The sequence below is a fragment of the Coffea eugenioides genome, chromosome 3 (genome assembly GCF_003713205.1).
Source record: "Coffea eugenioides isolate CCC68of chromosome 3, Ceug_1.0, whole genome shotgun sequence".
Taxonomy (NCBI): Eukaryota; Viridiplantae; Streptophyta; class Magnoliopsida; order Gentianales; family Rubiaceae; genus Coffea; species Coffea eugenioides.
In genome coordinates, this window is record NC_040037.1 from 7,864,784 (window position 1) to 7,990,970 (window position 126,187).

Here is a 126,187-nt window from a genome sequence, read left to right on the forward strand (position 1 = left end):
TTATCATATTCAAGTAAGCCATGGTCCGGTCTTTTCTCTTTAAAAACAAAATAATTATTCAAAGCATGCACAATAGAAAAAGCCATGTCTACACAACTCTTACTAAAGTTATTTACTTTTTTTTAAAAAAGTTATTTACTTAAATGAATTCGATAAGGTCCATCTCATTTCTTTTTGCAATGACAATTGTAAATTGTTACAAAAGTTACACTGGTTTAACGCAGGTAATACTCTAACATGAGAACTGAAGTTACTTTCTAAATTTAATGTAAACTCTAAAAAATAGTAAACCTCAAACTCATCAAAGTAGAAGTGAAATGGTAAATTTCTTGTGTTGTTTTCCATGGAGTTTGAAAGCAAGACATGACAAGTAACAAGGATGCTATTTTCTCAGATAAAAAATTAAGTTTGAACTCAATGCAATATAATCATTATTTGTCGAAGAATATACTAAAATTCAACTTGTGACATAGTGCAATAAAAAGAATAAACTTAAAGCATAAATTCAATCATGGCTTATTTCTAACTTTACGCTTAAAGTTATCGAAACAAAACAAAAAAAAAAAGAGAATGATTAGACTTGGAGACAAAAAAATGAATAATTGCATTCCAACATTTTTATTTTTATTGACAAAATTGCACTGATAGTCCCTTACAAATTACTCTTTTTTTTGACGTAACGGTAACACGGAGAAAGCCATTGAAGATAGTCACATATAGTGGCAAATTAGTGTGAGATAAGGATTGAATGCTTGATCTCCGACACCACCAAAACTTAAGTGCTTGATGGTGACCATGGCCCTTACAAATTACATATTACTAATATTAAATTTTACTCTCAAGGAATCAAAATTAAATTTTGGTCCCTATGCAATAACAAATTTTAGTCCCCATGCAATAACAAATGTTTATATTTGGTCCTCAATCACGTTTTCAATCAAATTTTGATTGGAATATGTGACAATATTTGATGCAGTCAATATTTAAAGAGCAAATCTGACAACCAACTTAATACCAAATTTCTGACTTAATCAATTATTTTGTCCCAATGCCTCTCTACCCTAACTCTAATTTCGCAAACTCAATAACACATACACTCATTTGTCTCTTCCACCACCACTCTCTCCCATCATTCCTCGAGAAATTTCCAATTTTGTGATGAATTTTAAAAAAATTCTACAAAAGGGGTGATTTTGACGAGGGAATCCGTCGGGGGATCTTCGCATTCGCGGAATGCGAGCTCAGTAGAGCCCAGAAAGTATAAGTAAAACTTTTGTGCTTTTTTTTTTCGGAGGCAGAGATTTTTTTGTATTAAAAAAAATGTTTAAAGATCTCGCATTCGCGTTCGCATTCCTTAAAAAAAAAAATTTTTCGGAGGTCAGTAGAGCTCGCATTCCGCGTATGCGAGCTCAATAGAGCTCCCACACTAAGTATAATTTAATTTTTTTTGCTTTTTTTTTGGAAGCTAGAGAATTTTTTTCCAGAAAATAGTAATAGCTAAATGCGAGCTCCTAAATGTTTTTTTTTAAAAATTTTCAAATAGCTCGCATTTGATAAATTTGACCTCCAAAAATTGTATTTAATTTTTTTGTTAGATTTCGCATTTATAAGTATGACTTTCAAAAAATTAAATTCAAACTTGCTAGAAAAAAAAATTTTAAATGAAATTTACGAGCTCAAAAAAAATGTAAAATTAAATGTAAATGTTATTTGTTTTGTAGAATTTGCCTTTACTAAAATGCTGTCGGTAGTAAAATCTTATTTTAAAATCTCTACTAAAATATTATATTTCGGAGAAATGTTAGAGAAATTTTATTTAAAAATCTGTAATTAGCAGAGCAATAATTTTTTTTTATTTTAAAACGTGCACGTGCCTAAAGTCATCAAATATGTGCTCTAAAAAAAATCATATTCACAATAATCTTTTTAATATAATTTACTATACATGCACATTTCTTTTATATTAAAAAAAATTGGTAATTGTACGGTTGGAAATACGTTATTTTATTATAATACATTTAAATGGTGGAAAAAGTACACATGCATAGTTCTTTCTATTTCATAGATCAATGTAAAAATATAATGAAATTGTTAACATGTAAGGTGTTGACTATATTTTATGAATAAAATACTAACTTTTTTTCCTTTTTTATCAAATAAATTTTTTTATCAAATTCTAATTTTCCTTTGTTATTAATGAATCGTATTTATTTGTTGACACCGATGAATATTAGTTATAAGAATCTAATAATTAATAGTCATTAATATCTGTTACAATTTCAACTGTAATTTTAGAAATTCCATAACGCAATGTTATTTAAAAAAATTATATAAGTTATTTTTATGAAGTGCATGTTATTTGTTTGGTAGTTGAAAAGGAAAAGAAAAAAAATTAAATCAAATATCTAGCGATTAAATCTTGCGTGTTTTACCTTTTACAATTATTGGCAGGATTACTATTTTGATTAAAAATATAAAGCGATAATCAAGGCAAATTTATTGTCATGCAAAAATCCTAAAACCCTAAGTGCTAAAGCCATAAAACACTAAATCGTAAATCTTAGAAACCAAATACTTGTAAACCCTAAAACATTAAATCAAGGTTGTTGGGTTTATTAAAATCCATTAAAAAATATTTTTGCGACACGATAGGATTACTATTTTAATTAAAAATCTAAAGTCCTAATCAAGGCACACTATTGTCAAACTAAAATCCTACAACCCTAAACCCGAAAGTGCTATTCTCCTAAAACACTAAATCTTGATCTCTAAAACCCTAAAACCCTGAATCCTAAAAGCCTCAAACCCTAAGTGTTATCTCTAATGTAGTCAGTAGCTGATATTATAATTTATGTTTTTTGCATCGACATTTATAAAAAACTAGTTGTAAGAGATATCTTATTTAAAAACTTATTATTAGTTGAGGAATATATCCGTTTCTTTTTAAAACTTGCATGAGTTTGAAGTTCGCAAATATGAGTTCTCACAAAATTATATTCAATTTAATTCTTTTTATATAAATAACTGTACATGCATAGAGGCAGATTACGGTTGGAAATACCTAATTTTATTATAATACAATTATTTTAACGAAATAACTACACATCTTGCTTCTTTATTTTCAAGGTCAATATAAAATAAAATAAAATTGTTAATAAGTTAGGGCTTAATTTTCATGAACAAAATTGGAATCTTATTTTTAACTTGCCCATATGAGAATATTAAAGTTTGTTCCCTATATTTAATGGGGAAACTATGAATAACAAAAGGTAAAAAATAACAATATATAAATATATTATAAATAGTATGTTTAATTTTTTTTTGGTGAAGTTCCGACATGTAACTAACTTACCGTGTATGAACTAGAGGAGAGGTTAGTATAGTTTACCTTTTTTATATTTATTCTGTTCATGGGAAAAAAAGTATTTCTTTGTAATTTTATCCTACATTTTTGGTTTTGTTTAAAAGAGTACTCATATAAAGTGAGAAAAAAGATACGCGTGATGGCATTGTTCCACTCATATTCATGAAATTTTAGAATATATACAAAATGTCACCAAAAAAGTATGTAATCCATAAGTTAGGTTATTTATATAATAACGATATAAGTAGCGTGCCATCAATGCTGCCCAAGTTTTCCATGAGTACCACATGTTGTTGGTTTGGGTATTCTTTGGCTTCGACGTGGTTGGTTTGGCACTACTGTATGGACTTGAGTAATATGTGTCAACAATGTAGCATCTTGAATTTGATTGTTTGTGCCTTCACCTCCTTCACATTGCTCAGAAGTATGTTGATGTGAGTCCCTATCGGGCGTAAACTCTGGAAAAGTTACAGGGGACCTAGAATGTCCAATCGATACACCTCTCTCATGCATGACTTCGGTCTGAGGTGTGACAAAAGTAGATGCGCCAGCTTGGTTCTCAGTAGCCAGCGAACCTCCATGGAATCCAGTTTGTATGGCGGGTTCTGGTGATCGGAGTCTACGACGTCGTCCACCGCCATGCTGACTTCCGTGGGTATTTCTAGGAGCTCGCTGAACACGACACGGATCAGCATATAGTGGAATCTCCTGTGGTACGTGTGGAGGGCGAAATGCAAGTCGGCGTGACTCTCCTACATGATGCAAAGATGTGGATGCAAAATCCCTCAACTCTTGAAAATATCTGCTGTGTTGTTCATCACTAACTGCAAGAGAGTCCTGTGCCATGAAATACATGCGAGACATGGCATCGCTCTGGAGAAACAAATATAAGAATAAGAAGGAGATACTGTGGTAAAAAATAGTTAAAAAAGTGAGCAAACTCAAAGTGATTATTAAAAGTGGGTTGGAAATAAACTTACAAGATATTGTGCTCTAGCGCTATCACCCTGAAAGCCCTCTGGGAAAGCGGAAAATCGACTTGGATTTGAAATATAAATCACCGTCCGCTCCCGATACCACTGAACATACTCATCCGATGGATATGTAGTATCTTCAATTACAGTGCCATCTTGTACATGCACACGTCAATCAGTCCAAATATCAATATATTGTCTATGCGTGGTGCTCCAGTCTTGATTCGCCTTACCATGACGATCTAGAGAATGTAGAGCTGCCTGATTATCTGTCAACCTCATATCAGGCAGGGATTGATGAAACCCAAACTGCCGCATAACGCGATGAGAGAGGTGCGGCTCAACTACATCCCAGCAAATAAGATACGTTACGGACCTCCAAATGTCCCGACCTGCAGTACAATACGGAGGAAGAGAAGCGAGAACGTCCTCCGAATATGGCTACCATATGAACTGAAAAAAATATAAAATCAAAGTTGTTTCATTTTTTCTATTAAGAAATAATAAAACTTCCCAATATTCAAATTGGACAATTTCATGAAAAAAGTGCTAGTCTCCAGTCAATTAAAAATTTTTTGAATTTCTAAAAAAATTTCGGCAGAGTCTCCCATATAACTGGAGGTTAACTTCCTGCCAACAAACTCAATTTCCATTCACAAAATGCAATCTGACAAACTTATGCTTTCAGTTGACAAGAAATATTATGACAAGACTACTGGCACAATTTTTCAAATATTTCTATTGTCTGGACATATGTACAATACATCTTCAGAACGCAGGCCTGTCAACTGATCTCGGAATGCGGGCACAACATGCCTAACAACTCTGTGTACGTCCAAGTCATTATTCCACATATATTTAATAAAGTAGCAACCTATTTAGAACAAATTAAAATTGTTTCGATAACAAATGTCATTAAAACAACCGAAATAAGGGCGAAACGCGCACCTAACTCCATATGGACCAGGGTAATGCTCCAACGGCGCGATTCGGTTCGGACGCATGGTTGGTATATGTTCCCAAATCCATAGCTGTTAGAATTGCAAAATGATAATATGCAAAAAACCCAAGATATATCATTATTGGGTGCAATGTACCTGTAGCAAAACTAATGGACCAGCAATAGCCGATTTGACAGGATTCGTGGCATCGCAAAGTGACCGATAGAGAGTCTCCAAATACGCACTACCCCAACTATATTGCTCAACAATTTCCAAGTCCCGCAGTAATGGAAGATACAACAAATGGACTTTGTTGCCGGACTTATCGGATAATAAATGTCCACCTAATATCAGTAAGAGATAGATGCGCGCACGCTGCCTACATTGGACATCTGAAGCATCAGGTGGCAACTCTGTGTCTAAGGCTCTTGCTCAACATCCCAATTTTAGTCTCTGTCCATCAAAGTATCCAACTGCAGGAGAAAATCCATTGAGCTCCTCACAAATGGCTCCCCACTCCTGAATGCTGCGGTATGTGTCTATCCCTATAACCAGTGGACCATCGATGTGCAACCCCCACAACACCTCTACATCCTGTAATGTCACGGTAGCCTCTCCAACCGGTAAATGAAATGTATGCGTCTCGGGCCGCCATCTCTCCACTAAACTTGTGATCAAAGAATGATCAACCATCTGATATCCACTCTCAAGCACCCCCTCAAATCCAGCCAAGGCAATATAATGACGAATCCGATCAGGAATAGGCGTATACTCCCAAAATTCTCTGTCACACCGTCTGACATCTAACTGATTGGCCTCAATATGTCCGTGAAAAATGGAATGTGTCCGGTGTGCAGTTCCCGCCGATATAATGTCGTGCACGTATGGTCCTGGATGTAGGTCAGGAGGAATAGGAGTGTCGGCCATAATCCCAAGCAAATATCTACATTGATTAAATTTAAAAGCTATGCATAAGTACTTCCCAAAAGTTTATGTATACAATTTTGACCTATAAATCGCGTTCAAGACTTTTTTTTGAGAAAATTTTGACCATATATCCCTTATAAATCGACTAAAACTCCATGCCAATCAGTTTTTTTTTTAGAAACATTTGTTATCCCTCTATGTATTCATATACTGCAGCAATTTATTTGTAGTCATATTTTAAAAGTTTTAAAAAAAATTTGACAGAGTCTCCCCTATAAAGCGGCCATAACTCCCTGTCAATCAAACATCAAAATACCATATCCTGCATATGCAAAAGTATTAACACATATAACACACCATCCGAGCATTTCTTTAACAAATATGTCAACAAATCAAGGGATAGGGGATGTAGCGATAAATGAATAAAACTGTTGGGCTGCACGTTTAAATTGGTTAATTCAATACTTATCATAGTCAAGAACGAAACATGCATTTGACAAATGAACAATGAAAGTCACTAATGTAATTGTTTGAAATAAATCCTGAATCGAACACAAATGAACTAGAATGAACCCTACGCCAAACTGGAGTGCACTGACATGAGTTTCCAATTTCTAGGAACTCGATCAAATCAAGACCTATAATTCGGACAATTTCTCCTATTGTGACCCGTCTGATGACAATTTCGACATCTTCTTGGTTCGTCTGGATTCCTTTCATCCATCTCATTCCGAATTCTGCTAGATCAAACCCGTCCTGCCCGACGTGCAACAAACTTGCTCCTGTCTGCCTGCAGCTCCCATCCAGGATGGAGCCAAGTATCTTGATACAGCAGTGGGTTAAATTTCCCTGAATACTGCACGACCCACCTCATTTTGGTAAACTGCTGATCCACAAGCAATCTTGGATTGTCACCTCTATTCCTGCACACCGCCAAAGCGTGTGAACAAGGAAGCCTGTAATTCTGCCACTTTTCACAAGAGCATGCCTTATCAAAAAATCTGACGATTTGTTGGATCCATGAATGCATGTACAAGCGACATCATTGGACCAACATTACCTATTGGTCCAGTGAATACGCTATTAACTACAAGCATTTGGACGATTTCTTCCTTCTCGATATAAATCTCCGCCATGTATGAAACTCTTTCGATCCAAAGATCGTACATTACATCAAGAGTTTCATCATCCACCACTGCGGAAACAGTATATTTGGAACTCTCCAACGGTTGACGAAGAAACAATTTCAGCTTGAACATCCCTTTATCGACCCCCATATAGTGATAAATCCTGTCAACCAACTCCCCGTATCCAATTCTATGCCTCAAAGTGAATGTCCGGTTGGAAGTACGAGGCAAATAACAAACAAAGTCACCCTCATAATGTATTTCTCCTCCCCAGTATAGGTTTACTCGCAAAGGTCTTTCTACAGACATGTCTGTGAAATGAATCCCTATTTTGGGGACAATAAATTAGAATTAGTAGTCTAAGAGTCCAAACAAATGAAAAAGGGTGGACTCTAGGTCGAAATTGGCACTATTAAATAGATTAATTTCGATCTAGATGTTTATGAAAAAATTGAAAATAGGTATGAAATATGCTATAAATAACGATTTGAATAGCCTAAAACTCCCAACGAAATTTTTAGAAAATTTGGACAGAATCTCCCCTAAAAATAGACTAAAACTCCCTGCCAACCAATCCACAAAATAGACTAAAACTCCCTGCCAACCAATCCAAACAAGGTTTATATGAAGTTGTAATGACATTTGCCACACTACATATTGTCAAGAGACCCTATAATTTTCAAAGTACAAGTATAAGAAAAGTACGGGAAGTTATATATATTTGGACTCCACATTCACACCGCATAACAAGATCCACATTCACAATGATGTAATATTCTAGCAATGAACCTTACAAAATTAATGTTTTTCCCTATAGCAAATTTTGCCACTTTTTTAGCATTATCGATTTTGCCAATTACAAAAAATACTACAACGTTGGTCATTGACTTTAAATCCATCAATTCACCTTAAAATAAATCCGTATTTCATATTCTAACGCCCTTTTCTACTAAAGGAAAATTTAACAAACTATACTATTTCAATTCGACGGTAAAGATCCAATAGTTGTAAAATAAAATAAATTACCTAATGACTTGTATCAAATCCAAATGTAGCCAACTTCTGTGGGTTAGATTCTAGAGGTACCAAATACAACCTCCCAAGCTTGTATCCCAACCTTGTCGTACCTAGATGAAGAAATAATTTACAACCAAAAATCACTTAAAAATATAGAAGTTGCAACATGTATTTGTAATAGTCAGTTGCCCTCACAAAGAAAGATCTACAAAAATTTTGACAGAGTCTCCTCTATAAATGGACTAAAACTCCCTGTCAAACAATCCAAATTACTGTTATTTCAAATTGCACAAGACGTATTAAAGTACTTTAAATCCATCAATTCGCTTTCAAATAAATCCATTTAATTTCATTAACGCCTTCGTGGTTTGGAAGAGTTTTAACAAACTATACTATTTCATTGTTTCGACGTCCATAATATGTAGTTGTAAACTAAAAATTAATACCGAATGGCTTGTATCGAATTCGAAAGATGGACTTCTGTGGTTTGGACGACGAACTTCCCAACCCAAGTCTCTACGCCTCCCAAACTTGTGTCACCAACCTTGTATGCACCTATATGAAGCAACAATTGCTCAATATGCAAACCATTTCATATAAGTTATTTGCATTCCAATTAGTAATAGTTAGTTAACGAGGATTACAAAAACTTTTTAAAAATGTCGGCAAAGTCTCCTCTACGGAAATTGCTATAACTATTCAAAAGCTGACAAAGATATTTAAAAAAAAAATTGACAAGGTCTCCCCTATAAGTAGGCTAAAACTCACTGTACCAATGATACAAACAGGGTCTATATTAAGTTGTAATCGGTCAATACCACACTGTATAATATATATGTCCCCTATAATTTAGAACCTTAACAACTATGAGTCGCCTACGAATTGCAAAAGAGAGTTGATTGACATGCGATTTGGAAGAATATTTAATCAATTTTTGGGCTCCACATCCATATAGTTATACAAGATCTATGTTCATATACGTATGCTATTTTCATCAACAATACAATAAGATTTTTTTGGCTATATCCAAAGGCCACTTGACAGCATTATCTGTTATTTCCCTAACCTCGACATGCATATATTGTAAATATAGACTACAAGATTAGATTTAACTTTAAATCCATCGATTCGACTTAAAATAAATCTGTTAACGTGTTCTAACGCCCTTTTCTACATCCAGAAGTTTAACAAAACATACTATTTCAATTCGACGTCAAAAATCCAAAAGTTGTAATATAAAATATATTACCGAATGACTTGTATCAAATTCGAATCTAGCCAACTTCTGTGGTCAGGATCTTAGAGGTACCAACCCCAGCCTCTAAACCTCCCAAACTTGTGTCACCAACCTTGTATGTACCTATATGAAAAAATAATTTACAACAAAAAACCATTTAAAAAAACAGAAGTTGCGACATGTATTTGTAATAGTCAGTTGCCCTCACAAAGAAAACTCTACAAAAAATTCGACAGAGTCTCCCCTATAAATGGGCTAAAATTCCCTGTCAAACAATCCAAATATCCATGAATTCAAAAGCTCCAATCTATAAACTACATAATGTCAATAAAATTTCTAAACTCCAATTGCAAAACATACAATGTCCAATGTAGATAGTGTTTCGACAAAAAATAACAGCTGCGAAATAGATTTTAAAAACAAAAACTGAAAAGTGGGCACTTGCCACCCAAATTTGGTACATAACCCTTGCCCCCACATTGAGTATTAGAGACTTTGTCTACTATGTGCTTAGCATTTTAGAGAATTATTTTGTACATTAAAATAGTCAGAGATGATTAATTATTATCATTTTAAATTACACAAGACATATTAAAGTATTAATTATTGTAATTATTATCATTTCAAATTATACAGAGCGTATTAAAGTACTAATTATTGTAAATGGCTTTGATAACTATATTAGTGAAAAATAAGTATTTGTCAAATATATTTATATACACTTGTTAAAGTACGACAATAGTGTCTAAATGTATATAAAAAATAATTAAATGGCATGCTAAGACTGTTAAAGCAACGAAAATGCATCCAAGACAACTTCAATGCTCGGCATCAAATTTTGGGTCACGCTAACATATATTGTAATTTTAGCAAAATTTATTTTTCCATTTTAGTTCAAGGCCCTTATTTTTCTAAAATTTTCTCTAGGAACACAACTCTATTGTACGATTTACCCATAGCTGCTCTAGAGAAATTCGTTTCTCATTTGCATCTCATGTTTAATTCCCTTAATTAGAACCCATTTTCTATTTTAAATGGAACTTGCCCCCTTTTTTTTTGTTTTATCTTCTTCAACACAAAAAAATAGACTTTTTTTAAAAACGTTATTTCAAGTTGGTCCAATGTTAGAACATTTAGTCATTTCCTATGCCTTATCGAAAAAATCATGAACACCAACCCGTTCGTAGTACCACTAGCTCTCTATCCGCCGTAGACAATAAAATGAGACTAGCACCACTTTTGTTTTTAGAGTTAGATGTACAGAAAATAAGTTTAACCTAAATTTCATTCTAATTTTAAAAAAATTTAAAAAAATAGTTGAAACAATTAAATGGACTTTTTCCTTAAAGGGGTTTTAGCTTTAAACTATTTTGCAATATTGGTCAAAAAACTACTTCCTTCTTTTTCCAGCTCCACTGTCCACACGGACACAATTAGCGCAACTACAAAAAATTGGAAACAGAAAAATTGCAAGAATTCGAAAAATGTAACGTATATCCTCAAATCCACCACAAAAATTGCAAAAATAAGCATAACCCACATCAAATTTAAACCCAAATTTCACAACAAATCTGAACTTGCCGTTGGATTCAAGTATTAATTAAACTTAAAATGCTATAAGTGAGGCATTGCAAATGGAAAAGGCTCACCTTTATGCTGTTTGGCAGTCGCAATGGGACGGCAATGCTGGCAAATGTTGGGTCGGCAATGGGGCGGCAGTGGGTGGGCAAAGGCGCAAATGGGTCGGCAATCTGGTGGTTGAAGAAGCTCTGAAAACCGGCTGCAATCTGGAGGGCTTGCTTCAGCGAGGCAGAAAGAGAATGAGGCGTGGCTTCCGGCGGAGCAGAACAACAGAGATGGTGGCGCCGCTCAGCCGTGTGGCGCCGCTCAGCCGTGTGGCACCGCTCCTCCTATTTCTGCCGTCCGGCGTTTGGGCAGCACAAAATAGGACAAATGGTGGCCAGCTCCAGTCTTTGGATGCTTCGATGTGCAGAATCCAGCTCTGTTTTCTTTGTTTTGCTGTTCTTTGAAGATTTCCGAATCGATATTACGTTCTGCTTCTTTGACTCACTTTTCTGGTCTTTTTTTTTTTTTTTTCCAAAGAGACCTCGCATTCCACGAATGCGAAGACCCCATTTCAAGAACAATCTCCAAAAATCGCCCCACTTGTAGAATGCCTTTTTTTTTCATCATAAACTAAGAATTCTCCCTCATTCCCCAATCCACCGCCACCACCAACACCAACACTCACATTGCTACGCTATTTTCCCCATTCTCCTCTTTGGTCTCAATCCCTTTCCTTTTTTCCACCACTATCACCTCTTCCTTTCTTTGGAGGATGAATAGGAAAGAAAACAAGACGGCAGGATGAATGGTGACACGGAAAGAGAGTGAGGGAGAATATGGCAAAAGAAGGGACTGAGGGAAGAAAAAAGGAAAAAGGTGAAGGTGGAGGAGTGAGAAGGGGCAGGCATAGGCAATGGAAGAGGGAAATGGATGTACGCATTTTTGAATTTGTGAAACTAAATTTTGGGTGGAGAGGAGTTAGAGGAAATAGCGAACTAAATGAGATATTGGGTCAACATTAAATGTGTCGCTAGATTTACCGTTTAAATATTGACGGCATGATCTACCGGTGGTGACTGATCGTAACTAAAATTTGACAAAAAACATGATCACAGACAAAAAAGCTAAACATTTTTTGGGATAATTTCAGAAACCTCCCTTGAGGTTTTTGGCAATTTCAGACAGCTCTCCTCACATTTTGAAAATTACACCTACCTCCCTTAGAACATAGGTTTGGGTTTCACCTTGATGATAAAAGACCAAAAACGCATATGAATGCCTAAAATTGCCCTCATCTAATTTTCAAAATATGAATAGTCATTAAATTTTTTTAAAAATCAAGAATAAACTTGTATGCTACAAAATTATTACTTAGCCAATGTCCTGATATTTTCTATCCCATGGTTTTCTACATCCATCTAAATTTTCAAACTCTTATCGCTTCTTCTTTTTCCGAACAAACTCTTTATTTTAAATGCCAAAATCCACCATCATAATTCTTCCCTTTATAATCTTTACCTTTCTATAGGTTTTTTTCCTTATATTGCCTATCAAACCGTTAGTCATAAACTCACAATCCTTGCCTTTTTCCCACTCAAATTGTCAAGCCCCTCAATGACCAAAATTCTTCCTTTTTTGAGTGATAGAAGGTTACAATTTAATGGTCATGGGTGAAACAGTTTGGTCACAATATGTGGCCTGGTAAAAAAGAATTGTTTTCTTTTTTATTAATGGCTTGTCTTTGAAAAAATTGTGAAGGTTATTATAGTCACTGTATATCATCAAGGGAGGTAAGTGTAATATTAAAAACCTCAATGGAGCTCAATGAAATTGTTACAAACCTCAGGGGAGATTTCTGAAATTATCCCTTTTTTAGGGTTAAAATTCACCATTTGATTATGAAAGACTAAAATTTATCACCCGCAATATGTGAGGGACTACGAGTGCAATTTCCTTTTTTCTTTCGCGCCAAAAAGATCCCCTTCCCTTTATTCCGCCTACACTCTCCCCTCCACCAAAACACACACTAACACACACTAAACCCAAGGAAAAGAGCCATGGATATGGATTTTCCAGACCTACAAGAGCTAGAATGGCTTGAAGCCAACAACTCTAACTTCCAAGACGACGTAGATTTCGACCTTGATTTCCCTCCAGAACCTCCATCTCCACCATCCGAGCTCGAGCCACCACGGGATTCACCTGAACCCAAAATCCCTTCTTTTAAACCCACTTTATCTCTCCCACCAAAACCCTCCCCAATCAAAACCCAAACCAACCTCAAGAAAAGATTCCGACCTGATTTGAGCCCGGATTTGATTGACCGTGGAGATGGGCGTCCGACTGGTGACCCAGAGGAGAAGCGGAGTAGAGTTGATAATGGGGACGATGAGGAGGATGAGGATTGGCTTAGGTACCCTCCCCCGCGGCCGGTGGCTGGAAATGTGGATGCTGGCGTGGCAATGTCGGAGTCAGAGGAGGTGGAGGAGCGGGTTTTGTCCAGGTATGCGACGGAGATAGACGGGGATTACGTCCCGATTACGGGGTTGGATGGGGAGAGGGTTTATGCAAAGATTTGTGGGGTCGAATGTGAGGACAGAGTGAAGAAGTTAGATATGAGGGGCGATCTTAATGGTCAGTTCTTCTTCTTCTTCTTTTTAAAATCTGTTTCTAGTTATTTAAGCAAGAAAGTTTGCTTCTTTTTGTTTACTTATAGCTTTATCTGTCTTTCTGTTGAGAAATCAATGCAAAAACTACCAAGAAAGTGGATTGAAAAATATGACAATTGATATTGATGTCTTTGAGAGTTTCTGTTTGGAGAAATTCAGGATCATGAGGTATTTTTCTTGGAATGTTTTGTTATGAAAATATGTCTTCTAAGGTGGGGTAAATACGTTGCGAAAACTAATGAATCCTTAAAAATTATGGATCCTCCTTTATTCTGCTCTGAATAAAGTTGCTAGAGATAGAAAACTGGATGCACATGAATGCAGGATCTAGTTGGTTGCTAATGAGTTGGTTCAATGAGATATGGCTGATGCTTTGCTGATGGAAATTTCTGTTTGTTTCATTTGTGTTACAACATGAATAGTTTTGGTATTCAGTAAGCAGCAAAATGCTGGATTGAGTTTGTTGAGACAAAAGAGAAATTGAAAATGAGATTTATTTCAGTAAAACACAGAAAGTCTGAAGGTCAAAATTGTCGCTTGTTAATGAGCCAAAGGTAAAACTTGATACTTTTTTTGAATCGTTAATTGACCATGTGCAGGATGATGTTTCCAGAAAGAAAATTAATGGGCTGGAACTATCAGCTTTTTCACCTCTCTATTTGTTGAAGAGAAATAATCAAAGGATTCAAATTTAGTGAAGTCCAGAAATAAAATGAGTGGTTATTATATTTGAATTTGTTTTATGTCCAATTTTGCATCAATCATTAAACATGAGTACTTTTTTGGGTAGAACAATAGTTTTTCTAGTAGGCTACGCCTGAGAACTTTCTACTTTGAGATGGTGAAGTATTACATACAAATGGTCATCGAGCCTTCTAAAGCAGCATCTTACTTTCTGTGACACTATAAAATAGAGGAAAAAGGTGGTCCTATCTGCAACTTGGTTCATGTTTGTACCTTATTGAATAGAATAGCTTTTTAGTGAATGCGCCCAAAGATTTTAAGGAGCAATTAGGCAGAATTGCAGTTATTTACACCATTTGTATCAACTCTATGATTTCGAGCATATAACTGATACAGATCTGGAGTATGGAAACATCAGCGTCATAGGGAATAGCATTATGTTAGACATAATAGTTCACAAAATGTAGCAAGCTTCTTCTAGAGTCGGAATCTTTAATGACATTTTCTTTGTAAGTTACTAATCTAGACATTATATGCACCATCTTGATGGGGTATAGTATCTGTACAGGGATTAGTGGATATGGGTCATTCAGTTTTACAGATTCCTGCAATTTCTTGTAGTATTACAGTGTCTACATATTTAAGCAAATGAGTCCTTGTTTCGCTTCAAATACTGGGATATGGGAATTTGCTTCTTGGATATCTTTATAAGGAAAGTTACGGCTTTAAACATGGTTATTTGCACTGCATTGTCTTTCATTTGCTGCTTTTGGTTGGTTTGTACAAGATTGTTGTCATAATTTCTGTTCTGCAGAAACATTGTACTGGATTTCATCGTTAATGCCGTGTTTATCTTTTCTACAATACTCACTATGACTTCATTCAACTGCCATTTGTCGGTAATTTTTGCTGGAAGAACAATAGAAAACAATCCTAGCACCTTTTCAGGTCTCTCGCGGGAACCTATTAGAGTTTTAATGCAGAGAGTGGAGCAAGGTGAATTCTCAAAGGTATCTTTCCTACTTGGTCTCATGTTCTTAGACATTTTCAAGGATTGTAGAGTGTCTCAACAATTTTATTATTCCACGAATTTGGTGAAAGAGGAAAATGTTAGGCATAGGAAGGAGTATAACATATTTTTACTTTCTTCAGATAATGCTGAAAGTAAGTGTTTCATTTAGCCTAAGTTGCATTCTCCTCTCTCTCTCTCTCCCCTGATCTCTACTGTACTGAAGAAATGAAAAAGGAAAAGTAATGCTTGTGTATTGAGTTTGCCACTTTCCTTTGCATTCTTATTCATTATATCTGAATGTGAAGATGAAGATGAAATTCCATTTATCAGTTACACCTTTTCTATAGAAGTTTCGTTTCTGTGATCCTGTTTTGCTTAGGCTTTATTTCCTCACAACGTAAGGGCAAGCTTTGCCCTTATGGGAATTTTGGTCAAGTAGGACCTAAGAGGTCATGATGTTGATACACAAAAATGTCCTCTTTCATTGACTAGCCCTAACCTTGTATTGGCAACCTCCTCACATGGTAGGTTTGTTCTTTTTCTCTCCATCAGAGAAAATGTGGTTGATGTTGCTTGTGATTTTTATTCACTTTTGGACTCCTGTTTCTTCACCCCCTCCCCCATTTGAGAATTTCATTAGGCGATCTTTTGCGTTGTATGGAAGCTCATAGTTCATTTATGTGATGTCTTTGCAGGCTTTGCAAGCTAGTGTTGAAGTTGAAAATGATGTCAATTTGTCACCAGCACCAGTTGATCCAGAGCAGCTTTGGGTGGACAAATATGCCCCAAATACTTTTATGGAGCTTCTCAGTGATGAACACACAAATCGTGAGGTATAAAGCATCTGTTGGTTTTTTGTTCACTTTTGCCAATAATTTTCATTACGGTAATGGAGCGTTATCTGGTTACTTTGTGAGTTATTATCTAGATTGTTCATATAAGCCAAGGGTAATTTGGATACTGTACCCTATTGGTCTTGGTCTCAAATGTTACTCTGCTGCAGGTACTCCTCTGGTTGAAACAATGGGATTCAAGTGTTTTCGGATCTGAAATTAAGAGTACAGCAGATGATACTTTGTCTGCTCTGAAACGACATTCCTCTGCTGTCAAACACTCGAAGTTTCATGCTAGGAACTCTTTTGGAACTAATCGAGAAACCAAATTGAGCAAAGAAAATTTTAGAACTCATAATTATCAGAATCAAGAAAAAAATCAATCAAATGATATTCAAGAAATGTGGGAGAAGAAGCAGAAAACAGTTGGTCATCCAGAACAAAAGGTGTGCTTTAATGCATAATATCTTTATTTGCATCATATTACAACATGCAACTGTCATCACTGCGCTGTATAAGAATGTGGCTCTGACGGGTATAATGTGAATGAACTCAAACTTAATTTGAAGAATAAGATTAGCCTATATAAGGTAATTGTGTTGGTTGAGTATTGGCCTGACCAATTGATAGAAGCTTACCTGAGTATTAGTCCAGAGCAAATGATGAGTGATTTAGGAGTTTCTCCCAATCGTCATAAGCTATTAAATGCGAGTAATTTGTGTAGGAAAGGGTACTAAACTGAAAGTGCATATTTATAGCTTCAGGAGGATCATTCTCATCTCAACATATTCTTAGAGAGGCTAATCAACTCGGGAAGCCAAATGGAGTTGGGATCCTTTCTTTCTTTTTTTTTTTAATTTCATTTTTTCCCTTAATCCTTGCCTTCTCAATCCAATGGTCTGGTTAAATTAGGTTTGAAATATACATTGTTCTTAGCTGTGTTCCAGGAATTACTTTCTTTTAAGAAGCCAAGGTTCATGTTGTCTTCGATGGTTTGTGATCTCATTTCCAATGAATACAATGTTCCCAATCCAAGTCAAACCACCCATCAAAAAGATGGAATTTTTTTCTTTCCTTTTACCAGTAAAAAAAATTAGAAATTTTTTTATTAATCTTGATATGGGATCATGTTGTGCATAAATTCTTCTTTGTCTTTGAAAACGCTCCATACCAGAAGCTGGAGGGCTTGTGTAGTATGGTGGTCTATTCTTCTGATTTGACTTCAGTTGGTTTCATCTCCTGTATTTAGATGGCCTCAATTGATCTATACAATGTTATTTTTATTTTGCTTGCTCATTTTTCATAGAGCACAATAGTGAAAATCTTTTGATGTACCATCCAACTGCCTCTAGGTCAGTTATACCTCGTACAAACTGCTTTTCGCCATCTATTCCCCAGTTGGGCAAATTCTTAAACTGCTTTTCAATATCTATAGTTTGGTTGCATGTCCTTATGTTTCTTTATTCATATTATTCCTGTTTTATGTTTCATGTTGATACTTATAGCTGAACATTCTGATTTTATCAGATTCTTTTGCTCTGTGGTCCTCCTGGCTTGGGGAAAACAACATTGGCGCATGTAGCTGCTAGACATTGTGGGTACCGCGTGGTGGAGGTTTGCAACTTTTTCCACTCAATTTGTTAACATCAATGATATGATATCTCGACTTCTATTGCTTATTTTGATAATCAACACAGACAAACTCGAATTCTCTAGATCTAAAGAGGTTGACATTTCTTTTATGCTGTTGAAACTATTACATTTCCTGATTTTGGGATGCTAGGTGTGGTCAACAAGCATACATTGTGCTTCATGGTACAATAACTAATTTGCTTTGAACTGATAATCACTGTACAATATATTCTTAAGCTCCTCTAATTGAGATTCCATTGGTGCTAACTGTGGGGATTAATGTGTTTCAGGAGTCCTTTTTGAGGTTATGTTATGTGTTCTTCAGAACTTTTATGGTTTCTCTGGCTGTTCTTTATTATTGGATATCTTGAAACATAAATGGAGGTTTAACTGAAGAGGTACACATTTCAAAGGGATCTTCTGCTCATATTCCAGAAAGGAAGACAGAGAGCAATGGAAAATTAGTGCTGCAATAGCACTTTCAATTTTCATTGGCACGTGTTACAAAATACTGAATGTTTTGTTGGCCACTAGCATCTGCTTTACCTTTTATTTATTAATCTATCCTGGTGCTTTATCTGTAATGAGACTTCCTAACTTTGATTAGGAACTACCTAAAATCACAGTTTATAATCTTCAGAGACCCTTATATTATTCCTCGTGCAAAACTTCTTGAGTGATAATTTTTCATTCACTATAGAATGCTTTTCACTACAGATTAATGCTAGTGATGATCGGTCGGCGTCAACAATTGAAACCAAAATCCTTGATGTGGTTCAGATGAACTCTGTAGTTTCTGATTCCAAGCCAAAATGTCTGGTTAGTTTTTGGTGTTCACAACTTATTTCTGAGATTTCTGAGTAGAGTATACTTATTTTTCTAGTGTTTCCTTCCACACTGTCTAACAGGGTATATGAACTTTTCAGATTATTGATGAAATTGATGGTGCTCTTGGTGAGGGCAAGGGTGCTGTTGATGTCATTCTAAAGATGGTAACTTTCATAATCCTAATATCTTCCTGCTTCTTTATGTTGTTAAACCTGTCATTTATTTGCAAGGGACTGCATGCTTAATCAGTCATTCACTTGCCAGCCAAATTAGCAATTTACTTTGTAATCTTCGTTAATTTGTAGAGACAATCATTTTGGATAATTGATGATAGAAGCCTTATGGATATTTTTTTAACAGCCATTGTGCAATTATCTTGTTATCAAGCTCAGATCCCTTAACTTATTTCAAAGTTGTGGAGGTTTAGCAGATTTGTGATTTGAATGTGATCTGCATATTTGGATAAGTCACATATTGTAGCTTCTAAAGTTGCAAACTATGCTTAGTATAATGCATGTTGAGACTTGACAGAATAGTCAATCTTGCTCAGACCGAACTGTATAGGTTTTAAGTTTGCTAGGTCATTCCAGGATGTCTGCTTGGAGCCTCGGACTGATGGAGTTGTTCACCACTCTGAACCATAATTCTGTTGGTTATTTCTTATTCCAGTTATATGAATCCAAGACTGTGTTTTGCTCTGTAAATCCTTATTTTTTTAAATTTTATTCAGTTATTCTAGACTTTTTCTGTGCTTGGTTACTCTCAGCCAGAATCTGAAAAAATATTCTGTGCCTATCTGAGACTAGCCATTTGGAGTATTCTAAGTGCTCACATATCTTATGCAGAAATTACAGAAAATTTTAGCCTATTTTGTCACTTCTTTTGAACTTCAGCATTCACTGTAGGCCTGTATGAGTTTCCGTACAGTTTTGGGATGGAAATATTTTTAACTTCTTGCCTTCAGACAGTCTAATCCAACGCAGATAATAAAGACAAATATTAGAGGATGTGAAGTGGGAAAGAAATATGCCACGACACAGATCCCATCCTGTTTTTTTTTTAAGGGTCATTTTGGATACTCTATTTCTACACTTTCTTATACCATTCTTTTACCGCTATAAGAAACATCACAAGTGTAACATGCTAATATTTTGAGAAATAGCATATACAAAATATCTAAAGGACGCATCTCCTGGACTGCAGTTAGTTTACCTGTCATATCTCAGGTGCATCATACGCAATGCCAATTTTTGGATCCATTGCTATTGCTAATTCATACTTGCAGAAAGGTGGCAATTCTTTTGACATTGTTATATGGATAGGTGATCAGAATTTTGTAAATTAAGAGGTTGCACTAGTGAGGGGCTAAGGATATTTATCTGATTTACTCTGTCAAATTTTTCAAAATGTAGTTTAATAGTTTAACTGGAGAGTAGTTAATGTCTCTAAATGGCACTCAGAGTTGATTGTTCAGATTCAGTAATATGTGATTTTGTATACCAACTATTCATGCTTAAGCTGTATATTCTTTTTAACTAACACTGTTCAAATCTTGTTCCTGAAGGTTTCTGCTGAAAGAAAATCTGATAGTGGAAAAGAAATTAGAGGTCAAGAGGAACATTCTGGACCGAGATCTTCCAAGAAGCAGAAAAACACATCCTTGTTAAGACCTGTAAGCTTATCCTGACCTTGAGTTCTAAGTTAAATTAGTCTCTTCATACTGATATCGTTAGTACCAATATGCAGGTGATTTGTATCTGTAATGATTTATATGCACCTGTCTTAAGGCCACTGCGTCAGGTGGCAAAGTAAGTATCTTGACGCTTCATCAATGAAATTACATAGTTTTGATTGAACTTATGCTGAAATTAGTGGATTATTTCAATTCTCAAAAATTTTCATTCAGAATTCTCCTAATATGCTTTGATCAAGTCATCCTTACATCCATCGTATTACCCATGGTAAAACTTTGACTTTGAAAGCAATGGGGGATAAGATGATTCACTTGCAACATGACTAAAATACTGCAATCTTATTTATATTACGTCTTACCTTGAAATGAATTAGTTATAAGTATGATAAGATTCAAAAACTTGTCAGTAGAGCCTTCCTGTGTCCCTTAGATCTAAGAATTAATAAAAGCCATTTTTCTTCAAGCTTTTCTCTTTGGTATTTGCTGGATTCACTTGCCTTTTAGTGCCACAATCTTATCTAATTAACCACGGCTAATCAAGGTGTTTGATTCTTAAATTTTTATCAACTTGTGACTTAGTTTTCAAATATTTTGCTAGTTCTTTAGATCTGTTAAACTTGGGAGGTGAGTTTATACTCTTTACTTTTAATTTTTTGAATTTCTAAGTGAGTATGATACATTTTAGTGTTGCTATGTTTTTCATCTTTATATTTTTTATTTTCAGAACTCTAAATAGAATATATTTCAAATTCTTGTTACTTCATGTGATATATATGCTCTTTTTGACTATAAGAAGGTTTGCATGAATAGCAGCACAATAACTGGAAGGTCACCAAGACTTGGCAGAATATAGTGATGAACACTAGTAAAACAGTTGTGGTGTAAACATATGGAAAGATTTTCTATATAACCTTTTGCTTGTTTCCAAACCCCATGAATATTATGATTTCTTTTTGAAGAGTTGCTGCATGAAACTTACACTTGTTTGCTAACTTTTGGTGCAAGAGAAAATGTTTTATATGAAAATATCCTAATATTGTTTCAGTACTAAAAAAGGAGAGAACATTCTGTCCCCAGGTTTAAAGAAATAACACGCTCCAATACTTCATGGTTCAACTCGAATGTATTAAAGGAGCAATATGGGTTGTCTGAATACTTTATCTCTTCAAGGCTAAGCAACATTATTTAATCAAACCTTCCTAATTAATAGACAACCTCAGTAGGTAGCCTATTATCTTCACTTGACTACAAAATTATAAAGGTACATTCTAGATAGTACTTGCCCCTTTGTTAAATTTCATTCCGCGAACCCTTTTTTTTTTTTTTTGGTTAAAGCCCATGACCGCTTATTTTATTATTGTTGTTTCGAGGACATGAGCTGCTTATTACTTAGTCAGATATTCCTGGACAATGTTTACTCATGCAAAATACTAATGTTAATATGGCTGAAACACTCTCGTGCATATAGTTTCTCCAAATGCAAAATTTAGCTGACTAGCTCCAATGAAAATTTGAACAGAAGCAAAAAACAAAGAACTGGCTTCCAATAATTATACCTTGCTTAGGTCAATCATGGATTTTAGCTGATATTGGAAAAGCCTTTTGTCAGATTCAAAAAGTTCTAGAGAGTGATATTTTTAGAGTTAACTAACATCTTTGATTGCAATTCTAATGATCTTTCTGTTCTTCAATTCTTTTTCAATTTTCATTGCAGGGTTCAATTATTTGTGCAGCCAACTGTGAACCGTGTTGTTAACAGGTCATTTTTTCATGATGCTGCTGAATGATAGGTTAACTGGAGTCATCTTCTTGTGCTAACTGACGCTATTCTCTATTTATTCTGGCATTATCCCTGAATTGTGGTGCTATTTATGGCTCTTTCGACCAGCTTGTTTTAGAAGTTTAATTTGGACCCCATGTTGATTAACGGGGAGAATTACTGTAAGGAAAGTCTCTATTTAAAAATGTATTCAGAAATTAGCTGATAGATAGAATTGTTGTACAATCACTATTTTACCCAAGTATTTGCAGAGAAATTTCTCTGTGAAAACAATAAATAAGCAACTGTTAAAAGCATCTAGATGGACCAAACCAAAATTCACATGAATTTGGCTGAAATTTTATGTGTTCATTGATATGGAATAGAGAATTGCATGGTTTTTCTAATTTAAACTGGTGGAAATCATACAAGAAGGCTTTCTTTTCTTACCTTCAGCCTTTTTAATTTCTTTTTGCTTTAGTCATACTTCTATTAGTTTCCCTTCTGTTATATTGTTTTGAAACTACAAACGTCATCTTAAATGTTGGAGATCACCCCCAATCATTTCCTTTAGGAACTTTGTTTTGTATGCACAAACACATCGACGCATGTATGTGCATGTCATGAGATAAGCTTCGCATCATTGACCTGAATGATCTTCTCTAGTTTGCAGTTTTGGTTTGAGTTCTGAAGTTCCATCTGTTAATCTCTATGTTTGACCAATTGAGTAACCATAATTGAATTGCCAATTTTCATTTTTCTTACCTGCTGCCGCCACTGGCTGAAATAATTGTAGGCTCAAGTATATATGCAACAAGGAAGGGGTGAAGACAAATTCCATTTCTCTAACAGCACTGGCAGAATATACTGGTGTGTCCCATTCACTAAAGCAGAGCTGTGTGTTTCATTGTTTATACCACAGTTATATAGAATTTACCATAGCTGCCATCAGTTGTAAATGCAAAAATTGATAGAGACTATGAGTTGATAAAGTATAACAGAAAATTTAGATCAAGTTGACAAAGCTGTGATGTAATTTGATACCTGTTAACACCTATCTTTGATGTGTCTTGTTAAGGCATCTGATGCAAAATCATATACCATAAGTAGAGGGAACTGGGGAGGTGGTCAGGTTTGTTTGTTTGGCTTGAACCAAAATGCAGTTGATGGAATAGATCTTTAATTATCATAAGATGGTAAATCTTTATCACCTTGTGTTTTATGTGCAAGTATCTTGGGCTTTAGGTTACAGGCATTGCATATTTCTGAAATCGAAAATGTTCTTGAAGCTTCTGATTAAATGGGATAGGAGATTTATTTGACTTTATATGTGGTAAGTTTTCATAAAATGGTCTGGACGTAGTTTATAACTGTGTCATCGTTGTCAGGAAATTTAAACAAGTTTTGTTTTGAACTTAATAGATGATGATGCCTTATCAAGCTTCTTTAGGAATGTGTGAAAACTGGAGAAAGAAGCAGCTGTTTTAAAAGTGTATAGGATGCCTTACCATAAAAATTAGAATCATAGAGTCTGAATGCTTATTTATGGTAAGGCATCCTATACACTTTTAAAACAGCTGCTTCTTTCTCCAGTTTTCACATCCATTTTCTTTTTTCGATATTGAAGCAATTGTTAATAACCTGGAAAAAGATTATATTCACCAAATACATATTTCTTTACAAAGCTGGGCAACATTGATGAAATAATGATAAACACAAAGTTCTCTAATTGCATCATTTACTGGTTTAGTGATAATAGATTGCCTGGCTATTCAAATTAATTGCGTATGCAGCATACATTACGAGAAACTTTTGTGCCTATGATTGATAGTTGAAAAGGACAAGAAGTAAGTTAACTATCAAGTACTTGGTCCTCGGATGAACTCAGTATGGACAATTAAAAACAAGTAGTGTGATCTGAGATTTGGTCAAATAGGAAAAATGTTAAGAAGTCTAGGATTTCGTTGGAATTATTTGTCACAAAATAGGAATTACACAGTTGAAAAGTTTGTGAAGGTATAGTTATCCTCAACAATATGTCGAAAGAGATATTTTTCAGTTTTCTCAGTTACACATTTTAAGTCGAAATGAAGTCATATCATGTTATTTAGTTCCATTCATTTTGCGCAATTAATTTTTATTTTCATATTAATCACTGCTTTTTCTCCCCCTGCCTTCCAAAAAGAATGTGACATAAGGTCCTGCTTGAACACTCTTCAGTTTCTCAACAAGAAGAAGGAGGCACTCAATATGGTAAGTTGTTAATTGTTTTTCGCTTTTATCATCATCATTCTAGTGGAAATGCCAAACTGAACAGAGGAACTTGGGCTAGTTGCCACAATTATATCAACTGTGCCTGTACAGTATCTCTGAGGTAATCTCTCTCGTCAAGATTTCATGCATTGTGATTTCTGTGATGCGATTTAATGTTACTTGAGGTTAGCTCTTGCTGGTGTACTTATCCTTCATTATGTTGAATATGTAATATTGACAGTTCCTTTATAGATCATTAAAAAGCTATTTACTGTTTGGACAATAAAATCGTTAAACCCGAGTAATACTGACTTCCCTTTAGACTCTATTGAAGCCTGGTCTGAAATTGCAGCTTACCATCAGAGCAAGCTGCATATAGACCAGGTTCTTATAGTTGTGAACTTACAAGTATTACTAATCTAACTCAAATTCTTCTCATCAAAAACCTTATCCCTCTCCATTCAGCTGGTTCTGGGCAATATTTGATACGAGATCAGAGTTTGTCCTGCCTTTTAGCTATTTAAGAACATTTTACTACATCTTTTACCTTAATAATTGGTGCTTAGAACTTGTTTTATTGTGAATTTATAGGTCTGTGCTGAATTTTCCTAACCCATCTTGAATTGTACATTTAGGCTTTGCCATCTATAGTGATTTAGTTAGTATGTGTGTGAACTTTCCTTCTTGAAAATTGCCCATTACATGATATTCCACATGCGCTCCTGGATTTGGCCAACATTGTGTAGCCGTAGTTCTACGAGTCTCTCAACTGCCATTAGTCTGGTATTGCAAATTCATCTTTAAAAGCTCTCATTCTATTAGAGAGTTTTTCAGAAGTGATTCTCCATGAACATAATGTGTGCATATATATGATAACTCAACATTTGAAAGCTTAATCATATCTATTTGTTTTGACAAATGATGGAATTTTGAGCTGGCTTTTTACAATGAACTTTCTCAGCAATAGTTTGCCAATAATTCCAAATAAAAGATGGTTCTGCAAATTAACATTCTCTTGTAGGGTCTGGTAGGTTATGAGGTTTTCCTATCTATCAACTTAAAACCTCTTAACTTTTTTTTTTTTAAGAGTTTAGCATTAGCGGAGTAATATTTTTCCCTGTTGTTAGCTCAATGTTTGATATTTCCTCTTGGCTCCCAGTTGGAGATCAGTTCACAAGTGGTTGGCCGAAAGGATGCATCAAAAAGTGCTTTAGATATATGGAAAGAGGTTAAATCATTAGTGGCTGTTACTCTCTCTAACTTTTCTTCACCTTATGTTCATGTCATAACATCTTCAGATTGAAGTTCACATCACTTGTTATGTTGTGCTTCCTGTCTGACTCATCTTTACTTCCTAACTACAGGTATTCCAAAAACAAAGAGTCAAACGGGAAAGACAATGTATGAACATCTTGAATAACATGTCAAATGAGCTTGGGTTTCTTCTCTCTTTGATATCTAATCGGTAGGTAACTACATTACAATTGGTAGCTTTATAGCCATTTTCTGAGTGATGCATTTAAGTTCAATGATTTGCAGTGGGGACTATGATTTAATCTATGATGGGATCCATGAAAACATCTTACGACTCCACTATTATGACCCTGTAATGCAAAAGACTGTAAGTATTATACCTTCACTATATATTCTTGACTATCTGCTTCCAAATTTGGATCTGACCATTCACCATTTGATATTTGTATCAAAGGTCAAATGCCTGGATAATCTTGAGGTTTCTGATATAATAAACAAGTACATTATGCGCACACAACAGATGTCACTTCAAGGTAAGAGAATTCTACAACTTGGAATCATTTAAGTGTAAATCGGTATGGAGGTGATGCTCCCTTTATTCCTTGAATCTTGTAGTTTATCAGCCCCAAGTTGCAATGATCATACATGGCCTGATAGCTCAAGTTGATAGGCTAAATATTGAATGGCCAAAATCTTTTCAAAGGTACTTCACTTTCATCTCAAAGAATGTGGCAAAAGAATTTAGCATTATATCTGATTGTGTCAGATTGTTATCAAGCTTTGGAGTTTTTACTGCTATTTTTGAAATTTGAACATATAGGTACCGGACCGTGTCATTGGAAAAGATGGATATACTCCGCTCCTGGCATATCAAAATATCACCACACATCTCAAGGCATTTGTCAACTAAGTCATTTGCGGAAGAGTTAATTTCTCCATTCTTACATATTCTGTCTCCTCCAACCTTGAAGCCGGTAATGTTTACACACTTATTTCCTAGTTGCATGCTGCACACAATGCCATTTTTTCGGCTTGATATGGGATTCCTGTTCTTAGTGCTTTCTTCTAGCAAGATAAAGGTGTAAAGTACTGTCATCTTTAGTTAGTTTTAACCACATTGCCTATAGAGGAAACAGCTCCAATTAAGACAGGCCATCCAACAGTTTTTACCTAGGGCAATGAGTACCATTAGGTAAGAAGCTTAAGGTGGGGTTTCTATTGTAGGTGGCGTTGCATCTACAATCGGAGAAAGAAAAAACTGATTTGGCTCAATTAGTAAATACAATGGTCTCCTATGCTTTAAACTACAAGAACTTACAATCTGGTCCTTTATTTGGTGGCCCGAGACACGAAGATGTTTTGGAGGGGTCATTGCTATCATTTGATCCTCCCATTGAGGACTTCATAAAATTCAAGGTTAGTTTTGTTTTCTTCACCTGATATGAATTTTTTTCCCAGTGTTTTTTATTTGCAGCATCCTAAGTTGTAAAGAAGTTTTCTTGCTTTTGACTTATTAACAAATATCTGCAATTCATTCATTCCTTAAACAGGGATACAGTTCTTGTCATTTTGTTCTGGCCTCAGCTGTGAAGCAATTGTTGGTACATGAGGTAAGTAATGTGTTTATATTGTCACGACGCATCATCTATAAGTTGTTCTGTGTTGGTTTCTTGTTGCACAATATCATAAATAACTCTTTGGTGTTACCCAAATAATAACCTAGCCCAGCTTCGATATGAGAAGTTATGTAAATTACTTCTATTTTACTTATTTTGCATGGCTAGTACACCATTTCTGAGTTGTCATGGCTTTATTTATGTGGACCTTTCTACTCGTGAAGCTATACAATATACCAAGAAGTAGAAAATTTCAGCCACATGGCTGTTTGTCAACCTACCTGTAATTCGAACTTGATGGGCCTGAAATTGAAAATGACTGGTTTGGTGGCTTAGGTTTGATTGATTTATTCTGGACACTTCTGGGGACTAAAGTTACTTGGTGTTGGTCAAGTCTAATTACACATTCTGTGAGTACAAGAGGACCTTTTCTTGCCCTTTTTATCCTTGCTCTTTTGGGGGAAGGGGGGGTGTTGTATCTCTTTCTTCTGAATAAATTGAAATAAATAATTACTGACAATCTTGGGACCGTTTATACAATACCTGGGCAATGAAAAGTTAATGCAATTTTACTGGCTTATCCAAGTTTTTTCAGGTACCTGTATGCTTGTTTTTCCAATTTGTAAAGTTAAGATGTGCTATTAATGTGGTTTGCTTCTGAATGGTAATTACTGTCGCTGTATTGTTTTCCATGATGTAAAGAATTGACGAATTATTTCTTAGATTAGAAGCACTTGACTGTATGATGAAAGTAACCTGTGACTTTTCAAAATATTTGCACACCTAAGATGCCTAATTCTCTGATTAGGTCACTTGATATTGTTATTTTTCAGTCTCTCTTCACTGAATAATTGAAGTATTTTCCTTGGGCATGATATTACGTTCTTGCTCCATTCTAAGAAATGTTCTTATAATCTGCTTCGATAGTTCTGAATTTTGCTTATTTTTCTAGACATATATTGTGTGTCATCAGGACAAGACAAATCATGTCTGTATCCAAATTTGCACGTCATTCTTCATTTTGTCGAGTGTGAAACAAGATTTTCCCCTATATCTCTGTGCCTTGAATAATTTATGCCTTACTATTGGTAGTAACAGACACAATGTGAAATTTTCAGGTGGAAAAGCATAAGATTTTGCAAGGCTGCACTACCAGATGTTTGGACCCATCGGATGCTTCCAATCAAGAAAACTGTGCCTTGGCAGGGAAAGAGAATCTAAGTTCACAATCTACCAGGTCTTGCATGGGAATTGCAACAGTTAAGAAGCAGACATGTGCTAAAAATATATCACTGCAAGTACAGAATGGACTGTCAATGGTGCAACCATTAACTAAAGAAGCCAGCACATTGGAAACAGCAAGTGGAAAAGTAAGATTACCTGAAAAGACGAGGAAGCTGTTGAGCTCCTCTAACTTCTTTGACAGGTATATTCTTGTTCATTCGGTCTGTGCCTAGACTTTTATGATTTGATTCTGAAAGCAGTGAGTGATTTAGACTTAGTTAATAAAAAAAAATAGAGAAGAGTGAATTGTCTTGTATTCTGTGTAGTTGAACTGGTTACAACTGAAAAGTATAGATGTTGAATTTGTTATTTAAAAGCGTGAAAAAATTACTAATTTGAACAGTAGAAAGTTATGCAAGTCTAAGAGGTTTAGAGCGCCAAAAATTTTGAGATTGAAATTTCGGCATTACCTTGAAAGCTATAGATGCTATTTCAGTGTTTTGAAAGTATCAGAAGTCACTTTTGCCTTTTCCCCTTGTTCCGTCTTGAATACTGTTCAGAGCTTTTAATTTAACACATTCCAATTCTGCTGATAGATTTTGTGTTAAATCAGGTTTAGAAAGGTCAAAAGTGATGGTTCTGAAAATGTCAATCAAAATGTGCAAGCATCAGGAACAGCAGAGAGAGATTTACGTCCTCTATTATTCAAATTTAATGAGGTATGTAACTTTTTGTACGTTATTGTTGCTGTCATTGCTCTTGTTCTTCAGCACATTATCTGTATAGGTCCACAATCATTTCACTTGTTTCTAATGCTAGTTCTATCTTGAATACTGCTTGCGAATTATATGAAAGCTCAATTCATCATAAATTGAGAACTTGCTTAGTTGTTTATGAAATGCTAGCGAAAACTTATTAATTCAATGGAAGCCTCCTATTGTTTCAGAGTTGGACAGGCATCTGTTTTGATGATGAAAACACTCGAATTTATAGAGTTATTGGCATAAAGTGTTTGGGCCCAGGAAACAACATGTGATACTTTTGGATTTAATATATCTGACTATGAAGTCAATCTGCACCCCACGAAATTTAATTTCCTTCAATCCTCGAAAATGCGGTTTTCACTGTTTATTTGAATTTGAATCCCAAATTTCATTAGACCGAGTAGTCCCCCAGGAAAATTTCAGGATGACTCCTATGACAAAATTGCGCTTAATATACTGTAATACATAATTCTCCCAAACATTGAAAGTAATGGGATTTATAGGTTCCATGTTAATGCATCAGCTTATTTGGAAAAACTAGCTACTATCCTGAGAACCTAGCAAGTGCAACTGACAACTCTATCAAGCATTTTTGGTTGGCCAAACGTTGGATAAACAGAGAAAGAGCTGGGTGGAGGGAATTGGAAGGATAGAAATTATTTAGAAGGTTTTGATCCATTATGGTGTTTTACAAAGGGATCATAGAGTTGTGCCAGATCATTATGATTCTGTCTCTAGTCTCTACCCATGCCTGAGCCATCCATTCTTGATGTTGTCATTCTATGCTGGCAAGGACAAGATTTTATATCTTTCCTAGTGCATTTTGGTTTGCTATTCATCTGCGAACATGTTTCTGCCACTATAAGCTTCCAAAATAATTTCACTAATAGTTCAAAAGTATAACGTCCCAGAATTTTCAGGCAAAAATGGTAGTTTTGACCGACGAGTATCTTCAACTGGTGCCATGATGCTTTTGTTAGTTAATTAAACTCCATAAAGGCATATCCCAAGCTTCACTTCAAGGAAGTGTCTTTCTGTACTTCACTTGGAATTTGAACTGTGTCAGAAAAGGGTCTTAAGATTTTCCTTCTCACAAAATCTAATGGTACAAGTTTAATAAATTATGACTTAAGAGCCATTCTAATGGGAAAATTGAAGTACATTATCATAACTACTGTGAGATTGTGCAGGGTTTCACAAATGCAGTAAAGAGACCAGTTCGAATTCGTGATTTTTTTCTGTAATGGAAAGCATTTCCTGGGAGCGTGTACTGCCTTAAATCTAAAGTAAGCAGCTAAAATTTTGCAGCTTCTTCATTTATGGAGACCACAGTTGTGATTTTGACCAGGCTGTTTAGTTACTTTGACGCTGGGGTACTCTGTAATTTTAAGTGCTGAGCAATTTATAGCTCTGCTTATGGTATCTGTGATATCTGTCTTACAACTTTAACATGTAAATTTCCTGTTTATATCACCAATTACCGTCATAATGTAAGGTTTTATTGCAAATCTAGGAGTAAAGAATACCTCAATTGACATGGAAACCTTCCACAGACAGAAATTCAAATAATTGCATATATCTAACCTGGGAATAAAATTTTTAATAGTGCAGTGAAAAGTAATTTAATGTTGAAGTCTTAATTTGATTAGATTCATAAAATACCGTCCGATGTGCATAGCACTTGTCAAGCTAGTTAAGATGACGAAGCAACAGGCTATATGCATCTAGGATGCTTGTATAATTCTCTGAAGAGAACTAATACTTGATTAATACCATCTAGAAGTGGTCCAACTAAAAACAACAAAAGAAAGAAAAATCAGGGCACACTGCACAATTAAGAAGACAGAATTTCTCTAAGATATGTACGCCTTACAACTGGACCGGTTAGGGTTACAAAAATCTTTAAGAGGAGACTGGAGGCATTGCAGGAGAGATCAACGAACCAGAGAGCAAGATAAGCGAAATTTGCTTAGGTTAAAGGGGATATAATAAAGCACTAGAACAGATCAAAACCTTTAGGTCAAAAGAAATCAAGGTTCAGATCTCTAGGGCCACTTGCAGTAGCACCCTGAGGAGGACTGATGGTAATCCAAAGCAATGAGATAGTGATGGAAAGAAGTCCTGTCCAGACATAAACTATGGTGGGCAATCTTCCTCTTCTTCCCATCAATCCTTTGGCAAAAGGATACATGTGGGCCAACACCCAGAAGCTGAAGAAAGCTCCACCAAACAGCTTACCCCACTGTGGAATTACACTATAAACTGTTCTTGAAATTCCAAGTACTAGAGCAATGAGATTGACCACTATGATTGTTAGGGGCATTATAAATAGACTTGTCCACTTGACAACATACAGATCGGCATAGATGTCATCTTCATCTTCTGCAGTAGCTTTTGCTGTCAATTTGAATGAAATTTCAACACCAGCTATTGCCTTGAGGAGTCCCTGTAGCACCGCTGCAAGGTGCGCACTAGTACCACCAATGGCCCAGAATTGCTCATTACGCCACAACTCCTCGAGGCCAATACCTGACCACTTCACTTCAAGGAGTGAAATGAGAGTGAGTGTGACAGTGATGACAAGGAGGTAGCAGAGGAATGCAATATTTAGGCTTTGAACAATGAATTGCCCAGTGAAGAGGGACAAAGCTGGGAGGAAACAGTAGACCACAAGGAATATGGAGGTAAAAGGGTAGACTCCAACATTGAAGTATGCCACACGTTGGAGGAATTTGAGGCGCGGACTTGCTAGAGCGGGATTGTTCCTGGAGAAGAAGATTTCAACTGAACCTGTTGCCCATCGAAGTACCTGATGTAGACGATCTGTGAGATTGATAGGTGCAGTGCCACGAAAAGCGTCTCTTTTTGTGATACAATAGACAGACCTCCATCCACGATTATGCATACGATAACCTGTGACCACATCTTCTGTCACTGATCCATAGATCCACCCTACTCTGTCTCCCCACTCTGTCTTGTCCTCATACCTGCATTCACATACAGTGTACATATACACTTGAAACTAGTTCTTTTTATGCGCTTTGATCTGCTGAAGAAAAAGTTCTATTTGCTAATTTTCCATTGTCCACGAGTAAGAATCTATATGCAGCAAGAGTAAATAGAGGCTGCTAAGTGTTGTTAAAAATGATAGTCTAACAGGCAAAACTGAGTATATAATTACCAACAAGAGATAACGGCAATAGCCTCAGCTACAGTTGGAGCATCAAGAGGGGGACGTGCAATGATCAGTGCACCTGGAGGCCGTCCGTTCTTTACAGAAATGTGATCAGCAAGTGGTCTTCCTTGATACTCAGCCACTGCTATAGAGTCAACAAACAGAGTGGAATTCCCAAACTTCTCTGGCACGGCCAAGTCAGGATGTGCTGTCAGGGGCTGCGATTCATCCTCCTCAGCTTGTGACCTAACCTTTTTAGATGGAGCCTTGTTTTGTCCAAACACGCCCGAGTATTCATTTGCCCGTGGTGGGTGGAATCCATAGAGTGCATACCGACGAAACATGCAACCAGTTCCAACATACACTGGACCTTGAAGACCATCCAATGCCCGCATGTTCCCTGATGCATGCAGAGTTACAGTTTTTGATATTTTGTTTGCTTATATAGAATTTTACGAGTTTAAGACATCATGAAAAATGAAGCCTCCACTGGGATAAAGCTTCTACAGGTTGGTTCTTATCATGTTTATTTCTGTGTTGCTTTTCAATTCATCTATGAGGTTTTAACTCTCATGCCTTTCCTTTTTTATCAAGAAGTTCATCATCATAATAGAATTATGAGCTGGATCTCTGCCTTCTTACGTTAAAGCTTTCTTATGGGGGGACATAATTTTACCTTTTGGAGAAATGCCTCTTTATCTTTGGATTCATCGTAAGGTAACACTTGTTGGAAGAAAACCATTGCATGCATCACAAGTATCTTAAGCACATAAAGCTGATTTAATATACTTACAAATCATATATTGATTACAAAAGCCATATTGTTTTTCTATTTTCTTAGTTTTTGACTTATAGGAACTGAATCCAAATGCATACAGTTACAGAACTTTATTGCATAAAGATAGTACTTGTTACTTTTGATGTGTATTTGCCATCAAGTTTGTTTAGTGTTAATTGATATACATTTTCTTGGTCTAGTTCAGGTTTCATGTAAGTCTCAAGACAGAATTGTAAACCTACAGAAGTTTCCTCTTCTTGTTTTTATGCAGTTTTTGTTAACTTGGATTGAATGCTTAACTCGAAAGGACATGGAAGGGATACTAGACGGTTATACTGGAAGAGTATCAGGATAGAAAACGTGTTTGAGCTAAAATGAACTCTAGTTATGTCCTTACAAACTTATCCAATGGAAAGTTAGTTGAAATAATCTTACCATCAAAAAAGACAGTGTTGTGATTTGCGTATCTATCTGAGGGATCAATTCCTTCAAATCTTTGTGGGAACTGTACATAGCAGACACGGTCACCACCACGGTCCATCATGTAGCATATGCCTTCCCTCATTGCCATAGAGTTATAGATGTAATGGTCACAGTCCAAGTTAAGAATAAATGGTCCATTGGAAAGAATTGCAGAAGCTCTGACCAAGGCATTCATGGCTCCAGCCTTCTTATTATGATCATAGCCTGGTCGTTTCTCTCGAGAGACATAGGCAAACATGGGAAGTCGTATATCAACACCACTAAAGTCCAACCTCTTTTCATCTGGATGACCCATTAGAGGATCATGTTCTGGCACCTTGCTCATTATCTGTAGGAAGGAAGATTATGTGAATTATACGTGACTTGACTTTAATAGGCAGTGTATAGATCAGGAGTTCCTCTTAGAATAAAAGATAGCTATCAAATCGGGAGTTTGAGAACAAAGAAACCACCGAAATGGTTAGAACTTCATGTCATGTGTGACATATTACTGTCTCTGCATTCTAATTGAAAACAGTTTGATTGCATATGAAACTTCCTCTTTAATCTCTTTTGTACACTTTCTGTCTCTCTATTTGCTTATCAATAGATGTATTGAAACTGAACGTGCAAAATGTGTTCTATGGTTGATTTACTGTAAGATAACTACGTAGAAAAGTTTTACATGGCCACCTGCAGAATTCCGGCATGATCACCCTTTGAGTGATCAGCTGTTGGTGTGAGCCATGTTCCTGGCCAATGAGTTCCATCTGCCATCCATGTGGCCTTGGCAACATTGGCCTTATCTGTAGCACCATTTGTCTCTGCATTTAGCTTCTTCTCCTTTGAATTGTACAATTCACACCTTTTCCGTATAACTTCAGGCAGACCATTGATCCTGACCTTGAATTCATCGTACTCCCTCTTGATCCACCGGCGGTCCTTAACAAAATCAGGGCGCTTCTTGTTTTTGGTAGGATCAGTTGTCTGACTGAAGTAACTCTCTGGATTCCTTGGTTCAATATTGTGCTTCCTGCAGAACGGTACCCAAACCTGTCGAATTTAAAAACTCTTCAGGACGATACAAAATGTATCTGGACATGCATATCCATAGTGCATGTTCATTACTAGATTCATTAATCTTCGAATGAAGAGAATGAGAGAGAAAAATGTTTCATCCTTTAGCAAGTTCTCTATATTTTTGGATTTGTGCTTGTGTATTGTGCACATGCAAAGGAAATAAGTACAAGAAAATCATGCATTTCTTTAAATTGACAACAATGTTTATCTAGCATGTTTCGTATAAGTATATTTGGCTCTACGTGCATCAGAGGCTTTAGGCAATAGTATCTGCAATCTTACATGCTCATGTATCCCAGAAAGCAAGTAGATGCAATGCTCAATTTCATACAGACCTCAGCAAAGTTGACAGTCTCAGCCATGGCCTCAAATGTGAGTATGGCACCACCGTCATCTGAAATGTAGATTGAGACTTTCTCAACAGGATATTCAACTGCAAGGATGGAAAGGATGGTATTTGCAGTAAACAGAGGAGGCTCTTTTTCAGGATCAGCTGTTGAGATGAACACATCAATGCCAGGGAGGTCAGATCGGCCATGGGGATTGGAGGGAGAAGATGACTCAAACTTCTCTTTTAGGGCTGCAAGGTCAGCTGTTCGGTTGATAGGATTGAACTTGGGAAGTATATCAAGCACCCACGAGAACGCAAACCATATCTCACATACAATGGATATACCCCATAGCCACATTGCTTCTCGATTAGGATTTCGTACTCGCCATCCAAGGAAGAGGAAGAGTGTTATTAGACGGACCACTATCAATAACCTGTATTTACAAAATTTTGGTTAGACTTGAGCCAACAGCTTTTTCTTTGTCGAGTTGTTTTATAAAGCAGTGTGGTAGGACGACCAGGAGAAAGGAGTGGAAGGAAAATGGTACAAGCTTCTCACACAAAAAATTTTACCAGGAAGTGTTTCTCAATCCCTCTAGGCCTGCTATTTTTGCTGTTATATTATCGCAATTGGGGTCATGATCCCCATTAAAACCTGACCATTCTTGAATGCCTTTTGGAATCTAAGTCCTTCCAGATTGTACGTTCCATCTCACTCCAGACTTTACCATCGTGGGCTTTCTTCAATAATGGAAACTTTGCTCATTTCTACTGGTTTGGAGGTGTCAAAACTATTTCACTCTTTTTCAATACCTTGGAGTGATTAGGTAAAGGCGATAATGATTCCCAACCATGAGCAAAATTTACTATGTGAGTTAAAGACTTGCCAAAGTCATTTTTCATCTGATCAAGACTTGCAGTGAGTTTCAGCTCATTTTACTGCCAAGTCTCATCCCTTTGTGGATGATTTACTGGCAGGTTGAACCATGATTTCAAGGCATAACTAGTTCAAAAAGGACACCTTGAAATAACAAGGCAACCCTGCAATTTGTACCCGAAACCATTTACCACGCAATCCAAAAAAAACCTCCATGTGTCCCCTCATAAAAAAAGAAAAGGAAAAGAATGAAGAAAGTAAATTACAAGTTTTTCATGCCATTTTAGTGCGGCTACTCTTGACTCGAGACTTAAACAAAACATTTTAAACATCATAATCAAGCCATCAATTCTCCAGAAGAAAGGGGTAGAAGAAAGGAAGAGGGGTGCACCTGTAAGGACTGAGAATCCCAGGAGGAACCTTGATTTTTCTGGTAAGCGGCTTCCAAGGCTTGTCCAAAAAATCAGACATGCCTAAACCAGTATCTTGATCATATGAATCCTCTTGCCAGAAAGCATTTCCTATCCCATACTTTCCTTTTGTTTCAAACAACCAGCGATTGTGATCAAAGTCACCAGTTTGGCTCCTCAACAGCATTGATTTGTTATTACTAGAGTTCATCAATGACATCCTCCTCTCCAACTTTCCACTCGCATTCCCCACACCACCGCCACCAATTCCACCATAATTCCCTTCGTCCTCGCTCCCAATACTGCTCATTCGTACCCGCTGTGACTCATTGCGAAACCTAGACGCCGCGCCATAGGGGCTAGGCCCGTCAGGCTTGTCGCCCGAGGCACCGGCATTTGATGATCCTCCAGGTTGGTTGTCCGGCGTTGGTGGCATGAGTACTGTATAATTCATAAAGTCACTTGAACCTGAAAATTCTTCTGCCATATTTATCTCATCGTCCCGGGAGAGGCTCACAACACGGCCACTTGACGTCCTACGTGCAAATTTTACGGCCTGCGGTGGCCGACTAGCGTCCGACGAGGATTTTTTTGGGCCTGATGAAGTCGCCATTATGATATGATCTTCTAAGCTCTACTCAAACATCTACGTACATGGCATTTTTTTGAAGGTGCCATGAAATGATCAAAGGCATGTGAGGCAATTAGGCACCTGCATGGATTTCTCCATGTATATTGGATCAAAATTTACGACATTATTGGGTTTAACTGAAACATAATCCCAGATTAAGTTATCAAAAATCAAAGGATCCTAGCTTCACGAAAACAAGAAAAGATGTTTAACAAAAAAAATGAAAAAGAAAAAGAAAAAGGCAATGCTCAATGGCCTAGAAAACCAAATTGCTAAAATTGTGCTTTGGTGTTGTCAATGGTTCTTATTTTTCGTGACAAAATTTTCCTACACAGCCAACATCCCCCTTCTTTTACGCTAGGCCTCAAATGTAAAATTCACAAACAAAAAAAACCATAAGAATAGATTCAAAAGTATTCAACTAGAGTGCCTGGTGCTTTCTTGATTCTGAAAGTCCATCTAATTGTATGAGGATCTATACCAAACCAAAGCTATCATATTAGTTTGACTGCATATTAGTTCAAGCTACAATTCTCAAGAAACTTTACTTTGCCTTTTTCTGCTAACATATAGGGTCCGTTTGTTTCGGGTGAAAATGTTTTTCAGGAAAATATTTTCCTAATTTCCCGTGTTTGGTTGCACAAAAGTTACTGAAAACATTTTCCTATGTAAAATATTTTCACTCATCTTATGGAAAACAACTTCCCTTCCAAACTTACTGAAGTTGTTTTCCGAAATGCATGCATCCCGCCTGTAGTATGTCCCAAACTTACTGAAAATATCTTGTAGTATGTTCTTTTTCTTTTTTTTTTAGTGTAAACAGGAGGACTCGAACCCAAGACCTCTTCCTTACACTCCCTCCCCCGTACCACCCAACCCTCCCCCTAGTATATTCAAAATAAAAAAAAACCTCATCCTGCTCATCCTATGCTAGTAATTAATTATGTATAATATGGACATTCTTTTCTAGAGAAACTTTTAGCAGTGAGAGTGCAAGATATATGTCACAATAAGCATTGCATGTGATTGATATTTGACACTAAATGGCCAGCAATTTATTTATTGCTTAAGGAGATATTTTTTATTCATATATACATTTCTCCAAAAATTTTTAAAGTTAAACAATGAGATAAATTTTCTTATTTTGCATGGGAAGAAGTATGTAGTTATAATGTGTAGAAAGTAAAGATAGAGATAAAATTGAAAATATTTCAAAAGTTAAACAAATACCAGAAAAATGAAGTAAGAAAATATTTTCAATAAGCTAACCAAACACCTGAAAATAATGAAAGGGAAATGATTTTCATGGAAAATTACTTCCACGGAAAATATTTTCCCAAGGAAAACATTTTACTTCCAACCAAACAGACCCATACTGTAGTACATTTTCTTTAAGCTGACAGCCATTTCATTAAGGGTTTTTTTTTTACGTTGAATTAACAAAAGATTTTGACGGTTGATGTCTCATTCACAAAGTTGAATGCAAATCTGGAATTTTTATCAAATTCAGATGAAAAAAGAAATTTGACACATATCTGCCCAAGTTAAAGATTAGCATGTCTTGCTTCAATCCTCCTCCACTGTTGTTCCCTTTGCTTTGATCGTAGCAAGTTTGAGAGCCACTGCATTGTCCATCAGACTGTTCCCAACACTGAATTCCTATGGTGCCCACTGAAATGAAAATTCTTTGGGATATACTTTCCTGAATATAAATCTTTCCAACCCCCTGTACTCTAAACCTTTCAGTTCTCTAGCTGCACTTTTAATAATCCATTTGGTAATCAAAAGATTAACTGGAGAATTAATATGAAGTCCCACCTAAAAGCCATTTTGCATCATATTATGTGTTTTTGGTAATCAAAAGATTGTAGCAACCAATTTTAACCGATCTTCCCAAATGGAAAATACATTTCCACTTCTAACAAAATGTACAAGAAAGAGGAATAGATATGTTGTCAATGAACGAAGCCCAAAGATTAATCTATAAAAGAGATTATAGACCATTGATAACAGAGTAAGAGGTTCTCAGATACAAGTGTTACACAATTCACAATACATAATAATTTGTATCATGATCTGCAGTGATTACACTTTTCCCTTCCCGACTTCCTGGAATTCAACTTAAATGCTTGTGATATGATCTTAAGTAAGCCAGAATTACATATGAATTTTCTATGCAACCAATCACATGCTAAACATATGTAATTTTGACAAACATTTGATATCAGAGTATCACAGATCAACCCAAGGACGAATCTCAATCCCCTGAATGATGAGGCCATTTTTCCAGTCAAGAGCATCAGGTTCCCAAAGGTGCATCTCAATATCACCATCACCTTCATCATTGTAAAACTCCCCCAGAGAAATCTCCAGCCATCCATCTTTTCTCAGCCGTGGAAAGCGACCAACAATCTCATCCTGCCCAGGTGGATAATAATGCCAGAACGGGAGTGGTTCCAAGAAGACAGAGTTGTTCTCTGGCTCAACAACAAAGCTAGCACCACTAGTGCTGCTGCCTCCTCCAAAAGAAATTGAGGCCTTTGCAGCTTTTGTCAGCCCATATGGCCATTCTGTAATTTTATACACAAGGTAGGCAGCATAAGTAGTCCTCCGAGACAGCAGACGAGTCGGCATCTGGCCTTGAATGTCAAGCCAAAAACCATGTACCAGCTCAGCTACCTGAGGAAACCTGAAGATCAATTTATTCAAGATTGACAAATTAGCACCAAGAACTCGATTCAATATGCCGCCATCAAAGTGCAGCTCAGGCGGTAAGGCGTTTCACCTGTGTTAGGTCACGGGTTCAAGTCATCAAGGGGGAAAGCGGGTAACCACTGTTGATCCCCTTCAAAAAAAAAGAATAATAAAATGAAGTAAAATTAATCGAGAATGCTGATGGAAAACAGATATACCTTGATTCAGGAAAGGGTGTCCATTTCCAGTACCGAGGAACATCTGCCCATACAATTGCAAGCTTCCTTGCACACAGCATGTAACATTTTTTTCCAGTAGATCTGCTCAGCCAAAAGCTCTACTCCAAAACAGTCAAATATTTTTGTGTTCAGTAACCCAAGCAAGCATTCAATCAAGTTGGCACAGGAAACAGAAAATCATGATAAAAGAAACAGGCTTGTTTCAGATTTGCTTAGAAAAGGAAGCTGCAAATTATAACAGACACACAAGATTGACAGACTAATCCAGATTTCATTTTCACTTTTCGGTATCTCAAGATCAAGGAGCTTCGTACAATTGCAAAGGCTGTGCAGTTTCAATCGACAAAAACTTTGAAGCAGTTAGCACAAACCACAAAAGAGAGACAAAAAATTAATCTGGGATTCTTGATTCCATTTTTAACTTATCAATGCATCCAGATTAAAAAGCTCCACACATTTTCAAAGGTTCTAATGGATAATTTCTTCAAAACTCAGCTCAAAAGTTGAAGGAGGAACAGGGGAAGGGGGTGGGGGATTCTGCAGAGAAACCTGAGAACCTAAACACCTTTCTAACACGAGGAACATCACATGGGCTTCTACTACTTGTCAATTACAGAAGAGTTAAGAGAGATTACCATTGTGCCATCATTAATGAGAATTGGGCAGTGACAAAGATGAGAGAACAATTCTTTCTTGGTAGCGCAGCTAAGGGGAGGACTAGCGGAGCTTGAAATGATCTCCTTATAATCCGCAGGAAAGAATTGTTCCCAAATGGTGTCAGATTCCGAAGCAGACTTGAATTCCCACGAAACCAGAGATGCTCTGCCTGCATCTTTGGGAGATGCCATCAAAGATATGATATTGGACACGCAGCCTTCAGGCAAGCATGAGAAAGAGGAGGAAATCCCATCTCTGTTTTGGTTCATTTTTCTCGCTTGAGTGTCTTTTTTGGGCAATGGGTTGAATCAATGTTGTGTTTGAGCTCTGAAGAAAAAGGCGTAGGGAAACAAGTGGTTGTGATGAGGTAGACGGCTTTTATAGAGGGGAAAAGTGCTTGGCTAGTATGTTCTTCCGCCTCATGATTGAGTGTAGTAGTCGTATGCGCGGGCTGATTGAGTGTTTTTCACGCTATTTGGGTTCGGTGACAAGTTTCCGGTGTATGCATTTATTTTTACTTAATACAGTTAAGTAAATTGTACTTAGTGCAATTGATTGATGGTGAAACGGTGAGTAAATTGTCTTCAAGAGCCTCAATAGGGGTATAAGTGAGAATAAACGAGTCAAATCACTTTAATCAAGCTCAAGCAGTTTCAACTTTTTACGTATAAATTTCATCAAATTTAAAACGTTCATCAAACACAAGACGCTGTTCAAGTTTAATTTAGAGTAAATTATCTTTTACACTGTAGTTTAATGTTTTACCACATAACTTCCTAAAATTTAAAATTTTATATATAACTTTCTTATGATTTGGGTTAAAGTGTTACCGTTAGATTTTTCATTAAAAACTAATTGTTAATAGTAAAAGGTTAAAATCAAACTAATAAATTAATAAATTTATCCTTTTATTATTTCTTTTTTCCTCCAAACAAAAAAAAATAAAAATAAATAAATGAGAAATAGAAAATACCATTAAAATTTTGGTTTAAAAAACCTATAACGATACTTGTAGCAAAAAAAGATTTGATATTTTTGTTTCTTATTATTTGTTTTATATTTCTCTTCCATCTTTTTTATTTTTTTTATATTGGGAGAAAATTAAGATTTTGTAACCCAAATTATAAGTTTTTAAAATCATCTCTTCTCTTCCCAGAGAGAGAGAGAGAGAGAGAGAGAGAGAGAGAGAGAGAGAGAGAGAGAGAGAGAGAGAGATTGTCAATTTATTAGCTGACTTCAAGTTTTTACTATTGACCGTTATTTTATATGAAAAATTAATGACCGTACTTTAACTTAAATCATAAGAGAATTTTATATATATATATATATAAATTTATACGAAATTATGTGGTAAAATATCAAATTGCAGGAGGTAAAATGTAATTCACTGGCTTTAATCATTGACTAATTGTACACTCAAGGCATCTACCGTGGAAATGCCGGCTATAAACAATTCAAGGTAGAGCGTTCAAAATAATGGAGCGTACAGAATTCACTGAATCGGACTTGTCTTTTCTGTGACGTGTTTATTTTGAATTGATTGATTAAACATTTTATAATTTCATAAACTATACCAACTGCTAACGTGTTTACGCACACATCATTCTTAATAACAACGTAATACACGTTTAATCATGTCCATACTGTTGTTGGACCTTTTCCACGTCATCATCACAATTACCAGATGAATTCAAAATGTTGTATTAATTAATTCTTTATTCTTGTGTTTGAAATTTTCACATATTAAGGATAAATTACCTTTTGTTGCCCTGTAATTTGATGCTTTATCACATAATTTCCTTTGATTTATATAAATAAATAAATAAATATCTATATATATATATAACCCCCTCATGATTTTGATTAAAGCGTCACCGTTAGTTTTTCAGTTAAAACCAATGATCAATAATAAAAAAGTTAAAATCAAATTAATAAATTGACAAATCCATTATTTCACTATTTTTTTCTTTTTTCCTTCTTTTTCTCTCTCTCTCTCGAAAGTGAAGAGATGATTTTAAAACCTATATTTTGGCCTACAAAATCATTTTCTCCAAACATAAAAGAGATGGAAGGGAAATAAAAAATAAATAAACAAGAAACAAAAATGATGGAAGGAAAATATAAAACAAATAAATAAGAAACAAAAATACCAAATCTTTTTCTTACGACAAATATCATCATAGGCTTTTGTACTAAATGTTTAATGGTATTTTCTATTTCTTATTTATCTATTTTTATTTCAATTTCTTCTTTTTTATGTTTGGAGGTAAAAAAAAAAGGAAGTAATGAAAGGGTAAATTTTTCAAATAATTAATTTGATTTTGACTTTTTACTATTAACTATTAGTTTTAACTGAAAAATTAACCATAACACATTAACCCAAATCATGAAAATGAATTATATATAATTTTTAAACTATAGAAAAATTATGTAATAAAACACCAAACTACATGGGATAAAAGGGAATGCATCCCATATTTAAACATAAATTAAGCAAAATTTGTCTTTATGCTTGCTCTACTAGTCTACTTCTCTCCATTCTTCACGAGACACACCAATGTGCAGCCAACATCTATCCTTTTTCGGCTTTTGTCTATATGTCTAATTCCATTCCACGTGTTAGCAATTTTTTAGACCCGCATGGCAGCTTCGTTGGTTCAGATCAATTGTTCCTTCTTCTTCAGACCCCAGGAAAAGGGCTTGTCACTAAGGTCACTCCTGAGTTGAATTCACTACACGATAACACGCAATCTCTCCAAAGAGACTAGAATTTTGACATCCCAGTGGGACAAATTGTCCCAGGGATAACTTGTTTATCTCTTGATTGAAAATAATAAATGTCTTTTTGGGACCATGGGTTGAATATATTTGAATGGTAATGCACAAATGTGTAGGGAAATAAGTGGTTGTGATGGAGTAGCGGGTTGTCGTACAGGGCACAGTCTTGGCTAGTATTTCTTCTGCTTCATGATTGAGTTGGCAATCATGCGTGGTCCTCTGTACGTGCTGATTGATTGAGTTTCAGGCCATTTGGTTTTACTTAACACAATTGAATACTCAAGTGCAATTGATTTGATTATGAAACCGTCGACTTAAAGAGCCCTAATCAAATATTTTGTTCAATTGAAAATAGGGGTATAAACCAACCAAAATTGAACAAGATTTCATCGAACCAAACTCGAATAGTTTGAACTTTTCACATACTAATTGCATCGAATTTGAAAGTTTATCGGACACAAAATGCTGTTTAAGTTTGATTTATTAATTAGCGAATCAAATTTGAATGAACTCTTATCGAGCCAAACTTGATATGAGTATCAAGTAACTTAATTCGTTCGTCATCTTGCGATAATTGAGAAGTAATTTACATCTTTGTTCCCGTAAAGCATTCAAGAAACATAATCACACATAATATAAGTTATTTTTTACGCTTAAAAGAGAGCAAGATTCATTTTTTAATGGCTCGAAAGAAATAGAATTCACTGACTTTGAACATTATGAAATTCTCTCCGTATACCAAGAGACTTAATGTACACTTAATGTGCAATACTATGCATATCAATGAATCACATCTTATCTAAATTCAATCTATACTCAATATATCTGGATAAAGTTTGGATTTAATATGTTAAATCCAAACCTTATAAGAGAGTCAATAATCTAGATAGGATTTGATTTTTTATGATCTAGACCTAAATTTAAACTAAGCTCTATTCACACCCATGTATAAATAACACACACACATATAATAATAATAATAATAATAATAATAATCTAATGTTCAATGTGGATGTAGATAAGGTTTTGAAAATAAATAGTTTTACTTGATAATAGTTCTTTCTTTGAATTCATAATATTGCATTCAACATTTTAAATGTTAATTTTATTATTTGAAAATAATAACTGGATGGTATATATGTTATTTTTTAACTCTATATATTTTCAAAATATTTTTATTTTAGTTATTCAATGTAAGTTTAGAAAAATATCCAGACTCATAAGGATCTAGGCTTGGGTTTACTTATTCAGACCAATAAAGGTCGGGATTTGGGTTTGGGGTTTGAATCAAAATAAATTTAATAGATTTGAATCTGAATTAAAAAAAAAATCTAACCCAAAACCTACTCATCGACATGCTTACATATTACAGTGGAAAAGCCGATTAAAAACAATTAAAGGTAGAGAATTAAAATAATGTACAGGGCCCGAACAGTTGCCCGAAAAATTGTTCGGGTCGATTTTATACAAAATGCGCTAACTATAATTTTGTATACACACGATATAACTCACTTTTAACAACGTGTACCTATAAAATAAAATTTTGTGAACTCCACACATAATATGAAAAACGATATACAAGATGCAATTAAATCTTACAAATTTTTTTATTTGCCAAATCTTGACCACGAACCTTCAAACAACCGTTCTTGCCCCTCCTCCTAAAATAATACTTAACCGGACTTTGTCTTTTTCGTGACGTGTTTAGTTTGATTTGATTGATTAAGCATTTCATAATTCCATGAACTATACCAATTGTTAACGTGTGTATATATATACTCATTATTCTTAATAATAACAAATGCACCTTTAATCACGCCCATCTCGTATTAGCAAACTTTTGTTGTGCCTTTTCCGCGTCTCCATCGTATTTAACAAATGAAATCAAGATGTTGTATCAATTAATTATTTATTGTTGTGTTTGAAATTTTCCACAAATTGAAACATAAATTAAGCAAATTTTTGTCTTCGTGCATTGCTCTGCTGGCCTAATTCTCTTCATTCTTCGTGAGACAAACCAGTGTGCAGCCTACATCTATCCTTCGTTTGCTTTTGTCGTTGTCTAATTCCATTCCACGTGTTAGGGATTATGAGACCCCAGATGTCAGCTTCCTTGGATTAGACCCAATTGTCCAATCTTCAGAACCCAAGAAAAGGCATGAATTTTGTCACTAAGGTCGATTTTGAGTTGAGAGTTCACTGCACAATAACACGCAATCTCTGAAAGAGACTTGAATTTTGAGTTTGACAACACGATGGGACAAATTATTCAAGGGATAAGCCGCCACATCTTTCTTTAACGGGGATAAATAATAATATATTCAAAACTCCAAAAATGTATTCATGAATTGTACCACTAACATATTGATAATTTATAATAATATCATATTAAATGTTGTACAAAGTATGGATTTAAAGATGGAGGAGTAGAGTAATTAATTACGCTTCTCGAAGAAGTAATTTACAGTAGTAATATGACATTGTCGAAGTAGTATTTTACAATAACGTGGCACTGCCAAAACAAATGTTAAATTATGAGAAAAATGGAGTTGTATGAATTTAACTTTTATTCTCTAGATCACAACTTAATTGGATGTTATTTCTAATATTTCTTATATACATATATATATATTGGTTTTGAATACTGTCATTGGTTTGAAAATAATAAAACGTATCATGATTATGAAAAGGGGAAAAAAAATCAGAAGGTATTTAGTTTTGGATAAGAGTTTATTTAAAATAATTACTGTAATACTTTTTGTGATGTGATATATGTAAAATAAAAAAATAATTAATAATACAAACAAATATTAAATTTTATACTACAAATTATTTTTTTCTCAAATCATTCCAATCAAAACACAGTACTTACTACTGAGTTTCATTACTAGTACATTAGAGATCAGGACTCCTCAATGATCACAGTTGAATGGATCAGCTCATGGTGATAGATGTCTTTTCAATAATCATGGTGATAGATGTCTTATCGCGATAGACTCCTCAGTGATCACTAATACCCTTTTGGCTAAGATCAAATGTAGTATCCGTTGTTATCAATTAATTTATAACCTAGTTGCTACCACGTGTCTGTGTGGAGTGGAAGATCAATGGTTCAAACCTTACTTTCTATCAAAAGTGTCACTTTGGATTTGTTTAATAATATAAAAAAGTGTTGAAACTGATGTTTTCCAAACATTTAAGCGTTTGGAGTGTTTGATAAATTAAAATTTATCTGCTGAATTTATTACGCGGTGCTGAGCTTGTATGTATTTTTTTCAGTACAACAATCTTAACTGAATGTTTAATTCTATAAGAATCAATAGAATTACTTTAACTATCTTATCTTGTTTACCAAATCTACCTTCATTTGTTAATTATATTCAAAATTTTTATCTAATTAAATAACCTGATATTATCTATTCAAAATTATTATGTAATTAAACAATTTGATATTCTCTATCTAATGATTTTCCGCTTCTCTTTTCTTCATTTTTAATCTCTTTCATATCTTCTCCATATTTCTCATATAATATATTTCATATTTTATATTAATTTGATTTAAAATAAATATTGTCATTTTCATACCTAACGATTATAAACTAATTGAATTATAGGTTCTATTTCTCTTTTTTGGATGAAAAGATATAAGGGCGAAATTGTACAATTTAACTTATTAAGCATTTAATTATAAATATTTATCAAATAATATGAATAGTTTCAGCATTAAAATTCAAACATTCATATATTTCTTTTCAGTACTTAAAATTCAGCAAATTAATTATTTTAATATTCAGATTTCAGATTTCAGAATTTAAATTCAATTTTATTTAACGAAATATTAATATGGTTTCTCTTAAATCTATATGAGTGCTTATTGCACTCGTATGGTCCGATGATGATTCATTCAATTTTCATTGGTTCCCATGATCCTGTTGAGCATCCTCTTAGTATAAGTTAGAGTAAGAATAAGAGTAATATTAGGAGTATGTGTAGACGGTGACGATAGAAAAAAACAATAAATGAAGTATTTTAAAATTGAATGGTTGAGGTTAAATTTGTAGGCACAAATTTCAACAAGTGATAGTAACAAAAATTATTGTGCTTTTGCATGTTGACACGTGTCTACAATGATCAGTTTAGTGTTTGCATTTGTTACATCAGTAGTTACATTACACGAGTCCACATTTTATGTGGTAGCCCTGGATGCTCCTGATTAGTTTATTGTCTATATCCGTTGTATCAAAATCTAGTACATTTGTCTGGGTGGCCAAGGTGGATAGGTCCTGAAGAAAGCGAAGACGTGTTTCATTTCTAGTACACTAGATGGGCTCAGACAAAAACTTTCGGCGTTTACTACAAACTTCAGTGGCTGTCACAACTTTTTTATCATTCAACCAAAGTGAATGCTCAGATTTGACAAAGAAACCAAATGGTAATCGAACAAAATCCTTCAGATCATGCTTTTGTTGCATTGTGATAAAGAAGAAGCTGAAGAAGATGTAAACACAATACCCCACTACCATATTCTGTATTCACTTTCATTCTCATTTACACATATTCCCCAGTAACATCATTCATTAGTCAGAAAGTTTTACTGCTGACTCAGAATATCACACTTCTTCCTTGGGTCGAAGCTCAATTCCCTCAAGAATGAGGCCTCTTTTCCAGTTGAGAATCTTAGTTTCTGAAACTTTTATGTCGATGTCCCCATCGCCTTCATCGTTGAGAAATTCTCCCAACAAAAGCTCCTGCCATCCATCGTTTCTCTGACGTGGAACGCGGCCATCAATCTCATCCTCAGTCCGGGGCCTCCTAATGCGCCGTGGCAGCATATGTCGCCACCGCCGTCCATATCTTACATCGTGTGCGTATGCAGGTGTTTTTAAGTAGACAGAGTCGCCTTCTGGCTCAAAGACATCACTAGTTTCTGCACTGCTACTACTGGTGCCAGTAGTAGCAGCAAAGCTAACCGAGGCCTTGGCTACGGCTTCAAGTCCATAGGAGTTTTCTGTAGTTTTGAACACAAGGTAAGCAGCATAATTAGTCTTCAGGGACAGCAATCGAGTTGGCATATTTCCACGTATATCAAGCCAACAAACATCCACCAGCTCAGCCACCTCAGGAAACCTGAATATATCATTTATTTTTCTAGATTAATCAATCAGCAAAGAAACATAAAGAGAAAAAAAAAAGAGCTGTCACTCAGATTGGCCAGGATTAGACAGAAATATCAGGTAGAGAGAGCGTATTAGCCTTTATGCACACCTTGATTCAGGTAGGGATGTCCAACTCCAGTACCTTGGAGTATCCTTCCAGGCAATACAGAGCTCCCTTGCACGCAGCATATAACATTTTTTCCCGGTTGATTTACTTATCCAGAAGCTCTGTCCAACAGCAGACACATCTCTTTCATGTTAACCAATATGCTTGAGATCAATGCGGAAAATGCATTTGATGGATTTTAATTTGTTTTTCCTAGAGATAAGAAGGCTATGAAAAATTATGATTATGCCTACTTAGTAAGCATCCCGGTTTTAACTGCAGTAATGTCAACATTAAGTAATGTATGATCAACCCAAAAAAAAAAAAAAAACACGATGCAGAAGAATTGAAAGCTACAAGATGGAAGAAATTATTCGGAAATGCTATCAACAAAGTGGTTTGAATTGTCAGGCCAGCATTAAAGTAAATAAATGTTCTTGAACTAGTATAGCGGAATGAAAATAGTAGTCAATCTCTAGTCATTGCTATTATAAGATTCACTTAGCATACCAAAGATGTAAGATGCATCATGTATTTCTTCATCCAAAGTCCATCACTCAAAGACAATTTGAAAAATTAACCATGCCCACAATTCAATATATCCAGGCCAAAAATGCTCCATGAGTTCTCAAATTAAATCTACCACAGTAGGATGGATTCAATTTGCAGCCCATTTATAGGCAAAGGGACACAAACTTGGTACAATAACATGCACTAAACTGTACCAGTAGGTCTGGGATTAACCTTCTAACTTCTCCTATCAACTTCTTGGAAAACCTATTAATTCATGATCTTTTCAGTTATCAACTGTTAATCAAGATTCCCCTTCTCATAAGTAATGCAAAAGTTTTTGGAGATTCTACAGCTGTTAGAAACAACGTTAAATCAAATTTAACCAACTCTATGATTTTTGTTACATCAACAGTTATTTGCCAAAGTCTTTAATCTTTGACAACATCATATTTCCATTAAAACAGAAGGGGACAAAAAGGGTAGGGAGACTAATCCAGAAAGGGACAGAAAGGGGAGGAAGAATTGGTCAGACAAAAGACAACTCTGTTTCTAACACGAGAAACGGCCACTATATAGTGAATCCAAATTGTCCAGAAAAGAAAAAAATATGAAAATAAGTAAAATGAAGAAACAAAATTAAAAAAAAATCAAATTTTTTCTGCTTTAGAACAAAAAAAAAAAAAAAAAAAGGGAAGAAGAGGAGCTGTGAGATTACCAGTTTACCATTGTTGATCAGGATTGGGGAGTGACAGAGATGAAAGTAAAGGTGTTTCTTGGTTGCATAATTCAAGGGGCTAACTGAATTTGAGATGATCTCTTTATAATCTGAAGGAAGAAATTTTTCCCAAACAGTATCAGACTCAGAAGCAGACTTGAAGCCCACAGAAATGACTGATGCACCGCATGCATCTTGAGGAGATGTTAAAGAGATGATGTTTGACACGCAACCTTCAGGCAAGAATTGGAAAGGAGATGACTTCCCATTATCAATTTCACCCATTTTTCTTGTTTCTTGACTGAAGCAGGAATTTGGGATTTTGTATTATTATTGGATTGGAAGAAAGAAAGTGTCAAGTATTAAGTTAGTGGAAATCTGGGACTTAGTAACTAAGCAAAGGTGAATAGGACAAGGTGAAGAGATGTATGGATCCCAAACTCTAATCATCCTCTTTGGAAGCTTCCCAATTTTCCTACAAACTCTGACCGGGTAGCGATTGAATCGATGCTTAACAATTAAGATTTTGGAGTCAATTATTTTTTTCTTGTCATTGAAAAAAACGATAAACTTGCTTAATTGTTAAGATTGGCTGCCCACGGATTTATTCTGGAATCAGTTATACAGTTGAATGTTGATATCGGTTAAAGAACACGTAGAAGTGCACGAACTATGGATTAATCTTTTATACACTCACACACACAGTGTATACATTCTTACCATTGAATGTATGATACATAATTTAAATTTAAATTTAAAATATAAATTTTATATACGTGTCATACATCCAACCATGATAATATATACATTATCATTTTATATAAAATTTACTCTACGAAGTATAATAATGCACCTTTTTGGATAACATTTTTCATTTATTTTTTATCTTATATATATATATCAAATTATTATAGTAATTTTTTTACAAAAAAATTCAGAATAATGCAATCCAAACAAAATTGTATCTAGTTGAAATTCTTTTTTAAAGAAAAATTTGTCAATTTGATCCTCACATTTAAAAAAAAAAAAAAAAAAAATTTTTTTAGTACTTCACATCTAAAATTAGCCAAACTAATATCTTAGATTTAAAAATGTCCGTCCGTTTAATCGTAAAGCTCATTTTCGCTCATTTCTCCGCGAAAAACGCACGCCTCCCTGATGAGCCCATAATTTTAAGAATAAAAATGGAATATGAGAGCTATTGCAAGAATGTAAACAAGTGATCTGGCCATAATTATTCAAGTGGCAAATGAGATGCTATCCATGGAATTAACATAATCATAGGAGATAGGAGAAAGTGATGAAAATTGAGCTTGGGGATAATAGCTTTCCATGTCCGGCAGCAAAACAAAAAGAGGCCCTTTGTGGCGGAGGAACTAGTGGTGGTGGTCGGATAAACTTGCAAATGGAAACAGTAGAAATAGCGGGCTGAAAATGATGGAGATCCATCCTGTCGAGACATATTGGAAGTGAAGTAGAGATTCTGGAGGCAAATAAAGTAAAATCTAAATAATAGATCTTCATTTCATTATTGGCTATAATAAAGGCTTCTGCTAATGGAGTTGACAATAAAGAAGCAGATGAGGCAGACAAGGAAGCGGAAGAGGTTTCAGAGCGCAGATTCTTGTGCGGTTGGTACCGTTCCTTTTGGACTTGACTGTGATGGTGGAAGGCTGTTGAATCTTGATTTTCCAATGAGCGGCTGAGCTCTTGCAATAGTGGAAGAGCAGATGGAAAGCTCCCTAGCTTTTTTTAAGGTGGTGAGTAATAAAGGGCCCTTTTGACTAGTGATTGCTTTTTCTTTTTTTTTCAGTTGATTAATCGGTTAAAGACGTTTTGTTGGGACGAGTCACCGGAAAGTGTTGCAATTTGCGGTTGACTGAAACTTTAGAGCTTGGCTTTACCATAAAGTGAATCAAGAAAGACAACTTTGTGTTGAATAAAAGGGCAACCAAAAAAAAAAAAGTTCCCTATTTTTCTCTCAATAATGTCTATGAATAGCCTAACATCCAAATATTTCTCTCAAAGAGTCTCAAATCAAAGTTAGGGATAGAAAGAAATGAGTTTTCTTGCCGGAAGAATAGCGAATTTTCCTGCAAATCCAATAACCTAGAAAGTGGGCCAATTTCCTGCAAGAATTCATTTCTGAGGCACAAAATAAAATCCTATTTTTGCCCTTAAAGTTATTGGCACGCGAGGCAGGCGTGCGTTTTTTGACCAGAGAAATGTGCGAAATTAAGCGTTGAGACTAAATAGGTGGACATTTTTATGTTTGATTTTGAATATGAGGGACTAGAAAAGTTCTTTTTGAAAATGTAAATGATCAAATTGGCAAATTTTCCTTTTTTGTTAAAAAAAAGTATGATAGGATAGGTGCTGCAATTTTTTTTTTCAAAAATATTAATTTGTAAGCTAATCAGAGTATACTTAAGCTATTGTAATTGTCTAATAATGGCCACTTATCTATATTGTTATTCTGAAATTGGCCCGTCAACAGTTAGAAAAATGTCAAAATTGATCCTCCACACGACTTCCACCATTAAAACTCACGGATCTAAGGGTAAAATCGGATCGATCTAATGATGGAAATAGACTGAAGTGCAAAAATCTGAGACTCTCCATCATCGATGGGCCAATTTGACACATTAAATAGATAATGGGTAAATTTGAGACAATTGAGACACTTGTAGGGGCATATAGAGAGTTAACCCAACAAAAAAAGCAGAGGAGAATGACACTTATTTGAAGCGGTGATGATTTATGGATTTTTCTTAATTTATATTTTAGATTTTTTTTATTTAATATAGAGTAGGAATAATTGTAATATAAAGTTTACGGTGTAAATAAAAAAAAAAAAGAATGTGGCAGCTATGGGCGGCTATCACATGCATAACTTTTCCAACTACAATACGCAACGATGTGGTCACGGTTTGGTAGGGTCATGGCACGGAAGTAGATAAAAAGAAATGGAAAAAAAAATTTAATCTCAACCAGAAAAATAAAGGCACGGCTCTATTTAGAAAGGCAAAATAAACAATATTAATATCACTTCATCTTGACCCTACCAATTGAAAGGCACGAGGCATGTTGCCATTGGGGAAGCTATGCATACGACTTGTTAGGAAAAATGTCACATCTTGTTATCTTCCTCGATTTTCTTTACTACTTTTGTTTTCTCTTTTGTCTTCTTGGGACTAGATTCCATAAATTTGCATAATGGTGGAATTTGTCGACTTGCTCACAATCAAATAGTAAAAGATTTGGTATGGTGTTCTTGATCTTGCTTCTTGGCTATCCTGTGACTGTTTTCTCTTTAAGACAGTAGATATATATGCGTATATAGATATAACAGATGATGGGACGGTAAATTCCATTCCAACTAGAGATGACAATTTTCATGGAGATTTATCTAACCATTCGTATTCACTTCCCTTAAATGGTTTTGGATCGACCAAAAAATATTTATTAAATACTAATGGTGTTCAATGAAAATCACGTGGCTGGTGTAGGGTTACAAACGAATCGAGTCAAGTTAAACTTTGATCTTATCGAATCGAGTTTCGATTTAATTTTATCAAATTTGAATTCGAATTCGAACTCGACGAGCTCTCAATATAGAACACGAGTTTGAGCTCGACTCAAATTTGAATTGAACTCGAACTTAAGAAAATAAAAAATAATTATTTTATTTTTAAAAAATAAATAAAATAATAATTTTTTAACAAATAATAAAATATTAAAAATATATATGTAATTTCATTATTAAGATAAAAAATTAAAAATATATAAAATCGAGTCGGTTCGCGAATTAACGAGTTGAGTTGAGTATCTTTGAGGTCGAGTTCGACTTCATAAGTTCGAACTAGATATTGATTGAATTCGAGTAGCTCGCAAACAGTCGACTCTTCCTAGTTGGGTGGTATTACATGGATTTCGTAACTTTTTGTGGAGGGTGAGACGCCAGGAGCAGCGGAGTTCAGTGGCCGGCGATGGTGTTTCATCTGAAAAAAAAAAAGAAAAGAACAACATAAGAGAAAAACAAAGGAACAGAAATGTGTTAACTTAAATGGATTGTTACTGGAAATTTGGACAACCATTATCCATTTTAGGCCCAGTCTATTTACAGCCAATTACTAAATGGATCTCAGTGGATTGAATCAATTTGATCCATGAACAATTGACACAGGACCATTAGTGATCCAGTTTTTGTTTTGCCACCACTAATTTCAACCTATCAATGTCAAGTTTGTAGACTGCTACGATATATATAGTTTTTTCTTCTTCTTCAGGGAGAATCGGAGAATCACCTAAGAGTGATTTTCAGCTCATTTATGCAGGAAGATTTGCATAAAAGCTTTCTACTTCAACACCATCCCAGTTTCTAATGCATGGGTATCAACACGACTGATGCATTATCAAGAAAAGAGAAACATCATTGAAAACAAAGCTGAAAATCATGAGAAGAACCTAAAATTGCAAGGTGGAATCCATTACTTGGAAATGATCCAAACAACATGGCCTGGATTGTTTATCCAGGATTAAAGAAAGTTAACCTGATGAAAAACCAATATTGAATTAGCATAGAGAATTTAGTAGTCACCCCCCACAAGAATAAAGTTCACATAGCATACCGAAAATGTAACATGTTTCCTGCATTCTTCATTTGAAGTCCATTGACACAAAGACAAGTAAACAAATCAAACATACCCAAATTTATAGCATGTCTACACTAAAGAAACTTCATGAATTGTTGTATTGAACCTTCGACAGCATAAATTCGATTTGCAACAGCATTATAGGTCAGGCAAAACGAGCTCCTTACCTAAGATAAGAGATTTAACATTCTTTTCTTTTTTAATGCAAATTATCCCCAAAAAAATAAATATAGAAAAAAGATAAGAGGGGTTGAGGTACTTACCTGTGTGCCATTGTTAATCAGGATTGGGAAGTGACAAAGATGAAAGTAGAGCTCTTTCTTTGCTGCATGGTTCAATGGACTAACCGAATTTGATATGATCTCTTTATAATCTGCAGGAAGAATTTATCCCATACAGTGGCAGGTTCTGAAGCAGAATTGAAGCCAACTGAAATGACAGATGCCCTGGATGCATGTTTAGGAGATGCCAAAGAGATGATGTTTGAAATGCAATCTTCAGGCAAGAACTGAGAAAAGGGATGATACCCCATTATGATTCTCATCCATTTTTCTTGTTTTCAATGCATTGAGAGATTTATATAGTGAACTGATCTATTACAATGATGTGACAAATTTGTTTGATGGAAGAAGTGAAAAGTACAGGTATTAAGTTAGTGGAAAATTGGAACTTGTAAATCAAGCAGGTTGGAAAGAACAAGGTGTTTACTCCAAACACTAATCATCATCTTTGGAAAGTTCCCACCTCCTTGGTTATAGAAACATCTGGGGCGATTGAAGCAATGATTAACAATTAGATCCACTCTGGTTTTAACCAATGCATTAGGCTTTCTTTTACAAGACGTCCTGGAGGCCCCTTTCTTCAAAAAAAAAAAAAAGAAAAAAAAGAGGAGATGCACGAGATATTCAAAGGCAATTTTTTTAAAGCAATTCTTTTGTACAGTGTCAAATCACTTGAAGACCAGATAGTGAATTTTATATGTTCAAAATTTGTGGACTTGCAAAACAGCAGTCACCGGTCAGGACTTGGGAAACACAAACTCAAGTCTTTTGGTTGGTATTCAGCTGCGCCAGCTATTTACTCCAAGGCTCCATTTGGTTGGAGCTATCTTTCCCTTGACTGGTGTGCATAATTTCCAGTTGTAATAGTTTCCCCTTCATGGATGTTGATTTAGTATTGTGAAAACTGCAGATAGAGTAGTGTTCTCAGATCATCCCTACACACCTGCGCACAAAAATTGTTTACGTGGTTATATGTAGCTGTATGTAATTTCTAAATTGAGGAAATGTAAGTGAAAATGCCCAGTTTCACCTATAAGATCATTAGCAGGATCCATTTCAGCTGCTCCAGGCCAGGTAAGACATGTACTTCTGGTTGACGATAGACAGTTCAAAGCTCAAACACCCTTCCTTTGACCCTTAGACCACATTCTAAAGTTCATTGCCTAAAGATACAGAAAACAGGCAGAGCACTCGGCTTTTCAACTATGGTAGATTGAATTTGTGGTCATATGTTCATGTTCAGCAGCATACAATGTTGAAAAGAAGTTTTCTGTGTATTACCTGAAGCTTCACTGGCGCAATTGTCGATTTGGTTTCTGCAGTCTTAACATGCAGGTAGCTCATTTACAACTAATGGTCAATTGAAAAACTTCCAGGAAAACTAGGGAATGGCAAGTGAAAAAGATTGGTCTGAAATATCTGTTTTTCCTTAAACTTTCAAAAAATCCAGTAATTGATCCACAAAAAGAAGTAAATAAATGGTTCTTTGCAAAAATGTATCTTAATGTCACGTAGGATTGGATACATTATGTGAAAAAACGTAATACATCTACAAAACAGAAAAATAGTCTTCTTGTGTCACTCAGGGCGAAATTCAATGCCTTCGATAGTAAGACCTGACTTCCCATGAAGGCTAATAATCTCTATCAGTCGAGCCTCCACCTGACCATCATCTCCTGTATCGTTATAAAACTTCCCCAGTTCTAATTCCATCCAGCCATCTGTTCTCATTTTGGGAAACTTTCCATCAAATTCTGCTGGATGATTCATACCTTCCCTTGATACAAGATGGACAGGTGCAGCTCTATTTTCAGCCTCACCGTCACTCTCATGGTTTACAAATCTGATTAAACTTGTTGCTTGTTCAATCCCATAATGCTCCTCTGCTATCTTGAACACTAGGAAAGCTGCATAAGTAGTACCAGTAGACAACATCTGACTTTCTATCCTGCCTCTGATATCCAGCCAACAAACAGCCTTAAGCTTGGCAACCTCTCTGAATCTGCAAATGCAAAAGATTGGCACATTATAATCACACTAGCAAAGGAGTTTGGGTGTGGGGGTGATTGGATATATGATGAGGAAGAACCTTGAGTCAGGACGAGATATCCAATGCCAGCGCCATGGATCTCTTGCCCAGGCAATGATGAGTTCTCTTGCCCCAACCATATAACATTTCTTTCCACTCCTTTTATCAACTGAAAAGCTCTGTTCAAAAGTTCAAACCAAATGGTCGCCAAGGGAAAATGGAAAACCACAGAATTACAAGTTATAGCCGGAAATGTAACAGAAAGGGGCGTTAACCGTGCATGTAAGGTTTGTGGGATCTAAGAGAACTGATAGAAGTTGGATGAGTGTGATTAAATTGCAGAGTTCTGAACAGGAGGCAATTTGATCACAAATTTTGAGTCCTGACCACATTGTTTTATGTTGCCTTGAATATTCTTATTAGCAGCGTGCATTACGGAAGAGATGAATCCTCTATGGTTCTCCTTTCATTTTAACACTTCTTCATACAACCGGAGGATGCCTTTCTTAATTCCTACTCGGATCAGGCTAATTTTACTTCTGTCTTGGCTATAACAGCACAAACATTTGATCAAGGTTTCAAGCACAAGAAAGAGTACAAACATATAAATAAAAAAAAATGCATCACATTAGACACAATGATTACTCTTGTCAAGTTTGAGAGCAAGATATTACTTCAATGTCAATGCAAATAAGTTTTAAGTATCAAAGAAATCAAGAAAATAAGAACTCAATAAACAGTTAATATGGTATCTCTAAGTTTTATTTTTAACATTTCACCTTAAAAGCTTACCCCAACAACTTTGCCATATGTATTGAATTGTAACAAATTGTAATTTTCTGAGCAAATTCATACTTCCATAGAATACCGGGGACTATTGCCATAACTTTACCTACTAGTCAGCCAAAATCAAATCATAAAGAACAATTTATGAACTACAAAATCCGACAACAGAAACGGATAAGGGGTACCATTCTGCCTCCATCAAGGAGAAGAGGAGAAAAGTAGAGGGCCTTTTTGGTTGAGCAATCAACAGCAGAATCTGATCTTGAAATGATATCCTGATAATCAGATGGTAGAAATTTCTCCCAAATAGTATCAGAATCAGCAGCAGGCTTGAACCCTTTTGAGACAACTGATGCTCTGATCACATCCACAGGTGAAGTGAGTGATAGAATCTCAGACATGAAGCCTTCTGGCAATCTGGCAAAAAAAGGGCCTTCCATCTCATAGGACAGCAGCTATTCCACTGTTCTTCTTGCTTAACGTGGAAGTGATGGCTAGAGGACTCAACAGAGGCAAATTCTTATAGAAAATAGAGTACTATTGAAAACAAAGGAACAGAGAATAGAGTCTTAGCAATTAAGGAGCGTCGCTGTTTTTGATTCGAATAATCTGTAAATCAGTCCACCATCGTCAAAAGCACTGGCCATGTCCTGAGAAAGCGCGGCCTATGGTGGGATACAATATAGCGCCTTTCACTGGACGTATAGTTTGATGTATTCACCAAATCACGCCTTGCAGCAAAATGGGGCCTCTACAACTTCAAAAATGCTATGCAATTCAGATTATCATGATGTAATTACAATAATTGTCATAAACATATTTATGATGCAATTACAATAAATGTGCAAAATGTGTTTATGATGCAAGCGAAATATTATTTGGGATAAGTTTTGTATCCAAACACTCCCAGTACTGTATTTTACAATAACATGGCACTGCCAAAACAAATGTTAAATTCTGAGAAAAATGGAGTTGTATGAATTTAACTTTTATTCTCTGGATCACAACTTAATTGGATGTTATTTCTAATATTTCTTATATATATATATATTGGTTTTGAATACTATCATTGGTTTGAAAATAATAAAACGTATCATGATTATGAAAAGAGGAAAAAATCAGAAGGCATTTAGTTTTGGATAAGAGTTTATTTAAAATAATTATTGTAATACTTTTTGTGATGTGATATATGTAAAATAAAAAAATAATTTATAATATAAAAAAATATTAAATTTTATATTACAAATTATTTTTTTCTCAAATCATTCCAATCAAAACACACTGAGTTTCATTACTAGTACATTAGAGATCAGGACTCCTCAATGATCACAGTTGAATGGATCAGCTCATGGTGATAGATGTCTTATCAATAATCGTGGTGATAGCTCATGGTGATAGACTCCTCAATGATCACTAATACCCTTTTGGCTAAGATCAAATGTAGTATCCGTTGTTATCAATTCATTTATAACCTAGTTGCCACAACGTGTCTTTGTGCCGCGGGAAATCAACGGTTCAAATCTTACTTTTCATCAAAAGTATCACTTTGGATTTGTTTAATAATATAAAAAAATATTGAAACTGATGTTTTCCAGTCATTCAAGCATTTGGAGTGTTTCATAAATTAAAATTTATCTGCTGAATTTATTACGCGGTGCTGAGCTTGTATGTATTTTTTTCCAGTATAAGAATCTTAATTGAATGCTTAATTCTATAAGAATCAATAGAGTTACTTTAACTATCTTATCTTATTTGCCAAATCTATCTTCATTTGTTAATTATATTCAAAATTTTTATCTAATTAAATAACCTGATATTCTCTATTCAAAATTATTATGTAATTAAACAATTTGATATTCTCTATCTCATGGTTTTCTGCTTCTCTTTTATTCATTTTTAATCTTTTTCATATCTTTTCTACACTCCTCATATAATATATTTCATATTTTATATTAATTTGATTTAAAATAAATATTGTCATTTTCATACCCAATAATTTTAAACTAATTGAATTATAGATTCTATTTCTTTTTTGGATGAAAAGATATAAGGGCAAAATTGAACAATTTAACTTATTAAGCATTTAATTATAAATATTTATCAAATAATATAAATAGTTTCAGCATTAAAATTCAAATATTCAAATATTTCTTTTCAGTGCTTAAAATTCAGTAAATTAATTATTTTAATATTCAGAATTCAGAATTCAAATTCAGTTTTATCTAACGTAACCAAACGGAATATTAATATGGTTTCTCTTAAATCTATATGAGTGCTTATTGCACTCGTATGGTATGGTCCGATGATGATTCATTTAATCTTCATTGGTTCCCTGTGACCCTGCTGAACATCCTCTTAGTATAAGTTAGAGTAAGAATAAGAGTAATAGTAGAAGTATGCGTAGACGGTGACAATAGAAAAAAAAAATAAATGAAGTACTTTAAAATTGAATGGTTGAGGTTAAATTTGTAGGCACAAATTTCAACAAGTGAAGTAACAAAAATTGTTGTGCTTTTGCATGTTGACACGTGTCTACAATGATCAGTTTAGTGTTTGCATTTGTTACATCAGTAGTTACATTACACGAGTCCACATTTTATGTGGTAGCCCTGGATGCTCCTGATTAGTTTATTGTCTATATCCGTTGTATCAAAATCTAGTACATTTGTCTGGGTGGCCAAGGTGGATAGGTCCTGAAGAAAGCGAAGACGTGTTTCATTTCTAGTACACTAGATGGGCTCAGACAAAAACTTTCGGCGTTTACTACAAACTTCAGTGGCTGTCACAACTTTTTTATCATTCAACCAAAGTGAATGCTCAGATTTGACAAAGAAACCAAATGGTAATCGAACAAAATCCTTCAGATCATGCTTTTGTTGCATTGTGATAAAGAAGAAGCTGAAGAAGATGTAAACACAATACCCCACTACCATATTCTGTATTCACTTTCATTCTCATTTACACATATTCCCCAGTAACATCATTCATTAGTCAGAAAGTTTTACTGCTGACTCAGAATATCACACTTCTTCCTTGGGTCGAAGCCATGGTTCGAAGTCTCGGCCGAGACCGAGATGACTCGGCCGAGTCGTCACCATCTCGGTCTTTACCGATACGATACCGTGACGAAACGATACCGAAATACTTGACTCGTCGAGAAATCGGCCGAGTCGTCACCGCGACGGATTGACTCGGCCGAGTCACACCGAGTCTCTTCGAGTTATCCCGAATCAAGACGAGAAATCAGCCTAGGCACACCGCGACGGATTGACTTGACCGTTTCTTTTGCTATTTTTTAATTATTTTTATTTAACATACTTTTTTATATTATTAACAATTTTTACAATATTAAATACTTTAAAATTTGCGTCTCACCGAGACCGCGACCGATATGCCGAGACCGATGTGGAACGTTCCAAGCCGCGATCGCGACCGCGACCGTGGCTTTGAACCAATTCCCTCAAGAATGAGGCCTCTTTTCCAGTTGAGAATCTTAGTTTCTGAAACTTTTATGTCGATGTCCCCATCGCCTTCATCATTGAGAAATTCTCCCAACAAAAGCTCCTGCCATCCATCGTTTCTCTGACGTGGAACGCGGCCATCAATCACATCATCAGTCCGAGGCCTCCTAATGCGCCGTGGCAGCATATGTCGCCACCGCCGTCCATATCTTACATCGTGTGCGCATGCAGGTGTTTTTAAGTAGACAGAGTCGCCTTCTGGGGGCTCAAAGACATCACTAGTTTCTGCACTGCTACTACTGGTGCCAGTAGTAGTAGCAGCAAAGCTAACCGAGGCCTTGGCTACGGCTTCAAGTCCATAGGAGTTTTCTGTAGTTTTGAACACAAGGTAAGCAGCATAATTAGTCTTCAGGGACAGCAATCGAGTTGGCATATTTCCACGTATATCAAGCCAACAAACATCCACCAGCTCAGCCACCTCAGGAAACCTGAATACATCATTTATTTTTCTAGATTAATCAATCAGCAAAGAAACATAAAGAGGAAAAAAAAAGAGCTGTCACTCAGATTGGCCAGGATTAGACAGAAATATCAGGTAGAGAGAGCGTATTAGCCTTTATGCACACCTTGATTCAGGTAGGGATGTCCAACTCCAGTACCTTGGAGTATCCTTCCAGGCAATACAGAGCTCCCTTGCACGCAGCATATAACATTTTTTCCCGGTTGATTTACTTATCCAGAAGCTCTGTCCAACAGCAGACACATCTCTTTCATGTTAACCAATATGCTTGAGATCAATGCGGAAAATGCATTTGATGGATTTTAATTTGTTTTTCCTAGAGATAAGAAGGCTATGAAAAATTGAAAGTTACAAGATGGAAGAAATTATTTGGACAAAGTGGTTTGAATTGTCAGGCCAGCATTAAGGTAAATAAATGTTCTTGAACTAAGTATAGCGAAATAACAATAGTAGTCAGTCTCTAGTCATTGCTATTACTATAAGATTCACTTAGCATACCAAAGATGTAAGATGCATCATGTATTTCTTCTTCCAAAGTCCACCACCACTCAAAGACAATTTGAAAAATTAACCATGCCCACAATTCAATATATCCAGGCCAAAAATCCTCCATGAGTTCTCAAATTAAATCTTCAACAGTATGGCGGCAGCAAAACAAAAAGAGGCCCTTTGTGGCCGAGGAATTAGTGGCGGTGGTCGGATAAACTTGCAAATGGAAACAGTAGAAATAGCGGGCTGAAAATGATGGAGATCCATCCTGTCGAGACATATTGGAAGTGAAGTAGAGATTCTGGAGGTAAATAAAGTAAAATCTAAATAATAGATCTTCATTTCATTATTGGCTATAATAAAGGCTGCTGCTAATGGAGTTGACAATAAAGAGGCAGATGAGGCAGACAAGGAAGCGGAAGAGGTTTCAGAGCGCAGATTGTTGTGCAGTTGGTACCGTTCCTTTTGGACTTGACTGTGATGGTGGAAGGCTGTTGAATCTTGATTTTCCAATGAGCGGCTGAGCTCTTGCAATAGTGGAGGAGCAGATGGAAACCTCCCTAGCTTTTTTACGGTGGTGAGTAATAAAGGGCCCTTTTGACTAGTGATTGCTTTTTCCCATCATGGATAATCTGTGTCAGTCGAGCCTCCACCTGACCCTCATCTCCTGTACCAATATAAAAGTTCCCCAGTTCTACTTCCATCCAGCCATCTGTTCTCATTTTGGGAAACTTTCCACCAAATTCTGCTGGATGATTCATACCTTCCCTTGATACAAGATGGACAGGTGCAGCTCTTCTTTTGGCCTCACCGTCACTCTCATGGTTTACAAATCTGATTAAACTTGTTGCTTTTTCAATCCCATAATGCTCCTCTGCTATCTTGAACACTAGGAAAGCTGCATAAGTAGTACCAGTAGACAACATTTGACTTTCTATCCTGCCTCTGATATCCAGCCAACAAACAGCCTTAAGCTTGGCAACCTCTCTGGATATATGATGAGGAAGAACCTTGAGTCAGGACGAGATATCCAATGCCAGCGCCATGGATCTCTTGCCCAGGCAATGATGAGTTCTCTTGCCCCAACCATATAACATTTCTTTCTACTCCTTTTATCAACTGAAAAGCTCTGTTCAAAAGTTCAAACCAAATGGTCGCCAAGGGAAAATGGAAAACCACAGAATTACAAGTTATAGCCGGAAATGTAACAGAAAGGGGCGTTAACCGTGCATGTAAGGTTTGTGGGATCTAAGAGAACTGATAGAAGTTGGATGAGTGTGATTAAATTGCAGAGTTCTGAACAGGAGGCAATTTGATCACAAATTTTGAGTCCTGACCACATTGTTTTATGTTGCCTTGAATATTCTTATTAGCAGCGTGCATTACGGAAGAGATGAATCCTCTATGGTTCTCCTTTCATTTTAACACTTCTTCATACAACCGGAGGATGCCTTTCTTAATTCCTACTCGGATCAGGCTAATTTTACTTCTGTCTTGGCTATAACAGCACAAACATTTGATCAAGGTTTCAAGCACAAGAAAGAGTACAAACATATAAATAAAAAAAAATGCATCACATTAGACACAATGATTACTCTTGTCAAGTTTGAGAGCAAGATATTACTTCAATGTCAATGCAAATAAGTTTTAAGTATCAAAGAAATCAAGAAAATAAGAACTCAATAAACAGTTAATATGGTATCTCTAAGTTTTATTTTTAACATTTCACCTTAAAAGCTTACCCCAACAACTTTGCCATATGTATTGAATTGTAACAAATTGTAATTTTCTGAGCAAATTCATACTTCCATAGAATACCGGGGACTATTGCCATAACTTTACCTACTAGTCAGCCAAAATCAAATCATAAAGAACAATTTATTAACTACAAAATCCGACAACAGAAACGGATAAGGGGTACCATTCTGCCTCCATCAAGGAGAAGAGGAGAAAAGTAGAGGGCCTTTTTGGTTGAGCAATCAACAGCAGAATCTGATCTTGAAATGATATCCTGATAATCAGATGGTAGAAATTTCTCCCAAATAGTATCAGAATCAGCAGCAGGCTTGAACCCTTTTGAGACAACTGATGCTCTGATCACATCCACAGGTGAAGTGAGTGATAGAATCTCAGACATGAAGCCTTCTGGCAATCTGGCAAAAAAAGGGCCTTCCATCTCATAGGACAGCAGCTATTCCACTGTTCTTCTTGCTTAACGTGGAAGTGATGGCTAGAGGACTCAACAGAGGCAAATTCTTATAGAAAATAGAGTACTATTGAAAACAAAGGAACAGAGAATAGAGTCTTAGCAATTAAGGAGCGTCGCTGTTTTTGATTCGAATAATCTGTAAATCAGTCCACCATCGTCAAAAGCACTGGCCATGTCCTGAGAAAGCGCGGCCTATGGTGGGATACAATATAGCGCCTTTGACTGGACGTATAGTTTGATGTATTCACCATATCACGCCTTGCAGAAATACATTTTTCAATAATGGATAATCATTTCAATTATTTGAGAGACATTTTACGTCATTTAAAACGTACAATGTATACATTATTGATTTTCCTTTTTTTTTTTTTCTTTTGAATTTAAGTAATGAATGTTCAATTGCGCATTAAGCACTTGTGGAATCTATGTTACTTTTTTTTTTTTTTTTTGAAAAAACTGTCTAATTGTAGGGCACAATAATTGTGATGGTTAGTATTCACATGTTAAATTTCTTCTTTTGTATTTTTGTACCATTCAAAGCCTGCCCTAAAAAAAAAAAAAAAAAAGACAGACCATGAGGCTTGAGGCTACCGCAAGAAACAAAAGTAAATAAAGCCCGCAGGCCCGTTTTACCGGCATCCTATGAGTTGCCGATCGGCCGTACCTCTTTTCCTCGATGAGTATGTTGATTCTTAATTTGTTGTCTCCTCCTCCTTCTTAAACCCTAGTGAGAGTGGCAGAATCCCAATTGATTGAATCATCCATGGCTATGATTTCCCACTTGCCCCGTGATTTGCTTGGTGACATTCTAAAATTTCTGCCAGTCAAGACCCTCTGTCGATTCAAATGCGTATCGAAATCATGGCATTCTGTAATCCAGAGTCGTGAATTTGTGAAGTTGCACCTTCAGATTCACCAGCACAAGTGTGACGGTGAGAAAATCTTTATGCCAACTCATTTTTGCTCGGCTTATAATGATCCTGATTTTTACATCTTGGACACATCAAGTTTAGCTGATAGTGAAAATCCCAGAGCTAAACAAGTTGAAATTCCCGTAGGAAGGCGCTGTATTATTCTATCTACAATTGTTTGTGCTTGTAATGGTTTGCTCTTTATTGCCTTGGATGATGAAAGGGTTTTGTTCGTGTGGAATCCCTCCACGGGAAAATTGAGAAGGATTCCAACACTGAAGTCATCATCATCATCACATTTTGATCTGTTATATGGGTTTGGATATGATTCACTGCATGATGATTACAAAATTCTTAGAGTTTGTTACGACAATGGTACCTATGATTGTTGGTTGTTTTCGTTGAAAGAAAATACCTGGAGAAAATTAAATGATCGGGTTCTGAATGGTTATGGGACTTGCAACATCGATCAAGTTTTGAATGATGCTTACACTAGGGCCGAAAAACGTGCTGTTATTGTCTGTGTTAATGATTCCGCCTACTTTATCGTGCAAAAAGAAGGAAAGAAGTATAAAGTTTTGTCTTTCAGTTTGGCTGAAGAAAGATTTGTTGAGATGTTGCCTCCTCCTTGTGAGGTTGTGGGAGCTGTCCCAATCTTGAAGGTTTTGGCAGGACGGCTTAGTCTCCAATGGAGGACTTCTGCCAACCACGATTTTGTGGTGTGGTCATTGATGGATGATGGAAATAGCAGCTATTGGACTAAGATTATATCTATTCTGTATTCGGAAACACTGGTGGGCCTGGAACCAATTTGCATGATGCGAAATGGACATTTTGTGGTTAGGACGAAGTCTGAAAGGGAACTTTTCATATATGACATGAAAAAGAAGGCATTTCAACAAGTATTCAAGCATGAGAGTCTAGATGTTCATATCTGCAGTTTCAAGAATACTGTGGTATACACAGAAAGTTTAGTTCATCCGTGTGATTATGGGGACAAGGTTGAGGAGTGGACGTCAGCAATTGAAGACATGAAAGAGGTTGGTTTCTTGCTGCCTTATCATTTGTTTGATCAACTGCTTGTTTCATCTTGTTTGGTGTTTGTTAACTTTTGTTCAGTTTATCTGAACCAAAAAGTAATAAGTTGCAAATCTTCTTACTCAGTAGTACTGGATTTTTGTGTTTTAAAGACTACATGTAGATCTGATTACAAGAATACTGTTTTTTTATCTAACTATGTAAACTTAGCCAGTTGAACTAGCTCATATATCTAAGGTTAATGACTGTAGAAAACTAATGAGGAATAGGTTCTTGATTTTATATGTAGATTCAGCCAATAGAGGAGATTGATTACGACATAAAATACTCTAGTAATGAGATGTGAAACCTGTAGGCTGTAATAATTAATGTTTGTTTGTCATATATCCTCCATCATGAATAGATTCCTGAGCCAAGTCATTCTTTTCATTCCATGAATATGGTCTCTATCCTAACCAGTATTTTTTTTTCCTGATCTTCCCGTCTCAGTCTATAATGTTGCAGAATAAGAGGCAATTCTGTTCCTGCTGTGGTGAGTGCTGACTGGACACACACACACACACACACATATTTGCTGCTCATTGCACAACAAACATCAAGAAGCAAAATTTCTTTCTATTTGGGAACAACAACGGCCAGCAGAACATTTTCTTTAGGTTTTTTTATGATAAAGTGCTTGTGTTCAATTCCAGAGCTTGAATACAAAACCTCATTTTGTCGCACCAAGCATTCACCCTTTTGTGTTGAGATTCAAATTATGTTTCAGCAGAAGTTTGTACATGTATAACCTCATTGTTTTTTAATTTAATATTCTTGTTTAACAAAGTGAAAGCTGTGACTTACATTAATAGTTTAGTTTTGCCCAAGCGATCATGGAAACAATTTTGAAAATCATAGATCAGCAATCAATTTCAACCCAGGGGAAGGCTATGTTCTTGTTTTCTCTCGTGATTTTCTTGTGGAGTGCTTTTCAGTCTTGCCAACCTCACCACTTACTGACCAGAAATCCATGGTGTACTCGAGCCAGAAAGCAGTTACTACTTGCGTTGTGCTTTAATTGGCACCTTCTTGTGTTTCAAAATATGGTTTACGATTAAAGAGGACATCTTGCTCGTTTTACTCCACACACTCTTTAATTTAAATGCATGCTCTGCTAGATACCTTCCTGTTCTTCAAGTTCGTACTTTTCATACTTTATTTTTTTTTTTTTTAATGGCTATGTGTATTGACATTTTGTCAAATTTAATCCTTGATGTTATGAAATACATTATTATTATTATTATCATATCCTTTTCAAATCTTAATTTTACATCCCTGGCCTGGTTCTCCTCCTCTGCCTATGCCTAGTAGGGTATTGTACCAGCTTTCTTTCTAACTGCATGGCCTCTATCATCCGTGATCTGCATATAAAGATTATCATTCATTTTCCTAAAGCTACCACTGCAGTCTACATTTAGGAAATTCAAATCAATTTCAACATCACCAAGTATCCAATTGAAGCTTCCTTCAAACAAAAATCAAGGTAAAGACCCTCGAGTTCTTTCACTATCCAAGGGCAATCTTTACAACACACATCTTCAGCCAAAGCTTTGTTGAAAACGTCTAATGCCTTTTATCTTTCCCAGCCCGCCAAAAATGGCGGAAAAAATGTCGTCCCACAGAAGTTAAGGCGAAAGTCCCATTGGAATTCTTCATTTACAGCTCGGTTATGATATTCAAGCTCATAAGATTGGCAAAGAATGATTAAGGGAATGGTGTTATTAGGCAGACCATTGGTGACACGAACTTGATATCTGGGGAAGAAAAGATGAGAAATCACCTGAATATATGGGGGCAAAACACAATGAAAAAAATAGGCAAGGAAAATGACATTCATCATATGGTGGCTCATCCATTATAGTTGGATTTTCTAGATATTTATGAAAGTGGATACAGCCATTTAAGAAAATTCATAAGCAACGGATTCTGCATAAAAGTAACCTTTTGCTCCAAAAAAATGGATTGATTTGATTTGATTAGACAGGCATCAAATAAAAGTTACTATTTGATTATAGAGTATGCATCGTCTCATGCTCTAAAAGCTATACGCCATTATTGGAATTCCTACGGACTTGAAACTGTTACCAAGGCGTCGGTTAGCTTTACCGCTACCATGCTGCTACTCCTGGCGCCAGGTGTAGCGGTGCCAGGACTAGTGATCTCTTTGAGCCAGAAGGCGACTCTGTCTCCCTAAAAATACCTACATACATACACGAACTAACTCCTACACGGAAAACTCTTGCTGGATATTTTAGAGCCCGAAAACAAAATAGTAGTTTAGGTACAATTATGCCAAATCAGATGATGTAATTCCAGATTCCAGCCAATCAACTTCCTGACTACAGGATTCCTATGCTGAGAGTTTTTGGAATGATAGTGCAAACGTTCGTAATCGTATTGAATTTAGCTATTCTTAGAGGAAGCAAAGTTGTGTGCGTCGGCAAATCACATGAAACACTCACCTTCATCTGCTTTCTAACGAGACGCGGTAATATGGATAAATGGTTCATAATTAGTTTTGACTTAATGAATGGTGGATGAAATTTATTCAATTCACTTAATGGATCTAAATGAATTAAATAAAAATCAATTATTCATTTATAATCTATTTAAATGTTTTGGTTACCTTTTTTTTTTTTTTTGTTATACCATTTCTTGTAACATGAAGATACTTTTTTATGTACTTGGGAATTTTAGGCATATTTGGGTGAGAAGAGGACAAAATACTTAGGTTGTGTTTGGATTGCATTTTTCATGATTTTTCATAGAAAAATTACTGTAGCGATTTGATGTATGTGAGGGAAAAAGGTAATAGGAAAATGTGATTACGAAAAATAACGTAATTTTTCGACGGAAAACAGCAATCCAACACAAGACCTTAGGTTTTTATATATACTAAAAAAAACTCCACACTCATATCTACTCAATAATCAATTACACAAAGATAACAATAGATAGCAAGCCAAATTCCTAATGCGTGCATTGAAATGCCATCTATCTAATCATATCAAGGCTTTAAATTTAGAACTTTATTATTTTGAGTCGCCGAAAAATGACAAATATTGGGGATGGAGGTATTGATTAGTAAAGTAAACATAGGAAATACAAAGAAAGCAAGACAGAAGGAAAAAGAAAATTCGTAATGGTAGCTTCCTATACCAATTAGATATATGTGTATAGTTACATATATGTATTCTTTATTGCTCATCAGATATTACATTTTTCATTCCATAAAATAAGTATACATTAGTATTTTGGGAATTTACATATTTTGTCACATTTTTAATGTTATACTTCTTTACACTACGTAATAGAGTGACACATGTATGTTTATTTTACATTAAGGATCGTTGCGGATCATGTAAGAATAGTTGGTGGATGATGTCTTCTTACTAATATTACGTCAAAAGGCACCAGCTCATGTAATTCTTTTTCACAAGAAAAGTGCAATGGCTGAGTTTGTTCATGAGAAACCAGCTCATGAAATTCTTTTTCATAAATGACCACGTGGATTCTCAAACCTGCAGAGATTATAAAGCCAAAGGCTACCAGGTGTATATACACAAGCACAAATGGAGAGATTCTGGAATTCGTCCACGAAAATAAGGAGTCATTCTCTTGTTTTACAATAAGAAGCCAAAGATCAATATTCCAAGTTCAAGAGACAGGTTTGGAAGGACCAAAACCTTTAGAGAAGTTCAAAGAAGCTGCACAACAAGTGTGCATGACAGCCAAAATAATGACTACTATCGACACCAAGGCTGATATAAGGAGTAGGAGGTCAAGCATAATTGTTTCTAACAATCTGCAGGTATAGAATCAGTCTTCAACAGTCTTCCATCCATGGACATGAGACATTTCATGTTTGGAACACAAGAGACAAAGTCTTGGGGAGCGCAGAGCCGCAACACATTTAAACTGTTCTCAAAGAGCAATTGATATTAGTACTATGAAACACATTGTACAAGGGATGAAACAGCATAGGATTCACTGCACTTCATGTCATATAGCAACAGATAATCACCTCAGGGCCATAAATTAATATGAAATGCAGTTTTTCCTATTTAAAAATCCCCATCAGAAGGTTGATGAGTACTTTATGGCTTCTTTAGCTGAGGACAAGCAAGACAATTCCAAGCTGTTTATTTACTAGTATGCCAAACCAAAGCGCTAACCTTAATCTTGGTTCTCACAAAGAACAATAAAAAAAATCCAGATCTTATTAGACCTCCCAATTTGCCCAAAACTAAGAAAGAAAAACTAATTGATCAGTGACAAGATGGCATGAAAAGTATAGCATATAGCTACATACTAGGTTGGCAAAATCTATCTAGCAACTGAGACACTAGATTTTATTTTCTAAACTAAACAGTAGCAAGAGAGAATTTACATTAAGTGCAAAATGAGAGCAAAAAAAATACTAGTTGGAGGAAGGAATGAGATAACACTGAGCACTTAGAAGTCCAGAAATCCCAAATCGCTTGATAAATAATTCCAAATTGCTTCACCAACAAGTCCAAATTTGAAAATTTGAATGGACTAACAGGGAATACTTGATTTTATGCAAGACAAATACTGGATTTCATGAATGGAATCTAAGCGATGAGTTTACAGGGAAGCTCTGAAACTAGGAAATGTTCAAATTTTTTTTGGGGGGGGGGGGGGAGAGTGGAGGAAACTCAAGAGTCTGGCATTTGTGTCTTAAGTTGGGTTTGTTTGATTACAGCAGGTTGAAGTTCTTTTTCTTGCCAGGGCGAGGGCTGCTTTGGCTGGAGTTTGCAGCAACCAGGCAAAGAGCTTTGAGCTTCAACGGGCTTTGTGCCTCTGTTTTCTTGTTCTAGTTTGGACAAGTTTACCTGTTTTCTTGAACTACAAATTGTTCAAGGTCTAATAAGCTAGCAGTACTAGAGAATTACTGGCGTTCTCCTGGTAGAAAGTCCTTTTTTCTACTATGGACGTCATAGTATCAACAAAAGTCACAGTGATTTGGAGCTAAATTACACTTTTGCATCATGAATAAACTGTCAAAGAAGAACCACTCGAATGTATGCAATTTTAACATCGTACAAAAGTGAACATGAAGCCAGCAGAGAGATTAGTCCCTAATTCTTCTGTTGTTGTATTCCCATTTTACCTTAAATTTGGCAAGCGACGAGATTGAAACCAATTACAGGGTCCACCTGTTGCCAAATGTATACTGATTTATCTTCAATTTGTGATCATGGAAGTAGCTTCACTATCTCATGCTTTCTTGTATAGATACTCCTTTATTTCATGCTTGTACAGAGAAGTTGATTGGTAGGCATTCCCCTTATCTGGTGTATGTGATTTTGCTATCGATAAAGATATAGAGATTACATAAAATAAATAAGAAGATAAATAAACACACAAAAAATAATGCAATTTTGAGCTGCCGACTCTAACATCATCAGTTATCAAATGTGTTAAAGAAAGAAAATGCTGCAAGAATGAAAATGTGCTATATATAGTCGAGTGCCACAAATGCAGAATTAAGCTGTGTAGATAGCAAGAATTGCATCAGTTGGAAAAGGAGGACAAACCGTTTTTTTTCTTTTTTAATCAAGATGGTAGCTTGATGGTATTCAATTGTCTCATCTCGGTTTCTTACACCTCCTCCTTTGTTCTATAGCATCCTTCTCCTCCTTAGAGTAAGGCAAAACTAGGCTTTGTGTATAAGGAAAGGCATGATAAACTTCTATGTTTTGATCTCGAAATGGAATATCAACATATGCAGCATTATCTGGGTTGTAGCGTACCGACTTGGTGCCAGTTGACACTAAAACTTCACCGTCCTCTGACCGGCACAATGGTCTAGAAATCCCGCCAGGATTATTAATCAGGATAGCGAACTGCATTTTCCACGATTCTGTAACCCCATATATCTCCATCATCCAAACATCTGTATGACCATTATCCACAGAACAAAGTAAACAAAGCTTTTCTTGGTAAACTTCCAAGACTGGCTCAAACAAAGATTCAGAATCTTCATCACATTTAATTTCAGGTTTCTTCATCTGTTCAGGTTTCTCTATCCGTCCATACGTCTCTGTTGTTAAATCAAGGGAAACAATATCTCCACCAGCTTCTGCCTCCAGTGACCAATGCAACTTCCCATTCACAAATGTACCATCTACCCCCAGCGGAGGATAACCACCTTGAAAATCCCCTATACGCTTCCAAATTCCTTTCTTGGTGCTGTAGACCTTAACCTTAACCTTAACCTTAGGGACTTCGCCATCCATGGCCGTAGCAGCGCCTTGGTCAGCCTCGTACGCCACCGCTACTACTTTGTAATCATCCTCAATCTTGTCATATCCAAAACCCCATGAAAATATTAAGTACGTCACAACCGGTAAACCTTTATCTTCCTCTACCCTAATGCCTAAATCCGGTACGATCTTTGATTTTCAAGTAGATGGGTTCCACAAAATTATTTTAGTTCCGTCAAAGACAATACAAACTAATCCATTACAGCAGCCCACAACTCTGACACCAGTAAAGGGATTTTTAAATGGTGGATAATTAATGTCAACAGTTTCAGTACTTGGTGCACACAATAACGAGCTAAGAGAACACTGTTTGAGACGACATAAGTTAGGATCCCACCACAAAATAAGCACCCTTCGGCTGTCTGTTAAGCTATTGATCAATTTTAGATGGGCTCTGATGAATATCGGGTCGTCAATTAATTCCCTCGCTTGCTTTGAAGCGCAACTGAATTGCACGAGGGATTTCAATGGCAGCCCGGAGAGGATCTTACACTGTAACACTGGACGTCAAAGGGAAGGTCGAAAAGGTTCTCAGGAGGGGATCGCTTCTCGAAAAGGGAAGGAGGGGATCGCTTCGGGAATGCAAGTATGTTTCCCATCTGTTTTAAGTGATTTGCTTTTCGGTTGGAGGATCTTTTTGCTGCCAAGAAAGGAAGAAATGGCTGGGCTAGTGTTTCAGAGGATGCATGACCTGTTGACTTTCCCGGTACCGGCAAAGACTCCGAGCGGGTTGAAGGCCGCTGGGCAAGTCAGTTGGACTACTGGGACTGGGAGTGCCAAATTCAGTCTCCTTACGACTACTTATGTCACATGATGTAAAGAAAATTTAAAATAAACAACACGTGCAAACTTAAATAACATGACAGTTGGTATAAATATAAAAAGGGATAATTTCAGAAACCTTCTTGAAATTTTTAATAATTTCATTTAGCTCCTTTAAGATTTTAAAAATTACACATACCTCCCTTATCATTTCAAAAAATAATAATGTCCTTAAATATTTTAATGAAATTCCCTTGTTTGTTATGCTTATACTAAGTATACATGACTTTTAAAATTATTTTTTCATTTTTTTCCTTCTTATTCCTTTTTTTTAAAATTTTTTTGCCATTAAAACTATAGAGCTATCACTATTACCTCTAGTTTCTATTATATCCAAATATCGAACTAGTGATTTTTTTTATGAGTTAACTTATATGTAATTTAATATTTTTGCTGATCTTTGTTTTCTATTTTTTTTGGTATTAAAATTAATAATAAATAAAAAAGAAATTACCCAAAACTACTACTAAATTATGATAATTTCACTACTCGAAAAATTCATAAATTCTAAATAAATTATTTCAACATTTTATTTTCTATCTTCTAAATCTAAATCCATAATAAAATATCATCAAAAATGACCTATCATAGTGATAAATTTATTGTTATAATTATTTATTAAATAATTGGTATGGACATGAAAAAATTTGGCACATTTTCCTTAAAATTATACTAGATAATCTTATAATTGTATAAAAAAATAAATTAAAACTCATTATACAAAGGTGTTTTTCGGTATTCATTTAAAAATTTGATCAAGTCAATATTATTTTAAGATTTTGTTATTATAACTATCAAATCAAAGGAGATAGGTGTAATTTTGTTACTAAAACGTAAGTGTAATATTTTTTTAAAAAAATATGAAATACACTTATAAATTTTAGATTTTTGCAGGCTCTAGTAATTTCTAGATTGAACATTGATAGATTGAGAGTAATTTGTAGCTTTTAATTATGTATCCATAGTCACATTAAGAGTAATTATAGTAATTCACAGTCATTTGTAAACGATCTCTGTCATTTTCTTGGGAGTTCCTTTTTTGACTTTTTAAATAACTCCTCACATTAACCCATCCCGCAAAGTACCCAAAGTGTGTGTACGTAATGTAGGGCGGTCTCGGCGCCTTCTCTTACCAAGTACAAGTACTTATGTACTACTAATCATTAATCAAAGCTAACCAAACAACTACACTTAAAATAGTTGTGATCAATAGTGTCTTAACGCTCTATTTGGGCCTACATTCAAATTCAGACTTTTCAGTAAGTGATTAAGTCACCCCGCGTCCTCTCTTAACCTCTTTGGATTCCTCTAATATGAGTGTGTTCGATTGTAAATTATTTGAGATAATTTTGTGAAAAAATACTGTAGTACTTTTTGATATGATGTATGTGGGATAAAAAGGTGATTCGAAAATGTGTTGATGATATAAGCAAATCAGTGTATGTAAATAAGGTATAAATAAAGTGAAATAATTGACAATCTAGACACACTCATATGAGTAAATCTTTCCTTCACTGACGATGTATGAGTAAATCCTACATGTAGATCTGATTACAAGAATACTGTTTTTTATCTAACTATGTAAACTTAGCCAGTTGAACTAGCTCATATATTTAAGGTTAATGAGTGTAGAAAACTAATGAGGAATAAGTTCTTGATTTTATATGTAGATTCAGCCAATAGAGGAGATTGATTACCACATAAAATACTCTAGTAATGAGATGTGAAACCTGTAGGCTGTAATAATTAATGTTTGTTTGTCATATATCCTCCATCATGAATAGATTCCTGAGCCAAGTCATTCTTTTCATTCCATGAATATGGTCTCTATCCTAACCAGTATTTTTTTTTCCTGATCTTCCCGTCTCAGTCTATAATGTTGCAGAATAAGAGGCAATTCTGTTCCTGCTGTGGTGAGTGCTGACTGGACACACACACACACACACACACACATATTTGCTGCTCATTGCACAACAAACATCAAGAAGCAAAATTTCTTTCTATTTGGGAACAACAACGGCCAGCAGGACATTTTCTTTAGGTTTTTTTATGATAAAGTGCTTGTGTTCAATCCCAGAGCTTGAATACAAAACCTCATTTTGTCGCACCAAGCATTCACCCTTTTGTGTTGAGATTCAAATTATATGTTTCAGCAGAAGTTTATACATGTATAACCTCATTGTTTAACAAAGTGAAAGCTGTGACTTACATGAATAGTTTAGTTTTGCCCAAGCGATCATGGAAACAATTTTGGAAAATAATAGATCAGCAATCAATTTCAATCCAGGGGAAGGCTATGTTCTTGTTTTCTCTCGTGATTTTCTTGTGGAGTGCTTTTTAGTCTTGTCAACCTCACCACTTACTGACCAGAAATCCATGGTGTACTTGCGCTGTGCTTTAATTGGCCCTTCAACATGTTATAATTTGTGATCTCGTGAAACCTGAATGATGCATCATCTGGATTATAGGGAAAAAACTGATCCAGAAAGCAACAAAATGTTTCGCCCGCCTCTAATAGGCAGAATGCTGGTGATCAAGCATTCAACACCAGAACCATTTCACAGAGGCAGAACAAGTGCTTCATTCCATAATCTTTCATCCTATACTCATTCATCAACCATATGCTGCCTGCACTACTTGCATTACTATCCTAAAGCAGACAAAGAATGCCTCCCAAACTCCTTAAGCTAAACCACAACCACCATCCTCCTTTCATAATTAGGTAGCTTCCCGAAATCAATGTACAGAAGGCCAAATCAAAGCAGCCAATAAACCTTCCCGTGTGCAACAACATGCCTGAGCAGTCCAAACGAACCCAGAGCTCTTGTAAACCCCCGTAAGACTTCATAATCATCGCCGGACTCATCATAAATAAATCGAAAAGTATACTCCTAATTAGGCTAAACTGGAAAACCAGACCTGGTCGACTGCTTAAATTTTCTAAAATCACGGGTCCCAGAGAGATAAATCATCCCTATCCTGAATATACATCAACTCAATGCAATAACACAAAGCAAAAAAAACGAGAAATTTGTTTCATTGGGTGTCAATGTCAATTACATTGGTGATTGGTGCAGTTGGTAAAGATTGAAAAGTACCGTCCTTAAAACAAACAATTGGTCAGCAATTGCTAAACATGAGCTTAAGATGGCTCTAATCATGCTTATCTAGTGAAATTTTGAAGAGGAAGGAGAAGGAGAGCGAGGAGGAGGGGGGAGGGAGGTGGCGGCGGCGGCGGCGACGGTGGAGGGAGATGGGTGGTGGTGGGTAGTATTTTGAGATGATGTGTTTTTTTAGAGTTATTTTTGGAATTTATTACTCTAGATTTGAAAGACAAAATTGGTTTATCAGAAACATAGCCGAAGTTTTTTAGGCGCACTCCAATTTTGAGAGAGACTTTACTTGGGAGTCTTTAGAGCATTTAAGCGATGAGTTTACAGGGAAGCTCTGAAACTGGGAAATGTTCAAATTTTGGGTGGGAGTGGAGGAAACTCACAGTCTGGCATTTGTGCCTTAAGTTGGGTTTGTTTGATTACAGCAGGTTGAAGTTCTTTCTCTTGCCATGGTGAGGTCTGCTTTGGCTGGAGTTCGCAGCAACCAGGCAAAGAGCATTGAGCTTCAACGGGCTTTGTGCCTCTGTTTTCTTGTTCTAGTTTGGACAAGTTTACCTGTTTTCTTGAACTACAAATTGTTCAAGGCCTAATAAGCTAGCAGTACTAGGGAATTACTGGCGTTCTCCCGGTAGAAAGGCCCTTTTTCTACGATGGACGTCATAGTATCAACAAAAGTTACGGTGATTTGGAGCTAAATTACACTTTTGCATCATGAATTAACTGTCAAAGAAGAACCACTCGAATGTATGCAATTTTAACATCGTACAAAAGTGAACATGAAGCCAGAAGAGAGATTAGTCCCCCTAATTCTTGTGTTGTTGTATTCCCATTTTCAATGACGGAGCCAAGGGGGCTGAGGGGGGCTAAGTTGTGATAATTTTAATTCATAATATGTAAATATATGTATAAGATAAAGTTGGTCCCCGTAATGTAAAAAGTGCTACAGTAATTATTCCAAATAATACTCTATCCAAATAATATTCCATTTCAAGATCAAAACATAAAAGGTTATCATGCCTTTCCTTGTACACAAAGCCTAGTTTCGCCTTACTCTGAGGAGGAGAAGGAGGCCATGAGACAAAAGAGGGGGCAAAAGAAACAGATATGAGACGAATGAATACCATCAAGCTACCATCTTGATAAAAAAAAAAGGTTTGTCCTCCTTTTCCAACTAATGCAATTCTTGTTATCTACAAAGCATAATTCTGCATTTTGTGGCACTCGACTACATATAGCACATTTTCATTGTTGCAGCATTTTCTTTCTTTTTAACACATTTGATAACTGATGATGTTAAGAGTCAGCAGCTCAAAATTGCATTAAATATAAAAAGCGTTTGGATTACAAGATTTAAAAAAAAAAAATTTAATTTTGTTTTGCCTGCATCACACACGCAATTTTCAACCACCTTTGTATTTCACATGTATCACATCACAAAAAATCACAAAAGTGTTACAGGAATCATCTCAAATAACTTCCCATAATTATTTTTTGTGTGTTTATTCATTTTCTTGTTTATTTTATGTTATCTCTGTATAGGCAAAATCACTTACACCAGATAAGGGGAATGCCTAACCATCAAATTCCCTGTACAACCATGAAATAAAGAATCAGCATCTATACAAGAAAGCATGAGATGGTGAAGCTACTTCCATGATCACAAATTGAAGCTAAATCAGTAGACATTTAGCAACAGGTGGACCCTTTAATTGGTTTCAATCTCGTTCGCTTGCCAACTTTAAGGTAAAATGGGCAGTGACGGAGTCAGGATTTTTTTCTTGGGGGCCCAAAATTTTTTCGAACAAAATTATCTTAATATGTTGTGTTCAAAATAATTTTTATTTATTTAAATATGTGACATCTTAAAATATCAAATATTAATTTTAATTATAAAGGTATGTCTATTTCATAAATATGTAACATAGTCATAACTAAATTAAGACAAGAAATAACCTTTGATTAAATATCTTATAATATCACAAATCACCTAAGTTGCACATTATGAAAAGATGTTCCACTATGTCACTTGTGCAAAAACAAAAATATAACGATGCAATATAAATATAACTATTTTCAATTTAAAAAAAGATAAAAGTTATGTTAGCATACCTTGAAATTTCATCCTCTTTCATTGAAAGTAAATTGAGATTTACATTCTTTTATAGAACTAAATTCATGTGTAATTGAATCAATGCTAAATTTTCGAATAACTTCCTTTTTTTTTATGTACATTGTTAGGCAATCATTCAAGAAATTATCTTTTATCTTGTTTTGGAACTTTGTTTTGATTATATTCATAATTGAAAATGTCCATTCTATAGTTGCAGTTGACATAGGAAGAGTGAGAACAAATAATTGTCAACAACAGGATAGATCACTCAATTTCTTGTCTTCACCAAGCCTTCAAGTAATTATTTGTATATTTGTATATGGGTCAACAAGAGTATAGATCACTAATTTTAAATTTTTTATCAATTAGGCTAAGTTGTATATTTGTATATGGACCAATAAAATAATTATTTTTTTTAGCTCATTGATAATTATGAATTGAGCCTTTTATTATAATATATCAAATTGGGTCAATTTACTATGGATTATCAAATTATATGTTTTATTTTTTGAATGTTAAATAATTAGCACAATAAAAATAAATAACTTTTTTTGAAGAAAAAAATTAAATCAAAGGTGGCTGATTCATACACACACACACATATATATATATATATATATATATATATATAAACTCTATCGGAATATAAACTAAAATTGTAAAAAATTAGGGAGGGCCAACTTTGTCTTATACATATATTTACATATTATGAATTAAAATTTTCAAAACTTAGGGGGCCATGGCCTCCCTCAGCCCCCTTGGATCCGTCATTGGTACTAGTGGTGTACATGGATCCCGAAGGCGTTAAGTTTAAGGTCTATAGTTCCAAGGATGGAACCTGGAAGACTATAGAGTATTTTCAAGGTGGTTGCCCTCCGGTGGGGTACTGTGGTAAGTTTGTGAATGGGAAGTTGCAGTGGTCACTGGAAGGAGATGCTGGTGGATATATTATTGATTCTCTTGATTTAGCAACAGAGACGTATGGACGGATAGAGAAACATAAAAATTGGCCGTGATGAAGATTCTAAATCTTTGTTTAAGCCAACCTTGGATGTTTTCCAAGAACTCCTTTGTTTACTTTATCTTGCTAATGATGGTCTTACAGATGTTTGGGTTATCAACACAGGGTATCCCGGTCATTGTCGGACTAATCCCTTGGGCTGTACAGAGTCCCGTCCAAGAATGTACAGCAATTTCGCACAGCAAAGTTCGAACTAGTGACTTACGGGATACTACTGCATGTGGTCATCAGTTGAGCTCCCTGTTGGGGGCTAAAGTTAGTTAGACTACTGGGTGCCAAATTTCTACTACTTATGTTACATGAGGTAAAGAAAACTTAAAATAAACAACACATGCAAACTTAAATAATATGACGGTATAAATATAAAAGGGGATAATTTCAGAAACCTCCCTTGAGATTTTTAATAATTTCATTTAACTCCTTTAACATTTTAAAAATTACACGTACTTCCCTTGTCATTTAAAATAATAATACTGCTCTTAAATGTTTTAATGAAATTCCCTTGTTTGTTATGCTTATACTAAGTATGATGACTTTTAAAATTATTTTTTCATTCTTTTTCCTTCTTATTCCTTTTTTTAAATTTTTTTTGCCAATAAAACAATAGAGCTATCACTATTATCTCTAGTTTCTATTATATCTAAATATCGAACTAGTGATTTTTTTTGATGAGTTAACTTATATGTAATCTAATATTTTTGCTGATCTTTGTTTTTTATTTTTTGGATATTAAAATTAATAATAAATAAAAAAGAAATGGCCCAAAACTACTACTAAATTATGATAATTTCACTACTCGAAAAATTCATAAACTCTAAATAAATTAGTTTAACATTTTATTTTCTATCTTCTAAATCTAAATCCATAATAAAATATCATCAAAAGTACCTATCATAGTGATAAAATTATTATTAGTATTTTTTTATTAAATAGTTGGTATGGACATGAAAATTTTGGCTCATTTTCCTTAAAATTATACTCGATAATCTTATAATTGTATAAGTAAATAAATTAAAACTCATTATACAAAGACATTTTTGGGTATTCATTTAAAAATTTGACCAAGTCAATATTATTTTAAGATTTTGTTACTAAAACTATCAAATCAAGAGAGATAGGTGTAATTTAGTTAATAAAACGTAAGTGTCATATTTTTTTTAAATATGAAATAAACTTATAAAATTTTAGATTTTTGCAGGCTCTACTAATTTCTAGATTGAAAGTAATTTGTAGCTTTTAATTATGTATCCATAGTCACAGTGAGAGTAATTCATAGTCATTTGTAAACGATCACTGTCATTTTTTTAACTTTTTAAATAACTCCTCACATTAACCCATCCCGCAAAGTACCCAAAGTGTGTGCGCGTAACTAACGTAGGGCGTCTTCTCTTACTTTACAGAAACTATATACAACCACTTTAGTACCACTAATCAATGCTGACCAAGCAACCAACGACAATTAAAATAGTGGTGATCAATAGAGTCCCAACGCTTTATTTGGACCTGCATTCAAAATTCAGACTTTTCAGAAAAGTGATTAAGTCACCCGGATTCCTCTCTTAACCTCTTTGGATTCCTCCAATATAGTATTAGATAAAAAATAGTTGTATAATAGAATTTATCGTATTAAAAAAAAAAATCAATGCTGGCCGTCTTGGGTTTGGACTACTGTTCATAAAATGACTTAAAAGTGGAGGAGAGGGTCAAGAATTGCGGAGGCCGAAAGAGGCTGTGTTTGGACAGCCATTTTCTGTCGAAAATTTGCTTTTGTTATATTTTCGTGAACACATTTTCCTATCATCTTTTTATTTTACATACATCAAATCATTACAGTAATTTTTCTATAAAAAATCTAAAAAAATGCAGTCCAAACACAACTAATCATGCGGTCTGCTGTCTAATCCCAAAATGGCTCCCTCCGAACCCTCTCGCTCTCTCTCTCCTGTTTGTTTCTTGTTTCTAGGCTGATGGCTTCTCTTTTCTCGAGTCTTGAGTGTTGTTTCAAATGAGAATAGCCCATGACACGAATCCCAACTTCTTCTTCTCGCGGGGCTGCAATTCTATTGTTCCTTAATTATCCATTTCGGTGGCTAATTTTTCAGAATATACGTGAAAAAAAACAATCCGCCAAATGAAACTCTGACAGGGGTGTTTCTCAAACTATAGCTGCCGTGCTGAAAAAATAAATTTTTTAAATCGCTCTGTCACAAAATTTTTTTTTTAAAAAGGTCAGCAGCTGCCTAATTTTTTTTTAAAAACTGGCTGACCCCTTCCGTGCACAGTCAGCACGCCAGAGTACAAGCAGTCAAAAAAAAAAAAAAGTGCCAGGCGGTTAACGGAAATGGTTACATCCGTCCTTTTGCATTTGCTTCTTGATCTTTTTGTCTACCATGGATTGTTTCTCAGACTAAGAGTTTGACGTTCTTGGTAGTATGATTTTGGCAAGTAAGTGATCAAACAGATGGATTTTTGTTCCTCCTCTTAGAAGAATGGTTCAATTTTCATCTTCCCCATCCCCTTCCAGCTTCTTCCTTTCCAAATTTTGTATTCTCACTACTTAATTTTATCATTCTATGATTCAGGATTACCTACAAAGTTGCTTAAAATTTTATATCCTCCAGCATAATTTTGTCTATGCTCGGTCTGTGTACTGCAAACTTGTCTAATAACTGTCCAACTTTGTGGTTTCTACTCTGCCCTTGATTTGGGAACATAAAACCTCAGGACCATGAATTAAAAGGCATTTTTCTTCTCTTGTTTCTGGCCGGTGGTACGAGTCTATTTAATGGTAAGTGAAATTCGACCCCTTAAAGCACAAAACACAGCTCATGAACTTCGGAAAACAGGAAGAAAATGGACAATCATTTTTCAAAAAAATAAAGAAATTGTGATCTGCAACTTGGAAAGGAAAAAACTGGAAAAATACATTCTGAAACCAATCAAAATCCAAATTTGCATCAAAATAATAATTTAAGCATGTGGAACATCTCCAGGGAATTAAAATCAAGAAAATTAAACAGGAATACATGTGTGATTTATTGTCAAATTACCCCATAAACTGAGGGTGGGTTATTATGCTGAGTATTGATCCTCGTTTCTAATACTGTTGGCACTGTGCCAACGAACACTCAGCTCAGCTGGCAATGGCATTAGTCCATTGAATCGCTTGGTATCTTTGCAGTAGTCATAGGGCATAGGGCATAGGGCATGCATTTTTGTCCGATCCAATTCATCTATCCTATCCTAGGTTGGCAAAGTTGAGTTGACCATACGTTGGAGAGGTCCACCAGTTGCCAGGGAAAGGCAGGGCACATTGCTAAGTGGTCCATTCCATGTGCAAGCCCTTGGTCTAAAATTGCGGACCCTAAGTCCAGCACGGTAGCGGCCGACAGCTTTTTCTAATTGTCGGCCGCTACCATATTGACTGTGCATGGTAGGGTTACCTTTTTTAAAAAAATTTGCAACCGCTGCTACCCTGCAGTGATTAAAAAAAAATATTCCAATCAGTACGGCAGGTAATAATTTTGTACGTAACCCTTGTCAGACATACATTACATCGACTTTTTTTTTTTTTTGGGTATATTCTCAGAAATTAACCCATTTCAGTTAGGTCACTCCAACCGAATTTTGGACAATGATGAAATAAAGTCTCATTTGGATAGTTACTTTTAAGAGTTTTTATAAAAAAATTTATTATTATACTCGAAGTTAAAAAAAAAAAAATTCGAGAAAGTACTATATCATAACCATACCATCTCCGTCATAGCTTTCAGTGACTTATCCATTAGTCATTTTTATATTTCAATTAGTTATCTTTAGTCATGTAATCTCGCACAAGTCAAAATATCACGTAATCGGGAGTGGTTAAATTTCAATTGCCATTGGAACTCGTGGGAGAAAGTTTTGTGATATTTTCTTTTTAATCGGAAATGTACGAGTAAATTTGTTGTATCTTAATATTACGTAAGTTGATGTTGCCGTTTGAAAAAAAAAAAAAAAAATATTACGTATGTTTGTTTGGATAAAAGTTTATTTGGATGATTTATTTGAGATAATTACTATAACACTTTTTGTAATGTAATGTATGTGAGATAAAAAGGTGATTGGGAAGATAAAAAGGTAATTGGGATGATTTGAGAAGCAAATTATTTTTTTTCAAACTATCTCAATCCAAACACAAATTATGTGAAAAAACGCAGTACATCTACAAAACAGTAAAATAGTCTTGTTGTGTCACTTGGGGCGAAATTCAATGCCTTCGACAATAAGGCCTGACTTCCCATGAAGGCTAATAATCTCTATCAGTCGAGCCTCCACCTGACCATCATCTCCTCTATCAATATAAAACTTCCCCAGTTCTAATTCCATCCAGCCATCTGTTCTCATTTTGGGAAACTTTCCACCAAATTCTGCTGGATGATTCATACCTTCCCTTGATACAAGATGGACAGGTGCAGCTCTTCTTCCGGCCACACCGTCACTCTCATGGTTTACAAATCTGATTAAAGTTGTTGCTTGCTCAATCCCATAATACTCCTCTGCTATCTTGAACACTAGGAAAGCTGCATAAGTAGTACCAGTAGACAACATTTGACTTTCTATCCTGCCTCTGATATCCAGCCAACAAACAGCCTTAAGCTTGGCAACCTCTCTGAATCTGCAAATGCAAAAGATTGGCACATTATAATCACACTAGCAAAGGAGCTTGGGTGTGGGGGTGATTGGAGATATGATGAGGAAGAACCTTGAGTCAGGACGAGATATCCAATGCCAGTACCATGGATCTCTTGCCCAGGCAATGATGAGTTCTCTTGCCCCAACCATATAACATTTCTTTCCACTCCTTTTATCAACTGAAAAGCTCTGCTCAAAAGTTCAAACCAAATGGTCACCAAGGGAAAATGGAAAACCACAGAATTACAAGTTATAGCTGGAAATGGAATTGCAAGGGGGGCGTTAACCGTGCATGTAAGGTTTGTGGGATCTAAGAGAACTGATAGAAGTTGGATGAGCGTGATTAAATTGCAGAGTTCTGAACAGGAGGCAATTTGATCACAAATTTTGAGTCCGGACCACATTGTTTTATGTTGCCTTAAATATTCTTAATAGCAGCGTGCATTACGGAAGAGATGAATCCTCTATGGTTCTCCTTTCATTTTCACACTTCTTCATACAACCGGAGGATGCCTTTCTTAATTCCTACTCGGATCAGGCTAATTTTACTTCTGTCTTAGCTATAACAGCACAAACATTTGATCAAGGTTTCAAGCACAAGAAAGAGTACAAACATATAAATAAATAAAAAATGCATCACATTAGACACAATGATTACTCTTGTCAAGTTTGAGAGCAAGATATTACTTCAATGTCAATGCAAATAAGTTTTAAGTATCAAAGAAATCAAGAAAATAAGAACTCAATAAACAGTTAATATGGTATCTCTAAGCTTTATTTTTAACATTTCACCTTAAAAGCTTACCCCAACAACTTTGCTATATGTATTGAATTGTCACAAATTGTAATTTTCTGAGCAAATTCATACTTCCAAAGAATACCGGGGACTACTGCCATAACTTTATCTACTAGTCAGCCAAAATCAAATCATAGAGAACAATTTATTAACTACAAAATCCGATAGCAGAAACGGATAAGGGGTACCATTCTGCCTCCATCAAGGAGAAGAGGAGAATCACAGAGAGAAAAGTAGAGGGCCTTTTTGGTTGAGCAATCAACAGCAGAATCTGATCTTGAAATGATATCTTGATAATCAGATGGTAGAAATTTCTCCCAAATAGCATCAGAATCAGCAGCAGGCTTGAACCCTTTTGAGACAACTGATGCTCTGATCACATCCACAGGTGAAGTGAGTGATAGAATCTCAGATATGAAGCCTTCTGGCAACCTGGCAAAAGGGCCTTGCATCTCATAGGACAGCTGCTCTTCCACTGTTCTTCTTGCTTAACGTGGAAGTGATGACTAGCCGACTGAACAAAGGCAAATTCTAATAGAAAATAGCCGAGGAATAGAGAATAGAGTCTTAGCAGTTTTGATTCAATAATCTGTAATAATTTTTATTTTTCACGTCCTCTATTGGTTACAAAATATATACACGTCCTGTCCTTTACTAACGATTGATTAATAAACCTTAACCTTCTTCTGTTCTGATGATGACAATTCTCCACTCATAGCTTCAAATTTGGCCTTTCACAAGGAACAACTCTACTCTTTGGGACAACAAATTCATTTCAAAGAGGTTGTTGTTGCATCATCATGCATGGCACGTCCTTAGAAAATGGAGGGCCACAAACAAAGAAACAAAGATGTGTACATCCACATCTATGGACCATATATATGACACTACTACTGAATACTGATCCCTGTCCCATCCCACGTAGTAATTGGCTCATGATCCCACGGACCAATCTTTCTGGCATCTCTGCATCAATGCCAATCTGTGTTTGCAGTGACAGGTTTGGTTTTTGGTAAAGTGTTGCTTTCAATGGTGCAAAATTCTCGTACTCAAGTGTCACTAAACATGATATGCCACCGCTTTTGCATCCTGGTGTCATCAAACTGGCCATTGTTTTTAGTTATCCGATTCCTTGGAAGTAACAAAACTGTTTTGTTTTTGTCAAATGTCAACAGCTTGATGAGGATGGAATTGGAATCCTAGTCTCTCTGTTTAGCAAAGCTAGCTGCCAAGCTTAGCTCTCAATCTTTCACATGCATGGTTGCAATCTTTTTATTTTCTACAAAAGATTTAAGTAGTAGTAAACAAATTTCACACGTATAACTCCAACTTTTGATTACTCACCGTCTTCGTCTTCACCGATGAGAGTAGATTAAACCTGTACTTCACATATAATATTCTTGTTAATTCTGCCTTGTCAAAGAATGCCTCCATATTGACCCAGTCACTAATGAAACCACCATAGCTTCTCACATGATAATTGTTCACACAATTTCCAAAAAAACATCAAATCATATCTTTCTTTTTGCCAATTATTTGCAATTCCACAACTCTTCAGAAGGAAAAAAGAAAATATAGTTTTGTTTTTCTTGTCCTACAGCCTAAAGCAGCATATGCTCCCTATCGAACATCATAATAAACATCAATGTACCAAGAACATTGCATAAAACCCAAAACACATTTTGACAGTCCATGGAAACCAAAAAAAAAAAGAAAAAGAAAGAATGATAAAAATGGTTCAATATTATAAATAACTAAAGTTATGTTTGAGTTAGTTCTTAGGATCCTTTATTAATAAATTCAATTTTTTTTTTTACATTTCTACATAATACTCTTGGGCTTTTAAATTTTTGCCATATGCTTGTGATAGTAAAAGCTAAAAACTATTAAGAACACGGACTGTTAATTCAGCTGCTATAAAATAGACGTGTACACCTAAAAGAAATGAAAGTACACACATAATGATAGTTCCCAAAAGCATGGAGAAAGCTATGCCCCACAACTAATAGGAAAATTCTATAAGTGCCATTCTCTTTACTTGTATCTCTCTGGAGATAATAATTTAAATTTTTAATTTTTAATTTTTAATGATGTTTAATCTAAGAGACTGCAAAATCTTCCCAATTAATAACTAGATAATGCTAGCCAAACTTATTATTACTCTCAATGTAGGGATAAAGAGATTCTAGTATCCGTTGAACGGTACATTATACACGTTAACGTAATAGATGTAGATACTAAAATAATAAATGTTGACATTTCATTGAAGTAGAATTCATCTCTAGGGAGTAAAATTTCCAAATTTAAATTTTAAAGACTAAAGCAGACGTCCATAGTTTAAAGGTCCAAAGTAGCACATAGTCTTATTATATTTTAGGATAGTTGGGGAACATGCACACAAGCCTGTACGTGGAACACTATCGGCCCTTAGAATAGGCTGTAGAGGAGATTTTTGTGCATGACCATGTTTCAAATGTCTTTTCAAATTAATGTGACAGAAAAAGTTGTATTTTTACTTTATTTTATTTTGTTGTTTCTTGAACAGACCTGTTGCATCGGGTGAAAACTGAAAATGGACTTGCTTCTTAAGGCTCCATTGCACGAGTTGCAAAATGTAATTTGATAAAGGATGTAGAGCAAATTTTGCAATCAATTCCATGTCACAATCTCATTTATCATGGCCTCACTGATCATCACTTTGCAATGACACAAAGGATCTCGCAGTCAAATTTGATAATCAACAACTTACAGCATCTGTTCTCTGATGCCAGCTCTATTCACTTTTTCTTGGCTGATTTCCATTTCTAACAGGTTAAAAATATATGTATTGGTACTTGGTAGTACACAATCTCAGGTAGACGCTGTAATATCTTGGTGATGGATCAGATAGATTGGCAATGCCCTTAACTTAACTCAGCAAACATATTTGCATCCTAGAAGTCCCATGCACGTTCAATTTCAACAATTGCAGTCCTCTTGGTACCGGCTTTGTTTGGATTGTATTTTTTAAAGAAAAATTACTGTAATGATTTGATACATTTGAGGTAAAAAGGTGATTGAAAAATGTGTTTACGGAAAACGTAACAATTTTTCTTTAGAAAATTGCTTTCCAAACGAAGCTATTAATAGAACAGGGCCCTTCAAATATCATAGCATAGCAAAGCTAGCTATGATCCTTTGTTCTGTTCTTATTACATTTTTCCTCATTTACTTACAACCTTCCAGGGGCAAGCCCAAAAGCTGAAAGCAACATATACTTGCAAAGGTAAAGCAACTTCCAGCATCATCAGTTAAATCCTGAAATGATAAATTTGCAGATTCTCGACTTCAAGTTTCTTGAAATTACTGCGCCTTCTGGATGAGAAGAACTTCCCCCAGTTATACGCCTTATACTTGGGGGGAGGATTTTGCCCATTGATCAGCTCCTCCAGAGGTTCAACCCAAGTATAATATGCTGGATTGAAGAAAAGTGGAATCGAAAACCTTTCCTTCTCAGAATTCACCATCACCCTGTGCTCTACACTCTCATATTTGTCATTGCTCCATACCTGCCAAATTTTTACACATAATCAGGTTAACTTGTGGCTCATTTGCCTCTAAAGAAATCCCTCGAACCATGATATTTGTGGTCACCTGGACAATGTCGCCGACGTTGATGATATAGGCATCGGGAGTTGGTTTGACAAGAATCCATTCTCCATCCGTTTTCCTCCTGACTTCAAGTCCCCCAACATCATCTTGAGCCAGAATTGTCAAGGCACCACCATCCTTGTGCCTACCAACACCTAGTGCTAAGTCTGGGGTGGGACAGGGTGGATAGTGATTGAGCCTAATTCTGCTGGTGTGATCCTTAAAGAAGCCATTCAACCTAGTCTTTGGCAGCCCCAAACTCAGAGCTATTAGCTCCAATAACTTGAATGCCAGTTTCAGTATTTCTTCAGCATATAATTCATATGCCTCCCTGAAAAAGGAAGGAAAAAAAAAAACCAAGAAACTTTACTTTATCTAACAATATGTACAGCACAAGGGACCTTTTCTTATTAAAACACCCTAGGTAAAATAGGTCACTTGCAAGTCTAATTTTCCTTCCCATTCTGCTACTCCATCTTTGCAACTACCCTTCTTTTTCTCCTTAAAATTATGCACAAACTACAATATTAGATATTCTTTAAGCATATATACTTGTTAAGAACACTACTACTTTTGACATCACAGATTAGATCAAGCCAGAATCTCTAGTAAACGTACAAGAAATTTGTCATCATGAATGCAAGCTGTACAAGAATGCAAAATTGTTCGTGCATACCTTAGTTCTGGAAAATTTTGAGGCCATTGATTAGTCAATTGCCTGAGCTCCTTATCATCAGGTTGATGGGAAGCAGGAACAAAAGTGGGATCATCCACACTGATATCAAAGACCTCTTTCCAGTCTCTAACATTCTTAGTAAGCTCTGTATCATAATATCCAAAGGGATTCACTTCATCTCTCTTAACCTTGAGCTTCTCCTCTTTAGGCAAGGCAAAGAATTTTCTTGATGCCAAAAAGAATTTTTCGCGATATTCAGATTGAACCCCATGATTGATAACTTGGAAGAAACCCCATTTTTGGGATGCATCAGCTATCTCAGAAACCAGGCGAGCTAAATTATCATCAGAAACAGAGCTGTCTGGAGAGTTGAGAACAGAAAGATCAATTAATGGGATGCCTTCAACTTCAGTTCTTATGATTTTAGGCCTATGTTCAAGATCTTGGATAAAAACTGGGTCTATTGCTACTTCTCCCATGGGGTAAAATTGGTGACTTATGCCTGTGCTAGGTAGCTCTATTTTATTTTGACTCCAATGATTTATAATACATTGAACCTGGACCGACTTTGTTATCATCAATGAACCTGGCAACTACGTGGATGAACAAACAGGTTTGAATAGTGCAATGGAGAGAATTGACAAATATTGAAACAAACAAACCTTGGAATCATCATCGGATCTTTTTAAGGTGCAAATGATCGAGGGCTTTTGCATAAGTATGCTCATATCCATAAATTTAACAAAAAAGAAGCACCATGAAAAAAAAATTTAACAAGAGTGCATCTACAAAAATCAATTAAAAATAACGGCATTATTAAGTATAGATACAAATATAGAAATCCCTAAAATCAAGAAATTCAGTCGCCTTATAATCTATTTCTGTCGCTTAATATATGATTTTTCTATTTGCTAATACATACAGCCCCTAATGTCTGGTCCTAAGAGAGATTTGATTACTATGGGAGCGCAGAAAGGTAAGAGAGCAAGTCCCAATTGAAAATTAAGACTAGACTTTCCCTTCTGACCAGATGTAACTTCAATGACTTAAATGGCATTTCCAATCTTGATTCATTATTAATTCTCAAAACTTTCACACCAAATTGAAATGAAGGTGACCCTTGGCTTGCCAGCACTCTCAGTACGAGGAATTCCAAGCTAAGAGTCAGATTTTACATCATCGTACGACCTAAACCTAAGAGTCAGATTTCCTTTTTTTTTTTTAACCGCAACGATAATATTTCTATAATTTAATCTGTCCTAATCTAGATGTTAGGGTCTAAAGAGGCTATGTATAAGGGGCAGATTTCACTTCTACTACCTTCGCGAATCTCATGTCCCACACAAGCTGAAGAAGACGATCTGTCAGTTCCCAAAGTTCGGCCGGTAAACTATCTACCATCCTAATACGAACGGCAATGCCAAACATAGATAAAGACTCTCAATACTGTAAGCATTTCTCTTCTTATGTTCTTCTTTTGTCCTGTGATTAAGAATATGCATGTGCTTATCTGATATTCCACTATTCTCTCTTTGGTATCATACTTATGGGTGTAATCTAATACTAAACTCTTGTCAGATCATTTAATAATTTCAGCTTCTAAAATTATCTAAAAATTAATATCTTTTTTTTTTTTTACAGATCCAACAATGAATTTAATTCTTTGATCAAGAAATTTTGCTCAATTTCTTGCTTTGCTTTAGTGCTTGAATTTTGTTACATCATTCAATTATTTAAAAATTTATAAAATCATCTAAAAACTAATATTTCTTTTGTACAGATCCAACGATGAATTGATACTCATTAGGATGATACCAGAAAATACCGTAGAACTCACCTATGATAAGATAAGTACCATCCCACATCACACCTTGGCATATGCCCTATAAAAACAGGCTTCACATGTAATCAGCTATGGTTGCAAGTCAGATTACATGCTCAGATCTTCTTAATTTGGTCTCTCTGTCTCTAATAAATCTGCCAAATGTACAATTATGGTCCACGGATTAACGTTTGTAAACTACAATATAAGTGCTCAATTTGAGTTGCTTCATGGTTATGCTTTCCTGACATTCGTTCTTTCCCTGTTTTTTGTCATTCATCTGGTGAAACTCTTATGTTGTAATGTTTTTTCACCCCTAGTGTAAAAAGATTTGAAAAAAAAAAAAATATGAGAGAAAGGGTTTAGAAGTTTGAAATACAGAGTAGGTAGACTTGCTTGTCATCCCCGTCTTACTTTTCTTAGGCTGGCAAAGAATTTGAATCCTGTTTTCAGTTCCAAAAAAAGCATGATCTCAAATATATCTGATGCCCGTCTTAACAATTCTCTAGTGTTCTTAGGTTTTGCATATGTCTCATGCTTTGGGTTTCTTCCTGAATAATTGGAAACTTGTTAACAAGTTGAGCTGTTAGAGAACAAAGGTTGCTATTGAAGCATGGCCCTTTTCTCAGGTACCCAAATGTGGGAAAAGAAGGATATAGAAGCTCTCGTAGCTTAGTTTCTACGACTTTGGTTACGTTTTATCTTTGCTTTTTCTCTGATGTGATTTTCTGAAATTAAAGAATTTGGAGGACGTGCATGATTTCAAATATATTGGATACTTTGCTATTAGATGCAGATTGAGTTGAATCCAAGAGAAAAATGAGCTAAAAGTTTTGCACGTTCAGTTATCACATCTGTATCGCTTTTCTGATCTACCTTGAAATGGTGGACGTATTGTTATTGAACCAAGTACATAAGCATCAACATAATAGATATTTCTGCAGTATAATCAGAAAGATTGTAGCAAGAGAAATTGATTTCCAGCCAAATGATATGAAACTGTGTGTTTGCTTGACTTTGTAAATATATACTAAAATAAATTCTGGTTTTCTTTCACTTGTTCCTTGTTTTCTTCTTCCTAGAAACTTTAGTTGGCACCTGGGGTTTTTTTTTTTTTTGTACAAATCTGAGGCTTCACAAGTTTCATTTTATTCCATTTCACGGTTAAATATTCATTCAATTTAATTTTTGTTACATCGAAGGTACTTGTGAGTAGGGATGATGTTGAACCAAATAACTCGACTCGAACTCGTTTTGATCGAGTTTGAACTTGAGTTCGAGCTACTTATTTGAGCTCATGAGTCAAGGTTGAGTTCCAATATTTTGTGCTCAAAAGCTCGACAAGCCTAATCGAGTTTTTATAATATACATATATATTTAATTTTTTTATATTTATTATTATGAAATATCAATAATATCTTTTATTTAAAAATATGTAAAATATTAATTTGTATTACGTGAGTTTAATTAGAGTCAAATAGATTCAGTTAAACTCGAATGGGCTCGATTGAATTTAATTTAACTCAACTAGATTTAATTAAACTCAAATTCGAGTTTGAGATTGATTAAGACAAACGGAAGTTGAGTTCGAATTCGAGTTTGACTTCCAAAAGTTTGACGAGTTCGAACTCAATTATCTTACCTTGAGTAGTGTACTACTTGAACTCGACTCAAATGTACCCCCAATTGTGAGGCCCGTCCGCTAGTGCTGAACCATTGGGGTCGTTACACTCATCTGTCATCCACTATGTTTGTTAGGTTACACTCATCTGTCTTATCCACTATGTATCTTAGGTTACAACAGTTGCTGTTGTCAACAAGAATAAGAAGAAGAAGAAGACCCAAAAAAAGAAAAAACCATCCAACTCTATTGCCATTTATTTCTTTTTCTTTCTGACCCTTAATGAGCTCTCAGTATCACCGGGTGGCCTAAAGTTACCACTAAATTTCGTGCACAGCTCAGAAGCAAACCTCTCATGGACAGAACAAGTGGAACTACTGGTGGCCGATCAACAAAAATTGAACACACCCCACATCAAGAATTCCCGTCAGCTCCCACCCAAGATTTAGCAATCCCTTCGGCCTCACTGCCAATCCTTCCGGATGAAGTCATAAATGCAATCCTATTAAGACTCCCGGTGAAGTCCCTCGTGAGATTCAAATGCGTTTCGAGATCATGGCTGTCCTTAATATCAAGCCCAGAATTCATCAAAGCCCATCTCAAATTCCATACTTCCAGAGACAGCCAAAGGATTCTCATCAAGGGGTATGTTGACGTTGATGATTGCGTAAAACAATGTTCTCTCAACTGCTTAATGTGTGATGAAATATCTACTGATGTTGTCATGTTTGATAATCTCAACTGGGAAGTCCCCTCTCGGACCATCGTAATAGTTGGTAGTTCTAATGGATTAGTTTGCATTGATGCCAATGCAAGTGGTTTATTTCTGTGGAACCCATCTACTGGGAAATCCAAGGAATTGCCTGATTTAGACGTTGAAGTACCAGAATATTCTGACCAATACTACATTATTTTCGGGTTTGGTTATGATGAGGTCAATGATGACTATAAAGTAGTTGAGATTATCTGCACTTTTGATGATTGTGCTGTGCTATCTTCTGGGCGGCGAGACGTTAACGTTTACAGCATGAGAAATGAATCTTGGAAGAGGCTTGGGAATTTTCAGGGCGGTTATATTGCTCAAGAGCAGTGTGGTATAGTTCTGAATGGGAATCTCCATTGGCCCTTAAAAAAAGAAGATTATCTGTCCATTTGTTGTGTTGATTTACCATCAGAAACATATAGAGAGATGGGGCTGCCAAATTTGGACGAGTATTATGACTCAGATATAGATATTTTCCAAGGAAGTCTATGTATGCTGTGTAGGCATAGTAATGAATACACTCACACTGACGTGTGGATTATGAAGGAATATGGGATTAGAGAATCTTGGATGAAAGTGCTTAGCATCCCTCACCATGAATCCTGGGCGTATCCCAGTTATAAACTACTGTGGACATCAGAAGATGAGAAAATTTTGCTTATAAATGGGCCAGATTTGGTATTGTACAATGCAAAGGATGGTTCGTTTAAGAGTTACAAGGTTGGATTTAGTAGTTCATCTGCGGATCTCCAGTTCACATTGTCTGATGCCTGCGTTTATGTAGAAAGCCTGGTTTCACTGAATCAGGAGCAACAAGTACAGCACTAAAGATAATAAATTCTCATCATGCTCTCTAAAGTTTAGTAATATTCTTTTGTTATCCTTTCTGCAGTGAATCAAGGCCCTTTTTTTTTTTTTTTGTCCTAAGACTGCTCAATTTTCCATTTTGTGCTTCTAATTATGTTGAGTAGTTAGAGAAACTTTGCATTGAGATTTTTCCGTTCCATTCCAATCCAATTATTGATGAAGTTGGGCTTGTTACTTTGATGTTACATAATGTTAAGAACTTGAAACTTAATTTTTTCCACAGCAAGATAGGGCGACAAAGATGGTTAGTTGGAATTTGGCACATTCAGCTATCATAACCATTTTATTCCAGAGTGTTGTTCTTGAGTTCAGCAATTATGCCTCAACATTTACAATGAAGATCAGTGATTTTCATTTCTGACCAAATTTGAGATAATTTGTTGTCACTTTTCATCGGTCGATATCAAATAAAACCTTGCTTTCTTTTGCTTGTTTTCATCTTAATAGAAACTTAAGCTGCCACCTTGGATCTGTTTGATAGCCTCTCCTTGCTCGTAATGCTTAGTACGGCAGAAACCTAAGAACTTCGAAGAGCTATAGAATAACTTGACGATTACCGTAACAGAACATCCGTTATAGTATATCAGAACTGTGCTCTAATATAGTTTCTTATGATGTCAAAGAAATGATCAAATTCTACTTAGTATTTTGTTATAGATTTGACTAGATACAGGTCCCTTCGGGGACATCCGATAAAATTGGAACGATACAGAGAAGATTAGCATGGCCCGGCGCAAGGATGATACAGCTTCATGGTTTCTGCAAGCACAAGCTGCTTCTGAAGTGTTCAATGATTCTCTGAACTGATCCATGAGATGCTTATAAACCTCAAAAAACTGGTTTCTCCGATGCATCAACTCTATGACCAATGATTTAATTCTCTTTGCTTCGTAATTGTGTTCACAAATTTTCACTTCAGTTAGGTAGGCAGGTTTGCAGATCCTCTTTATATGCTTCTTTGTGGATCCTGCTTTGCATTCTGCAGTACTTATAGTTCTCCCTTATAAGCAGTTAACTCTGACAAGCAAAACACACTAAACTTTATGACGGAAAATCTATGGGAATTGAAGTAAACAAACATATTCCAATCATATAAATTGCCCATGATTAGATCATTGAAACTCTACACAGGCTTCGACTAAAATCCTTCCTGAGATTCATTTGTCTTGTGAAATCATTACTTCGGTTATCCTCTATCCCAATATTAATTCGCGACAACCCCTCATCTCTCACCCATAATTCGTGAAAAGCCTCTCTCAATAAATCCACTAACAAGAAGGAATACAAGCGCGATGGGCTCATTGTACAATCTTCATCTCATTCTCATTACGCAAGCACCATTGGCTCTGTTCAGACAAGCAACCAGAATCAAGCTTAATGAGAAAGAAGCACGAAGAAACAGATTGAGACCTTGTATCTATATGTATGCAGAGTAAGGAGGCATATTGATGACCATTTTAGGTGGATCTGAATGTCAAGAGGTAATTAACTACCTGGGAGTCTTGGACCTAGAAGACGATCTCAAGTGTCGATACAATGAAGGAAATATATAGATATTACAGATAATGATTATTGTGGTTCAAGTAGAAGTGGATTCAGAACTTGTTAAGCACCTTATGACCATCATTTGGCAGCACATTTGGTGGTTTATCAGGAGTGAGTTCTCATCGTATTTGCTACGAGTTATCAGCAATTATAATCCAGTTTAGTTTTGAGTTTGCAATTCTGAGGGATATCAGCTAAAAGAGGTACGTTTCTCAACTTGAAACTGAAAAAGCATTGAAGAAAATGTGCAAATAGGTAAAACGCCAATAAGACTGAGAAGAGCATCAAAGAAAATAGGTTATCATACAGATTCAAGAAAAAGCACTGTTGTACACCAAAAATCATAGCATCTTCTGATCTGTGCCATTTAGCGGCTAGGACTTTTGTGAGGTTGCCTAGTCCATCATTGGGGGAGTCTTCCGCAAACTAGAATATTTCAAAGCAATGTCTAACAGAAGTAATATTCTAGGTTGGATAAGGTTATCCTTGAACAATTTCACCTTTCTTTCACTGTGCACAAGTTTTGTGCCCAACCTCATCAATGTGAGGGGATACCAAGCTCTCAATGTAGACAGCAGCTGCTCCTGGATAGTTAGCACCTTGCATTTGCAGATCCCGGTTTGTAAAAATATCATCTTTCCCATTGTAGAGCATCAAAGAGTAATCATGCTTCAATAAGATCTCCCCAGCTTCTGAGACAAACAATGGTGAAGCACGACCCTTGAAATTCACCGAGTAAGGGATACAAGCCAACTTAGTCCAAGATTCCTTCAGCCCATATTCCTTCATCACCCATACATCGAATTTCACTTCATAGTGGTTGTAAAAGACACAAAGATTTCCTTCTAAAACCCCGGGTGTAAAAGCAACATTGCCCTTTTCATAGTTAGGCTGCAATATCTCTCCATAGGTCTCTGTTGCCAGATTCAGAGAAACAATTCGCCAAGAGGAAATAGAACCATCCTCAGAAACCACTAGCCAATGAAGAGCTCCGTTAACAAACACACCTGAACAAGAAGAAATGAATCCACCTTCATAGCCTTGAATATTTCTCCAAGAGTTGGTCCTTAAACTGTAGACATTGACTATAGTCTGGCAATTCATCCCATAGGGGCAAGAATAGCCTACTGCTACTAATTTATAATCATCATGTACTTCATCATAACCAAAACCATATGTCATATGCTTAAATTTACCCACATCAATGCCTGAATTCGGTAAAACATTGGATTTTCTTGTGGATGGATTGAACAAAATGAGATCATGAGACCCTTCAGATAAACAAACCAGACCATTGCAACATCCCACAAAGGATAATCTAGGATATTTACTTTGCAAGGGGAGTTGAACCTTTTCAGCACTAACAGGAGATCTTTGATACAAAACAGAATAAAGAGAACAGGTGTAAAGCTCAGTAGGAGCATCAATGGGAGCTAAAAGAAGGCCATGACGGGCATGATTGTTGACTTTTGTTGATATTGTGAGATGGGATTTGATGAAATGAGGACTTGCGATTAAACAAAGCCATGATTTTGAAACACACCTGAATCTCAAAATGGACTTGACTGGTAACCTTGTGAGTATGTCAACTATGAGTTCTTGGGGAAGATCTGGCATTGGCCTTGGATCTTCTTGCAGAATATTATATTCTGGCCTTTGATGGGCTTGCATATCGGTTAGCTGAAAGCAGATTCTTGATCCAATGCTGCTTTAATCTCTAATATTCGTCCAACAGTAGGAGATGAATCCAAAGCCAATCAAGTGGTTGTTTCATACAAGAAGAATCTGGGAACAAGACTGTAGAGCCCGTTGGCCTTTCTCGAATCAACCTAGTCATTTTTTAAATGCATTTTTCACTTGCACTTTGGAAGAGATGAGCTACGAAATTTATATCCATTCTTGGGACATTTGTATAATACTATCAAAACTGAGTCGGCATCAGTCTCTCTGTCTGGCAACTTGTACTCGAGCAAATTATTTATTGCAAGTGCTCCTGTTTGACTTGGTCAAGTTATGCTATTATCCTCAATTATCCTAGTGCGATTTAATACCGTAATCGATGACCTTAATTATTTCCATCCCTTTGCTCTACTGGGCACCTAATTTCACCAAGAAAGTCAATGTTCAGTGTTCTTTCAAGCAAAGGATCTATTTTCAGCTTTCACTCTCCTCTCGCTCTGGTTGAATTGTTGATTCTTCTAATCTGTTAAGGCTGACTTTCAAGCAATTTGCCAATTTGACTCATCACCTACTATGTACTTGGCAATCACCAATAATGCTGCAGATTCGACGACCCCAAGTGCTTCCAGTGGTCTGCATTTCATTTCTAAAGGAGATCAGACAAAGCATTGATCCGCCGAAGAGTCGAGGCAAAATCTTGAGCAACCCCTTCTTTAGAAAGTATCAATAGCGTCTTAATAAAAACAGGAACTTCTAAGCCAAGAACTTTTTTGTACGAGTCTTACAAATCTGATCAAACTATCTTGAGTATTGAAATCTGAGGCTGCTATGCAGAATGCTCGAACCATCATCAGCTTGCAAACTTTTCCTTGGAAGTCGCATCTAGTGTTAGTCCAAAATTCCTTCACAATTCACACACCATAAAAACTTCAATATTCATGCATCCCTGAGACCTCCCTTACACTTGGATCACAAACAGAAGCATGGTAATGGTGGACAAAATGGTAATCTCAATTTCATTTTCATTAAAATAACAAATTTGAGCAGGGACTTTCTCCTTCTTATGAATCTGGTCAAATCAAAGTAGCACCCTTTTGTTGAATATCAAATCTTCAACTAGCGATATGGCAAAATTTCACTACTTCTTAAAGTTTCGTTCATACGAGAGAGGGTTAGACCAGTCTCAAAGTACAAGCCAATAGCCATGCTTTCAAATCATTTTAAAGCACTTACTGTGTTCCATTTGACATTTTCCCCCCCTATCTAACTAGCCATTGAGTGGGTGATACAATAATTAATCAAATCTTTGAGAGTTTTAGATCTAATTAGACCTCATTTTAGAGTTTTGCTTACTCTTATGATTGATAAAGTTTCGGGTAAATTACTTATAATCTCCCTATGATTTTACATAATGCCATATGATTTCCTTAAGATTTCAAAATAACCATATAACCTCCCTATAATTTTATGTAAAGTGAAAAATGGACGAAATACGCAATCAATTATGACATTTATATCAAACACGTTCTAAAAAAGTGTGTGATAAAATCTTGATCTCCATATAATTCCCTTATGATTTGTATAAATATTCACTTTACCTCCTATAATTTTTGTGTTTACCTACGTAATCCCTTTATACTTTTTTATACAAGGTAGTTAAACTCTCAATTAATTTAACATTTAAGTAAAGACACTATTTGTATTTCAATTAACGACGTCACATAGGTTATCTTCCGTCAAGTTTTCACTGTACACAAAATCATAGAGGATGAAGTCGATATTTTGAAATGTTAGAAAGGTCATATGGCAATAGATGAGATCACAAGGGGATTATATGTAATATATCCCAACAAATTTATGATTGATTGGTAACTTTTTCAGGCTAGTGGTGCGGCAGAGTGGTGTCAAGCCTACGCAAGAGTAGAAACAATCAGACAAGACCTTCATTGTTTCTTGGGAAATTTGCCAAATTGGTCCCTAACATTTACCAAAAACACTTTTTTAGTCCCTGATATATAAAATCAGCCAAAATGCTCCTTCACATTTAAATTGTGAGCCAATTTGGTCCTATTGCTCGTTTTTGCTCATTTTTCCGGCTAAAAATAGCACGCCCCTCTCACGTGGTCATATTTTTAGGGGCAAAATCGGAAACACATTTCATTACCGGTTGAAAGTAAAAGGATAGGGACCACCACCAAAATACACATTTCACCTTTGGCTCTCAAATTACCCTTTCACTTTGGCTCTCAAATTACCCTTTCAAGAAACCCTATTTGCATCCCCGAATTAACAAGCATATGGAGCCAAAGGTGATTTGAGAGTGAATGGACAATTTTGTTATAATCAATCTTGAAAATTGGACAATTCAACTTAAGAGTGAATGGTCGCCCTTAGATTGGAAAATGGAGAATTCACAAGCTTTATGCCCTGATCTGGCGAGAAGATTTCGCTGAATGAGTGAAGTTTTTTGTGGCATCCTGAATACTTTGTACACCTTCCATACATGATGCTTGAGCCGCCCCTTTTAGGCAAAGGAATCACACGAAAAGAAAGGCTAAGTTTCCTGGAAGGATCACATTTTCTTTACCAAACTTGCCAAGCTGGTCTCGGTGAAGTCGTCTTCCTCGGTGTGCAGGGGCGGCGGCGGCGGCGGCAGCAAGCTCAAGTGGCCGTCGCTGCTGCCAATAGAAGCGGTGGAGCGGAAGGAACAAGAGCTGGGATCGGTCAGAGTGTCGGCTTCGAGAGGGGAAGTTTGAGCAATGAGAATATTGCGAAACTCGTCTTCTAGGCGGGCCATGGCGATCTGGATCGCGCTGTTGGCCTTAGCAGAGTCGTCTGAGATGCTGGCGGATTCCATTGACCGTTGGATTTCATCCACGGCTTGGAAGTATTTGTCGATCTCATATCGATCGCCATCGAAGATGATTCTGTCCCTGGCGTCCTCGGAGGCTGTGGAGTCCCAGCGGAGGATGATTTTCTCAGCTGATGCAACAGCCACGGCGTCGTTTTCCGGTGGCTCCATAGAGGGTAAAGGGTAATTTGAGAGCCAAAGGTAAAATGTGTATTTTGGTGGTGGTCCCCTATCCTTTTACTTTCAACCGGTAATGAAATGTGTTTCCGGTTTTGCCCCTAAAAATATGACTACGTGAGAGGGGCGTGCTATTTTTAGCCGGAGAAATGAGGAAAAACGAACAATAGGACCAAATTGGCTCACAATTTAAATGTGAAGGAGCATTTTGGCTGATTTTATATGTCAGGGACTAAAAAAGTGTTTTTGGTAAATGTTAGGGACCAATTTGGCAAATTTCCCTTGTTTCTTTAAAGTATTGACAAAAAATCTACTGTAGACTTCATGCGAAAGTCGTCACAATGTCAAATTATGATAGAAGAAGATGTCCATCATTTCGCAATGTGATATTTTTAACAGTTTAAACTAAGACTTGTCCATTTCATGACCATGGTGACAATTCAAGATCAACTAGGATATCAAGGTTAACATCCTTACATTTTTTTCTCAAATTTCATAAATAAGAAGTCTTAATCAACCATACTTATTTTCTTCCCTTTCAATCCTCCAGATATTGAAGTGCAGTATCTAATTGTACTAATAATTAAGTTTTAGACAAGATTTATGGGCACATTTAGCAGCAGATTATATCCACAAGCAGAACACTTCTTGCTTCCCAACCCCAACCCCTCAAGAACACCATGAGGAAAAGGTAAAACTACTGCAAAAACTCAGACGTTATCTTTTCGAGTACTCTTTAAAATTATCAGATATAAATAAGCATAATCTAGATTTTCCACATTAAATTTCTATGATTGAACTGCAAGTTATTGCAGAAAGGAATAACACAAAGGGGTTGGATGCAGTCCTCACACGAGAAGAAAATTTGTTGATCCATCCTTGTACATATGAGATGTGTCAACTACTATATTACCAACTGCAACTAGAAAATTTGTTGATCCATCCTTGTACATATGAGATGTGTCAACTACTATATTACCAACTGCTACTAAATCTTTCTCTCCAGAATACTGAATAGTATTGCCTTCTACAAGGCTTTCGATCAAGGGTCCGACAAGTATGTCTTGGAAATCACGAAATGAAACAGCTGCATCAAACAAAATCAAGACAATCTGTCAAATAAATCAATTCTCTTCAATTTTCGCACCAAACTATGTGTTTTTGCATATTAGAAAGGGCAAATTACATTTTAGCCTCCTGTGGCTTTCGCAAAAACCACATAACCCCCATATGATTCAAAAAGCTATACATAAACTCCCTGTGATTTGGATTGAACTGTCAAATATACGGAAAGCACCAATCGTGACGATTTGTGGGTAAAACGCGCTTGTACTACTAGTATCAGTAAGAAACATTCCCATATTACCCCTGACCATTTCAACGCACCCAATAAAGCCTAGCTCTGTGTTCCTCATCTCTTTCCAGCTTCCGAAAGTACTTTGTTGGTGAAGGCAATACATTTAGTGAAGAAACCAAACCAAGATAGAGAACGAAGGAAATCTGAAGGTGAGTTATAACATCAATGAACAGTTGATCTAGTAACAATCCGTGCATCTGGCCATGGAGTCCTCCGGCAAACATGTAGGAAACGACAGGGTTTTATCAATGAGGCAGAGCGATCGAGAGCAGATGAAGAAAAGCGTTGCTGGTGTGAGGTCTTCAATCGCCGATACTCCGGGTGGAATCGGAACCCCCGAGCTACGCAGCGAGTTAAGAAGAATCCCTTGCAAATCATCTTTCTCCATTGTTTTACTTCTGCAGCTACTGAGAATGCCAGGGAGATGCCCTTTGGTTCCGGAAGCATTTAATATGTATGAGCGTTTTGGGCTATGTTCCAATGGATTGAAGATTGCTCACGAATGACTATTTACAGCTGAGCTCTGGGCTCTGGGCTATGCTCCTCCTCTGCAGCTGCTAAGTAAAGTAACCCAATTTCTGTGCAGGGGAAAAAAATATTTGAAAAAAATAGAAGACACAGAAGAAGAAGAAGCCCATATCTCCCCGGTGGCTGACAAATTCTTTTCACAACACAATTCTTCACGCTACCCATAAATAACAAACCCCTTCACAAAACTCAAAAGGAGGGAATAAAAAATAAAAGCGAATTAATACAAAAATAAGGAAAGGAGCTGTAAGAAGAAATCCCCAAAGCAGCCAAATTCTGCAAGGCAAGATCCCCACCACCCTTATCACTGCCCACCAGTCACTGAATCCTCTCCAAACTCTGAAGGTAAAAGCCGATAACCCTCTCTTTCTCATTACAAAGACCAGAGCAATGGAGAATTTGACTTCATCTGCTTCTCTTTTGTATTTATATTAGGGTAATTTGGACATTTTGTCCACAAATCGTCACGATGGGTACTTTCCGTCTATTTGACAGTTCAACCCAAACTACAGGGGGTTTATGTATAGCTTTTTGAATCATGGGGGAGTTACGTGGTTTTTACGAAAATCACAGGGGGCTAAAATATAATTTGCCCTATTAGAAATGAGCCTGTTCTACTACACATTGTTTAGAAAAAGTGCCCTTGTGAATTAGGTGGAGGATAGGATCAAACTTCAAAAGAAAATGGCATTAAGTGTTTGCTTCAGACAGTATTTTAGATAGCTCAAACTTTATTGACTGATACAAGTATGAAAGGAACGACAGGTTTAAGGCCCCTAACTAAGGAAGTCGAGGAGGTTGTGCTATAAACAGTTTTATACTGCCATTATTGTAATTTTTACATGCACTGGTTTATATACACTTACATTATCTTGTTGTACTCGTCATTTTAATTGTTTTATTTGATGCTGTGTAAAAATATAATACTACGCATAATTTATATGAGCGTATACCAAATATTGTAATTACAAATACACTAATCGAACACAGCAGCATCATATGACAACTGTACTTGCCCATGCTCCCCTAACTCCTCAAACTCAGCTTTATCTACAAAATTGCAGAAAATGCCAAGTACTGCATTTGTTACTCCCTAAACTGGAACACGACAAGTTGATCTAGATAACCGAGTGCCAAACATGAACTCCACTGAGATCAAAGGGATTGCTAGAATTGACTATTTACTAATACAGAGGCATAGGATTCTTTTAATTCTCAGAGGAATCATCTCTAAGGGAGTTAAACGTAATGCATAAAAGTTGTTCCTACTATGTCCCTTCCTGCAGAATACAAAGTGCATGCACATTTCTTATCAAGAACTGAACAGCCAACTACATGACAAGAGAATTACAAAGAAAAGTACGGGTGCGCGATGTTTACATTGTTTGCCTTTGTTATCCATATCGCCTTTCATCTTTTTCTGCAGCACTTGCAGAAACCAGGCTCTCAACATAGATGGTTGCATCACGGCATCCATCCATGTTGATAGTCTTAGGATTTCCCATCGAATCATCTTGCAAACTGTACAGCCTGAAAGTAGATCCAAATTGGATTGAAACTTCATCATTCCTTGAAATGCACAGTGGCACAGGACCGCGAATTCCAAAACTTGGAAAAGTAAGAATTTTGGTCCAAGATTCCATCACTCCATACTCCTTCATCACCCACAAATCCACAGTGTTGGACCTCTGATGCTCATAAGTTACAGAAAGGCACCTCCCTAATACTCCAAGTACCGGAAAGGACGCTCCCTCTCCATTAGTTGGAAGCTTCAATTCTCCGTATTTAGCTTGAGCTAAATCAAAAGAAACAACAGCCCTGTCTTGCTTACCACTATAGCCTGGCCAGTGTAACTTTCTATCAACATACTTCCCCCAACTATAAAAAGGGAAACAGCCAGGAATATCCTCAATCCTTCTCCACTTGTCACTCTTTAGGCTATAAACCTTAGTCTCAATCTTCACATGATTAAGAGCCCGTAAAATTGCCACTACGTTGTAATCATCATTGATCTCATCATATCCAAAACCGTAAATAGTATAGCAATGCTGCTTTCTTATAAAACCTGAATCTTTCAATTTGTTCGATTTTCTCGTTGATGGATTCCATATATAAATTTGTTCACAGTCTACAACAATGCAAACCAACCCATTGCAAGAACCCACAATAGAGATTGAACTAGGAGCCTTTTCAACAGGATAATCAATATTAGCTGCATGAGTAACCGGTTCTTGCAGTAAAGACTGAACAGAGCAATTCTTGAAAGCAAAACGTGGGGCAGAAGTATGTGCAATGAGGCTGAGGCGGCTGTAATCTTTGTTTTGGGATGATTTTTCGAGATGGACTCTGATGAAATGTGGTGTTGAGATCAAAGAAAGCCATGATTTCGAAACGCATCTGAATCTCAAGAGTGACTTGACAGGGACTCTCGGGAGAATTTCAAGAATGACGAGTTCATCAGGGAGATGGGGCGGTAATTCACGTGGTGCTGGTGGCTGCTCCATTTCTTCTTCTCCTTCCTTTCTTTCTTTGATACAGGCTTTGGATTTTTAGGCCTCAGCCAACCAGCTGAGGATGGAAATTAAAAGGCGGTGTGGAATTTTTTCGTTTGTGGATGAGGGGAAGAGAATGCGTGTTTCTCCCAAGTTGGGTGGTTGGAAGAGCTGGCGGGGCTGTATATGAAACGATGAAGACGTTAAACTGCTACCGTACGGGCCAGCTCTTTTGATAGTAATTTGGAAATATATTTCCACTTAAAAGCGTCTCTGTTGATCCAGAATACCATTCTTCCATTAGAGTCTATACCCCATTTTGGACAGTGAAATAATTACTGTCGCCTTACTTAAAAAGCATCAACTTCAGGACTAGAATATTCTCAAATGGGGAAAACTAATTAGGTTGTGTTTGGATTGCATTTTTCATGATTTTTCATGGAAAAATTACTGTAGCGATTTGATGTATACGAGGAAAAAAGGTAATAGGGAAATGTGATCACGGAAAACGACGTAATTTTTTGACGAAAAACGGCAATCCAAACAAGGCCAAGTCTTACAAAGAGAGTGGGTAAAAGGGAAGATTTGAGCGTCAAATCTAAGATCTTACCGTCACGTCATTATCCCTACCAACTAATTTAGTTCTTAATACTAAGTATAGCTAATATCGACAAACGGGTACAAAAGAATGACAAATCATTAGAAGCAGAAATAAAAGAAAATCCATTAATATTGACAGATGGATTGAGATAAGGATAGAGTCGTAAGTATGGTTTTTGAAGGTAAATATTAAAATGATAGAATCGTAAGAAGGCAAATTTATTGCGGTGTCCTAACTCCTAAGTAATATGGGTTAAAAAATTGGTTTAATTTCTTTTAAACATACTTCTTATTTTGTGTGGAAGTAATTAGTTTTCTAATTGATTTTAGTTACTTGAAATAGTAGGTAAGGAATTTCCTATTTATATGAGTTTAGGAATTAGAAATTATTTCCTACTCCGTATAAGATTAGGAATTAGCAGGTATTTCTTGTTATTACTTGCATGTTGATCAAGTAATGTAACTTTTCCCTGTTATTATTTGGATGTTGATCAAGTAATGTAACTTATAAATAGGTAGAGTTGGTATACTACAAAGTGACGATGAGAAATGGTATTTAAGAATTGAACTTGAGTTCAAGTTATATTCTTGTATATAGTTTTTTTTTTATAATAAAGAATAAATTTCTTTCCGTGGATGTAGCTTCAATGATGAAGTCGAATCACACTAAATCTTATGTATCGTTAATCTTTCAAACTTATGATTTATTTGTCATTTAATTGTTGTGTACTTGATATCTCAATAGTCGTTTATTCTGCGCTTTGATCCCAACAAACTAGTATCATAGTGGGGTTCGTAGTTGGATTCTGATTGATTATTGAGATCAAATGGATTGGTGGTTGTTACTAATTGAACAATTTAATGGGTGGTATCCTTGTTTTAAGAGTTTGCCAAGAAACATTGATGGTGAACGATGGGAAGTCGAAAAGCATGAAAATACTTGATGGTGAATCTAGACAGGTGATTAAGATTTGGATTTTATTTTAGGGAAAATGCTAGTTTTTATTCCTAAACTTTGGGTCATGAACACATTTCATCTTCAAACTTTCTAGCGTAACACATTTAGTATCTAAACTACCAAATTTTAACCAATTTCATTCTCAAATGAAAAATTAATCAATTTATTTGAACAGAAATTAGTCACGTGATGAGCATGAGCCTATTAAATAAAAAGTGTTGCATGAAAGAGAACGGCTTAAATTGATTAATTTCTCATTTGAGGATGAAATTGGTTAAAAATTGATAGTTCGGATGCAAAATGTGTTGTGCTAGAAAGTTTGAGAATGAAATTTGTCCACGGCTAAAAGTTAAGGGATGAAAATTGACATTTTCTCTTTATTTTATGCACCATTCTTGTAATTAATGTGAACGATTGATGATGTTTTTTGGAAACTTGGAAATGCTGCCGCCCACGTTTATGTTCAAACTGAAGACAACTTAAGTGATCCAAGTCTATAGCATAATTCTTTTCCTTGCTACAAAAGTAGAAAACAAGAGGAAAGTGGCAGAACAAAAATAAACACAAATAAAAAAAAAGGTAAGCAATTAGCTGGCACATTTTCTAAATTAATTAATTAGCCATCACACTTTTGTAAATTTTCTAGCAAATTTGTAAAAGTACCGATCCAATAAATATACTATATTGAAAACAAACACACAACATAAACAAGAATACCATGTAAAATTTCTTTAACCTTGTTAATTAAAGAGTGCAAATACATAACTATTAGTCAAAACCATTGTAACAAAATATGACACGCATTTTTCCCAATAGCGTTGTGTGTGCCCTTGATTGTTAGTTCCATCTCAAAAATGTTAACAATACAGTTTGGATTGTTATTTTTAGAGTTTTTATACAAAAATATAGGGAAAATCGCCAATTTAGTCCTCAAACTATTTTATTAAAACCAATTTGGTCCCTCAATATTTTATCGCACGAATTAAGTCCCTTAACTAAAATTCTTGTGCCAATTGAGGACCTATACGGTGTCGCCACCTAAAACACATGTATCTGTACAGAAACCAACGGCGAGGCAGGGGTACTTTTGGAAACACCAAAATATAATTTTCTACCGGAGCAAGACATCGATCATTTTGGGACCGGTTTCAGTAGTACTTCCAGCTTCTTTGCACATTCGCCTGGGTCAAGGCCAACGTTCAACCCTTCCTCCCCGCCACCAGAATCACCTGCATCACCGTCGGTAACGAGGTCCTCACCTTTAACGACACCTCCCTCTCCTCCAACCTCCTCCCCACTATGTAGAGCGTCTACTCCGTCCTCTGCTCCCTCAACGTCTAGGACAAGGTCTCCGTCACCACCGCCCACTCCCTCGCCATCCTCCAGACTTTCTACACCCCCTCCGCCGGCAGGTTCCGCCCGGACCTCGCCCCCTGCTTGACCGCCATCCTCAACTTCCACCTCAAGACTGGCTCCCCTTTCCTCATCAATGCCTACCCCTACTTCGCCTACAAGACCAACCCCAAGCAGGTCCCTCTGGAGTTCGTATTACATCAGTCCCCAAGCAAGATAGTTTGAGGACTTAATACGGGCAGCACAGCAGAGCAAGGAATGGATGAAGAAGAGGACTGATGTAATATGTCCAAGGATTCAAAAAAGCTTGAAAAGGCAAAAAAATGAGGCTTGGATGCAAAATGGGGTTTTTTTTAATCAAATTGTAAGGGAAAAGTTGTACATTCAAAATCGGTCGCACATTCAAGAATTCTTCCCTTTAAACCAGAAATTTAATATGATTCTGAAAGATGCTGAATCTACAAATGGAACAAACATCTGGGGTCATGGACACAAGTATTTGAGGTGTTCATGAGGTCACCAAATCTGAATTCCATTAATGAGTTACAACAATTCTTCTAGCAACTTGATCAAGATCTCTTTGGCCATTTGATGTGATTCTCTTTCCACCCTTGGGATCATGGTCAATAAATTTCATGGCCTGCAATTGTTGAAGAATGTGACAAGCTACAGAATCACTGCTCTTCCCAAAATGGGGTGGACGATTGCCATTCTTCTTGCTACCACCATAAATCCTGCGAAAGGCACCAACACCAAGACCTCCCCGCAGGTAGATTTTCCTTGCCATAGAAGCAACTCTAATGTAGTACCAATCAGGATCATAAGGTGCAAGCTCTTTAAGTGTACCAGTCTTCACAATATCAATCCAAGGTGGAAGCTCAATCTTGCCGGATCGCTTGAGGTGAGCGGCGTAAGCCTTGACGAACTCATGAGGAGAAACATCTTTCACGGTCCTCGCCGACTCCATTTTCCTACTCGGCGGCGACAGCGGCGGCTGCTTAGGCGAGTCTCTCCGAGCGCTGCAACTGGGGTTGCGTCTTGGATGAAAAATGGGTTATGTCTTGGAAAACCGAAAACCCCTAATTTCATAGGTTTCCCCCAATTTGGATGCAAAATGGGATCTGTCTTGCTTGCCGTAGAAATTAGGATGTGTACTTCCAAAAAAGGCCCTGCCTCGCTGTTGGTTTCTATACAGATACACGTGTTTTGGGTAGCGATGTCGTATAAGTCCTCAATTGCCACAAGAATTTTAGTTAAGGGACTTAATTCGTGCGATAAAATATTGAGGGACCAAATTGACTTTAGTAAAATAGTTTGAGGACTAAATTGGCGATTTTTCCAAAAATATATTATGATAATTTGATGCATACGAAGTGAAAATGTGATTGAAAAATATGTTCACAAAAAACATAAAAACTTTCTGGTAGAAAACTCGAATCCATACACCACCTTTATTTCTTATTTACCATGACGTATTCAGATTCTCCTTATATACTTTTTTTCAGGGGAAATGATTTATTCTTCATATTTTACCCCAGTAATGACACAATATAGGCACATATGTCGTTATCCCATTATTAGGCATTCTATTCCGACTGTAGGCTTTTTCAGTACGATTGGATCCTCCTTGGATCATGGCCATAAAAGTCACAACTGGCCTAACTCAAGAAAAGAGAAAGATCAGTAACTAAAGACTTCAGCATTCATCCTTCACAAGAAAAAAAAAAAAAAAAAAGATTTCAGCATTCATAATTTCATATGACGTAATATCTCATGTTTAACCAAAGAAAGAGAAAGATGATTAACTTAATTAGTTATTAGTCAACATCCACATGATGTACTTTCTGTAGCTTCGCTTATTGGCCTTACACGTCTCTTGGTGGAATCTAGTTCCACTGCCACCGGAATGGGGCTGATGAAATAGTGGGGTTGTTGATCATGCCATCCTTGTATCAACAGTCGAGCTAGGTTAAGCTTAAAAGAGTTGAGTTGAGTTTTGCGAGTAAATAGGTTTGAGAGAAAATCTCATAGTTGAGATTTGTGAGTTGTTGTGAGCGAAAGAAAAGCTACGACTTGATATATATTATTGTTGGGTTTTGAGTTAATTAAATTATTGAGTATTTGTTTTCCTTCTCTTCCCATATATTTTTATATGTGTTAAAATTGCTTTCGCTGTATACACACATTTTTGTGTGCCAACAGAGTCAAACCTATTGTTACCTCTCTAAAATTTTTTCTAGCTCTGTAACTTGAGAACATCAATTGCTAAAATTCAACTCAAGTGATAGGGACATTAGTCTGGATACAATAGTAAAACTTGGAGTTTCCTTGAAATTACAAGGAAAAAAAAAAGTTTGATTGTTCTCTTGCACTTTGGCAACAGCCCTTTTAGTTTGGCAACAGAACATGACCATATTTTTTCTTTAAAAAAAAAAAAAGCTAATTAAAAGTAAGTAACTAATATTACTTATTCATCACAATATCTTTTTCCTTTTCCATAACAATCATAGTTGTATTAAGTATTAACAAGGAAGAAGGTCGGGTTGAGTGATAAAGAAAATAGTGGTATTAACAAACCTTTCAGGGTCCATTTTCACCAAACTAAATCCAAGGTTTGATCATAGTTATTAGTTGCGCAAATTAAACGTAAACCAAGATCGCTCAGCCCACGTTTAAGACAACCCAAACTCACTTGAAGTACAAACCACCAAATATTTGCACATGCAAGTTTTCTCTAATTATATCTAATTCAATAATTATGTATTCCCTCCTCATTTTGGCTAATTTTTATCTTCATTTGGCCAATTTTGGTTTATTAATTGTTTGATGACAGAATTCATCATGATGAAATTAAAAAAAAAAATTGTTAATTGCCAGAAGACTCAAATAGAAAAGGTATACAATAAATACTTGGCATTACACTAGAAATAAACCCAGAAAATTTCCTTTTTTGCCTCTTTTGCCTTTGCTATCCATGTCGCCTGTCTTTTTTATCATTAGCATTTGCAGAAACCAGGCTCTCAACATAGTAGATTGCATCGCAGCATTCATCCATGTTCATGATCTTAGGATTTCCGACTGAATCACCTTGCAAATTGTACAACTTGAGAGTAGATTCAAATTGGATTAAAACTTCACCATTTCTTGAAATGCACAACGGGACATGGCCTCGAATCCCAAAACTTGGAAAAGTAAGCATCTTGATCCAAGATTCCATCACTCCATACTCCTTCATCACCCATAGATCCACACTAGACCACTGATACTCGTACATTACACAAAGGCACCTCCCTAGTACTCCGAGTAGCGGAAACGAAGCTCCATCTCCATTGATTGGAAGCTTCAATTCTCCATATTTAGCTTGAGCTAAATCAAAAGAAACAACAGCCCTGTCTTGCTTACCACTGAAACCAGGCCAGTGTAGCTTTCCTTCTACATATTTCCCCCAACTGTAGAAAGGGAAAAAACCGGGAAAATCATCAATCCTCCTCCATTTATCACTCTTTAGGCTGTAAACCTTAGTCTCAATCTTCACACGATTAGAGGGTTTATAATCGCCACTACATTGTAATCATCATTCATCTCATCATGTCCAAAACCATAAATAGTGTAGCAATGCTTCTCCCTTATAAAATCTGAGTCATTCAACGTCTTTGATTTTGTCGTGGATGGATTCCATATATGAATTTGTTCACCGTTTACAACAATGCAAATCAACCCATTGCAAGAACCCACAACAGAGATTGAACTAGAGGTATTTGCAACGGGATAATTAACATTAGTTGCATGAGTAACTGGCTGTTGCAGCAAAGACTGAACAGAGCAGTTCTTGAAAGCTAAATGTGGTGCAGAAGAGTGTGCAATGAGGCTGTGGTGACTGTGATCTTTGTTTTGGGATGATTTTTCGAGATGGGCTTTGATGAAATGCGGGGTTGAGATTGAAGAAAGCCATGATTTCGAAACGCACCTGAATTTCAAAAGTGACTTGACTGGGAGTCTTGGAAGGATTTCAAGAATGATGAGTTCATTAGGGAGATGGGGTAGTAATTCAAGGGGTGCTGGTAGCTCCTCCATTGATTCTTCTCCTTCCCTACTTCACTTGACGTTAGGTTTGGAACTTATAGCCCCCCCCGGGGGGGGGGGGGTGTTAGAAATGACTAGATGAGGATGGAAATTTAAAGGCAGGGCTGGGATTCTTTGGTGCATGGAGGGAAGAGAATACAAGTTTCTCCCAAGCGGGCTTGCCTGTTCGACCGACCAGTTTGTGCGGAGGATCCTTCTGTTTGTATCGCAAGGCAAAGGTAGATTCCATTGTTTCATTGATTGCAGAAAATCGATCCTTGCTCTATTTTCACGAAAAGACGGATATATATTTTGTCCAATTCTTTACTTTACTGGACCAAGTATGTCTAATTAAGGGATGGATGGTAATTTTAGAGTTTTTGAAGTTAATTAACCTAGCCTTCTCATACTGATTTATCCTTTGCTTTAGGGTATGGATTATACTTAGGCTTGCAAAATAATGGCCAATTAATCGTTAATCCTACATTTTCTCTCCCTCCCTTTACAAATATTGCTTTGCTAGCTATACTTAGCAGCCAAGGTCTATCCCCCAACATGCATTTTTCATGATTTTGACAAAAACTTAGCTTAGTTTTGGATTTTGACAAAAAGTACATCCTATTTTTTTTTTCTTTCCAAAGTTCATAGATTATCTCTATTAGTTTGTATGAGTGTTAACTTTTTGTATGGCGTTTTGCCATCCACAAGTTTACATGCAATGGATGCAAAAACGCATCTTATGTTGGTGGAAGGATATGGATGATGGCTAATAATCCAGGCAGCAGCACAGGCCGGCTGTATATCCACAGTTTTTGAACTGACGACTTATTGAGACAGGCATGGATAAAATAAGGCTTTGGAGGAAATGCTTTCGGCATTATGATCTATGAAGGAGCTCCAAAAAGGGATTCGGATTATAGTTTATACACAATTCTTCATAATCTGACGATTGTTGATATTTCACCACTGTTGTTGGAATCTTGGCTGCCGCCGCTCTAAAACATGTTTCTGTAAGACGACGCCAAAGTTATGGTACAGTGTTATGTAAAATTGATATGCTTCTCAAGCATTGGATGCAAGCCAAATGAAGTGATCCAAAGTCCATAACGTAAATTTATGGACTAATCCTTTGCACATCATTCTTCTTGACAATGATTCTCCACGATTGACATTAACCCAAACTCACCTGATTTCCACATGTAATTTTTCTCTTTTATCAACTTAATTCTGTAGTTTCCTGCTTGTCCTTGATTTGGCCAGACCTTTTTTTCCCCTTTTTTGTCATATTGGACAAATGTGGTTTATTTGATTGATGACAGGATTCATCTTAATGAAATAATAAACAGAAATATCTTGATGAATCACAAGAAACAAGAGCCAGCATATATAAAAGAAACCAGCACTAACCCCCCCCCCCCCCCCCATACCCTCCCCATCCCAGTCAGAATCAAATGCATCATTTCCAAAATATGCTCCAAATCAAAGAGAATATGGTTACAGTCATTTGCATCTCATACATATCCCTTACATACAACATATTGCAATAAGAAACTTCCCTAGCCTGCATAGGGTGGAAACTAGGAACAAGCTTATATTGCCTTGTTCTCTTGTGGTTCTGATGCTCCCTGCATTTTGTTGAAATAGATAAAAACAAACTCAACCAGCATTAGCTTCAACTTCCCAGCACCCTGTATAAAAAAAAGTTTCTTCACTAACCATTTGATAATTCATACTATACCACATGTCGCTGCAAGTTGAAAGATTATCAAATTGAAATGATTTCAGGTTGCTGGTTGATCAAGCTACATTCAGTAGTCAACGATGTAATTGCATAAAGCTGCATATTCCTCATTGAGCAACAATACAATATCATTGAGGATTGAGAAAATGGCACTCAGAAGAACTAAATTCTATCTTTTACAGTGTAAAGGCCAAGAAGGTTATACTACTCAAGCTGAAGTGCTATTGTCAAGGCTGCCATCGGGGACTCCTACCAACTAAAGCCTCTTCAATTAAACATCTTGCCAAGGTTGATGTCTAGGAGGTGTATTCAACTTAGAAAATGAAAAATCAATCAAACAAAAGAAAAAATGATCAAAGAGCATAAACACAGTTGCTTTACTGCAAAAACGTATCAACTAGTGCCATAGCTAATTCTACTCATGTGGTTAAGGGTTGGTAAGCTTTAATCACAGTCAATGGTTCTACAGCTACTAACTATTTGATAGGGTACGAAAATCAGTAAACTTGTGACATAGAGTAAAACAAAATCTTCCTACCAGTCCTGTTATAACTAGCAAAAAATAACCACAAAAGGAAAAGGGAAAGGAGCCCGTCTTAGTCTTAATTTTAAATTAATACTTCATTAAACATCTTAATTCTAGCCTAAAGCTAGATAAATATCTGATACTTCATGGTAATGGCACCCATACTTCATTATGAAACAGGGCAAGAAGCAGCAGTTAAAGGCATAAGACTTTGGAGAATCATTAGGAACCATTGGCAGCCATCTTTTAAACAAAATGCACTGGTAATTTGTCCTTAAAGCTCATTAAGGACGTGCCATTACATTTGCTTCATATAATTTCCCATAAGAAAGGCTTCATTTTGCGCTACACTATTGCTAAATTGCTAAAGGGCAAGGATAGGTCAGCTACTTAAGTGTTGATTTTGCTAAAAGGAATTCAGGCATGCTGCCCCAAAAATTGCTCTTAAAAGGCCCTCCATAATTGAAAATGGTACAGTGAGTAGACCTTCCTAAAAGATGGATTTTTTAAATCAAATGATGTGAAGGGTAAAATGTCATGAAGCATAAGACCCAAGCCACGTTGTAGGTTCCATGAAGAAAGAAAATCAGAAGTGCTTTGGTTTGGGTTCGAAGCACTTCTGAAAGATTTAGAGGCACAGTTCTTCTTTTTCTACATCAGAAGTGCTTTGTTTTGGGTTTGAAGCACTTCTGAAAGATTTAGAGGCACAATTTTTCTTTTTCTACCACGCCCACCTCTTCAAATCTAATGATTTGTGATTGGCAAATTGATTTTAACTTGCACATACTCTTTATGGACTATTTGGGTGAACTAAATTGAGTATACCACAGATGAGACAGCAGTCCAACTAAAAACAACCAGATGATTCTTGAAAACAGTAGCTAACTACTCTATTTTGGTCAACTATCATATACAATGTATAGAAACTTTCTTCAAATGATCCTTGAAAATAGTAAAGTACTTTGTTAGGCCTGGCCTCTCCATGGAAATGAAAGGATCAAGCATCAAAGGTTAAGCTATAACCACCAAAGTTTGTCTTCAGAGAACCAACGGACAATGTGAATAAGTGACATTTTGCGCTTTTTAACAGTTCTACTTTGACAGGTTCTTCATCATAACTATTTGCAACAACAAGCTACTAAAAGTTGATGGCAAAAGGATGATAATATGAACTTTGATTAGAGCTCAGTAATATGCAATTGCAGTATCTGGAAATATAATTAATTTAGGGAACAGATGGGTAGTATTAAACTGTAATATGAAGCGAGTTGGAGATACAGAAGGCTGATTATCAAGTTCATCATAACTCACACCACTAGCTACTTATTCTAGGATTCTTCCGTAAAATGACATTAAAAGCCTCACACATTTGGACTGTTTTGAAAAGCAAAAAATAGCAATGCCGGAAAAACTAGTTGGATAAGGTGAAAGAGATATTGCTAAACTTTAAGGCTTCTTTTACATCCTGATGAACTATTCCTCCAAAGTGTCCTCAACTATCACCTAAGCTACCAGAACCATTAAATAAAATTTTTCTTCCACCCAACTACTTTTAGAAAATGAACAAATGAAGGACTATCAAAGAACTAGAACAGGGCAGTTTCAAAAGCTGAAACCAGATAGATCTAAAGTTATAAAACCAAAAGGAACAAACACCAAACTATAGGCTGTCTGACCTCTGAAATTGTTTAAAAGTAACAAGAAAATCTTAGTCAATACGTACTTTCTGCAATAAACGTCCTCTTGCAAACAAAAGTAATCAGAATAACACCATCCGACTTAGCATATTCCAGATATGTGATACACAATTTACAGTCAGAACCAAAAATTGAGTTGTTACAGGAAAGTCAGAAGCAAGGGAGGGAGGAGATCCTCACCGGCAAGTGGCAGAAAAGATGATCATTAGCTCTCTCCCCTTATTTCTGCAGCCTTACTCATAATAACGCAGCTATTCTCCTCAATGAATAGAGGGGAAACCAAGCTCTCAGCATACATATTCACTTCTTCAACTCCATTTATCTGACGATACTTGAATGTATTGCTCTGTGGATTGTACAGAACCAAACCCGAACCTAAGACGAGCAGAATTTCACCATTCTTTAACAAGCAAACAGGAAAGGAATACCTAGATTTTTCAGGATCATCTAAATAGGGCACAGAAACCACTTTACTCCAAGAATCTCTAACTCCATACTCCTTCATAACCCACACATCCACACGAGTCCACTCATAATCACAAAGCACAGTCAGGCAGCCTCCGAGTACTCCAAAAGTCCAATCATACACACCATCCCCGTACTCTGGCCGCTCAACCTCTCCATAAGACTCATTCCCCAAATCAAGGCTCACAATTTTCCAACTGTGGTTCGAATCAAAACCACGACTGGCAGCCCAATGGAGCTTCCCATTTGCATATTTCCCAGAATCATCCAGTGGAACACCACCCTTAAAATTATCAATCCTCATCCACGAATCATGTTTCAGACTGTATACTCTAACCTCAGTCTCATAGTCATTACCACCACGGAAAACACAGAATATAGCAACTACTTTGTAATCATCATTCAACATATCATATCCAAAACCGAAAATTATATAACAACCATGCTTCAATCTAATCGCCAAATCAGGCAATTTCTTGTATTTTCTAATAGCGGGGTTCCACAGGAACAAATCATTTTCTTCAATAGCAATGCAAACCAATCCATCACAAGAACCCACGACCCAAACTGACTTGTGAGGACTCTTCATCGGATAATCAATGTCAATTACCTGAATAATGCTCATTTCCACATTTAATGCAGAACGAAGAGAACACTGCTTGAGGTGGGAGTGGGAATTTGGAGGGAGAACAGTAAAAATAAGACCATGGTGCCTAAAATCATCCTTGTTTGCTGAAATCCTGAGATGGGCTTTGATGAAATGGGGGTTTGAGGTCAAAGAAAGCCAGCTTTTTGATACACACTTGAATTTAACAAGGGATTTGACCGGGAGCCTTGAAAGGATCTCAACCAGAATTTCATGAGGGAAGTCTGGGAAAGTTATTGATTCGGAAGATGATTCCTGATCCTGATTGGAAGTAGAAGCAGACGGATGTTGCTCTTCTTCCTCCATTGGGTGATTGATTTTGGTTTTTTTTGCCGGATGATGATGATGATGATCAGGTTCTTGACGTGGCTCTGGTTTTGATTTGGTTTCCATGCTGATTGATTGAGTGTGTGTACTGTGTGAATTTCTGATATTTGTTTAAGCTGTGGAAACTGTGAGCAAGAACCCCCACCTGTACATCACCTCAGTGAAGCTAGTATTCATTCTGCCCTAATTTGGGAGATAAGTGAATAAAGACAAGAATGGAAGACTTTTGGCCAGCACACTTTTTTTTTTTCAAAAAAGAAGAAGTTTTTTTTTTTTTTAAAAGAATATATAATAATGTTGTGTGTATATTCGTGTGTATGTTTCTCTTTATTCTACTACTTTCCTTTTTAGTAATAACAACAAATTCAGAAGGAAAGGAGGTTAATTAATCTATAATTTTAGGTTTAGGGCATGTCACCAGCAATTGCGCAAGACATGTTACTGGTTCAAATAAGATTTTCAAGCGATGTCAAGTCTTCAGTTAATTTAAATTACAATCAGATATCACGTAATAATTTAAATTAGCTCGACATTTGATATAACTTCCTATGGAAAGACACAAAGAGGTTAAAAGGAGAATACACCATGTAGGATCAAGGATGGAATAGAGTCACTCAACCAAAGCTAAGAAGAGGATTGCGAGTTAAAAAGCTGAAAGTGGTGAATAAAGCTGTGCTTGCAAAGCTGAGTTGGGGAACTATGAAACAGAGGAACCAACTCTAGGCTAAGGTGATTCATGCAAAATATGGGCAGCAGGGAATCATTGCACATTTCAGGAAAAAGCAGAGTATCACACCCTTGGAAGAGTCTTGAGTGAGGTACTAATGAAAGGGTTGCAGTGGAGGATAGGAAATGGACAAAAGATCAACTTCTGAACTGGTATCTGGCTCCAAAAGTGAACCCTTGAGAGAAGTAACTACTTGTAACATCCCTGAAGAAGAATTGAACAGGAAAGCAGGAGAGTACTGGGAGGAAGAAACTAGATGGAAATGGGGAATTCTTAAGGGAGTATTTGTTGAAGTAATAACTTGTGTTGTTAAGTTTAGAGCAATGCGTGTTCACAATTCTCCAAACAACCCAGACATTCAAACACGGGTGCACGAACCAAATATGGCAGTTTTCTACTAGATCAGCATATGACTGGGGAATTCAAGAACTGAGTACATTAGAAGAATGCAAAGCATGGGAAAAGATTTGGAAACAAAACAGATTGGCAATGGATAGTATCCATCGAGGGGAAATAGGGACAGCACTCCATGTCCTCAGAGATTGTCAATAGATATTTGAGACATGGAAAAGGATGGTACATCCAACTCATTGGAGAGATTTCTGCAACAAAGACCTAGTGGGATAGATCACTTGGAACTTTAAGTTTAAAACAGATTGGCAGGATAGAAAATGTGGATTAGTAGCTGAACTTTCAACTTATCATACACCATGCATGGGCAGCAAGAAATGATGACTATCAGGGAAGAAACTGCGAGGGAAATTTGAGGATAACAGCTGATAATCTACTATAGCAAGCCATTCAAGCACAAAATGCGGTGGAAAACGACACCACAAGTTTTGACAAGCAAATGAGAAATGATCAGCTAGAGTATACCCCCAACAGGAGGGGTCAAACTCAATGTAGATGGTGCATCAGCAGAGAACCCAGGCGATGCAAGAGCTATGGACCACTACAAGATGAAATAAGCTTTTAAAGGGGAGATTTCTCGGCTAATATAACAATAGCAAGTAACACGGTAGCAGAACTTCGGTCCCTGTGCTGTGGATTGAAGCTAGCTTGGGAAGTAGGACATAAAGAAGGTATTGGCTGAATCAGACTCTTTAGCTGCCTTGCATCTGGTGGAACAAAACCCAACTACAGGCCCTTACACCAACCTTATACAGAAGATCAGACAACTGAAGGCAAGAGAATATGACTGCAGGATGAACCACATCACAAGGAGAGGGGGAAATGGCTGTGCAGATTCCTGGCAAAAGGAGGTTTCATTTGAACTTCCAGCCTGCAATTGAGAATTTTAAAACACCTCCATAATAGGTCAAGTTACTATTGGCTACAGATGTAATGGGAGTTGCTATCCCCAGATTGATGATGATTTTTTGGTCTGCTACATGCCTTCCCTGGGAACACAAAAAAAAAGAAGAAGGTTGATCTTTATTGAAAATATGAGAAAATTTCCGAATTATCTCAAATTATTCTAACAGTATTGTTATACTACACAAAATATCAACACTAGATTGGTGAATAATATTATAATGATCAAAATAACTATCACGTTGCACTTTGTTTCCACTAAATTAAATGAGCCCTCTACGTTGATTCTTTTTATTTCGTAATTTTTTTTGAGCCATATGCACCAAAATGTGCATGTACGGTTTCTAAGGAATATACCTCTACCCTAATCAACCGACTTACCGAGAAAGATTACTTTTTTAGGTCAAACAATTGACAGCGAGATTTCAAATCAACTTATTGGTCTTATGATATATATCAGTAGCGAAGATGATACCAAAGATCTGTATTTATTTATAAACTCTCCCGGCTAATGGGTAATCTCGAAATAACTGTTTATGAAACTATGCAATTTGTACGACCAGACTTTTCCTCCTTAGGCTCGGTTTGGATTGTAATTTTTTAGAGATTTTTTTTTTACATTTTAGTGAATTTTTTTTTACACAATTTTTAATAACTTTTTTAACTCATATACATTATACTTAAAAAAAAAATTACAGTAATTTTTTTTCCCCCAAAAATTCACCAAAAAATGCAATCCAAACGGGTTCTTTCAGACTTTTCCAAGACGTCAGAAATTTTCCCTTCAATCCTACTGACCAAACACATCCCGATCTCAAAAGCATAAAATTGCCCCCCTTCACCAAAATTTTCAATTTTTGCCGCCAAGAAACGGGAAACCCGATGACTGCTCGGTTTCCAAACCCCAAGCTAGCACCAACAAACTGAGAATTACAATAGATAACTATCATTATCATCATAGATAGAAAAGAAAGAAAGAAAGAAATGAACCCAAATAAATCTTCAATTAGGCCACTGGGTCAGCGATCCATACATTCAACATTCATCTTTCGTTCATCAAACAGGCAACTGTGAAATCCTTAAACAACACCAATTTGCAGAAAAAGCAATCCTGCATTTTGATTTTTTTGTTATTTCTGCTAATTTGTTCAATCTGCTGATTTGATCGTCTTGTTAATAATTTTCAGGTCTAGCGATTTTAAGAAAACTGTTGAAATTAAAGCTAGCAATGAAAAGGGCTCGCAAGTTTCACTCTCCGAATTCTTGAATCGAAAGCTGCATCAAAGCTCTGTCCTACCCGGATCCGCTCAGGTGAGTAATTATTAGCATAATTCTTCTTCATTCTTCAGAAATCAAACAAGGGAAAAGGAAATTGTAGGAATTTTCGTGTTTTATGATGTTCTGTCTTGGGTTTATTACTTGGAAAGTTTTAGTTAAAGATTGAATTTTTATGGGATTTTGGTCACAGATGGGGAGTATGGTAGCCTGTTGGCTTTGTTTACTTAATTGAGCTCTGAAAGAGATAGCACCCGAGGTTTAACAAAAATGTCTTGGACCCTGATTTAATTCATTAGATTGATTAATGATTTCATCTGGACCCTGCTGAAAAATTAACCATTTGATGGCAAACGTGCATGGGGTTTATTTCTTTAAGGGGGAGGGTCGGATAGTGTTAAGCAAAATTGGGTGAACAGAAAGGTAGAAAAGTTTTTAATTTAAGAAGCTGATGCCTTCCATTTCTTTGTTGTTTTACACATTGGTTGCCTTGATGTTGATATGAAGCTTCATGTTCTTTAACCTTACAAGAAAAGTTATTTGGGCAATTTAACTCAAATGGATTGTTGTCGCAGGGGAAAGAGAGGCCATTTCTGTCCCCAGTCAGTTATAAGGATGTGAACCCCCTAAAAGGAGAAACAAGCAAGAAGGAAATGAGCAATGGGGAGAAGGATTTCGCTGTTGATATTGTCCTTGAACAATTTAAGCACTCTACAACAGAGACAAAAAGTGCAAATTCTTTTGGTAGTAACAAGCTTATGAGTGCCACCACAGGTGAATATGAGATACAGGAATCGGGAAAAAGAAAGAGAGGTTTGTTCTTACTCGTTTCATTAGTGAACGCAAGCCATCTATGGTTCCTTTTGCTTCTAAAGATTACTTGATCTTATATTGTTATAGGGAGCTATAATCTTGTTGTATTCCATTGATGGTATTTCAACATGCAAAGTAATACATTTTCTGAGTATATTGAGTCAAACCAACTTCTTTCAGTTTCCGAGCCTTTTGGGCACTTTTTGTAGTTCCAACTAGGTTTAAGCAATTTATGCAGTGCTTCTCAAGAATTAGGTATATAATGCAAACTTAAATTTCTTTTAATAATCTTGGTTCTAATGCTGCAAAATTCGCTTAGATTGGAGAATTTTCTATTTAGTGCGTCAAACTAGGAGAATGCTTACTGACCATAAAAGGTTGGCTAGGTAAATATGCGAATGTCTATGCTGTCTGTTCCATTTCTTGTGTGTCAGAGAGGGGTAGGGATTTGCTTTTCGTGCTGTATATGGCACTGTCTACACTGAAAGGTGGCAAATTAACTACTAATCTTCTTCTAAAAGGTCTGAGATTGCAGGATGATACTTCGTGATTTTAGAGCAGGCAAATATTTAGGGTCAGCTCAAGGTTCACCTTATTAAGGGTTTTACATTTAACTGCTGCTCTTTTGAGTGTCCCTTTGTTTGAATTACTGTAACATGTTAACGGAAGATCTTAATTTTTCAACTTTAGTTGTGGGTTTCAGAACACGAGTGCAATACCTTACATTTCTTGGAGATTTGCGTCACAAGCATCTTTACTTGAGTCAGAATCTGAGCTGCTCCCATTTTGTAAATTATAAGGTGATTATCAAAAACCAGCTAAAAAGCTTGTGGCAGTCCTTGGAGATGATTCAGTGACACAGAGAGGAGGAAGAAGGAAGAGCTTGGCAAACCATGAGAAGCCAAATCTTTTGTTCAATCATTGTATGTATAACTTCCAAGTAGTCTTCAGCTATAATTGAGTAGGAGTAAACAGCATTTCCAGTTTCTATGAAATTTTAACTCAGTCCATCTGGAAAAGATCACTCATATTCTTTTTAACTGTTCATAACAGATGCAAATGGGGGTGGCTGGTGGGACGACAGTATGGAAGGTGTTGATAATGAAGAAGTAGGTTGTGCTGAAGTATGGGAAGGGATGGGTTCCACCACACTTGGGGGGCTTGATTGGCACTGATCACTCTTACTCTTGTAAACTTGCAATTTGCTCTGGATATGTATATAGTTTTCTTTGATGACTGAAATCTTGGATTTGCTCCAGTTACTCTGATAATTTAACCATGAAAGGAACCTCTGTTTTTGCTAAAGGTAGAGTGTGCCCAGGTTTCTTATTTTTAGTTTTGGCATTTGCTTGGGAATTTGGCTTTCAGACCACACACTGAATCTGATTCTTCAATTGTCATACAAAAATACCTGTATATCCATTTTTGCAATTTTTAGGATTCAGCCTTGTTTGAAAAGCAATTTTCCAAAGAAAAATTGTTATGTTTTCTGTGAATATATTTTGCAATCATCTTTTTACCTTACATATATTAATTGTTATAGTAATTTTTTTAAAAAATTTCAAAAAAATGCAATCCAGTTCATGATTTTCTGAATAGCTTTTATGCAATTCCTTTGTTTTGTAGGAAATTCTTACTTACCAAACAAAGAAAGGGCTTAAAAACTATGAACATCATGGAGCTTCTGCTAAAAATTTGAATTGCGCAATCTTCCTAGTATTGTGCTCTAGACATTGTACGGACAAGGAAGAGAAGATCATATGTTTCTTCTCCTTCACAAGCTTCTTTCTTTTAGAAATGAAATTATACAAATTGAAAGATCCAAAACAATGGGGTGAGAGAGGCTCGAACTCTCGACCTCAGGATCACTCTTTAGCTATGAGACCTACGCGCTAGCCAACTGCGCCACCACCCCTTGTTGGTTACCTGTTGCAACACCAAATAGTTAACAAAAGCATAACGAGCATCCTATTACACAATGAAGCATAGGGTATTTTTTATCAGAATTTGTCAGTACACATAATTATAAAAAACATATCGCGTGAATGCATATGCTAATAATTATTGCCTACTCTTTAATTTAACTTCATTTTTTAAAAAAATGTAATTATGTATTAATGTGTACTCACTGAGCACTCATTAGACAAATCCATTAAATATTATCCAGTTATTTTGAATAACTAAATATTACTTAGTTACCGTTTGACAAGTGAGTTTTTTGGGTGTTTGTCTAAAATTTTACTGTAACATACTATAGAAATTTTTAAAAAAAATTTTTGAAGTATGTAAATTTTTGAATATTTTGAAATGTATATTTTAAAACTTTTGAAAAGTTTTTTGAGGTTACTATAATTAAAGTTTTTAAAAAACTTGTAGCAGACAAACTTAGCAAAAAACTTGCCTGCCAAACAACGCCGATCATTTACACCATTGTTGTTTTTTGACAAAAAAAAATTAAAAATAAAAAGTGCGCGCGGAGTTTTTAGTCCAAACACATTTTGGAGCGATGAATTTGTGCACCGAAATTAATGAGCCCATTCCAGCAGAGAAATCCACTATCCATAGCATCACCTGGACCTCAAGTTTAAACAATCCGTGGCCCGTAATGAATTACAAAAGACAGAATAAAATATATGGCAAACTCCCGCACAAGATGATTAATGAAATTATTATAGCAAGACCTTGCACCACAGTGGATTGACATTTAATAATTCAACGCTCCTTTTCAAGTGGACACTCGTTAAATCAGAGAAAGTGTATAAATGTAAGAGAAAGTAGTAATTATTAGTGTGTATGTATATATATGATGGGTTGGGTGGAATGTAATTGTGTTAGACACCCGTTAGAAAAATCGATCGTTCAAACTCAGTGCTTTGTGTAGTAAGTTTAATCCTGAGAAGGTGCTAATAAATGAAGTTTGTTAAGCTCCATAATCTAATGGGATTAGAAGGTTTTGGTCATATAGGTGATTTGAATTTTATATTGACAGACTTTAGAATTTGATGATTCCAAAGCACTTTGGCATCTAAGGCTTTTCTTCTTATTGTCATTTGGATGGAATCTAACTGAAGTGGTTGTGATTGGGCAAGAAAAGAAGACATACTAAAAAAAAAAAAAAAATGTTGGTGGGCTTTAGCCATCATTCATTCCTTATCCAACCAAATTGTCATATTGGTGGTGGTGGCCGGTTGAAAGTCGTTGTGGAATGTGGATTGAGTTTGTGCATTTGAGCTGATTGTGATTGTGAGTTTAGTCTAATTATACGGTTACGGACTTCTTATTCGTCATTAATAATCTTATCATGACGAACAAGTTGTAATTTCATGCTAAAAAAATTTTCCGCGTTTCTGTAGAGGTATCGTACCCATGAGCATAAATGTCATACTTTCATGGTCAAGAGTCTTAGTGCTGTTCAGTCTATTGACAAGACGTCATATTTTGTACATCTTGCAGTAATAGCTGCAAACGGTCTCGAGAGAGACACTTCATTTCAGCTGTTGTAAAAGGAATTGACCATTTCTCCTCCTTGAATGAATCTTCCTATTACTCCTCCTCTTCAAACCACTAATAAGTTTGCTATGAATCTTGGACGTTGTCAATTTTTGCTGTAGAAGCATGGTACGTTTTTACGAGTGGCATTGGGACCATGTAACAAATCTTCTTGTTTGGATTACTTTCCAAGCCATGAAATTCAATCCAATTATTAGTATCCATTTAAATTGAGAACTGCAAAAGGGCTCTTGGCCTTTCTCACGGGATGACAAGGAAAGGCATTAGTGGAGATCCACATTCTGACATCTCTACTGTCAGAAAACTATTTTTCTTGCACAACAAAAATTAGTTGGATGTTCCTCAATAATATTGTACTACTACACGCATGATTCAAGAATCATTTCATTGTGTCAACCTTTTTGTTTTTTGTTTTTTTTTTATATCTTGCTAATAGAATACTTGATCATTTATTTTTTATCCTGTTCATTTTTTGACAAATACTTAAATAGTGTTTACTTTGGTAGGCTAAGAAGTAGGTGTCCGATGGGGAAGGGGAAAGAAAGAAGCAATAATAGGATTGAATTTGCTGAGAAATATGGAGCTTCAAAAGATGGGAAACAAAGGTTATAAACTACTGGATCACATCGTCTTCTTGAAATCATTTAGTTCATTATAAGAGTTGTGCATGTCTTGATTCCCATTACGAAAAAGAATTAGACCCTGCTTTATGATTCATGAATCATGAAAAGAGTTCTATTTTTCTAACTAAAATAAAAAAAAATAGAGGAAAAAAGAATCCAAAAAAGATTTCTTTTCCTTTGCAATTATTCCTTTTTATTCCGTTCCTATTCTACTTTTTCATAAAAGGGAATTTTAACCAAAATCAAACTAAAAGATTATTTCGTTCTTGATAGTTATTTAATTAATTGTTGGATGGGAACATACTCTGGATCGAAATCTTG

The 126,187-nt window shown here is 36.0% G+C and overlaps 16 protein-coding genes, 1 non-coding gene and 1 pseudogene across 17 annotated transcripts; 5 read left to right on the top strand and 13 right to left on the bottom strand.

Annotated features, from left to right (window-relative positions):
* Positions 1-13,207: 13,207 nt before the first annotated feature.
* LOC113764480 (chromosome transmission fidelity protein 18 homolog) lies at positions 13,208-30,863 on the top strand. Its single transcript, XM_027308394.1, has 23 exons — positions 13,208-13,787; positions 15,455-15,516; positions 16,214-16,351; positions 16,522-16,797; positions 17,879-17,965; positions 18,701-18,802; positions 18,910-18,975; positions 20,376-20,483; positions 20,558-20,619; positions 22,219-22,263; positions 23,060-23,133; positions 24,449-24,516; positions 25,676-25,744; positions 25,881-25,981; positions 26,056-26,137; positions 26,225-26,303; positions 26,386-26,473; positions 26,591-26,744; positions 26,995-27,186; positions 27,321-27,380; positions 28,505-28,812; positions 29,224-29,329; positions 30,565-30,863. The coding sequence occupies exons 1-23, from the start codon at positions 13,211-13,213 to the stop codon at positions 30,616-30,618; spliced, it is 2,958 nt and encodes a 985-aa protein (XP_027164195.1). The 5' UTR covers positions 13,208-13,210; the 3' UTR covers positions 30,619-30,863.
* Positions 30,864-31,092: 229 nt separating this feature from the next.
* LOC113764479 (cellulose synthase-like protein D1) lies at positions 31,093-35,811 on the bottom strand. The gene is made up of 5 exons (XM_027308393.1): positions 35,205-35,811; positions 34,483-34,842; positions 33,763-34,138; positions 32,556-32,949; positions 31,093-32,361 (listed from the first exon to the last, which is right to left on the bottom strand). The coding sequence occupies exons 1-5, from the start codon at positions 35,556-35,558 to the stop codon at positions 31,395-31,397; spliced, it is 2,451 nt and encodes an 816-aa protein (XP_027164194.1). The 5' UTR covers positions 35,559-35,811; the 3' UTR covers positions 31,093-31,394.
* Positions 35,812-39,070: 3,259 nt separating this feature from the next.
* LOC113764698 (putative F-box protein PP2-B12) lies at positions 39,071-41,067 on the bottom strand. Its single transcript, XM_027308666.1, has 3 exons — positions 40,687-41,067; positions 40,031-40,149; positions 39,071-39,807 (listed from the first exon to the last, which is right to left on the bottom strand). The coding sequence occupies exons 1-3, from the start codon at positions 40,975-40,977 to the stop codon at positions 39,351-39,353; spliced, it is 867 nt and encodes a 288-aa protein (XP_027164467.1). The 5' UTR covers positions 40,978-41,067; the 3' UTR covers positions 39,071-39,350.
* A 6,745-nt stretch (positions 41,068-47,812) lies between these two features.
* Positions 47,813-50,446, bottom strand: LOC113765579 (F-box protein PP2-B10-like). The gene is made up of 3 exons (XM_027309804.1): positions 49,977-50,446; positions 48,752-48,870; positions 47,813-48,613 (listed from the first exon to the last, which is right to left on the bottom strand). The coding sequence occupies exons 1-3, from the start codon at positions 50,259-50,261 to the stop codon at positions 48,097-48,099; spliced, it is 921 nt and encodes a 306-aa protein (XP_027165605.1). The 5' UTR covers positions 50,262-50,446; the 3' UTR covers positions 47,813-48,096.
* Positions 50,447-56,308: 5,862 nt separating this feature from the next.
* On the bottom strand, positions 56,309-64,535 carry LOC113765922. Its single transcript, XM_027310162.1, has 6 exons — positions 64,119-64,535; positions 61,815-61,933; positions 61,115-61,676; positions 57,913-58,182; positions 57,002-57,120; positions 56,309-56,914 (listed from the first exon to the last, which is right to left on the bottom strand). The coding sequence occupies exons 1-6, from the start codon at positions 64,371-64,373 to the stop codon at positions 56,491-56,493; spliced, it is 1,749 nt and encodes a 582-aa protein (XP_027165963.1). The 5' UTR covers positions 64,374-64,535; the 3' UTR covers positions 56,309-56,490.
* A 484-nt stretch (positions 64,536-65,019) lies between these two features.
* Positions 65,020-67,180, top strand: LOC113765436 (F-box/kelch-repeat protein At3g06240-like). The gene is made up of 2 exons (XM_027309611.1): positions 65,020-66,357; positions 66,845-67,180. The coding sequence occupies exons 1-2, from the start codon at positions 65,170-65,172 to the stop codon at positions 66,896-66,898; spliced, it is 1,242 nt and encodes a 413-aa protein (XP_027165412.1). The 5' UTR covers positions 65,020-65,169; the 3' UTR covers positions 66,899-67,180.
* A 2,803-nt stretch (positions 67,181-69,983) lies between these two features.
* On the bottom strand, positions 69,984-73,464 carry LOC113765485 (F-box protein CPR1-like). The gene is made up of 2 exons (XM_027309684.1): positions 71,956-73,464; positions 69,984-70,312 (listed from the first exon to the last, which is right to left on the bottom strand). The coding sequence occupies exon 1, from the start codon at positions 72,655-72,657 to the stop codon at positions 72,007-72,009; it is 651 nt and encodes a 216-aa protein (XP_027165485.1). The 5' UTR covers positions 72,658-73,464; the 3' UTR covers positions 69,984-70,312; positions 71,956-72,006.
* A 10,400-nt stretch (positions 73,465-83,864) lies between these two features.
* On the bottom strand, positions 83,865-86,062 carry LOC113764730 (putative F-box protein PP2-B12). The gene is made up of 3 exons (XM_027308706.1): positions 85,409-86,062; positions 84,495-84,613; positions 83,865-84,407 (listed from the first exon to the last, which is right to left on the bottom strand). Exons 1-3 carry the CDS (start codon positions 85,670-85,672, stop codon positions 83,984-83,986), a joined length of 807 nt encoding a protein of 268 aa, XP_027164507.1. The 5' UTR covers positions 85,673-86,062; the 3' UTR covers positions 83,865-83,983.
* Positions 86,063-88,342: 2,280 nt separating this feature from the next.
* Positions 88,343-90,125, bottom strand: LOC113765304 (protein DMR6-LIKE OXYGENASE 2-like). The gene is made up of 3 exons (XM_027309433.1): positions 89,527-90,125; positions 88,854-89,181; positions 88,343-88,768 (listed from the first exon to the last, which is right to left on the bottom strand). The coding sequence occupies exons 1-3, from the start codon at positions 90,102-90,104 to the stop codon at positions 88,511-88,513; spliced, it is 1,164 nt and encodes a 387-aa protein (XP_027165234.1). The 5' UTR covers positions 90,105-90,125; the 3' UTR covers positions 88,343-88,510.
* Positions 90,126-93,224: 3,099 nt separating this feature from the next.
* LOC113765498 (F-box/kelch-repeat protein At3g06240-like) lies at positions 93,225-94,773 on the top strand. The gene has a single exon (XM_027309705.1). The coding sequence runs from the start codon at positions 93,325-93,327 to the stop codon at positions 94,558-94,560; it is 1,236 nt and encodes a 411-aa protein (XP_027165506.1). The 5' UTR covers positions 93,225-93,324; the 3' UTR covers positions 94,561-94,773.
* Positions 94,774-95,272: 499 nt separating this feature from the next.
* Positions 95,273-95,360, top strand: LOC113767182 (annotated as a pseudogene).
* A 1,042-nt stretch (positions 95,361-96,402) lies between these two features.
* Positions 96,403-98,000, bottom strand: LOC113765805 (F-box/kelch-repeat protein At3g23880-like). The gene has a single exon (XM_027310056.1). It carries the CDS (start codon positions 97,813-97,815, stop codon positions 96,652-96,654), a length of 1,164 nt encoding a protein of 387 aa, XP_027165857.1. The 5' UTR covers positions 97,816-98,000; the 3' UTR covers positions 96,403-96,651.
* A 3,787-nt stretch (positions 98,001-101,787) lies between these two features.
* On the bottom strand, positions 101,788-105,318 carry LOC113765779 (F-box/kelch-repeat protein At3g23880-like). The gene is made up of 2 exons (XM_027310028.1): positions 104,118-105,318; positions 101,788-101,939 (listed from the first exon to the last, which is right to left on the bottom strand). The coding sequence occupies exon 1, from the start codon at positions 105,239-105,241 to the stop codon at positions 104,132-104,134; it is 1,110 nt and encodes a 369-aa protein (XP_027165829.1). The 5' UTR covers positions 105,242-105,318; the 3' UTR covers positions 101,788-101,939; positions 104,118-104,131.
* Positions 105,319-108,540: 3,222 nt separating this feature from the next.
* Positions 108,541-109,160, bottom strand: LOC113765804 (40S ribosomal protein S19-3-like). The gene has a single exon (XM_027310055.1). The coding sequence runs from the start codon at positions 109,105-109,107 to the stop codon at positions 108,676-108,678; it is 432 nt and encodes a 143-aa protein (XP_027165856.1). The 5' UTR covers positions 109,108-109,160; the 3' UTR covers positions 108,541-108,675.
* A 1,948-nt stretch (positions 109,161-111,108) lies between these two features.
* Positions 111,109-112,214, bottom strand: LOC113765924 (F-box/kelch-repeat protein At3g23880-like). The gene is made up of 2 exons (XM_027310163.1): positions 111,676-112,214; positions 111,109-111,589 (listed from the first exon to the last, which is right to left on the bottom strand). Exons 1-2 carry the CDS (start codon positions 112,212-112,214, stop codon positions 111,109-111,111), a joined length of 1,020 nt encoding a protein of 339 aa, XP_027165964.1.
* Positions 112,215-113,646: 1,432 nt separating this feature from the next.
* LOC113765816 (F-box/kelch-repeat protein At3g23880-like) lies at positions 113,647-117,775 on the bottom strand. The gene is made up of 2 exons (XM_027310066.1): positions 116,347-117,775; positions 113,647-113,890 (listed from the first exon to the last, which is right to left on the bottom strand). Exon 1 carries the CDS (start codon positions 117,668-117,670, stop codon positions 116,372-116,374), a length of 1,299 nt encoding a protein of 432 aa, XP_027165867.1. The 5' UTR covers positions 117,671-117,775; the 3' UTR covers positions 113,647-113,890; positions 116,347-116,371.
* A 2,741-nt stretch (positions 117,776-120,516) lies between these two features.
* Positions 120,517-123,014, top strand: LOC113766935. The gene is made up of 5 exons (XM_027311093.1): positions 120,517-120,709; positions 120,833-120,956; positions 121,496-121,733; positions 122,534-122,656; positions 122,787-123,014. The coding sequence occupies exons 1-5, from the start codon at positions 120,630-120,632 to the stop codon at positions 122,906-122,908; spliced, it is 687 nt and encodes a 228-aa protein (XP_027166894.1). The 5' UTR covers positions 120,517-120,629; the 3' UTR covers positions 122,909-123,014.
* Positions 123,015-123,563: 549 nt separating this feature from the next.
* TRNAM-CAU lies at positions 123,564-123,648 on the bottom strand. The gene is given in 2 exon segments: positions 123,564-123,599; positions 123,611-123,648. It is a non-coding gene; the product is annotated as a tRNA-Met (tRNA).
* Positions 123,649-126,187: the final 2,539 nt, after the last annotated feature.

Coding starts and splice junctions, on each gene's coding strand:
- LOC113764479 (XM_027308393.1), bottom strand. CDS start 35,558: ATGTGGCTATGGGGTATATCCATTGTATGTGAGATATGGTTTGCGTTC. Junction 34,139..34,482: donor ATCATGCCGGAATTCTGCAG/GTGGCCATGTAA, acceptor TCCTTCCTACAG/ATAATGAGCAAGGTGCCAGA. Junction 32,950..33,762: donor CAACACTGTCTTTTTTGATG/GTAAGATTATTT, acceptor TGCATGCATCAG/GGAACATGCGGGCATTGGAT.
- LOC113765924 (XM_027310163.1), bottom strand. CDS start 112,214: ATGGAGGAGCTACCAGCACCCCTTGAATTACTACCCCATCTCCCTAAT. Junction 111,590..111,675: donor ATTATAAACCCTCTAATCGT/GTGAAGATTGAG, acceptor CCCTTTCTACAG/TTGGGGGAAATATGTAGAAG.
- LOC113765805 (XM_027310056.1), bottom strand. CDS start 97,815: ATGCAAGCCCATCAAAGGCCAGAATATAATATTCTGCAAGAAGATCCA.
- LOC113765498 (XM_027309705.1), top strand. CDS start 93,325: ATGGACAGAACAAGTGGAACTACTGGTGGCCGATCAACAAAAATTGAA.
- LOC113765304 (XM_027309433.1), bottom strand. CDS start 90,104: ATGATAACAAAGTCGGTCCAGGTTCAATGTATTATAAATCATTGGAGT. Junction 89,182..89,526: donor CAAAATTTTCCAGAACTAAG/GTATGCACGAAC, acceptor TTCCTTTTTCAG/GGAGGCATATGAATTATATG. Junction 88,769..88,853: donor ACGTCGGCGACATTGTCCAG/GTGACCACAAAT, acceptor AAAATTTGGCAG/GTATGGAGCAATGACAAATA.
- LOC113765816 (XM_027310066.1), bottom strand. CDS start 117,670: ATGGAAACCAAATCAAAACCAGAGCCACGTCAAGAACCTGATCATCAT.
- LOC113764698 (XM_027308666.1), bottom strand. CDS start 40,977: ATGAACCAAAACAGAGATGGGATTTCCTCCTCTTTCTCATGCTTGCCT. Junction 40,150..40,686: donor TCATTAATGATGGCACAATG/GTAATCTCTCTT, acceptor GTTTTGGAGTAG/AGCTTTTGGCTGAGCAGATC. Junction 39,808..40,030: donor ACACCCTTTCCTGAATCAAG/GTATATCTGTTT, acceptor ATTGATCTTCAG/GTTTCCTCAGGTAGCTGAGC.
- LOC113764480 (XM_027308394.1), top strand. CDS start 13,211: ATGGATATGGATTTTCCAGACCTACAAGAGCTAGAATGGCTTGAAGCC. Junction 16,352..16,521: donor ATGAACACACAAATCGTGAG/GTATAAAGCATC, acceptor ACTCTGCTGCAG/GTACTCCTCTGGTTGAAACA. Junction 24,517..25,675: donor AGAAGGAGGCACTCAATATG/GTAAGTTGTTAA, acceptor CTTGGCTCCCAG/TTGGAGATCAGTTCACAAGT.
- LOC113766935 (XM_027311093.1), top strand. CDS start 120,630: ATGAACCCAAATAAATCTTCAATTAGGCCACTGGGTCAGCGATCCATA. Junction 120,957..121,495: donor TCCTACCCGGATCCGCTCAG/GTGAGTAATTAT, acceptor TTGTTGTCGCAG/GGGAAAGAGAGGCCATTTCT. Junction 121,734..122,533: donor ATCGGGAAAAAGAAAGAGAG/GTTTGTTCTTAC, acceptor GTAAATTATAAG/GTGATTATCAAAAACCAGCT.
- LOC113765436 (XM_027309611.1), top strand. CDS start 65,170: ATGGCTATGATTTCCCACTTGCCCCGTGATTTGCTTGGTGACATTCTA. Junction 66,358..66,844: donor CAATTGAAGACATGAAAGAG/GTTGGTTTCTTG, acceptor TTCCCGTCTCAG/TCTATAATGTTGCAGAATAA.
- LOC113765485 (XM_027309684.1), bottom strand. CDS start 72,657: ATGGATGGCGAAGTCCCTAAGGTTAAGGTTAAGGTTAAGGTCTACAGC.
- LOC113765922 (XM_027310162.1), bottom strand. CDS start 64,373: ATGGAAGGCCCTTTTTTTGCCAGATTGCCAGAAGGCTTCATGTCTGAG. Junction 61,934..64,118: donor TCCTTGATGGAGGCAGAATG/GTACCCCTTATC, acceptor GCTGTTGGACAG/AGCTTCTGGATAAGTAAATC. Junction 58,183..61,114: donor ACATCGGTCTCGGCATATCG/GTCGCGGTCTCG, acceptor ACAGTGGAATAG/CTGCTGTCCTATGAGATGGA.
- LOC113765804 (XM_027310055.1), bottom strand. CDS start 109,107: ATGGAGTCGGCGAGGACCGTGAAAGATGTTTCTCCTCATGAGTTCGTC.
- LOC113765579 (XM_027309804.1), bottom strand. CDS start 50,261: ATGGGTGAAATTGATAATGGGAAGTCATCTCCTTTCCAATTCTTGCCT. Junction 48,871..49,976: donor TGATCAACAATGGTAAACTG/GTAATCTCACAG, acceptor GCTGTTGGACAG/AGCTTCTGGATAAGTAAATC. Junction 48,614..48,751: donor ACATCCCTACCTGAATCAAG/GTGTGCATAAAG, acceptor TGATATATTCAG/GTTTCCTGAGGTGGCTGAGC.
- LOC113765779 (XM_027310028.1), bottom strand. CDS start 105,241: ATGGAGCAGCCACCAGCACCACGTGAATTACCGCCCCATCTCCCTGAT.
- LOC113764730 (XM_027308706.1), bottom strand. CDS start 85,672: ATGCAAGGCCCTTTTGCCAGGTTGCCAGAAGGCTTCATATCTGAGATT. Junction 84,614..85,408: donor TCCTTGATGGAGGCAGAATG/GTACCCCTTATC, acceptor ACTTTTGAGCAG/AGCTTTTCAGTTGATAAAAG. Junction 84,408..84,494: donor ATATCTCGTCCTGACTCAAG/GTTCTTCCTCAT, acceptor TTGCATTTGCAG/ATTCAGAGAGGTTGCCAAGC.